At 52.2% G+C, this 120,757-nt stretch overlaps 9 protein-coding genes, 2 long non-coding RNA genes and 1 pseudogene across 28 annotated transcripts; 6 read left to right on the top strand and 6 right to left on the bottom strand.

Annotated features, from left to right (window-relative positions):
* The first annotated feature begins 10,374 nt into the window (after positions 1-10,374).
* STX4 (syntaxin 4) lies at positions 10,375-15,500 on the top strand. Its single transcript, XM_036118962.2, has 11 exons — positions 10,375-10,649; positions 10,838-10,939; positions 11,053-11,152; positions 11,288-11,362; positions 11,873-11,943; positions 13,497-13,605; positions 13,678-13,754; positions 13,974-14,111; positions 14,842-14,952; positions 15,053-15,151; positions 15,247-15,500. The coding sequence occupies exons 1-10, from the start codon at positions 10,620-10,622 to the stop codon at positions 15,131-15,133; spliced, it is 894 nt and encodes a 297-aa protein (XP_035974855.1). The 5' UTR covers positions 10,375-10,619; the 3' UTR covers positions 15,134-15,151; positions 15,247-15,500.
* A 4,710-nt stretch (positions 15,501-20,210) lies between these two features.
* LOC144382230 (uncharacterized) lies at positions 20,211-21,515 on the top strand. Its single transcript, XR_013448746.1, has 2 exons — positions 20,211-20,333; positions 21,232-21,515. It is a non-coding gene; the product is annotated as an uncharacterized LOC144382230 (long non-coding RNA).
* On the top strand, positions 20,477-21,515 carry LOC118552509 (10 kDa heat shock protein, mitochondrial pseudogene; annotated as a pseudogene).
* Positions 21,516-32,167: 10,652 nt separating this feature from the next.
* ZNF668 (zinc finger protein 668) lies at positions 32,168-41,337 on the bottom strand. Of its 3 annotated transcripts, none has more exons than XM_036118954.2 (3): positions 41,251-41,337; positions 34,160-34,834; positions 32,168-33,598 (listed from the first exon to the last, which is right to left on the bottom strand). In XM_036118954.2, the coding sequence occupies exons 2-3, from the start codon at positions 34,810-34,812 to the stop codon at positions 32,386-32,388; spliced, it is 1,866 nt and encodes a 621-aa protein (XP_035974847.1). In that variant the 5' UTR covers positions 34,813-34,834; positions 41,251-41,337; the 3' UTR covers positions 32,168-32,385. The 3 variants fall into 3 exon arrangements, with proteins under 3 accessions (XP_035974847.1, XP_035974845.1, XP_035974846.1); XM_036118952.2 differs by lacking the exon at positions 41,251-41,337 and adding an exon at positions 40,785-41,230; XM_036118953.2 differs by lacking the exon at positions 41,251-41,337 and adding an exon at positions 40,785-41,230 and having other exon boundaries at positions 34,160-34,829.
* Positions 41,338-41,500: 163 nt separating this feature from the next.
* Positions 41,501-58,588, top strand: ZNF646 (zinc finger protein 646). 5 transcript variants are annotated; one of them, XR_004925567.2, is made up of 6 exons: positions 41,503-41,827; positions 42,999-48,423; positions 49,718-50,182; positions 50,614-50,728; positions 54,369-54,458; positions 58,544-58,588. XR_004925567.2 is itself a non-coding variant. In XM_036118948.2 (4 exons), the coding sequence occupies exons 2-4, from the start codon at positions 43,071-43,073 to the stop codon at positions 55,095-55,097; spliced, it is 5,604 nt and encodes a 1,867-aa protein (XP_035974841.2). In that variant the 5' UTR covers positions 41,501-41,827; positions 42,999-43,070; the 3' UTR covers positions 55,098-57,053. The 5 variants fall into 5 exon arrangements, 2 of the variants coding, with proteins under 2 accessions (XP_035974841.2, XP_035974843.2); XR_013448743.1 differs by lacking the exons at positions 54,369-54,458; positions 58,544-58,588 and adding an exon at positions 54,159-54,217; XR_013448744.1 differs by lacking the exons at positions 54,369-54,458; positions 58,544-58,588 and adding an exon at positions 54,162-54,184.
* PRSS53 (serine protease 53) lies at positions 50,246-55,468 on the bottom strand. Of its 3 annotated transcripts, XM_036118956.2 has the most exons (11): positions 55,374-55,468; positions 54,418-54,438; positions 54,150-54,312; positions 53,538-53,803; positions 53,290-53,444; positions 52,906-53,125; positions 51,957-52,107; positions 51,625-51,869; positions 51,396-51,541; positions 50,945-51,161; positions 50,246-50,650 (listed from the first exon to the last, which is right to left on the bottom strand). In XM_036118956.2, the coding sequence occupies exons 1-11, from the start codon at positions 55,429-55,431 to the stop codon at positions 50,631-50,633; spliced, it is 1,662 nt and encodes a 553-aa protein (XP_035974849.1). In that variant the 5' UTR covers positions 55,432-55,468; the 3' UTR covers positions 50,246-50,630. The 3 variants fall into 3 exon arrangements, with proteins under 3 accessions (XP_035974849.1, XP_077930688.1, XP_077930689.1); XM_078074562.1 differs by having other exon boundaries at positions 53,290-53,803; XM_078074563.1 differs by lacking the exon at positions 54,150-54,312 and having other exon boundaries at positions 53,290-53,803; positions 55,374-55,452.
* VKORC1 (vitamin K epoxide reductase complex subunit 1) lies at positions 56,839-59,016 on the bottom strand. 2 transcript variants are annotated; one of them, XM_036118963.2, is made up of 3 exons: positions 58,664-58,919; positions 57,787-57,896; positions 56,839-57,297 (listed from the first exon to the last, which is right to left on the bottom strand). In XM_036118963.2, exons 1-3 carry the CDS (start codon positions 58,834-58,836, stop codon positions 57,089-57,091), a joined length of 492 nt encoding a protein of 163 aa, XP_035974856.1. In that variant the 5' UTR covers positions 58,837-58,919; the 3' UTR covers positions 56,839-57,088. The 2 variants fall into 2 exon arrangements, with proteins under 2 accessions (XP_035974856.1, XP_035974858.1); XM_036118965.2 differs by lacking the exon at positions 57,787-57,896 and having other exon boundaries at positions 58,664-59,016.
* Positions 59,017-66,347: 7,331 nt separating this feature from the next.
* On the top strand, positions 66,348-70,602 carry BCKDK (branched chain keto acid dehydrogenase kinase). Of its 3 annotated transcripts, none has more exons than XM_036118960.2 (12): positions 66,348-66,496; positions 67,072-67,451; positions 67,550-67,618; positions 67,710-67,820; positions 68,138-68,185; positions 68,266-68,385; positions 68,468-68,566; positions 68,761-68,834; positions 69,131-69,259; positions 69,350-69,439; positions 69,896-70,054; positions 70,147-70,602. In XM_036118960.2, the coding sequence occupies exons 2-12, from the start codon at positions 67,257-67,259 to the stop codon at positions 70,289-70,291; spliced, it is 1,239 nt and encodes a 412-aa protein (XP_035974853.1). In that variant the 5' UTR covers positions 66,348-66,496; positions 67,072-67,256; the 3' UTR covers positions 70,292-70,602. The 3 variants fall into 3 exon arrangements, with proteins under 3 accessions (XP_035974853.1, XP_035974854.1, XP_077930692.1); XM_078074566.1 differs by lacking the exon at positions 66,348-66,496 and adding an exon at positions 66,722-66,906; XM_036118961.2 differs by lacking the exons at positions 68,138-68,185; positions 68,266-68,385.
* Positions 70,337-71,348, bottom strand: LOC144382229 (uncharacterized). Its single transcript, XR_013448745.1, has 2 exons — positions 71,203-71,348; positions 70,337-70,975 (listed from the first exon to the last, which is right to left on the bottom strand). It is a non-coding gene; the product is annotated as an uncharacterized LOC144382229 (long non-coding RNA).
* A 2,819-nt stretch (positions 71,349-74,167) lies between these two features.
* KAT8 (lysine acetyltransferase 8) lies at positions 74,168-84,233 on the top strand. Of its 3 annotated transcripts, none has more exons than XM_036118968.2 (11): positions 74,168-74,475; positions 75,815-75,889; positions 75,969-76,144; positions 79,774-79,827; positions 79,928-80,092; positions 80,878-80,967; positions 82,904-83,044; positions 83,142-83,235; positions 83,352-83,502; positions 83,642-83,796; positions 83,995-84,233. In XM_036118968.2, exons 1-11 carry the CDS (start codon positions 74,265-74,267, stop codon positions 84,177-84,179), a joined length of 1,497 nt encoding a protein of 498 aa, XP_035974861.1. In that variant the 5' UTR covers positions 74,168-74,264; the 3' UTR covers positions 84,180-84,233. The 3 variants fall into 3 exon arrangements, with proteins under 3 accessions (XP_035974861.1, XP_077930691.1, XP_035974863.1); XM_078074565.1 differs by having other exon boundaries at positions 74,170-74,475; positions 84,019-84,233; XM_036118970.2 differs by having other exon boundaries at positions 74,183-74,475; positions 84,056-84,233.
* Positions 84,234-84,385: 152 nt separating this feature from the next.
* On the bottom strand, positions 84,386-88,488 carry PRSS8 (serine protease 8). 3 transcript variants are annotated; one of them, XM_036118972.2, is made up of 6 exons: positions 88,133-88,488; positions 87,842-87,859; positions 86,227-86,389; positions 85,634-85,905; positions 85,381-85,547; positions 84,386-85,259 (listed from the first exon to the last, which is right to left on the bottom strand). In XM_036118972.2, the coding sequence occupies exons 1-6, from the start codon at positions 88,215-88,217 to the stop codon at positions 84,951-84,953; spliced, it is 1,014 nt and encodes a 337-aa protein (XP_035974865.2). In that variant the 5' UTR covers positions 88,218-88,488; the 3' UTR covers positions 84,386-84,950. The 3 variants fall into 3 exon arrangements, with proteins under 3 accessions (XP_035974865.2, XP_035974866.2, XP_035974864.2); XM_036118973.2 differs by lacking the exon at positions 87,842-87,859; XM_036118971.2 differs by lacking the exons at positions 87,842-87,859; positions 88,133-88,488 and adding an exon at positions 87,040-87,771.
* A 2,687-nt stretch (positions 88,489-91,175) lies between these two features.
* PRSS36 (serine protease 36) lies at positions 91,176-102,602 on the bottom strand. 3 transcript variants are annotated; one of them, XM_078074065.1, is made up of 15 exons: positions 102,566-102,602; positions 102,230-102,265; positions 101,988-102,023; positions 101,601-101,763; positions 100,892-101,172; positions 97,855-98,021; positions 94,771-95,020; positions 94,533-94,662; positions 93,845-94,101; positions 93,592-93,755; positions 92,760-92,997; positions 92,486-92,627; positions 91,950-92,215; positions 91,751-91,872; positions 91,176-91,560 (listed from the first exon to the last, which is right to left on the bottom strand). In XM_078074065.1, exons 1-15 carry the CDS (start codon positions 102,600-102,602, stop codon positions 91,282-91,284), a joined length of 2,568 nt encoding a protein of 855 aa, XP_077930191.1. In that variant the 3' UTR covers positions 91,176-91,281. The 3 variants fall into 3 exon arrangements, with proteins under 3 accessions (XP_077930191.1, XP_077930192.1, XP_077930193.1); XM_078074066.1 differs by having other exon boundaries at positions 93,607-93,755; XM_078074067.1 differs by lacking the exon at positions 91,751-91,872 and having other exon boundaries at positions 92,137-92,215.
* Positions 102,603-120,757: the final 18,155 nt, after the last annotated feature.

The following is a 120,757-nucleotide window of genomic DNA, read 5'->3' as shown; positions in this document are numbered from 1 at the left end:
TATCCTCTCGCTTCCCAGGGTCAACTGCACCTACCTGCCCAAGGTCCCCACATCTATACCTGCAAGTCAGATCCTCCTCCTCAAAGGCAGCAGCTACCCGGAACCTGAGCCCTGAGCTGGGCTCCGACAACAGAGGCAAAAGATGTCATCAGAGACACGAGTAAATCCGTAACTATAGTGAGCGAGGCCAGGGCTTTGATGGAACTTCCAAGACTGTGGTGGCCTTGCCTTCTCCTCCCAAAGCTGTGTTCTCCATCAGAGATAGCATCTCATCAGCCAGTCACTCAAAGCAGATGGAAACCTGACCTTGACTCCCTCACCCATCCCCATAATTCTGCCATGTTCTGAGCGTCCGCTGTGTCCTAGGTGCCATGCTGAGTAGCTCCTAGAATCTTCCCAACGGAGCTGCTACTGCCATGATCCCAAGTGCACAGATCAGGAAACTGAGGCTTGGAATGCTTGAGTAATGGACCTAAGTTCACAAGGTTAGTAGAGGACAGGGCTGGGGCTCTCACAGGCAGCCTTTGATTACAAAGCTTATTCTTGTAAAACCACAGTGTTAAAGCTTCTCCCTGAACTGCCAAACCCAGAGCTGCCTCCTGGGTCCTCTCCCTCCTCACCACCTCGGGTCAGTCTAGGCCCTCATTGGCTTTCACCGGGAGCATCACAAGAGCCTCCTCTCTGGTCCCCCCACCTGCAGCCCTTTCCCCGAATGTCCCATTTTCTCCCCAGGTGTTAGTGTGATTGTCCCCTAAACAAATGTGGTAATATCAGTCCCCTGCACCAACGACTCCGCCCGCCAGGCCATGGCCTCCCGGATTACACTCAGTAGCTGCTCTGGCATTTGAATCCCACCACCCTCACCTCATCTCTCCTACCACTTCCCTCCCTGGGCCGCAGACCCCAAGCCTTAACCACACCACGGGATCCCAGACCCTGGACACCCCGGAGCCTTTCACCGTGCCATCTCCCCTCTGCCCAGGACTCTGTCTTGCCCCTTCTTGGATAGTCAGACTTACCACCCTTCAGGCCTCTCCCAGCAGTCTAGGCAAACAACCTCAGGAGGTGTGGGCTGAGTCAGCTTCTCCATGAGACCAGACTGAGCCTGACTCATGTCTGCTTCTCTCCAGCAACCAAGGTCAGGCGCAAAGCAGATGTTCACTAAAAATCTCAATGAATAAATGAATGAATGAATGGCGTATTCCTTCACACCCTTACCCAGGCATAAGGACAAAGGAAATAAGTTCCACGAAGGCAGGGACTTTTGTGTGTTTTGTTCATGGCTGGTTCTCCAATGGCACGTGGGCACCCAGCACATAGAAGGTGCCCAAATATTTGTGAAATAAAGGAATGAGTGAAAGGTGTGCATCTCAAATCTGGCTGCAGCTCCAAAGGTGGATGCAGGAACATGCAATGTGGTAACAGTCGTAATTCCTCTCATTGTTCAGAGATTCTTAAAGTCCACCCAATAACCCTATGAGATGGGTCGCCTGCACCATGCCCCAGCCTCCTGCGCCGTCTCCCAGCCTGACTGGCCTTTCTAAAGCATCAGGACGACCAGTCCAGCCCCTGCTCGGAAGGCTTCCCCACGTTCCCGCTGTCCGTGAGATAAAGCCCAGACCTTCTACCCTGCCTTCCCCCTTCAGCACACGCCACCATCACTCATGTACTCCGATTCCAGTGACACGCTAGTCCCCGCATTTCCCCACCCCATGCTTTTCCTCATGTTCCTCCCGACTCCTGGAACACCCCTTCCCTCTCACATCCCGAAGCCCCACTCCTACCCTTCCCTCCAGTTTAGCTGCTCAGTCTTTCTTGACCCTTCTGAAGATGGAGGGGAAAGCTGGCTAAATATGCAGATTACCAGGCTCTTCCCTGGAAATTCTGATTTGGTAGATCTGTGTTGCAGCTCAGGAACCTGGGTTTTGAGCAACTACCTCTAGAAATTCTTAGGTTTAGTCAAGTTTGGGAACAACAGTGTATCTAGGCAGGGCCAAGGCTATGTTATGCTACGTAACAAACATCCCCCGGATCTCAGTGATTTAATGCGACCAAGGCTTATTTTTGCAGTGCGCTTGGGTTATTCCTGTCCTTCAAGGAGGATTCAGTACTTCAGGTGGAGAAATTTCCACATAGCTTATCAGCCCAGTGGACTCTGAGGGCCTCATGTTCAAGGACCCCATCTGATTAATCTCTGCCTCCCCATGGTACCTGGCACAGGACCCATCTCTCACACCTGCTGTGCTCAGGAACAGAAGAATGAATACCCATTTGACCTATTCATCCATTAACCAGTGAGTATTTATGGAGACCCCACTATTTATGGAGTATTTATGGAGACCCTCCTCCTTGTGGCAAGACTATGCTGTGGTGCTTCAGGTAGAGTGGTGAGCAAAACAAACATCAACCTGTCCATTTCCATGGAGCCAGTAACCTAATTTCTCTAAGTCCTAGGTCCCAAATCTGTAAAATGGGCCATAAGATTCACCACCACCTCCCTCCCCAAGGCACAGTGTGAGGATTTACTGAGAAAACAGGCATGGAAGCCATCTGTAACTAGAAAATCTGAATTCAAGCAGATGTGAAAGAACATTGTTGTCCTGTTCTTCCACCCCTCACATCCGGCTTTCAGGTTTTATTCATCACAGCCCCGGAATTCGGCCGCACAGCCTTCTCCCTATTTCCACTGCCTATTCGAACCATCACGAACCTGTAAAATGAACATAATGTCAATAACACGGATACTAGTAGTGATGGTAATAGTTAAATCTCACATGGTGCCGATCACGTGCTGGGCCCTGTTTTATGTGTATTATTCGTATGATTTAATCTTCACAACAGCCATCTAAGGTTACTGTCACTATCTCCATCCACAGACAAGGAAACAGAAGTGCATGGAGTTTAAGTAATTTATTCAAGGCAGGAGCTGGGATCCAATCCCGGCAGAAATCCTGGACTAGTGAAACATTCTCTTAGCCGGTTGGTATCTGGCTGCCGGGGGCTTCGTTCCAGCCCTTCTCTCCATCAGAACCAGAGTCCATGTCATGCAGCGGAGACCGGATCATGGCTCTGACTTTGGAAGAACTGATGTCATTACAATATCGACATCGTCCTGTCCATTTCCATGGTATATCTACCCATTAGTTTTGGATTTCTTTAAAATTTTTTGATAAAATTTATTTTTTTAAAGATTTTATTTATTTATTTGACAGAGATAGCGAAAGACGGAACACAAGCAGGGGGAGTGGGAGAGGGAGAAGCAGGCTTCCCGCCAAGCAGAGAGCCCGATGTGTGGCTCGATCCCAGGACCCTGGGGTCATGACCTGAGCCGAAGGCAGACACTTAACGACAGAGCCACCCAGGCACCCCGCTTTTGATAAAATTTAAAGTGTTCTGTCATGGGGCGCCTGGGTGGCTCAGGGGGTTGAGCGTCCGACCCTTGATTTCAGCTTGGGTCATGATCTTGGGGTCATGAGATCGAGGCCCACATCAGGCTCTGTGCTCATCAGGAGTCTGCTTGAGATTCTCTCTCTCCCTCTCTGCCCCTCCCCCCCTAAAATAAGTAAATAAAATCTTAAAAAAAAGTAAAATGTTCTGTCATAAAAGACATTAACGTATTTTTAAAAGGTTTACTTAGGCACTATATATTTCTATAAATGGTATTTTTACATTTCCTAATAGTCTGTTGCTATGATTTATAAAGGCAGTTTATTTTAAATAATTTCCCTTATTCCCGCAAACTTGCCTCCACATATAGCAAGAGCCAGATATCCAGGGGTGATCTAGGACCCTCCTACTCCCTTACCAATTTTTCCAATCTGCAACCATGTTTGATAGACTCTGTCACTTTAATGGATGTTCCATCCCCAACTCCAGGCCTCATTATTTGGTAACTGATTTCCCAATCAACCTTCACCTGGCCAGGGCAATTGCGCCTTTGTGCAAATAGAAAAAGGTGTCCCTTCCTCAGGACACTCTACCTCCATCTGTCAGACAATTGTAATAAATATTCAAATATGCGAATGTGCACAATGTGGTTGGTGACTCTCTTGTGTGATAGCCATCTGTGGTGGCCGTGCACATGGCTACCAGCAGGATCATTGTAAAATGAAAATTTGATCATAGTATTCTGTTATGGGCTGAATGTGTCCCCCCCAAATTCATATGTTGAAGCCCGAACCCCCACTGTAACAGTATCAGGGGGTGGGCCTTTGGGAGGCAAATAGGTTTAGAAGAAGTCACAAGGGTGGAGACCCTGATGGGATTGGAGCCCTTATAAGAAAAGGAAGAGACACCGGAGCGTCCTCCTTTTGCCATGCGAAGATGCAGCAATCCATCCGCAATCCAGGAAGAGACCCCTCACCAAGAACCAAATCTGTAGCACCCTGATCTTCTTCTTCCAGCCTCCAGAACTGTGAGAAATAAATGTCTGTTGGTTAAGCCAGCAATCTGTGGTATTTTGTAACAGCAGCCCAAGATGACTAAGACATATTTCTTTGTTTGAAATTATTCAAAGGTACCTTCTTTCTTTGATACAGTTATTTAAAATAGGTAATACTTTCACCTGGTTCAAAAATCTAAATGACATAAAAGGTTTACAGTGAAAATTCTTACTCTTGACAATGGTGCGTACCACCTTGTTCTCAGGAAACATCTGTAGGGAACCACTTTTATTAGTTTCTTCTGTAACTTTCCAGGATTTCTTTGAAGATACAAGCATACACACACGCACACACACACACACACATACACACACACAGACGTGCATGCCCCACAGACACATTTCTTTTCTTATACCACAGTAGCATGATATACTCATTCTACACCTTGATATTTGACTAACAAGATATTTTAAAGCACTCTCACGTTATATGGGATGAACATCCTCATCCTTTTTGACAGCTGCTTACCTGCTGATGGACAAATGTGCAAACAAAATCCAATGAGTAACACTGATATATATGTCATTTCATACATGGGCAGATATCGTGAGTTAAAATTCTGTTCCCCCCCCCCCTTTGCACTGGCATGGACTTGTGACTTGTTTGGACTAATTGAATATGGCAGAAGTAATGTCATACAGCTTCTGAGCAGGGCCTCAAGAGACCTTGCAGCTTCTACTCTCACCCTTTTGGAACCATGAGGACACTATGCTATGAAGAAACTCAGGCTGGGGGCACCTGGCTGGCCCACTCAGTAGAGCCTGCAACCCTGATCTCAGGGCTGTGAGTTCAAGCCCCACATCGGACACAGAGCTGACTTAAACAAACAAACTCAGGATGAAGTACCACATGGAGAGAGCGGCTCAGCCATCCCAGCTGACTCAACCGTCAGAGCTAAGGTCTCAGACTAGTGAGTGTGACAGCCACGATGGGCCATCCAGCCCCAGCTGAGGTGCCCGCTGACTGCCATCACGTGAGTAACCTAAGATAAGATCAGCAGAAAAACCACCCGGCCATCCTTAGAATCTGGAGAAACAATACATCGTTGTTGTTTGATGCCAGTAAGCATCAAGGTGGTTTCTTGGGAAGCAATAGCTAATTGATACAGGTAGCTTTTCAGATAGATTTTCACAAGTGAGAATGCTGGCTCAAAGTGTGTATACGTTTATAATTTTGATAAATATTATCTGGGTTGTACCATTTTGCATTCCTGCCAACAACGGGTGAAAGTCCCTGTTTCCCCACAGTCTTGCCAAAAGAGTGACAAAACAAAATGTTTTGTCAGATATAATGGGTTATTGCTAATGCAATAAAGGAAAAAAAGGCATTTCAGTATTTCTTTTCATTTCATTTCATTGTCTTTTCATTTCTCTCATTATGGGTGAAGTTGAACATCTGCATGTGTTTAAGGCCTTGTGGATTTTCTCTTTTGTGATCTGTTATGTTCTTTGCCCATTTTTTATTGAACTGTTGGTCTTTCTTATCAATATGAACAAGCCCTTTAAATAGCAGAGAGATTACCCTTTGTATATGATAAGAACTGCAAATATTTTTTCCTAGTTTATTGTCTTTTGATTTTGCTTTGATGTTTTTTTGCCATGCAGACTTTTTTTCCATGTAGACAAATGTATTAATCTTTTATAGCTTCTGAGTTTTGAGTTGGAGTTGGAAAGGCTTCCTCACTCTAAGAGTTATAAAGGATTTTTGCCCATATTTTCTTCCAGTATTTTTAGGGGAGCTTATCCTGACAAATTGTGTGATCCATCACTTTTAAAATGAAGTTCAAGGCCAAGGTTATGGCCCATGTGATCAGGAGTAACCCACGTGGAGAGGCAACAGGAGAAATAGAAGATAGTTTAGGAGATTCTCAGGGGGAGACGATGCATCCTGTTTGAAACATGTTGTTGAATTTAAGGTGCCTCTGGGACCTCCAGGAAGGGATGTCCGGGAGACAAGTGGATTCAAGGATCTGGAGGTCAGGAGAAAATGTGAGCCTAGAGATACGGATTTGGGAGCCAGTTAAAGCCACAAGACTGTGTGTAGTGTCTGAAGAGGAGAGGTTCTCAGATGGAACTCTAGGGAGTGGTCAAAGTCAGGCCACAAACACAATCATGAGGAGAAAGCTGTGGGGGCTTCATCTCTGTGGGCCTTGGGGCTCGGCACAAAAACCGCCTCAGAGACTTGTAGGATAAACAGAAGCCCTTTATGTGAAACATGCATGAGTATCTTTGGCTCCTGGGGCCAGAGCAAACAGGGAGTGGGAAGAAGACAAAGAACCTCCCAGCTGTCAGCCCCACCCAGCAGGTGTGGAAGAGAGACCCTGTGACAGGGGAGGGGAGAAGGCTCAGTCTTGCAGGCAAAGTCTTCCCCCTCTCCTCCCCACAGATGATCTAAAGCAGGGCATCAACAGGTGGCAGCAAGTTCCCAAAGGTAGGTGGACACAGTGCGCCTTCCCCCGGCCCACGTTTTCCTTGGATCATAGTGGAGAGGACAAGAGCACAGAACCTAGAGCTCCACTTTCTGGGTTCAAATCCCGACTCTCTCCTTCACTAGTGTGTAACCTTCGGCAAGTTACTTAATACCTCTGTGGCTCAGTTTCCTCCCCTGTAAAATGAGGACAATAATAGTACCTATCTCATAGAACTGCTTATGAAAATTAAATGAGTTAATATTTACAAAGTGCTAATACTGGTGCCAGGCACATAGCAAATGCTCTATAAATATTAAAAATAATAATTTCATTCATTCATGAATATTTATTGACCAGCTACCATTTGCCAGGTGCTCCTGGAGGTACTGGGGAAAATCCTTGTCCTCGTGGAGCTTCCATTCTGGTAGGTGGAGAGGAGGAGTGAAGACAGACAATATATAAAATTAATATAAATAATATAAAAAAATACATGGTGTGTCAGATCCAGGTGGAGACATGAGAGACATGAGAAGCTGGCAAGGCCCCTAGCCTCGTACCTGACGCACAGTGGGGTGCAGGAGATGGAAGGCGGAAGGAGACCCTGGACAAGGAGCAGAGAGGAATCCGTGCAGAGACACTGGGGCTGCTCACCCCCTCAGGGTAACGATCAGCAGCAGCACTGCCATATAATGGCAGCAAACACTTACATAGCACTCAGTCCGTACCAGGCCCTGTTCTATTCACTTCACACATATCATCTCATTTAATCCTTCTGGCAATCCTTTGAGGTTGGTACTGTTATTGTTCCCATTTCTCAAATGAGGGAACTGAGGCATAGCAAAGTTATGTAACTTGCCTTAGAGAGTTGTATGATGAGGTGAATGAGCTGGGATTCCAGCCCAGGTCATCTGGCTCCAGTATAGGTAGGATGTTGGTAAGATGGACCTGCAGGTGGAGGGGACCGGACCGGCTGCCATGCCTTGGGACTGGGTAGGGTTTGACCTTCCCACAGACTGAAAGGAACACACATACACAGCCCTAATACCTACACATCCAAGACCCAATATACTTAACACACACTTCCAGCTTGTTCAGAGGTCCCAAAAGGAATAACCCCCAAGTCATGAAATAGAGATAAGGACTCAGCTCTGGAGAACTCCATCTCCAGAGCCATTCTCCCCATATGGACCCTGCGCCCCACCCTCTCCACATACCACTCCAGGAGGCTTTAAGCCCAGCTTCCGGTGACCTTAAGCCACCATTCCAAACCCTGTGATCCCACCCAGAGACCACAAATACAGTAATGAGTATCATAATCCTGGGAAATTTAACAAAGGCACCAACAACTCCAGATCACAGCTGGGAACTGAGAAGGCAAACCATCAAGAGGCTAACAGAGAGGCAGGTGGGACTGGTGGTCCTAGAGAGAGCTGGAACCCACAGTCGTAAAAGCCCACAGAGGGAGCAACCGTCAACAGTTCACAAGATGCTTCCATAGTCTTTCTCACCTCACTTGATACTGTTCAATTCTTACCTTAGGCAAGGCAGAAATTACCAGACCAAGTTGTCAAATGGAGAAATTAAGTCCCAGAGAAGAGCAATGAGTTATTCAAGACCACATGCAGGACTGGGAGTCAGATGTCCAAAAGCCCTTCCACTGTCCCACTCAGAGAGACAGAGTATGAGAGAGAGAGAGAAAGAGAGAGAGAGAGAGAGAGGGAATGGGGGGAGGCAGGGAGGCAGAGGCTGATATAAAAGACCCTAAAGTGGAGAAATCCTTCTTCATGATCTCCAGGGGACCCCAAGGGGCAGGGCTTGGCCTCCCGAAATCCCTCCAACCCTTCATTCCTCCTGTAGGTTGATCAGAGCTGCACACCATCTTCACTCCTTCGTTCCCAACCCCAGGTGAGCTGGGTTCTGAAGGGTATAGAAGGATCAAAGCCCTTCGAGTAGAATCAGACAGCATTTTTACAGTTTCCAACCTCATAATCAATGAACTTTAGAGCAAGGAACACCCATAAAGATGATCTCCCCATCCCTCTAGGCCACCCATTGTATAGATGGGAGGTTGAGGCCCAGAGACAAAGAAGTCACTTTCCAGAAATCCATACCAACTCAGTCACAGGAACCTAGATTTCCTTACCGGGGCATACTAGAGAGGGGCCATTCTTTCCTTTGCTTGAACCTTCATGTAAGTTCCCTGGAAAGAGCCCTGGAATCCAGGAGACCTGATTTTTATTCTGCCTATGCTGAGACTCACTGAGTGGCCTTGGGGACTCCTCTTACATAATGTAAGTTTCATAAGTGAAAGGTGTTTTGTCTTTTAGGCCCTGATTTATCTCTGACCCCTAGGACAGTCTCTGGCCCATAATAAATGCCCAATAAATATCCATTGAATAAGTGACCATCTAGAGGGCTAGGGCAGTGTCACCATGAGAGGCTGAAGCCTGAAAGACTAGGGAACCACGAGCTTTATCTTCAGATACATGAAAGGCTAAGTTTCTGTCCAGAGATATTTATTGAGGACCCATATGTGCTGGGTACTGGGGATTCAGGTAAGAACAGGACTGCCATGCCCCGACCTCAAGAGCTCACAGTCCACTATAATGTGGAATGTGTGCAGATTTTTTTTGCGGGCTTCAGAGGGTAGACCCAGATGCTAGGTAGGGAGTTAGACGTAAGTGGCAGACTGCTCAATGTAATACAGACACTTTTCTCAGCTTTAGTTGCCCTGAAATGGTCTCATGCTCAGAAGGTGGTGAGTGCGGCGGAACTGCAGTGTTCAAGCAGGGCGCCAGCCGCCCACCTGTCAGAGGCTGCGCCAGGAGTATGCGGGAGAAGAGATTTCTGCCTCGGGTGAGGTCACTTTCCACCCCCAGATTCTCTGCCTACAAAACCCTGCAATTCTCTGACGCTGGATCTTATTATTCTCTGAATTTCAAGGTCCCATGATGGTGACAGCCGCGAATTCTAAGTTCTCTGTCTGCCCACACCCCCGGACCCAAAAGAAATGAAGCCGAATTCAGCAAGGGGCCTACCACCCACTGCCTCAAAAGGTCTCTGGGGATAGCCAGCAGCCCCCTCCCCGCTTCGTGGGGGCTGGAGGGGCGCAGCTTGGGCGCCAGGGTGCCGGAGACGTCGTGGGGAGAAGGGTGTTCCAGAGACGGAGTTGACAGCGCCGAGACACGTGACAATCAAAGCGTCACGTTCTGTGGTCCGCGAAGGTGGGACCGGGCCGGTCATGTGACGTGGGGGGGGCACCATGGGGTGATGTGAGATGCAGGGCCTCTTAGATTACGCACCAATGACGCATTCCCACCCGGTTTGGCAACTAGATTTCCGTTGGAAGATGCGACAGTTCCGGCAAAGGGGGCGGGTTCTCACGTCCTGGCAGCTTTGCTTCCGTTCGGGGCGCCGCAGCTTCCGACCTCAGCCTCTCCCTCGGGCGAGGAGGAGACGCGACCCCGTGCGCATGCCCCGATCATCCCAGAGGGGCGGGGCTGAGGCTGCGGGTGCGGGAGGGGGGGAAAAGAAAAGGGAATTCCAACCTGTGGAATCTTGGGGGGTCCCCGAGGTCGGCTTCTTCCCATTGACTGTGGATGGTGCCCGGGACAGAGCCTCTGGTGGCTCGTGGGGGGGTTTGGGGGTCCGCAGGGTGAGGGCGGAGGGGAGTGTCACTGTCAGAGTGCGAGTGCGGTACGGGAGTTCCAAACTTAGTCTTGAGGCCCTCGGGGCTCCGGCGCCGGGGAGAGGGAGCTCGGGCCACCATGCGCGACAGGACCCACGAACTGAGGCAGGTGAGAAGTGGGGGCTGCAGGGTTGGACACGGGCGGACGGGACGGGGTCTGGCTGGAATACAGGACTCCTGGTCTTCGGGGCAGGGAGGGGTGGTTGAGGGCTAGGAAGCAAAGACCCGGAAGTCCGTGAGTCCTGCGGGGAGAAAGCAACAGCAAGGAAGTGATGCCAGTGACCCCGGCCCTGGCAGGGGGATGACAGCTCGGACGATGAGGACAAGGAACGGGTCGCGCTGGTGGTACACCCGGGCACGGCACGGCTGGGGAGCCCGGACGATGAGTTCTTCCAGAAGGTAAGAAGCTGGGGTCTCTGCCCTGTCTTCGCGAGGGGGCTGGATGACCCGAGGAGCAGCGCGGTCTGGAGTACCCCCTTATCTCCTTCAGCCCTCTCGGTCACCTTCCTCAGGTCCGGACAATTCGACAGACTATTGTCAAGCTGGAGAATAAAGTCCGGGAGTTGGAGAAGCAGCAGGTCACCATCCTGGCCACGCCCCTTCCCGAGGAAAGTGAGTGAAACCCCAAGTGCAAACGCAAGCCCAGCCGGAGGGATTGTGGGGATTGTAGTTCCATGCAGGTGGTGGCCAGGGAGGTTTGTTGAGGTAGGGGCTGCTGTTTGGGAGTCATGGCTTTCTCTTGTTCAGGTATGAAGCAGGACCTGCAGAACCTGCGTGAGGAGATCAAACAGCTGGGGAGGGAGATCCGATCGCAGCTGAAGGGTGAGCTCCTAGGGCCTCAGACAGATCCTTCCCTGTGGTCCAGCCCAGCTCCTGGTATATCTGGGGAGTGTGTGGCCCAGAGAGGCCAGTGATGTATCCAGGTCACACAGCAGGCCTAGGCCTAGAATCTCTTTCTCCTGGCTTCCTACTTTGCACGGCACATGCCTGCCTCTCGAACTCCTTTATTTGAAAGGAAACTATTTACTCCTACAATTCTTGCTGCCCAATGTGCATTGTTTGGACAGGCAGATGGGGGTTTCTCAAGAGGCCTTTGTACACCTGTGGGAATTCTCTGATGTACTGCAAAGAAAAATATACTTTCTCCCATCAGAGGCTCAGAATTAGTCATTTATGATCAATTATAATTCCCAAAAGAATCCCATGGAGATAAGCACCTCTCTGTTATATGGATGGGGTATGGCCCTGGCCCTGTGTCCTGGTTCCCACATGATTTTCCGAAATCACAGATCAAATCCCCTTCCCCACTAATACCCTTGTATCTTCCCACAGCCATAGAGCCCCAGAATGAGGAAGCTGATGAGAATTATAACTCAGTCAACACAAGGATGAGAAAAACCCAGGTGGGTTATTATTCCCAGAACTAAGACATTTTGCAAGGGTTTCATAGATCATTAGATGGCCGAAGTAAGGAGGAAGGGCTCTTAGAGATCAAGTCCAACCTGATGGTTTTCAAATGGGGAAACTGAGGTTGAGAGAGAAAAAGGACTTGCCCAAGGTCAAGACTCCCGACTCCCAGTCCACTTAACATCCTGTCACCTTGTCCATTTAATGAGAAGTTGCTGAGTCCCCAGATATGACCTGGGTTTGGCTGTGGAAGGCATGCTTTCTAGAAACCAAGATGGGGAGTCAAGCTTGACTAGATGACAAAGACATTACTCACATAGGGTGGTAGCTAATATCCCTGCCCAGGGAAGAAGGGGGAACAGTCATAAATGACTGGGAGGTTTCCTGCCCATGTGACAGGGACATGCTCTGCCCCATGGGTGGAATTCAGGAAGTCAGGAAGAGGAACTTCCCTGGAGGCGGAAGGTCACTGAATCAACGTCTTAGTAAGGAGATTTGAGGTGATCTAACTGCCCACCCCCCCACCCCGGGTGCCCAGTGAGGAGTAATTTGACTTCCTGGAGGTCAGAGTTGGAGTAGGTGGGCCCAGAGCTCAGCAAGTCCCCTAGATTGAAGGTAGAGCAGTTTGGGCATCTTGCAAGGGTGCAGCTGAAGGCAGGAGAGCAGATATGTCTCTGAGGAAGGAGCTCCAAGGAATGAACACATTGAAGGCAACAGGGGAATGGACAAGATGAGAGGATGTTTCAGGGGGAGCCTGTAGTGGTCATCGGTGTGAGAGGCTGAGGGCGCAGCTGGACCTGTAAAATCTAGGCAATGGACTGACCTCCAGGTATATTAGTCTAAGCAGTGAGGCTGGTGTTCAGCAAGCATTCACAGGTATTTATTGAATGCCTACTGTGTGCTAGACCCTTTTCTAGCTGTTGGGGATCCAGCAGTGAACCAAAGAACCCTATCCTCATGGAGCTTACGTTCTGGTGGGGAGAGACAAACACCATAGTGAATATGTACATTATTTTAGAACAGAGTTAAGCATTAAGGGGAAAACTGAGGAGAAGAGGGGTTGAGAGTGCTGGGAGAAGGCAGGTTGCAGTTTTAGTAAGGTAGAGAAAACCTCATTCAGAAGCTGACCTCAACCCAGAACGCGCCCGATCTCATCTGATCTCGGAAGCTAAGCAGGGTCGGGCCTGGTTAGTACTTGGATGGCAGAAGGTGACCTCTGTGGGGCATGAGCATTCTAGGCCCAGGGAGCAGTGAATGCAGAAGTCTGAGGTGGGGGTGGCTTTGGTGGGCGAGGGGGGAGGAGTCCACCATGGTTGGAGGGAGTGAGGGAGGGAACGGCTGGAGGAGGTAAGGTCACAGGGGAAATGGGGGAAAGGGAAGGTCATGCAGGGCCTCATAAGCCCTGGTAAGGGCTTTGGCTTTTACTTTGAGAGAATGGTGGTCAAGGGGGCAGGCACCTAGAACAGCTTACGCTGTTTGCTCGCTGTACCTGTGGGGATGTTGAGGCCAAATCCTTCCGGGGTGCCCAGCCTATATTCTCTACCCCTAGCACGGGGTCCTGTCCCAGCAATTCGTGGAACTCATCAACAAGTGCAACTTGACGCAGTCCGAATACCGGGAGAAGAACGTGGAGCGGATTCGGCGGCAGCTGAAGATCAGTGAGTTGTGGCGTCTGGCCTCCAGGGTCAGGTAACCTGACCCAGCTCTGAGCCTGGCCTTTTCCTTCACAGCGAATGCTGGAATGGTGTCTGATGAGGAGCTGGAGCAGATGCTGGACAGTGGGCAGAGCGAGGTGTTTGTGTCCAATGTGAGTGGCCACAGCTAGCCTCCCTCTTCTGGGACTCTCATCTTCTCTGATTGAGGGGATACGGAGGCCCGGAGGGGAAGGAGTTAGCAGGCCTAGAGTCACTCATCGGGGCCCCAGCCCCAGTTCTAAGCCCGAGGGCTGCCTGAGAGCTCAACAGGAACTTCTGACCTGCTGCCGGGTTCCCCGTGACCTGTCTGTCCGTTCCTATCCACTCCCCAGATACTGAAGGACACACAGGTGACTCGACAGGCCCTAAATGAGATCTCTGCCCGGCACAGTGAGATCCAGCAGCTTGAACGCAGTATCCGTGAACTTCATGAGATCTTCACTTTTCTGGCTACTGAAGTGGAGATGCAGGTGGGCACCCAAGATGGCCGGCTGGGCTTGACGTGAGACCGTGTTCAGTCAGAACCCCCGCTGTGACTGTCGGCCCATCTCCACCCTCCAGCCTCTCTCCCCGAGGCTTTTGTCCCCCCCGCCCCCAGGCTGGCCCTCACTCCTCAGAGGGCCTGCCTCCGCAAGTCTGTATGAGGTTGGGGTGGGAAGTGGTGGTCTTCCGCTGCCCCTGGTTTCATGGGGTGAGGTAAGCTTCCAGCCCCGTCCTGGAGGAGCTGACCCCTAGTGCTGCAGCCAGTGGCCTTGGGGCCACTGGGGGAGGGATTTCATTCAGTAGGAGTACTAGGACCTGAAGGCTGGCGGTGCCATGAGGAGGCAGGGATGGGGAGGGCTTCACAGCTGTTGAGAGGCAGGCCTAGAAGAATGGGCGAATGCAGACAGATTACGAAGGGACAAAAGTTCACCCTCTGTGAAAAGGTATGAGCACTTGGCTCCAAGCTACCACAGCAAATGAAGGTTGTAGGGGGTAAGGGAGCAGGGCGGACGGGACCACATGATAAAAGGGAGTCCGGAAGCCACCCTCAGGTGTGCGAACTTTTGTCAGATGTGGTCCTGCCCCACACCTTTGTTAGTGCTGTGTTTGCTGCCAGCAGACGTCCTTCAGGCGGCTAGCGAGAGCAAGCAGAGGGGCTGCTGGGCCCTCCACCCCTGGTCATCCCTACCTGCCTGAACCACCCCCTCCTCTGAGCAGGGGGAGATGATCAACCGGATTGAGAAGAACATCCTGAGCTCAGCAGACTATGTGGAACGCGGGCAGGAACATGTCAAGATTGCCCTCGAAAACCAGAAGAAGGCTCGGAAGGTGAGCCTCCCCTCCCCTCCCCTCTTCTCCCCTCCCCTCCCCGGCCCTGGTGGCCTTCCCTCCCCTCCTGAGTGAGTTTCCCTGAACTCCTCTCCTGCAGAAGAAAGTCTTGATCGCCATCTGTGTGTCTGTCACTGTCGTCATTGTGGCAGTCATCATTGGTATCGCCACATTGGTTTGAGAGCTTCGCACGTTCTTGGTGAGATACTGTGGGCCTGCCCCCTGGCCTGCCTCATCCCAGGCCCCAGCCTTTCCTCGTCCCCTCAGACCCTCTTCTCCCTCCTTCCCTTGCAGGCACTAAGAGCACCAGAGACCCAGGCCTGCCCTCTCTCCCAGCAGCTGAGGGGGGAGGGCAGGACAGAGCCTCCAGCGGGACCCCCTTCCTCACACTGGCCCTGAGCAGAGGGGCGGACAGTTCTCCTGGGGTTGCCAGCCTCTCATTCATGGGGGCTTCCCCACTCAGGCCACAATGCCTGGGGGACGGCCTGCAGCGTCCTGTTTGGCTGGGACACACGGTTTTGTAAGAAATTAAAAAAAAAAAAAAAGTGCTTGGAGACTGCCATGTGCATGTGTGTTCCTGGAAGGGCCAGCCCAGGCCCTTCAGGCGTCCAGCCTCCCCTTTTCCTGGCCATCCTTGGGGCCAGGCCCAGCCGACGGAAACTCAAATCAGACCATTCTAGGTGCTGTGACCACAGCAAGCTGGCACTGCCCTTCTCTCCGTAGGAACAGGTGGGACAGGGAGGGGCTAACACCCGCATCTGGCTCAGTATTGTCCTTGGGGAAAGACTACTGGGAGCCCCTAACCCCAGAGCAGTGAAGCTGGGCCAGGCCAGGCTGGGACATAGGTGAGATGTGTGTGGGCATCGGGTATTCCTGAGGCCGGGAAGAGGCACCGTGAGTAATGGAGGCTGTTACTTCAGATACAGTGAACAGGGAAAGGCCTGTCTCAGAAGGGGCGACATTTGAGTGGAACATTAAATGAGGAGGAGCCAGTTTGGGAAGAAGCAGGGGGAGAGTTTCCAGGCAGAGGGGAGCAGCCCTGTGCCCAGAAAAAGGCATAGCCTTTGACCTAAGAGTCTGGCCTAGAGAGCCAGGGACTCTGGATCAACACACCTGGTTACTGGGGAGCTATGTGGCTGAAGCAGTAGAAGAGGGGGAGGAGCCTGACCCCTGGTTTCTCGGAGGCACCTAAGCTCCAGGCCCCAGCTCTAAATTTCTAAGAGTTCCGAGTCCAGAAGCCTGGTTTCCAGAGCTGGGTATGGCACCTGTCCCCAGACACCTGGTTTCAGGAGTAGGCTAGCTCCTGGCTCCGAAGCCTGGTTGGAGTGGGGCGGCGCCTGACCCCCAAACAAGGTCTGGGGGCCGGGTTCCAGCCACCGCGTCCCATCCCTCTTTCGATGCCACAGGCCCCTGCTGCTGCTCCAGGCTGCCCTTGCCCCGCCCATCTGGCCGCAGTACCGCTTGCTTCGGGTGCTGGGGTGCCGCGAGTCATAGAAGGGCTGGACGTGATGTCCTTGGTGCAGTCTCGGACCCCGCCCCTGGACCCGGCCTGGGGGAGGAGCCAGAGGGCGGGATTAGGCCCCAGTGACCCCTGCCTGCTTGCCTCCTTCCACCTGGGCACCCGCCTGCAGCGCCTCCCAGTGGCCCTCGAGCGACCCTGGGTTGGCTGTTGCAAGGCGCCTGCGCCAGGTCCGAGCCTTTGCTCGGCCCCTCGCGTAGGGGGCGTGGCCTGGCTGCAAGTGGAAAATGATTGGCCCGCGGAACAAATGTTGCTCCTAAGGAGCATCAGGATTGGTCTGTAGGACTTCCAGGGACCTCCTGGGGGAGTGAGCCCTGGGCATTAAACCACAATTAGCCTTGCGCGGATATGGGAGGGGCCTCAGCGGGTCCTCTGTCGCACCCAAAAGTGATTGGATCACAGGGCGGGGCAGGATCAAACCTCTAAATGAGGCGGAGGGGGCACGGGCTTGAGAGGGTCTGACCCGGGTAGGTGAGTCAGGGACATCACCCGAGAAGGCGTGGCTGGGTCCCCCTCCCTAACCGCTGAACTTGGCAGCTGCACGAGTCTGGAAGGGTACCCGCGCCTTCGTCCTGCCTGAGCTCATGTGTCCTGCGTACAGATGAAGCCCTAGATACCTCAGGAAAGAGCTCCTCATTCTCACCAGTGTGCAAACACAACCTGGATGTCCACTCGCTGGGAAAACTGCGGGGCCAGACGGATCCTGCCCCACTAGAAGACTGGTTTGGATACCGGGCCTCCGGGCTTCCCTAATTCTCCATCTCTTCCCCTGCGGCCTGCATCTTCAGCGGAATTCTGCCCTATTGGTCGCCTTTGTCCACCCCCTCACCTTTCTGCCTTCAGAGGAAAACTGCACAACCCACTGGCACCTACTGGGATCTGATAGAGATGATCAGATCTATGCCGGGACTGCGTCACATCTACGCACCTGGGTGTCTGTGTGCGGTATGTGACCTTGTATTGGCTTTGCTGGACGGCGCCACCCCAAAAGCCTGCTTACCTGTCTGTCTCACCCAGGAAGTGGTCCAGAACCTCCTGACAGACGTAACTAGATGGCCAAGTGAGGCTTTGGATGCCAGGCCCAGTAGTTTGAACTTTTCCTGGGGGCTAGGGGACACATGGAAGGTTTTTGAACAGATGAGTGGCAAAGTTTGGGGCAGACCTAGCAGTCAGGTGGACCCATGCACTGGAGATTTCACAGGCTCCCCTGTGTATACCCTTTCGCTGCGGGGAGCTGACCTAAATGAGGAGTTAAGGGCAGGTTTTGCACTGAAATCCTGTCTTGGCTGCTCTCAGCCCAACTTTCAGGAACAGGGTCTTGGTTGGGTGTGGCTTTTCCAAATCCATCTTGCATCATAACTTTTCAGCTGTAGCTCTCCCCGCTTATTGCCTCATTCACTCGATATTTTATGGTTCAGATTGCCAGGAAAAAGAACCTGACTGGTCTGGGTCAGGCTACTTTGACCAGCCTATAAATTGTCTAGCTCGAGTCAAGACTTTACCCTTGACCACGATGTATGTGAAGTTTACATGGTACAAAACACTGCCGCGGAGTGTGTATAAAGGAGGAGTGGACGGGCTCAGTGATTGACATTTCTCGTGATATCACAGCCCTGTGATAGACTGTATTATTGTTCCAAATATATACTGTCCTTTCTACTGGATCACTCACTATGGGATTATATCCATTCGTGCCCCACCTATAGTAGGCTTGGCTATATGTCTTGCTTTGGCCAATGGGATGCGAGTAGAAATGTAAAGTATCACTTTCAGATATTTAAGTGTCAGTAAGTAGCCTGGCAGCTTGCCTTTTCTTTTCCCACTTGCTGCAAACCGCTGATATTTGGAGAATAGTTGTTGCCACATCAGAATAAGTCTAAACCAACTGTCACAGAACCAGTACCCAGAAGTGGGTGCTACCACATTAAAAATGAACCTGAATTATGTGCCATTGGCTCTGGAGCTAGGCAGCGGCTGATGAGGACCATTAGCGGAAGTTGGAAAGATGATGATGTGTGTTAGGCAGTGGAGAAGCATTTGGTTAAATGGTAGGCTGGAAATAAGTAAGAATATACATAATGTCCAAATGAGCTTGGGGCTTTAGGGAAAAAAGAATTTGAGAAAGAATATTAGTAGCATGACTTGATTGCTTTGGGGGTGCATTTGACAAGTTACTGTAAGAAAGAGATGACCCCGAAAATAATTGGCCAGTTTTTAAGCAGAAATGGAAGAGATGGGCGCGTGGGTGGCTCAGGTCTGCCTTCAGCTCAGGTCATGATCCCAGGGTCCTGGGATCGAGCCCCGCATCGGGCTCCCTGCTCCGCGGGAAGCCTGCTTCTCCCTCTCCCGCTCCCCCTGCTTGTGTTCCCTCTCTCGCTGTGTCTCTCTCTGTCAAATAAATAAATAAAATCTTAAAAAAAAAAAAAGAAATGGAAGAGATTATAGAAACTCCAGGAAGGTGATCTACATTTTTAACCAGTGAAAGATACAGTTGACAAGGCCCTTAAGCTGAAAAGTTTGAGTGAAATTAATCTTTGTGGCAAGGGTCTTATCAAATGTATGGCTCTCATGCCTTTTGTAGAAACTTCTGAATTGGTCAGAGTGGTTCCCAGTAAAGCCTTTCAGTTAGTCAAGGTGATTCAGAAAAGCGAGATTAAGAGTACAATTCCCAAAGGAGTTAGTAGGTTCCATTTGCTTACAATTAAGTCTAAAGAGAGAGGCATGTCCGAAGAGAATTGTGGGTTTGGCAGTTAGCCCATAGAACTGACTGGAATCAAATAGATAAGAAGCTGCTTTCCCTCCACACAAAAAGCCACTAGGTTGGATTTTTAAAAGACCATGAATGTTCAAGACCTTGAGGGTTCCCAAATTTCTATGGGCATAAAGGAGACGGAAAGCTGCTTTGCCTCAGAAGGGCATAACCTCCAATGTTTTCTTAAATGTGGCCAGGGAGAATAAATGGGAAAGGATGAGCTACTCTACGGGAACTAGGGAACTAATCCCACTCCCAGGTAAAGGTGGGGGGCCTTTGCCACATCTGCTCAGCAGGATGTTGCAATTACTATGGACCAGTAAGTGCTGTGTGTCTCCCATTCTTCCTTCTAAATGGGAGTGTTTACTGCTATTATCCTGTCCCTGTTCCACTTCATATGTTGGATGTGTGTGGGGAGGTAACTTGTGATGATGGTGATGATGGTGATCATTTTGGTTCATAGGTCTCTGGCTCAAGAGAAGCCACCTCTGGACCTGATATAGAGACTATTAGTGGTCCTGGACTTGAGCCTGATGCCATGATTACGAGACCAGTGCTCTAACCCCTGAGCTACAGAGCCCTGATGCCATGATTAGATGGGTCATTTGGGTGGTCTCCCTGGGGAAGGATATGTGTTTATTTTGATGTAGAAGAAACACAAAGGCCGTATTTGTGACAAAGAAGGCAGACTAAGAGGATTTCACAATCTTTCAAAAACCCTCATTCATTAACCCTCTCTGTGGGGCCCCACCATATGAAAAGATCATATATCCCTACTCCACTGACATCAGCTTTGGGTATGTGGCTTGCATTAGGCCATGGAACTCGAGTAGGAGTAACATGTACTACTTCCAAGAGGAAGCTTTAAGAACCATCATGGGGCCTGACACCTTTCTTCTCTTCTTTGTCTTGAGATTGAAAATTCCAGATTGAAGCTGTTCCTTCAGACTAGATTCTGGAATGAAGATGATGTAGAACAGAGCAACAGCTGTCCCATGGAGGATGTTGGTTCATAACATCCTCAGGAGCTTCCCAAGTGAAATCTGAAACCAGCCCCTGTGCACAGAGAGCACGGAGAGATTGAACAAAGAGGCAGACCACTGCAGATCGGTACATGGCGGGGTTAAGAAGCAAGGGGACTTACATGCAAGGCTTGTCTTGGGCAGCCACCAGAGGAGTAGATCTCTGCACCTCCCACCAAATCTTTTTTTTTTTTTTTTTTCAGCTCCCACCAAATCTTAAAAATTTATATAGAGGCCTTGGGTGCCTGGCTGGCTCAGTCAGTAGAGCATGTGACTCTTGATCTCACGGCCATGAGTTCAAGCCCCACACTGGGCGTGGAGCCTTAAAAAAATGTTTTATATAGAGGCCTTAACTGGGTTCAGTCATGTATACCATCCAGATGGTCTCAACAACACGGTGCTCTCTCAAAGCTGCATTCTTGGGGCAGTCTCTGGGCACAGGGAAGGCAAGTATATTCCAAGGACACAGAAGGGGTATGAGGAACCTTTGATTATGGGGGTGCTGCTCACAGGTCAACTGGCAGTCATATCCTCTCGGTGACCTCCCCCAACAGAGGACATGGAATATGAGTGAGAAAAACACATTTGGGGCGGCAGCTCCAGAGCAGAGTACAAACTGCGGTGTCGAGTCATGGCAGGGCAGGCGTTTAGAAAGTTTCTTCCCCTCTTTGACCGAGTTTTAGTTGAAAGGAGTGCAGCTGAAACTGTAACCAAAGGAGGTATTATGCTTCCAGAAAAATCTCAAGGAAAAGTGTTGCAAGCAACAGTAGTAGCTGTTGTATTGGGCTCTAAAGGAAAGGGTGGAGAGATTCAACCAGTTAGTGTGAAAGTTGGAGATAAAATTCTTCTCCCAGAATATGGAGGCACCAAAGTAGTTCTAGATGACAAGGATTATTTCTTACTTAGAGATGGTGACATTCTTGGAAAGTATGTGGACTGAAATCATTATTTTTTTTTAAAAGATTTTATTTATTTATTTGACAGAGAGAGAGAGACAGAGAGCACAAGCAGGGGGAGCAGCAGAGGGAGAGGGAGAAGCAGACTCCCCGCTGAGCAGGGAGCCCGATGTGGGGCTCGATCCCAGGACCCTGAGATCATGACCTGAGCTGAAGGCAGCTGCTTAACCGACTGAGCCACCCAGGCGCCCCTGAAATCATTATTAAAATGGCACAAAGTGAAGCTGCCCATTCCAGTGAAGTTGTGAAATCTTTCATCATGTAAATAATTTTCATTTCTCTCTTTTATAATAAACTAATGGTATCCAAACTAATGATATCCAGTGTCTCTAAAATTTAGTTTTAGTGTACTGATATAAACATTAGCAAATAAAAAAAAAAGAAAAGAAAAACACATTTGTTGTGAGCCACTGAAATTTTGGGATGGTTGTTACTGCAGCATAATTTGATCCTAGCTGACTGATAAAAGCTCCCTCCATGTTGCAGAGATTCTCTATTCAGTTCTCCCTTCCTATTTTTTTTTAAAGATTTAATTATTTATTTGAGAGAGAGAGAGCACAGAGGGAGAGTGTGAGGGAGAAGCAGATTCCCCACCCAGCAGAGAGCCTGATGCAGGGCTTGATTCCAGGACCCTGAGATCATGACCTGAGCTGAAGGCAGAAGCCTAACCAACTGAGCCACCCAGGCGCCGCGTAGTTCTCCTTTCCTATCATCAAGACAAATACCAAAATGAGCTGCAGTGGCTCTCTAAGGTCTGAGGCTTGCCCCTTGTTTAGAGATATTTACCCTCAGGTCCAGTGAGCCTTCTTGATTCTTGCTGGTTCTTGGCAACTTGTGGTAGCTGCTTATGTGAACTAGAAAAACATCTGGGGGATGGGGCCCCAGACCTTCTAGCATCAACTTGGTGCCAAGTAAATGCCAATCTCACATATGTCCTAAGACCACAATGGCACCATTACAAGGGACTTGTCCAAAAGGAAAAACAATAAAACCCAAACTTGCCTTAATTGCATGGATGTCTGCCCTTCCAAGAAGCCCCAACATAATGGATAATAAGTGGAAATTCTGTATTTTTGCCTATGGGTACATCTGCATGAAACAGAGACCCAAACTAACCATGGCTTACACAAGGTAGGAGTTTATTTCTCTCTTAGATAAAAGTCCAAATTAGTATGGTGGGTCTTTGCATGAAGTCATCAGGACCAATGAATAATAATAAAAATAATAATAATAATTTTTAAAGGTTTTATTTATTTGACAGAGAGAGAGCACAAGCAGGGGGAGTGGCGGGCAGAGGGAGAAGGAGAAGCAGACTCCCAGCTTAGCAAGGAGCCCAATGTGGGGCTCGATCCCAGGACTCTGGGATCATGACCTGAGCCAAAGGCAGACGCTTAACCAACTGAGCCACCCAGGCACCCCAATAATAAATTCTTTTATTTATCTTGTTCCCGTTCCATCCCTGGGATATTGCCCTCACCCACATGGTCTAAGATGGTCCATCACCACTTCCACAGTTTAGCCCTTGTGAAGCAGAAAAGTGAAGGGGATGGCTTGTCCTTTACCCTAAATTGCAGAAGTTGCACTGAGAATTTCTGCTGTAATCCTATTGACCAGAATGTAGTCACATGGCCAAGAAATACAATCTTCACCCTGGGCAAGCTTTTTGTCTGGATAAAAGTTCTAGGGGACCTGGGGAACTATTCCCAGGAAACAAGCTAACCTTGGAAGGATGAATATTGGGGGACCATCAGCAGTCACAGCCACACACTACCCATGTTAACCCATCCCAATTGTATTAATTTCCTATTACTCTTGTTACAAAGTACTACAAATGTAGTGGCTTAAAACAACACGCATTTATGCTTTTACAGCTCCGGAGATCAGAAATCCAATATTAGTTTCACTGGGCTAAAGTCAAGGAGTTGGCAGGGCTGACTCCATCTGGAGGAACTGTTTGCTTGCCTTTTTCAGCTTCTGTTGGATGCCTGCATCCTTGACTAGTGGCCTCATCCTCCACTTCAAAGAACATTTTCCATGCTCAGCTTCCATTGTCACATCACCTTCTGCTCTGATTCTGACCTTCCTGTCTCCCTCTTTTTTTTTTTTAAAGATTTTATTCATTTTATTTATTTGCGAGAGAGAGAATGAGAGAGAGCACGAGAGGGAGGAGGGTCAGAGGGAGAAGCAGACTCCCTGCTGAGCAGGGAGCCCGATGTGGGACTCGATCCCGGGACTCCAGGATCATGACCTGAGCCGAAGGCAGTCGCTTAACCAACTGAGCCACCCAGGCGCCCTTCCTGTCTCCCTCTTATAAGGATGCTTCTGATTACTTTGAGCCCATCCAGATACTGCAGGATAATCTCCCATTTTACAATTCCTAATTACATCTGCAAAGTCCCTTTTGTCATCTAAGGCAACATTCTCAGGTTCCAGGGATTAGGATGTGGACATGGTTAGGGGGCCATTGTTTAGCCTACCATACCGCCCCATTCCACATTTAAGTCATTCTTCATATATTCATAAAATACTGAGCAAGAGTTATGTACCTGATATTATGGAAAGTGCTGGAGAAATAGAGGTGAAAATACAGACAAGGTCTCTGCCTTTCGTGGAGTTTTTATTTTAGTGGAAAGGACAAGTAAAGAAATAACTAAGATATTCCAAAACCATGACATGTATGACAAAAAATGTCAAGCGGTTGGAGATGGGTGTGCTAACAGGTAGTCAGGAATGGCTTCTTAGAGAAGGTGACTAATCCAAAGGACAGACCTGAGAGCTCAGGGCAGAACAGAGCCCTGGAGGATTCCTTCTAGAACTGGAAACCTAAGGGAATTTGCTCAGCTGGATTTTGGAATTGCTTTGGATCAGTGACTCCTTTTTACCTTCCATTTCTCCCCATTTTGAACCAGAATGTCTATAACTATTATCCTATGCACGTCCCACCATTGCACGTTGGGAGTACATGACTCGTTTAGTTTCATAGGTCCACAGATGGTAGGAATTGTGCTCTAGGAAGGATTATACCCAGAGCCTCATCTGCATCTACTTTTAGATAATGAGATTTAGGACTTTGGACTTGATAAGATTTGTATGAGATTTTTTTGGACTCTGACTTGATGCTGTAATGGGATGAGACTTTTAGGGACTTTGGGAGGAAGTGAATGTATTTTGCTTGTGGAACAGACAAATCTTTGAGGGCTAGAGGGTGAACTATAGTAAGGAGAATAATGGCCCCCAAAGATTCCATGCCCTAATCTCTATGAATATGTTACCTTACATGACAAAAGGGACTTTGCACATGTAATTAAGTTTACTAATTGGTTGACCTTAAGATAGGGAGAGTATCCTGAATTATTCAGGTGGACCCAATGTGATTACATGAACTCTGAAAGCAGAGAAGCTTCTCCAGCTAGCAACAGAAGAGGAAGACAGAAGTCAGAGAAATTTGAAAGAGGAGGATTTGATGTGCCATTGCCAGTTTTGAAGGGATCCCAGCCAAGGAATGTAGATGGCCTTTAGAAGCTGAGATCAACCTCTGACTGACAGCCAGGAAAGAAAACAGGGACCTGAGTTCTACAGCCAAATGGGACTGAATTCTGTTAATAACCTGGGTAAGTCTGAAAGTGGACTCTATGCGAGAGCCTCCAGATAAGAACCCAGACTGGCCAAGACCTTGACTTCAGTTTTGTGAGACCCTAAGTAGAGGACCCAGCTGAGTCAGCCTGGACTTCTGACTTATAGAACTATGAAATAAGAAATGAGTGGGGCGCCTGGGTGGCTCAGTAGGTTAAGCATCCGACTCTTGATTTTAGCTCAGGTCATGATCTCGGTGCTGGGATCGTCCTCAGTGGGGAGTCTATTTCTCCCTCTGCCCCCTGTTGGTGCATGCTCTCTCTCTCTCTCTCAAATAAATAAATAAATCTTAAAAAATGGGTTTTGTTTTTAAGATGCTAAGTTTGTGGTTATTTAATATGCAGGAATAGAAACCTAATACAGTATGACTGGAGCTGAGACTTGAATGAAGAGAAAGAGCATCATGGATGGGCAAATCTGGGGCAGTGTGTTCCATCCCCAGGGAGGAGCAAGTGCAAAGGCCCCAAGCCTGGGAAGAAACAAACAAATTTGTTTGCTGGAGCTTGCTGAGTAGGAGTAGGTAGATGAGGTCAGAGCAGGGCTAGGGACTGAAAGGAAGGCAGGCTCCAGGTGGAGGGATTTCTGTTGAGAGGGGACTATGTGTAGATAATGGAGAACTGGCCTCCAAATCTTGGTTGAATCCAGAATCACTGCCCTGCCTACAAAGTTTGCTGCCTTCCCCTATCTCATCCTCAACCCTGGTCCTGGAGCATTCTCCTGTGAGAAGCCCGTAATTTATCCCAGCCATTTGGCTGGGTAGGGAGTGATGACTGTGGTCTATAGTACAGACTGATGAGGGATACCAGCTGCTGCTGCAGCAGCAGGGCCTATGATTTGGCATTCCCAGGATGTACTCACTACCTGGGACGGTCCTGGTAGAGAGCCAGGGAGGTAAAGGAAGTTAGGGCGGGAGAAAAGTGAAGGCCAGAAGTTAGACCGGACATTATCCAGATAATAAAACTGGACAAAGACATCACAAGAAAAGAAAACTACAAGTGTATTTCTTAAAAAATCCTCAACAAAATACTAACAAACCAAATCTAGCAATATATAAAAATTATTAGGGGCGCCTGGGTGGCTCAGTCATTAAGCGTCTGCCTTTGGCTCAGGTCATGGTCCCAAGGTCCTGGGATCGAGCCCCACATCCAGCTCCCTGCTCGGCGGGAAGCCTGCTTCTCCCTCTCCCACTCCCCCTGCTTGTGTTCCCTCTCTCGCTGTCTCTCTCTCTCTGTCAAATAAATAAATAAAATCTTTAAAAATAAATAAATAAAAATTATTATACAGCATTACCAAGTGGGATTTTTCTCAGGAATGCAAGGTTGGTTTAACATCCAAAATCAATTAATGTAATTTAAAAAAAAAATTTTTTTTTTTAAGTAACCTCTACACCCACTGTGGGTCTCAAACTCATGACCCTGAGATCAAGAGCTGAATGCTCTTCCAACTGAGCCAGCCAGGCATACTTCAATTAATGTAATTCTGCATATTTTTAAAAGATTTTATTTATTTATTTGAGAGAGAGAGAGCACGAGTGGGGTATGGTGTAGGGACAGAGGGAGAGGGAGAAGCACACTCCCCACTGAGCAGGGAGCTGGACCCAGGGCTCGATCCCAGGACCCTGAGATCATGACCTGAGCTGAAGACAGATACTTAACCGGCTGACCCAGGCATCCCTAAATAGATTTTTTAAATCCCAAATTCATGGGTCAGAAGATTTAATATTGTTAAGATGGCAATACTTCTCAAATTGATCTACAGATTCAATGCAATCCCCATCAAAATCCTAGCTTCTTTTTATTTTTCACAAAAATTGGCAAGCAGATCCTAAAATTCATATGGAAATGCAAAGAATCCAGAAAAACTTGAAATAGAGGAATAAGTTGGAGGAATCACAGGTCTTGATAAAACTTACTACAAAGCTACAATAAGCAAAATAGTGTGGTACTAGCATAAAGAAAGTAGAGATAGATGATAGATAGACAGATAGATAGATAGCTATGTATATCTTCATGGAATACAATTGAGATTCCAGAGATAAACGATGTTTACAGTTAGTTTATTTTCAACAAGGGTATCAAGAGAATTCAATGGAGAAAGAACATTCTTTTTAACTAATAGTGCTGGGATAATGGGATATGCATGTGCAAAAGAATGAAATCGGGGGCGCCTGGGTGGCTCAGTCATTAAGCGTCTGCCTTCAGCTCAGGTCATGATCCCAGAGTCCTGGGATTGAGCCCTGCATCGGGCTCCCTGCTCCGTGGGAAGCCTGCTTCTCCCTCTCCCACTCCCCCTGCTTGTGTTCCCTCTCTTGCTATGTCTCTCTCTGTCAAATAAATAAATAAAATCCTTAAAAAATTAAAAAAAAAAAATGAAATCGGACCCCTCTCTCAAACACATACAAAGGTTAGCTCAAAATGGATCCAAGATCCAAATATAAGAGCTTTTAGCTATAAAACGTTTATAGTTTTTTTTTTTTAAGATTTTATTTATTTGAGAGAGAGAATGAGATAGAGAGAGAGCATGAGAGGGGGAGGGTCAGAGGGAGAAGCAGACTCCCCGCTGAGCAGGGAGCCCGATGCGGGACTCGATCCCAGGACTCCAGGATCATGACCTGAGCCGAAGGCAGTTGCTTAACCAACTGAGCCACCCAGGCGCCCCAAAATGTTTATAGTTTACAAAAAATTTTTATAAATTTTTAAAAAGGATTTATTTATTTTTAGAGAGAGAGAGAGAGCACATTGGGTTGGGGGGGAGGGGCAGAGGGAGAGCGAGAGAATCCTCAAGCAGACGCCCTGCTGAGTGCGGAGCCAGTTGTGGAGCTCCATCCCAGGACCCTGAGATCATGACCTGAGCCAAAATCAAGAGTTGGACACTTAACTGACTCAGCCACCCAGGTGCCCCAAAAGTTTTCTAAATTTTAAGCTTATAAGTTTATAACTAGGTTGTAAACTTTATGTTTCTAACATTCTTAGATAAAAACAGGCACAAATCTTCATGAACTTAGATTAGGAAATGGTTTCTTATGTATGGCTCACAAAGCACAAGCAACTAAAGAAAAAAATAGATAAATGAGATATCCTCAAAATTGAAAACTTTAGCGCTTCAAAGGGCACCCAGAAAGTACAAGGACAATCCACACAATGAGAGAGAATTTTTGCAAATCATAGGAAACTTCTATGTAGAATACAGAAACACTTTTGCCACTCCACAGCAAAAAGTCAAATAGTCCAATTAAAAAATGGGTAAAGAACTTGAATAGACATTTATCCAAAGATGATGTACAAATGGCCAATAAGCACACAAGATGTTCAACATCGGTTTCCATCAAGGGAATGCAAATCACAACCACAAATTCACAGCCACTAGGATGGCTATAATAAAAAGACAGATAATAGCAGCTGTTGGTAAAGGTATGAAGAAATTAGAACAGTCATACCCTGTTGGTGGGAATGTAAAATGGTGCAGCCACTTTAGAAAACATTCTGACAGTTCTTCAAACGAGAGAATTGAAACACATGTCCATGTCCAGGGATACCTGGGTGGCTCAGTCGGTTAAGCTTCTGAGCTTCAGCTCCTGTCATGATCCCAGGGTCCTGGGATCGAGTCCTGCATTGGGCTCCCTGTTCAGCGGAGAGCCTGCTTCTCCCACTGCTTGTGTGCACTCTCTCTCTCTGACAAGAAAGAAAGAAAGAAAGAAAGAAAGAAAGAAAGAAAGAAAGAAAGAAAGAAAGAAAGAAAAAGAAAAACATGTCCACATAAAAACTTGTACATGAATGTTCATAGCAGCATTGTTCACAGTAGACAAACAATGGAAACCCAAATGTGCATCAAGTGATGAATGGATTAGAACACGTATCTCCATGGGGTGCCTGGATGGCTCAGTTGGTTAAGCGTGGGACTCTTGACTTTGGTTCAGGTCATGATCTCAGGGTTGTGAGATCAAGCCCCTCATTGGGCTCTTGCACTGGGTGTGGAGCCTGCTTAAGGTTCTCTCTCTCCCTCTCTGCCCTTCCCTCTCTCTCTCTCAAAAAAATAAATGAATAAAAAATAAGTGAAAAACATGTATCTCTGTACAATGGAATATTATTCAGCAGTGAAGAGGAATGAGTACTGACACGTGCTACAGCGTGGCTGAACCTTGAGAACATCGTGGGAAGTGAAAGAGGCCAGTTACAAAGACCACATATTGTATGATTCTGTTTGCACGAATTGTCCACAAGAGGCAACTCCAGAAAGGTAGAAAGTAGATTAGTGATTGACCAGGGCTGAGGGAAAGGAAATGGGGTTGGGGACAATAGGGAGTGACAGCTAATGGGTGTGGAGTTTCTTTCAAGCGGGTGAAACTATTCTAAAATTAGATTGCTCGATAATCCTGTGAATATACTAAAAACCACTGAATTGGATATTTTAAACGGATTAATTTTATGGCATGTAAGTATTCTCTTAATAAAGCTGTTAAAATAATTTTTTAGAAAAGTCAGACCGTCTGAGTCCTTAAGGAGCGGGAACTGGGGTAAAGGATGCCTGGAGTAGCAGAGAAGGGGGACCAAGGCATGGGTGCGCTGTCTGGTCTCAGAAAGGGAACAGAGGCTGTGGATTCCTTCTAAACATCCATGGGACCCACTTCATCCTTCATTGTAGATAGATACCCATGGGTATCTGTTGATTAATTAGGGTATATGGATCTTGCTCAAGGTCACAAAGCAAGTTGTTAGTAACCAAAATCCCCCTGTTTCCAATACCCCAGTCCATCTGTTTCTTTCCTGGACCCTGTCAGTCTTTGGTTCCAGCCTGGACAGGCAGAAAGCCTGGGGTCAGTGCTTGTCCTGCTTTGGGCAGTGAATGTCCTTGGCCAAACTGGTGTCTCTTCCTGCAGCCACGACACCCTGCTCCCTGCTGTTGCCATGTGGCCCCCTTGTCCCGAGATGGAGAGCAGGAATAACGCTTTCTAAAGCTAATGTCTGAGGACCAGGCACGACAACTGTGAGTGAGGTCCCTGATGTCAAGGGAATACTTGATACTTCTGTTCCTGGAGCTACTGGGGTTCACAGTCCTGACACCTGCCAGCTGCTAAGTCCCCTATGACTGGCCTGTGGGCCTGGAAAGGGGCTGCCCACTGGTCACTTCCTGAGGCTGCCAACTTGGGCTGGAGTTGGTAAGAGCAAGTCTAGAGATAAGAGCATGGAAAGGAGGATCTGGTTCACTCTGACCTTTGGCTTCATTTTGGCTTATAAATCAGGAAGGCCCTAGTGGCTGGATTTTATAATCCAAAATCAGTTCTTGAGTGTCCTTCTAAGAATATTCTATAGGAATTTGAGTACTAAGGTGTAATTAAGCCCAGATGGGAGTATACTAATTACACTGCTTTGCACTTTATTTTTTTCACTTGACATATTTTTGGGATATCTTTCAACAACATGGGTTAATAAGCCTCATTTTTTATTTTTTTATTTTTATTTTTATTTTTTTTTAAAGATTTTATTTATTTATTTGACAGAGAGAGACACAGTGAGAGAGGGAACACAAGCAGTGGGAGTGAGAGAGGGAGAAGCAGGCTTCCTGCGGAGCATGGAGCCCGATGTGGGGCTCGATCCCAGGACCCTGGGACCATGACCTGAGCTGAAGGCAGATGCTTAACGACTGAGCCACCCAGGCGCCCCTAAGCCTCATTTTTTAAAAAAATAGCTGCAGAATATATTTTACAGCGGCTAGCCTTATTTAATTAGTCCTTTGCTAATGGACATTTAGGGTATTCCTGGTTATCACAAATTTTGCTGCACTGAACATTCTTTTCTTTTTTTTAAAAGATTTTATTTATTTGACAGAGAGAGACAGCGAGAGAGGGAACACAAGCAGGGGGAGTGGGAGAGGGAGAAACAGGCTTCCCACAGAGCAGGGAGCCCAATGCGGGGCTTGATCCCAGGACCCTGGGATCATGACCTGAGCCGAAGGCAGACGCTTAACGGCTGAGCCACCCAGGCGCCCCTGCACTGAACATTCTTATCTTCAATTTTGCCGATAGAACATGGAAGTGGAAAAAGAACCCTGTGGTGTAATTCTTTGACGTGTGCTTGCCAAGTTATAGGGTATATGCATTTAACTTTTTAATAAACATGATCAAATCATCTTCCCAAAAGGTTATACCAATTCACATTAAACATGGGCCTTCTTTTTTTTTCTTTAAAAAGTTGTGTAGCCTTCCAGAATATGGATATGACTATAATTTAACAGCCTATCTTTCTCCACTGATTTAAATAATCACATATATCGTAAACTAAATTCCCAGAAATAGGGCAGTTTCTAAACCTTTCTCCCCCACCCCATTGGCTAATGGATTCTTGTGCCAGTAATAACCTGTTTTAACTTCAGTGCGTTGCTATTTATCTAGTATGTCAGATACATCACCTCAAATATGTATTACATAGAATTTTGGGCTTTTAAGTTCTGTTAAAAACCTTTTTGGGGGTGCCTGGGTGGCTTAGTCTGTTAAGCCTTCAACTCTTGATTTAGGCTCCGGTCACAATCTCAGGGATCGAGCCCCAAGTCGGTCTTCATGCTCAGTGTGGAGTCGGCTGGAGATTCTCTCCTCTCTCTCTGCCGCTCTGCCCCCTCCCCACTCACGCATGCCCTCTCTAAAACAAACAAACAAACAAACAATCTTTAAAAAAACAACAAAAAACCTTTTTGGATGACAATGACTCTAAGGATTAAACTAGGAAGAATCAACATTTTTAATGTCTTCCCATTCAGGTACATGGTATGTCTCCATTCAGTTAGGGTTTATAACCTAATAACTCCAAAAGTTAGGGTTTATAACCTTTAGGATGATACCATTTTCTTCATATATGTTTTGCATGTTTCTTGTGAGGTTTATTCCTTCATAGTTTATGGGTTTTGTTGTTACTATGAATGGAACTCCTTTGTTCCTCAAGTGGGTTTTCTAGTTTGTTATTGCAGTATGCAGGAAATATTCTAATTTTGGACCTCAGTGTATTTTCTGTAAAAGGATAGAACTACTCAATAAAAGGTTTCCATGATGAAATAACTATGGCCTAAACAAAGATAAATAGATTTGTTCATTGTTGGACTTCTCAATGACTTTAATACACTTTTGATCACCAACAAACCCCAAGAAGAGCACAGGGAACGTCCTGTACTCCCTTGACCAGGGAACCCTTTGTCAAGACATTCTGAAAATATACATTGGGAAACAATGCAGCCAAAGACCCTTCTAGTTTCTAATCTGTCAATCTAGGGGTCTCCACTGAACCTTACCCGATCCCCAAACTCCCACTCCCTTTCCCCCAACCAAAAAACAGAAGACAGCCCAGTGTCAAAGTGAAATGCTTTAATGAGTGTTACTCAGAACCACACGTGTCTCTCAACAGCTGCTGCCCGCCTCCATTGTCCCCAGCTCTTTGTTGGCAAGGAGAGCTAGCTGCCTGCGGGGGCAGGGATCTGGAGTCTAAAGAGTGAGCTGGGGCAGAGAGGTTCAGGAGACACCCTGTGAGGTCTGGGCTCTTGGGAGTGAGGTGGAGGGGGCGATGGGCCTCACGCGGGCCCCTCTTCAGGCATTCCTAGCAAAGCCACAAGGGGCTCGAGGGGCGTGGGGGTCCCGATGGGCACAGGGTGGGTGCGCTCGTGCTTGCGCAGGTCGCTGGCACTCAAGAAGGCCTTGGGGCAGTGGGGGCAGGTGTAGGGGCGCACAGAGCTATGGGTGCGGCTGTGTTTGCGCAGCCCTGCCCGGTCAGAGAAGCTCTTGCCGCACTGGGTGCAGGGAAAGGGCCGGAGCTCTGGGTGTGAGCGCTCATGCCGTCGCAGCAACGTCAGCGTGGAGAACGTCTCCTTGCACTCCCGGCACACAAACTGCGGCGGCTTCTCATCAACCTCCTCGCCCCCCACCTCGCCTGCTCCCCCCAAGGGACCAGGAGCCTCCCCAACCCCAGCATCTTGGCACTCCACATGTTCCACCGTCATGCCCACCACTTGCCACTGGGTGGCCATCACACCACCTGATTCCGGGGGCAGCCCCAGCAGCCCTGCTGGGGGGTCCCCTAGCCCTGCACCTGCTGCCGGGGCCGTGGAGCCCTCGCCTGCCACGCTGACTGGCAGTGCCAGCCCCACTACCAGCTCCTGCTGTGGGGGCGCCCCTGCGGCCTCGCTACTCCGATGGGTCCGCTCATGCTTCCTCAGGCTTGATGACACCACGAAGGACTTCCCGCAGGCGTTACAGTGGAAGGGGCGCTCGCCTGAGTGCACCCGGCTGTGCTTAGTGAGACTGGCTCGCTCGGCGAAGGCTCGCCCACACTCCTCACAGCGGAAGGGCCGCTGGCCCGAGTGCACCAACGCATGGCGCTTGAGGTCCCAAGACGCCACAAACGTCTTGTCACACTGCAGGCACTTGAACGGCCGGTCACCCGTGTGCACCCGCCGGTGCATGGCCAGGTCTGCCGGCTGCCGAAAGTCTTTGCCGCACTTCTCGCAGCGGTAAGGCTTCACGCCCTCGTGCGCCCGCTGGTGGCGCCGGAAGCTCGAGGGGTCGGAGAACATGCGGCCGCAACGCGGGCACAGGAAGGGCTTCTCGCCGGAGTGGGTGCGCTCATGGCTCTGGTAGGAGCTGAGCTGCGTGAAGCCCTTGCCACAGGCTGGACAGCGATAGGGCTTCTGAGCCGCATGGATGCGCTGGTGGCACGTGAGCGAGGATGAGCGGGAGAAGCTCTTGCCGCACTCTGAGCAGAGGAAGGGGCGCTCACCGGTGTGGGACCTGTGGAGGACGGAGGACCAGACATGAAGGTGGCAGGCCTATCACCTGACCCCTGCTGCCTGTCTGCCCTGTACAGTAGGGGGCCCCTAACATCCCTGGGGACCACAGGGCAGCACCCCGGAGTAAGAAACCTTCAGACTGGGTGTCTAGATCCCAGATAAGATCCCCTCTCTGCACACCAAAGGCCAGGCTCCACTCCCACCTACGGGCCTCCAACCAGAGATCCTCTGGGTGGCACGACTTCCGGCCCTGCCCCCTTTCCAGCTGTCCAGGGACCCAGGCCAATTAGATCCCAGCGGAATCCTCCAGGGCGGGCTTCCAACGCAGTCGGCCCTGCCCCCGGCCCCGCCCCCGCCCCAGCAGGGGTACCCGCTTCTCGCGTTCGTTTGCTCGGCTCTCCCTACAGCCCCGCCCCCCTCATCTTCCATTGGCTCTTTTCACTCTTTGCGACTCAACCCCTGTTCCCATTAGTCACAGGGCAGCCTTGCCCCACCTCCGCCCCATTGGCCGGCTTCCCGAAGCTCTTCCCAGCCCGGATCAGCCACAGCACAGCGCCCTCACCGCTCGTGGTTGCGCAGGTCCTTGAGCTCCGCGTAGGCCTTGCCGCAGCGCTCGCAGCCGTACGGCCGCAGGCCCGCGTGCGTGCGCCGGTGTTTGCGGAACACCGAAGGGTCGGCGAAGCTCTTGCCGCAGTCGGCGCAAGCGTAGGGCCGCTCGCCCGTGTGACCACGCTGGTGAATCTTGAGCTTGGAGAGCGCGCCGTAGGCCTTGGGGCAGTGAGCGCAGCGGAAGGGCAGCTCGCCAGCGTGCGAGGCCAGGTGCACGCGCAGGCACACGGGCTGCATGAAGCGGCGGCCACACTCGGGGCAAGGGAAGGGCTTTTCGCCTGTGTGGCTGCGGCCGTGACTGCGCAGCTCGGGTGCCGTCTTGTAGGCCTTGGGGCACAGCGGGCATGCATAAGGCCGAGGCTTAGCCGATGCACCTGACACCTTGTCCCCGCCAGCATCCTCTGCTTTGGGTTCTGTCTCCGGCTTCAGCTTCGCTTCCGCCACCTCCTCTGCGCAGTCTACAGGCCCATGTGTGGCAGCGTGACGCGCTGCCCTAGGCGCATTTGGAAATGTCTTAGTACAGGACAGGCACTTGTAGCGGCGGCCGGAGCGCTTGTAGCCGGGGGCGGGGGCAGAGGGCCGGGCCTCGGCAGACTCCACCTCCATGGCTCCAATGGGCGGAACTTCTCTAGGAAAGAAGCAAAGTTAAGACACAAGCCGCATGCCTTTGCAGATCTCCAAGGCCTCTCCTTGCTAAGGCCTCAAAGGGGAGCTCTGTCTTATCTGCATTTCTCTCACCAGGCATGGCCATATCTTTCCTTCCAAACATTCCTGGCTCTTACACTCTGCTCTCGAGTTTCCTCTCTGGTCTGTTCATTGATGAAAGAAGTTGGACCAGGTAACCTCAGAGGGGCCAAGAGAGGAGGTTGGCGTCATCAGAATGTCCACCTGTACTTCTCTCCCCAGCCTCTGGGCTTCTCCAAATGCTGTAGCATTCCCAGAAGGCCCAGGTTCCATCCATCTCACCATCTTCCTTCCTCAGCTCAGCGGCTAAGGCCTTGTGCCAGGGCACAGGGTCCTATGCAGGGCTGCAGACACAGAGGCTATGTGGATGTGGGTCTGGCCTGAAGGTTGCCAAGTGCCCAGGGAAGACAGAGATAGGTCCAGAAGAAGGCAGAATTAGTGGGCTAACTGGTAATTGGCACCGTCTGTCTGAAGCGATAGGTCCCCAGTGTATGTATTTTGTCCTTCCCGTCTGCTTAGTCAGAGGCAGCAACTGTTTGCACAGACTTCTGGCCTTGCACAGCTGGAAGGGACTCCACCCCAGGCAGGAATCCTGGTCCACCCTCTGCTCTGGAATTGCTGTTGGGCTCCTGTTCCCATAGCTCTGGTAATGGGGAACTCATTACCCTCAAGGCAGCTTGAGCCATTGCTAGCAGTTAGAAGTGTCTCAGTCATAATCAATATGTCTGATTTAGCCTGGCCTCCTGGGGCACGCGCTCTAGTTAGGCCCCTTCTTTCTCATTCAGTGCCCGGACACCCTCCACCCAGCTGCTCCTGGGGATCATGGCTGGGAGGAAATAGGATTAATGGCTGCATTAGTCTTAACACCAGCTCATCCTCCCAAGGGGATGAAAAGAAGAGGATTATGGGCAGATCCACTTAGGGAGTACTCAGCAGCAGCTGCTGGGGGCGGCCAGTGGGAGGGGGTAAGGATGCTGCTATAGGCAGGGGAGGGAGCCAGGTGGGTCCAGAAGCTAGGCTGGGAAGAAGGAGACCTGAGTCTAGTACTCCTTTCTAGGCCTGTTTCCTCATCTGTATACCTCAGGGGCTGGTGGCTTCCAAGTTATGACCCACAGGCGCCCTTGGGGCAAGTGGCAAGGGCTGCATCTTTAGAGTCAGTATCCTTCTGCCCAGTGGCCCTAATGTGTCTGCCCTGTACAGTAGGGGGCCCCTAACATCCCTGGGGACCACAGGGCAGCACCCCGGAGTAAGGCCCCAGTCCCCTGCCCCTAGACACATAATATGCTGTGTGTATAGGCAGTCAGAATCTTCTTCATAAAGTATCATGTCATACTTTGTCCCCTGCTCAATAACTTTCCATGACTTCCATCACACCATGCAAGCTCCCAGGTCCCTCCTGGCTGTTACAAATCCCACCAATCCTTCCTTTGAGCCCCACTTCCCCAGGATGCTCTTCCTGCATCTCCCCTCTGGTTTTTGGCCCCAATCCCACACAACTTTGTTCTAACCTCAGTTTGTCCCCCCCACACACACACACACACACTTTTCCCACTAAGTGCTGGGGCTGGAAGGTGAGTTAAAGGGCATGAGGCCTAACCTTCCCCGTGGCTTGAATTCCCCCTAGAAATCCCAGTGGATCCTTCCCTATCTCTGGATGAGGCAGTCACTACCTCCTTTCCAGACCATCTCTGGAAAGTCTGACTGATAAAGTTTCCCTTTAATAAAAATGATAGCTCCTATTTACTGAGCCCTTGTTAATAAAAGGCAGTATCCTAAGCTCTTTACATGTATTAACTCAAACTTCACATCAACAGCACCAGAAGAGTTCTATTATATAGATTCCTTTTCTACAGAGAAGGAAACTGAAGCCCAGAGAAACAATGTAGCACTGTGGTTAAGTGTCCCATTTCTGAAGCCAAACTGCCTGGCTTCCAATCTTGCCTCACTCATTTCCTAGCTGTGACCCTGTGCCATTTACTTCATGCCATGGTACCTCGATTTTCTCATCTGAAAAATGGAGGTAATAATAGTACTTACTTCACAGTGTTGGTTGAGTTATATGAATAACTGCCCTCAATTATTGAGAGTCTTCTTAGAGCCAGACACTTTGCTGAGCGTGCTACCTTATTTCTCTCACAGCTTCCTGAGATAGAGATTCTTGTCTTCATTTTACAAACAAATGAACTGAGGTTCCAAGAGGTTTAGTGACTAGCCCATGGTCACAAAGCTAGACTCACAGCTGGGACTTGAATCCAGGTGTTTAACTTGCCTTGAGTTACTGGGATCTTTATCAGCTGTCTGGGCCCCCCAGACTTGTCTGCTGCCTGGGCCGGCAGAGTTCAGAGTTCAGGCCACATCTTCATGTTCTCTCATCCCTGTGGAACTGCCTTGAGACCAGAACCCAGCACCCTTTATGTTTCTGTTTCCCTCTCAGAAGGCTTGACCCCTGGGTTCTAAGCTCTGGGCTTCAGTGTTCCTATCTGTGAACCAGAAATCAGATAGCTGGAGGTGTACATCTCTCCTCCTAAAGCACTTCCTTGGGGGAAAAGGTAGGGAAGCACCAGGTTGGTCGCAGCAGGGGCCCAGCTCCATGAAAAGCAGGGGACCATGTAGGCCAGGCCCCTATCTAAAATCCCACCATTAGGTCCTCACTTCATTGTTTACCAAGGACTCTTCCACCCACCACTCCCTAGACTGATGTTTCTCCAAGTCAGGTCTGTGAACCCCCTGCGTGAGAATAATCATCCAGAGAGTATGGGGTTGGACTCAGAAATCTGTACTTTAAACACGCTCTTGGGGTCATGACAGCCAACACTTAACACTTAAGAACCAAAGACACATCCTTAGGTCTTCACAAAGCTTCTAGGAGAGAGCCATTTTTACTAGGCCTCTCTTCAGATATGGAGATTCAGCCCGCCTCCCACCCCCAAGGGAAAACACTTGTATAAGGACACCAAGCTAGTCAAGAGGCCAGACTCAAATCCAAGTCTTCAGGCCCCTGGGCTGGGTTCTTTCTCTACCAGTCTGTATTTACTTCAGGTTTATGAGCCAAATCAGGAGATTTTCCACTGCTCCTAGGACAAAGACCTGTATCTTTTCCATGTGGAAGGCTACCTCACCTCCCACTCCTCTTTGTGGTCTTACGAGGCTCCACCCACACAGGCTCCCTTTCTTTTCCAAAAAGAGCTATGGCGCGCCTGGGTGGCTCAATTGGTTAAGCATCTGCCTTCGGCTCAGGTCATGATCCCGGGGTCCTGGGATCGAGCCCCGCATCCGGCTCCCTGCTCACCGGGAAGCCTGCTTCTCCCTTTGCCCCACCACCTGCTTGTGCTTTCCCTCTCTCTCTCTGTCAAATAAATGATAAAATCTTAAAAAAAAAAAAAAAAAAGAGTGAAATTCCTTTCCACCTCAGGGCCTTTGTACTAGTGGCTCCCTCCGCCAGAACCACTGTTCCCCAAGGATCATTGTGTAGCTATCTCTTTGATTTCATTTGGGCCTCAGCCCCCTGTCACCTCCTCAAAGAAGGCTTTCCTGACCACTTTTCCTTCTTCTTTTTTTTTTTTCTAAGATTTTATTTATTTATGTGAGAGAGAGAGAGCATGAGGGGGGGAGGGTCAGAGAGAGAAGCAGACTCCCTGCTGGGCAGGGAGCCTGATGTGGGACTCGATCCTGGGACCCCAGGATCATGACCCGAGCCGAAGGCAGTCGCTTAACCAACTGAGCCACCCAGGCGCCCCTCCTGACCACCTTTCTTAATGCTGTTTGTATTCTTGCTAATCACTATCCCCTCCTCTTTAGTTTCCCATATGGCGCTCATTAGGATAACATTCCCTGCAAGCTTACCACGGGCCAGGTATCATTCTATGCATTTTGTGGGTACTCCTCAAGCTAAGCCTCACAACTGCCTAGAAATTTCTTATGGACTGAATGCGCGCATGCATGGAGAAGGCCATGTGAGGATATAACAAGAGGGTGGACATCTACAGGCCAGGAAGAGAGTCCTCACCAGGAACTGAATTGGCCAGCATCGTGATCTTGGACTTCCCAGCCTCCAGAACTGTGAGAAATCAATTTCTGTTGTTTAAGCCCCTTTAGTCTGTGTGGGGTTTTGTTGTTGTTGTTGTTGTTGTTATGCATAGCCTGAACAGACTAAGTTAAACAGTATTATTTCTGCCACTTTACAGACAAGGATACTGAGGCACACAGACATGAAGTCGTGGCCACAACCAATATTCAAAGTCAGGTGGTCTGGCTCTCAAACTTCTGCTTTCTGTCCTGATTGTTGCTTTGGTGCATTTACACATTTTATGGCTGGATTATTAATTCTCTGTCTCCAGCACCAGGGTCTAGGCTGGCAAAGAGCCAGGAACCTTCATTTTTTTTTTTGTATCCTCTACACCTAGAACTATGGCTGATGCCCCAAAACAAAGTGAATGAATCAACCTCTGAGACAGAACTCAAACCCAGGTCTATTGCCTCTGCCTCCTCCACAGTAGGGGTTTGTGAGAATATCTGTAAACAACTATTTATTAATTGAATTTCTCTGCCTTTCCAAGTTCACAAGGTCCAAATATCACCCAGTATCCCACAGTGGGTTCGTTGCTCTGGTGAGGGAGGCTTGTCTTTGCTTCACTACTGGCTTAGGAGGGAGAGGCAGGCCTGCGGCCTGAACAGGCTGTAAATGCCAGAGATGCATTGATTTCATTCCCAGACAGCTTAGGCTAGGACCCTGCGAGCTGGGATGAGGTAAAAAAGGAATTACTTTTCATCCCCTCTGCACCTTGGTCTCCCCATGTGTACACAAGTAGACATCAATAAGGCCTCACCGGCCATGAGACCTGGTGAGATGGTGAATGGGGAACTGTAAACTGTGCAGAAGTGAGGGCTAATCATCTCCTAGGCCTCCAAGCTGGTCAGTTCACAACCTAATCCTCACCTACTTTTTCAGCCTCAGCTCCAGCGGCAGTGTCCCCCTCCCAACAGCAAACTAAGCCCCAGCCTCAATTCTCAAACTTTCTCACCTAAATGCATCTCCACTTGCAGTTCTCTCTGCCTCGGGAGCCCTTGCTTGCCTTCTCCCATGGGAAAAACTCTTTTGCATCCTTCAAACACCCCCTTCCTCAGTGCCCTCAAGAATGCTTAATAGGCAGTAGAGGTAAGGACGCCACGGCGCTCTGAGCCTCAGTTTTCTCATCAGTAAAATGGGATCTCTGAGGTACGTGGGAGTTTGAAGGGCTTTAGGGCCTAAGAGACGCACTGAGAAGGGGCCTAGAGCTGCAGAAACCCTGCGCCTCCAGCTCCCAGCAACTATCTACACGTCGGCGCCCCCACCAGACAGCCCCGCAGGGCAGAGCCCTGGGCTGACTCGTCTCGGAAGGCTAGGAAAACGTGGCCTCGGAGAACGAGTCAAGAAGGAGTGAACGAAGAATGAGAGAATGAACAAATGAATGGGCCAAGGGCCGGACGCTGGACAAAGGCCTGCAAGATGGCGTTCTCTAGGACCGCGGGAGGGGCGACTAGCACCTCGGCCGGGGAGGGGTGCCGCCGGCGCCGGGGACCTTGTTAGGCGGGCCGCGCGCCTGGGACAAAAGCCCGCAACGTGGCGGGCTCTAGGACCCCCAAGGCCCGCACCGTGCGAGGCGGGCAGCCGCGCCGGCCGAGCCTAGGAGTCCGCAGCAGCCGGCCCGCGGGGACAGCCGGCGGGTTCTAGGACCCGCTGGGCCGGAGCCCGCCGGCGCCCTCCCGGGGCCGCACTCCTCCCGCCCCGCCCGCGCTGCTCGCGCCAGGCCAACTCCATCCGCCCTCTGCACCCACAGGGAAACTGAGGCCTCTCGGACTGCGTCCGCGCTGGGGCGGCCCAGGGGTCCCCGCGGCTTCCCGCCGGCATTTCCTACCTTAACGAACTTGGGTTGGCTCCGTGGCGTCAGCGGCAGCTGCTCTCGCCGACGGAGCCCGGGACACTGCCAGGGAGGGGCAGGCGCTAGGACCCAGCGGGGGGAGGGGGGGAAGGCGGGGCCGGCAAGCGGAAGTGGGCGGGAGCTTTTCCCGCCCCGGAGGAAGGCAAAGTTGACCCGAGCACTGCAGGCGAAGGTGGCGGAGAAACATCTTGCAAGGGTTCTCTGTGGGTGCTAATGACAGGGGACGCCAGACAGGTTTACGGTATACACCGGGCTATTGCTAGCTTGGGGCCAGGTCACCAAGAAGAAGGCGGGAGGACAGAAGGGCCATGGCAAGCTTTGTAGTACCCAAATCCGCTTATATTCCACCACATTTCCCTCAGTAGCAAGGAGTGAATGAAACTCCCTCCATCTGTCTTGGGAAGGTTTTCAGGGAGCTCCACGAAAAGTGTCGCTAAAGTACCGAGGCCAGAGCAGCAGAACGCATTTTTTCCTCTTCTGCTTTCAACCAATATGCATCGGAACAATTTTCGCAGCTCTTGCCGGAAGTGTGGCTAAGACTGGTGCAAAACAACGCAGCGCTTTGACCCCCCTGGGCGGGGTCAGAGTCGCGTATCAGCTACCTCTCCCTTAGCCCCGGAAGTGTGTCTGTGTAGAACCGCTGCTTGGAGGCGGCACAGGAAGTGTTCTCGAGGCAGAGCTTTCGAGGGGAACCTTTTGCGGCTAGGACACTTCCTGTTTCCTAGTAACAATAGGAAGTGTCCGCGGAGCTGGGGGTAGACTCTGGCTCCGGCCAGCTGCGCCCTCTTTCCTCTCCCTCTTTCCTCCTCCCTTTTCTCCTTTCCTTCTTTTCCTCCTTTCCCGCCTCCCAGGAACCCTGGCGAAGTGTGCGTGTGTGGGAGCGCGAGAGCCCCCCACAGCCACCCTTTGGGGAGCGCGGCTGCAGTTAGGGTGAGGGTCCCAGTGCGCAGGCGCGCTCCCGTTCGCGGTCCCCAACGGACTCACCCGCGGCGGGAACGAAAAGGGGCCACCCGAGCGAGGTAGGGGTCCTGAGAGGAAATTGGCCGAGGAGATGAGTGAGGCGAGAAGACCTGGTTGGTGGTTGATCAGGAGAAGGGGCTCGAGCGAAGGGGCTTTGTGAGGTGAGAAGTCGGGGAGCAGGTTCAGCGAGGGGGTTTAGATCCGGAGATATGAGTTGTGTGTATAGGGGTCCCATGGGAGTGAAGAATCAGTCAGCGAAGGCCAAGGTGATGGAGGAGGCATAGGGGCCTGCTATGGAGAGAGTAAGGGCTTTGGAAAGAAGATTGCCCCAGTCATTGCGTTTGCTCCTGTGTAAGCTGGGATAACAGGCGCTGCGGTGTGTTTCGAGGATTCAGTGACACAACGAATATTCTTTACTTAGCACAGTGCCCCGCACATGGTAATGCCCACTTAGCATGTGTTGATGTCACCATGCATATTTTAAGAGGAGATAGGAGAAAAAATGAGACGGGTAAGAAAGAAAAAGGTAGGGGGTGGAGAACAACCAGAAATGAGTTGGAATTTCCAAGATACGAGATAATTTGGGTTCAGGGGAAGTAGGTGAAGGAAGTGGCCAAGAGAGTCTTAGAAAAGAGACCTTGTGACCCTGAAAGGAATAGGGGAGACGGGGGAACAAGCCAGCCCTTTCTCTGAAGAGGGTCTAACCCTACCTCTCAGGTCCTCAGCTGTCAACTGAAGAAAAAGACTGCTTTTCAGTGCCTCTAGGTCACTCTGTTTAGCTGAGGGGTCAAGGAGAGAGGATTGGACTTCGCACATTGAAGGTCCTAGGAAAGGTTCAGGTTTCCTTTTAAGAGGTCACAGGAGATAGGTTGGTTGGTTGTTTCAGAATTATACAGAGGAGAGGGTTAGGGATAGTAGATTTTTTGGATTTGGTCTGATGAATAGAGGTAGGTAAGTCTGTGATCAGAGATAAGGTTGCATCCCTCTAGACTTCAATGTCCTTATCTCTATCTCTAGGGATGAATTAGGCCTAGGGGAGCTTCCATATTTGGGGAGCTTTTGTGCAGGGAGGCCTTAAATGATGGGTGCTTTCAGATCTAGCAGAAAGCAAGTCCCCGGGCATTACTGCTTGGGGAACATTTCTGTGACCTCTGATGAGCTTGTTGCTTGGAGAGCCAAGAGGCAAAGTTAACTCAGGCCTTCCTTCTGACCACCACCCCCTCTTCCTAGGCCTCCCAGAGGAAGATGCTGCTGCCACCTGCCCGGTGTTCCTGAACCTCCAGGTTTCTGCCACACTGCCCCATGGAGGACACGCCCACCTCACTCAGCTGCTCTGACTGTCAGCGCCACTTTCCTAGTCTCCCGGAACTGTCCCGGCACCGCGAGCTGCTCCATCCATCTTCCCAGCAGGACAGTGAGGAGGCAGACAGCATCCCTCGGCCCTACCGCTGTCAGCAGTGTGGGCGGGGCTACCGTCACCCAGGGAGCTTGGTCAACCACCGGCGGACCCACGAGACGGGTCTTTTCCCCTGTACCACCTGTGGCAAGGACTTTACCAATCCCGTGGCCCTCAAGAGCCACATGAGGACTCATGCTCCCGAGGGCCGCCGTAGGCGCAGGCCTCCCCGCTCCAAGGAAGTCATTCTGCGCCTGCAGGGGGAAGCAGCATCCTCTGACTCTAGGGACCAGAGGCTCAGCCCTGGGGAAAGCTGGATGAGCCAGAAAAAACATGCCGAAGAGACATCTGGCTGTGAGTCTGGGCCTGACCCCAGGGCAGCTCTGAGCACTAGGGAGGATCCACCCACCAGACAAAGAGAAGGCTGGGAAAGGCAGCCAGATTCTGAGGGGGGTGCAGAGGGCTGGGGGCCCACTACCAGTTCTGCCAGAGCCACCCCGCTCCCCACCGCAGCCAGCAGCCTCCTTAGCAATTTGGAACAGTATTTGGCTGAATCCGTAGTGAATTTTGCCGGGGGCCACGAGCCCCCTCAGTCGCCTCGTGCTGAGGAGGAACGGCGGTACAAGTGCGCTCAGTGCGGCAAGACTTACAAGCATGCCGGGAGCCTGACCAATCATCGCCAGAGCCACAGCCTGGGCGTCTACCCTTGTGCCATCTGCTTCAAGGAGTTCTCTAACCTCATGGCCCTGAAGAACCACTCCCGGCTCCATGCCCAGTATCAGCCTTACCAGTGTCCTCACTGTCCCCGTGCCTTCCGGCTCCCCCGAGAGCTGCTGGACCACCAAGAGTCCCATGAGGGCGAAAGGCAGGAGCGGCTATGGGAAGGGAAAGGGACGCCCGCCACCAATGGGCACGCGGAGGAGAGCAGCCAGGACCAGCTCCCGACTACACAGATGCTGAACTGCTCCGGGGAGCGCAGCGCCTCTGGGGACCTGGAGGACGGTGGCCTAGAGGAGTACCGGCCTTTCCGCTGTGGGGACTGCGGCCGCACTTACCGCCATGCTGGGAGCCTCATCAACCATCGCAAGAGCCACCAGACGGGTGTCTACCCCTGCTCCATCTGTTCCAAGCAGCTGTTCAACGCGGCTGCCCTCAAAAACCATGTCCGGGCTCATCACAGACCCCGGCAGGGAGCTGGGGAGGACGGGCAGCCATCAGTGCCACCAGCCCCCCTGCCTGTGGCTGATACCCCCCACAAAGAGGAAGAGGTCCCCGCCACCACCCTGGACCACCGCCCCTATAAGTGCGACGAGTGTGGTCGGGCTTACCGCCACCGGGGGAGCCTGGTGAACCACCGCCACAGCCATCGGACAGGAGATTACCAGTGCTCACTCTGTCCCCGCAAGTACCCCAACCTTATGGCCCTGCGTAACCACGTGCGGGTCCATTGCAAAGCTGCTCGCCGCAGTGCAGGCCCAGGGGCTGAGGGTCCCCCCAGCCACCTCAAGGGAGAGCTCCTTCCTGACCAAGCGGAAGCAGAGGCAGCCCCACATACAGATCAGGGGCGTGGGTGCAAACATGAAGAGGAGGCGGCTGCGGCCGATGTCCCCCCAGCAGCAAATAGGACAGCACCACAGATCTGTAGCGTGTGTGGGATGCTCTTTGAAGACCCTGAGAGCCTTGAACGTCACGGCCGGACCCATGGGGAAGGGGAAGACAGCAGGACAGAGACCAGGGCGTCCCCTCCTCGGGCGTTTGCCTGCCAAGATTGTGGAAAGAGCTATCGCCACTCAGGCAGCCTTATCAACCACAGGCAGACCCACCAGACGGGGGACTTCAGCTGTGGGGCCTGTGCCAAGCACTTCCACACTATGGCCGCCATGAAGAACCATTTGCGGCGCCACAGTGGGCGGTGGGGCCGACAGCACGGGAGGCGGGCCAGCGGTGCTGGCAGTGGGGGTGAAACCAAACTCCCGTCAGGCGGGAACTGGGCCCAGGACTTGGTGGGGAACAGCGAGGGCCTGGACTGTCCGCGAGACCCTTCAGGGGGCGATCCTAATGGAACCGCAGGCAGCTCGGAAAGCGATGGGGGCTGTCTGCAGACTGAAGCCGAAAGGGCTAGATGTGGGCTCGAGCGGGCGGAGGCCCGTATCCAGGGTGATAATGAGAGCAGGGATACTGAGGAAGGGCTGGAAAGGAAGGAGGCCTGTTTCCTAGACAACTTGGACATCCCAGGCGATGAGGAAAGCAATGGGACTCGCTTCTGTGATGGTCTCACTGGGGTGGATGAAGACCGGAACCGGGCCCCTGGCCAGCCCAGCTCCCCGAACCACTCTCCCGACGAAGCTGTCACTGGCTGGCAGGCGGAGCTCTCCCACACGTGTTCGGACTGTGGGCATTCTTTCCCTCATGCCACCGGCCTGCTGAGCCACAGGCCCTGCCACCCCCCGGGCATCTATCAGTGCTCCCTCTGCCCGAAGGAGTTTGACTCTCTGCCTGCCCTGCGCAGCCACTTCCAGAACCACGGGCCCGGGGAGGCCGCCCCTGCACAACCTTTCCTCTGCTGCCTCTGCGGCATGATCTTCCCGGGACGGGCTGGCTACCGGCTTCACCGGCGCCAGGCTCACGACTCCTCTGGCCTGACCGAGGGGGAGGAGGAGGAGGAGGGGGAGGAGGAAGGAGCCGCAGGGGCAGCCTCCGCCCGGAGCCCTCCGCTGCAGCTCTCGGAAGCAGAGCTGTTGAATCAGCTGCAGCGTGAGGTGGAGGCGCTGGACGGAGCTGGTTATGGGCACATCTGTGGCTGCTGCGGTCAGACCTACGATGACCTAGGGAGCTTGGAGCGTCACCACCAAAGCCAGAGTTCTGGGAACACCACAGACAAAGCTCCCAGCCACTTAGGAGAGTCAGGCGATGCCATGGGAAGGGTTGCAGGTGATGACCGTGTCTTTGAGGGCACGGTGACCTCTCCCTCTGGGGAGGGTGGGGACACAAAGTCTGGAGAGGGAGCAGGTGCTATGGTTGTAGACAGCCTTTGCATGCAGGGGGAGGAAAGTCCGCCAGAGGCCCAGCCCCGCCCCTTCCGCTGCAACCAGTGTGGCAAGACCTATCGCCACGGGGGCAGCCTGGTGAACCACCGCAAGATTCACCAGACTGGAGACTTCATCTGTCCCGTCTGCTCCCGCTGCTACCCCAACCTGGCTGCCTACCGGAATCACCTGCGAAACCACCCGCGCTGCAAGGGCTCTGAGCCCCAGGTGGGGCCCGCCCCAGAGGCCGGAGGCAGCAGCGAGCCGCAGAACGTGGCAGAAGAAGGGCTGGGGCAGGCAGATGGGGGAAAGTTCCAGGAAGAACTTAAAGTGGAGCCCTCGGAGGAGGTGGCAAGGGTGAAAGAGGAGGAGTGGGGGGAGGCCACCGTGAAGGGGGAGGAGGTGGAGCCGAGGTTGGAGACGGCAGAGAAGAGCTGCCAGACCGAGGCCAGCGCCGAGCGGCCCTTCAGCTGTGAGGTGTGCGGCCGGTCGTACAAGCACGCTGGCAGCCTCATCAATCACCGGCAGAGCCACCAGACTGGCCACTTTGGCTGCCAGGCCTGCTCCAAAGGCTTCTCAAACCTCATGTCCCTCAAGAACCACCGGCGCATCCATGCAGATCCCCGGCGGTTCCGCTGCGGCGAATGTGGGAAGGCCTTCCGCCTGCGGAAGCAGCTGGCCAGCCACCAGCGGGTCCACGCCGAGCGGGGCGCGGGCGGGGGCACCCGGAAGCTGACGCGGGAAGATCGGCCCTTCAGGTGCGGGCAGTGTGGGCGCACCTACCGCCATGCCGGCAGCCTCCTGAACCACCGGCGCAGCCACGAGACCGGCCAGTACAGCTGCCCCACGTGCCCCAAGACCTACTCCAACAGCATGGCCCTGAAGGACCACCAGCGGCTGCACTCAGAGAGCCGGCGGCGGCGAGCAGGGCTATCCCGGCGGGCAGCTGTGCGCTGTGCCCTGTGTGGCCGGGGTTTCCCTGGCCGGGGAGCCCTGGAGCAGCACCTGCGGGAGCATGAAGAGGAGACCAAAAGTGGGCAGAGAGGCACAGAGGACAGTGAGGGGACCCTGGCCGATGACCAGGGACTAGAGGACAGGTCGGGTGGTCCTGAGTCAGTTCTCCAGCTGGAGGATGGAGCCAGGAGGCTGGGGGAGCAGAGTCCGAGCCCCATCGGGGCAGCAGGTTCGGAACCCACCGAGCCGGGACCCGGGGACGTGGGGAATGCCAAAGGGAGGCAAGGAGATGGGGGGCCGGTGAGTCGCGGCGGAGACTGGGTTCCTCGGGGTCATGTACTGACCAAGCCAGCAGATGAGTCAGAGGACAGTATCCCCCAGAGTCCTTGCCATCTTGGCAACACCCAGCCCAACGGACCTAGTCTGAGTCCTGTGGCTAGCTGGCACGGTGCAGACAGCCGACCTCAGCTCCAGCCCGAGAGTCCCCCCTCTTCCCGCAGCCGTTGTGGCAGGACGTACTGCCAGTCGGAAGGCCCTTTGAACTGTCACAGCACCACCGAGACAGACTGCCGCCATTGCCTGCCCTGCTCCAAGGAGTTCTCGAACCCTGTGGCTGCTAAGAGCCACAGCCGCAACCACCTAGCTGCCCAGACCTTCGCCTGCCCCGACTGTGGTAAGGCCTTCCAGTCCCATCATGAACTAGCCAGCCACCTGCACACTCAGGCCAGCGGCCTCGGTCAGATGCCACCCCAGATACGGGAGGCCACAGGGCCTGAAGGTGGGACTGTGGAGGATGAGGTGGATAGCCCCGGCCAAGGGGAAATCCAGAAGGCCCCACCGGAACCCCCCAGGGCCCCAGGAGAGAATGCTGGGAGAGCTGATGGGGGGCAAGGAGTAAAGTCCACGGCGGCTGAAGACGAGGAGCGGCCGTTCCGCTGTGCCCAGTGTGGGCGGTCCTACCGCCACGCCGGTAGCCTGCTGAACCATCAGAAGGCCCACACCACTGGACTCTACCCCTGCTCCCTCTGCCCCAAACTTCTACCCAACCTGCTGTCCCTTAAGAACCATGGCAGGACCCACACAGACCCCAAGCGCCATCGCTGCAGCGTCTGTGGCAAGGCCTTCCGGACAGCTGCCCGGCTGGAGGGTCACGGGCGGGTCCATGCACCTCGGGAGGGGCCCTTCACCTGCCCCCATTGTCCCCGCCACTTCCGTCGCCGGATCAGCTTCCAGCAGCACCAGCAGCAGCACCAGGAGGAATGGACAGTGGCCAGCTCTGGTACGGGGGCATGAATGGCTTGGGCAGAGGACGGAAAGGTCCCAGAGGAGGTGGGCACAGAGTGAGGGGGCGGGGCGAGGAATGAGAGGAGAGGGTCCTATGGCTTCCAAGAGGTGTCAGGGGGCCGGGGGGCTTGAATGTGGAGAAGACTAGTTTGAGGATGCTGCCTTGTGAGGGCTGAGATTGGAACCCTGGGCCAGGCCAGCAGCATGGTGGGTTGGACAGTGGGGTGGGATAGGGTGTGCGCAGGGGCAGAGGCCGCTGCTGTGCAGGAGCCGGAGAGGAAGGGGCTTTTTGTTCGGGGAGGGGAGGGGAGGGGAGGCAGCTGTCTGGCTACTACATCTGGGAACTCCCCTGATCCAGCCAGTAAAGGAATGATTTCCAGAGAAAAATATGGTCTAGGTGGTGCTCTTTCCTTGAGGGGGCAGGGAGCAGGAGAGTGAGGAATGGGGCGTGGGAGGCACCCCCAGACTAGACTGCTCTGTGGCTTTTGTGCTGACTTGGCCAGGGAAACCGGGCCACCAGTTGGCCCCCAGCTCCCTGTCCCTCTTCCCTGCATCTTGTCTCTGGTCCCCCTCCTCATTTCTTGGAAACTAGACCTTTGGTCCTTTGCTACTAATACTGCCCCATGCCTCTTCTTCCCCTCATTGAACCCTTTCTTTGCTGCGCATCTCCTTTTTAGGAGCCAACCAAACCACTCTTCCTACCTGCATACCCCCCTTCCCGCCAACACACCTTTAACTGGAGGACTGAGTCACAGATAATTGTTTCTTTGAAGCCAGGCCCAGCTGTAGCAACAACAGCCATTAGCCCCTATCTCCCATCCTCTATCAGGGGGAATCTCCCTGGAAAGTCACTCCACCCAGCCCAGCTGGGGGAGGAAGCTGCGGGGGAGTGGGGCAGCCTGTTGCTGAGCCCTGGGCTCACGCCTTCGGCCTCCCCTAGAGATCTGTAGGCCTTCTCCCAGGACCCATTCCATTTAGTGGCCACCAAGGGTGGGTGTCTCTGAGATGGCAGGTCCTTGACCAGAGATTGTCAGGGAAGGAGGGAATGGTGGGTGAGAGTCCCCTGAGAGAGCTGACGAGATGGCTTTCAGGATAAAAGATTTCTTGTGACCTCAAGGGAATGAGCGAGAAGCCAGTTAATCAGGCCTGGAAAAGTAATTGGGAGTTCTCATGCAGGCCTTTGGGGCCATGGGGGATGGCGGCAGGATGGCCTGCAGGTCTAGGGAATGGGGTGCAAGCTGTGTGGGGTTTGCCGCCCTCAGTCAGTGACCACCTCTCTTTCTCCCCAGGAGTCCCAAAGGCACCAGCGGCGGGGAGAGGGGACTTGTCATTGCCCCCTCCTCCCACCCCCACGACCTCACTTCTGGATCCTTCACCCCAGTGGCCTGCAGACCTCAGCTTCTCCCTCTAAACTTCGTCTCCAAAGATCAGAATACGGGCGGGGTGGGGGGGTGGCGGGTTGCAGGGAAAGGCTTGATCTCCATGTTTTGCTCAGGAGTAGTTAGGCATCCCCATCTCTTACTCTCCTCTCCCACTGTGCAGAGGACCCAGATCTGGCTTCTTGCCCAAGGAGGGGGTAAGGTGTTCCTCATGTCCCTGTCCTTGAAGGCTCTCCTTTCCCCAGCCTTTTGTCACTATGCTCTTCCCTATGACCAGCCCTGCAGGAAACCCGGTGCCAGGCTCTGCCACGATGTGGGGCCACCGTCACCAGCCAGATTCCAACACCAGGGAGAGGCTGATTCAGAGAGCCACAGGTGGGAATGTTGCCTGTGGAAGGGGAGCCTTTTGCTACAATTTGTAACTTATTTTCTAAAGTCTATTTTGTAACAATTTATTTAAGTTTTAAAAAAAGGAAAATTGCTCCCCCACCCCCTAAAAAAAACAAACAAACGAATTTTCAAAGTAAGTGGCTGGTGTGATCATATCTGAGGGGATGAAGAATAGGGAAGGCTGGGGACGCCTGTGTCGCACAGCAGAGCTGGGTGTGGGGGAGCATCCACAGGCGACATCTCCCTGTCCTGCAGGGTGGGGAGTAAGGGCAGCCGCCGGTCCAGGCAGGCTCCTTCCCAGAGCCCGCTGGGCTGTTGGGCCCGTCCCAGTGCCTGGGATCACGGGGGGGTGGGGGGGGTGAGGATGGGAGAGGGGCAGGGGCAGTGACGCAGGATTTGTCTCACTGTGTCTGCAGCGTCCCAGAGCCACCTGTCAACAGCCAGCTGGTTTGCCTGTCAGGAAGAGGAAGGAGGGTGGGGTTGGCCTCATCCTCAGAACTTTCCTCCCTCCCTGGAAGGAAGAGGAAGAAGGTACTACTTAACCCCCATGACAGATGAGAAAACTGAGGTTTGAAGAAGTTGAGAGGCCTGCTCCAAGTCACAATGATGAAGAACCAAAATTTTGTCCACTTACCCCCCCACACCCCCAGGGCAGCTAGGGGTGGGTCAGAACAGATCTTTCCCTGGATTGAGAGAGCATGGGTCTGGAGAGGGACGGGTCAGCAGGGAGGCCCTAGGGCCACATACTCGTGTTGCCGGAGCAGCTTCCGGGCTCGGCCTCGGGCTCCGGCTCCTCAGCAAAATAGACCTGCCAGTCCAAACTGCTGACCCAGTTCTCATAGGCGGGGAGCGCCACGAAGACCGCAGGCCTTGCGGGGCCTTGGCAGGCATCTCCAAAGCTGTGTAGCCCAGCCAGGAACCATGTGCCCCTCACCTCGTGCACCAGGGGTGCCCCGGACAGGCCCTGTAGGGGTCAGGTGACACTGGGTGACTTCCTCTTCTCCCTAGGCCGCTGTGGGGGCAGGAGGGGCTAGGGGCCGGGCCGAGGCTCTGGCTGTCTGGGAGCCAGTTGGCAGAAAGGCCCCATTTCAAGTGAGAGGCAGGTCTGGAGGCCAAGCCTGGCAGGAGGTCTGTTCGTGAGTTACAGAATAAAGATGCCAGGGGTCGGTGGGGTAAGGTTTGGGGGACCGGGGCTCACCTCACAGTGGGGCGGCTCACCCACAACACTAGAACACACCATCCCTGGCAGAATGGGGACGCTGTCGCTCCCAAGAGTTGCATGCAGCCGGCTGCAGGCCCTGGGTCCCAAGAGGGTCACAGGCACTGTCTGAGGGGAGCTGGCGCCTGTAAGGGCAAGGGAAAAGACCCAGCTGCCCCAGTGGCCTCTGGGATGGATGGACGGCTGCTGGTGGGCCTGTCCTACCTACCTGCTCCTTGACGGGGCAGCCCCAGGACCCAGCCACGTTCCCCATCGGGCAGATGGTGGTCAGAATAGGGCAGGCAGAGCGGCCGAAGGCTGGGGCCTAGTGTCACGGGTTGGGCCAGCAACAGGAGGGCCACATCGTAGCCCCCCTCTGGGTGGGTATAAGCCCCATGCAGGACGACTTGCTTCAGGCCCCGCTCCTCTGGTCCGGCCCCCAGCCCAATGCTCCATTCCTCTGGGGTCTGGCGCCTGGGCAGAAACAGCATTGACAGCATCGGGTGGCAGGGCTGCTGGCCAGGGCGAAGGGGGCACAAAGGCAAGAGAGACATGGCTCACCCGATGAAGCAGTGGGCAGCAGTCAGCACAACCTCCTCTGACACCAGGGCTCCACCACAGGCCAGCTTCCCCTGGTGCTTCAGCCTGGCATCCCAGGGCCATGGGGAGGGGGCTCCTGCCCGGGGACCTTCTCTCCTCAAGGATCCACAGGCTGGAACAGACGGGATGGCATCACCTGCCTTCTTGCTAAGTGCTCACTGCATGCCTGGCCCTGTGCTAAGCACTTCCCACGTACTATCAGATCCTCACAGTATCCTTTTAAATTTTGGATTTTGTTACCCTCGTTACTGAAGTAACCACAGTCCCAGAGAGGTTAAGTGACTTTCTAGCTCAGTAACCACAGGCAGGTAGCCAACTTGAGACTCAAAAGCCGGGGCCTAAGCTTTTACACCCCGATTGTCTAGCCTCATGGGAGTGGCCCTGCTCCTCATTCTCCCACCCCATCTCTGCACCCCTCCGGGCTTGGACTGGCCCCAGAATTCCTGGCTCACTAGTACTTCTCTTAGCATCAAGACACAGCTTCCGTCCTAGGAATTCTTTTGCATGCAGTTTGCATGTTAGTCAGCCTGGCATCCCAGGGGCATGGCTAGAAGTTTGAGTGGGAGCCCTACCCTGTCCCATCTCCCTGGGTCCCTGCTTGGAAACTTGCAGCTTACTCCCACAACCTTCAGTTAGATCTCAGATCCCTCTTCTTACCTAAACTCTAAATGCACAAAGTTCTAAAGTATCTCTGCCTCTCAGCCCTAAATGGGGCTTTTCCTCTCTTAAGGGCTGAAAGGGGCCTTAAAAGCCCCCTAATTAGCCCCTGACAGTATGTGAATACCTTGTCCCAATTCTCTATTCTGAGCTGAAATTTGCTTCACTGTGCTTCTATCTGCTGCCCAGAAGTCCTTATTACACAGGCCTGGGTGTCCCTGCCTGTCCCACTCCTAACGCCCCCTGCTCATACCTACACAGCTGTCCTCGTCACTGATCTCCGGGGTCCCCGGGTTCTGGGACAGGAAGGCCGCCCCCTGAGCTCGAGCCTGCAGCCAGGAGCTGTGAGCAGCCGTGCTGGTCAGCAGCACAGGGGTGTCTTCTTGGGCACAGCTTGATGCAAAGCTGATGATCCCAGCGTGAACCCAGTGTCCGTCAGGCTCACGGCACAGCACGGGGCCCCCAGAATCCCCCTGGAGCCAGGCAAAGGAGTCAAGGGTGGACATTTGAGCCCCAGCCCTGGGCAGACACCCTGTCCTCTAACAGTGGCATTCCACCCATCCCTGTGGACTGAGCACCGAGCCCAGGGCTAGGCCCCCTCCCCTTCTGTTCCCTTCCCTTGTCTCCCCCATCAGACCTGACAGGGCCCCTGCACCCCAGGCTGGGCGCCCCCACACAGCATCCCCGGCCGAGCTGGGCTAGCCAGCAGCCGCTGGTGCAGCCGGTTGTAGAGGCAGTTACACGTGGGGCGGCTGATTAGACGCAGGCGCAGATTCCGCAGAGTCCTGTGAGCTGGCACGAGAAAGGGGGTTGGTGGGGAGCAAGGGAGACTGAGCAGACGGACAGTTGGCAGCTGGGGCTGTATGACCTTGGGCGAGCGCTTACCACCATTGGTGTCCTGATCCCAGCCAGTGGCCCAGCAGGAGGTCCCAAAAGGAAAGCGATGGGTAGGTTGGGGCAAGCAGAGGGGTGTGTGGGCCACGGGGTGGGCAAGTCGTAGCAGGGCCAGGTCTGAGCCCTGGCTGTAGTGGTTATAGGCCCTTGGCAGCTGCAGAGCCGTCACCCCCACCTCCTTGGCCCCTGGGCTCAGCCCCTCATGTTGCAGAGAACCCAGGACAACTGACCAGGAGTTCAGTTCTGTCATTGCTGCCCTGGAAGGGGAGGGACAAGGCCGAGGCATTGAATGCAAAGGGGGACAGTGACACCATGGGAGACACCACTGGGTAGGTGAAAGATGGGCAGAAATCAGCCCAGAGCTTTAAGCCAGGTCCTTCCCTCTCCCAAAACTCTGTTTTCTCGTTCGTAAGGCTTCTACCACAAACGGTTCAGATTAACTTGATAATGTGTACCAAGCACATGGCACACTCTCAGTAAATGGTACTTTGTTATTCTAGGGGCAGGGGTCAGTTTTACGGGGTTTGAGGACATATCACCCACTCCCCCCCCACCCCCCCGGCCAAAAGCCAGAAACTCAGCTTGACCCCAGCCATGACTCACTTTTCAAAGCAGTGAGCAGCAGTGAGGACCCAGGTGTCCGCCACCAGGGATCCACTGCAGATGTGGACCCCCTGTCTCCTCACACTCGCTTGCCACGGCCACTCGCCAGGTACTGTGATGCCCTCCTGAGGCTCAGGGGGGCCAGGGCCACGCTGCCCACATACTGTAAAGAGGGGTGGATCAGACTGACAGAAGACCCCTGTCCTGCCCTCACCACAGGCCTGAGCCAGATCCAAGAAAGGCCTGACCCCATGTCCCCAGAGCTTACCGTGCTGAGCTGCTTGAAGACCTGGGAAGAGAGAGACACAGGTGAGATGGGGGAGCCTTACCTGGCGGGCCCAGCCTTGGCGGAAGGCAGAGGTTTGGGGGGATGGGCCCTGGGTCCTTGTCTATGACTGTGCAGCTACCTTACCAGCCCCTCCCAGAATGAAAATATATGAGGTCAAGAAAGAGCTTTTATTAGCACCTATTCAGAGTGTACACTCAGTAATTAATTCTCCTCCTTCAGCTGTGCTCAGCACTCCTAGGCCTGAGAAGCAGGGCCAGGGTTCAGCTTGGGACGGGTCCAGCCCTCCTCCAGGCTTCAGAACCCCCAACTCCAGCCCCCGCCACTGAGTCAGGGAGGCGGCCTGAGTATGTGGAGAGCGTTAGCTTAATTGTGCCCTCAGCCTCGATGCTTAAGAGGAAGGATTAGAGGCCGACGTCATGTCCAAGTGGGGGAGGGCTCCAGGAGATGGAGACTCACCCCACCCCTGTTCTGACGACTCAGACTCCCCCACCTTTCCAGAATCCGCCAGAAACTCTACCAAAGGATCCCCTGCCCTGCCTGTGTCCCATCACAGGCACATCAACATCTGGGCCAGGAGGGGCCAGGAGAGATGGGACAGAGAGATGGAGAGACAGAGCCAAAGGGCTCCCAGAACCTGCCGAAGGTCATTCTGGAAGTAGAGAGGCAGAGAGGGGCACAGGGTACACACACAGGCACAGTGATTGCAGACACAGACTGCCATCTGGCCCAAGAAAGTCCCACCCGTTTTGTACAGGTGGCCAGATCCACCTCCCCTGCTCCACAGCCAGACACAGGAACATCAGCTTGGGCTGACTGTCGCCCCACAGGCACGCGCCCTCACCACACTGAGCTGCAAGGCTGCTGGGACAGAGGGTGGCCGGTCCCTGAACGCCCACCATACCACGCCCCTCCCCACTCACACACGGGTGGCTCACCCTCGACGAGGACTGCTGCTCCCAGGATGAGCAGCCCTGGTCCCCAGCTTGGCTGCATGCTGCTCCAGGCCACTCTGCCGCCCGTGCTCCGCTTTTCGGAGAGGCCACCTGGGTCTCCCTAGCTCCACCTCTGCTCCGCCCCCGGTTGGCTAAGAGTCAGGTGTCCTTGCTTTTCCTCAGGCCGGGAAGGGAGCCAGTGCTCCTAGCCCTGGGGCTGCGACTGTGTTACCCTGGGCTCTTCACCACCCCTCCGTGCAGCTCCGCCACGGCCAGGCTGCGTGGGTTCAAATCCTAGTTCCCCCAGTTAACTGCCTGAGCGACCCTGGCCAATTAGCCTGTCCGTGAACTCAGAATTGCTGAACGTGAAAATGCCCGGACCAGAGTCTGACATAGAGCAGACTTGCCCCCAGCGTGGAAGCTGTCCTCTGGGGACTGGGAAGGGCACTGTGGGCAGACTCCCAGGTCTCACTTTATTTCAGCTTCCCCACCTCTCTCCCAGGCCCACGTGCAGGTGGGTCTCACATACCTTCTCCCACCTTGCTTCAGAGGCCGCGTGGGCAGGGCTGGGGACTGAGGACCAGGGCTCCGTACCGGCAGCACCACTGACAAATCTCAGCACCTCTCTGCTGCCTTCCCAGGGCCCAGGGTTACAGCGGCGCCCACCTTTCTGGCAGGTGGTGGAAGACTCAGTCGGGAGGGAAGAACACTCAGGGCGCACTCTTTTTCTCTTCCCCACTTCCAACTCAGGCCAGCCCAAACTGCTCAGGAACCCTGACCCCAACACAGAGGCAGCTGTGTTAAGAGCATAGACATGAGCCAGACAGCTCCCGTGGATCCGAATCCCGAGGGCACCTTAACCCCCTCCCTGGCACCAGCTATGTGACCTTAGGTAAATTACTTACCCTCTCTGTACTGCAGTTTCCTCATCAAGATAGGGGTAAGAGCATCTACCTCATATAACTGGATATATAAGGGCTACGTGAGTTAACATACGTCATGTTCTTCAGCAGTGCTTGGCATGTGGGTAAGGTGCTTAGTATATATTAGGAAAAATAAAACAGAAATGCTCAAAACGTGTCCCTGGTCTCCCAGGGTTGCCAAGACTGGCTTGGGGTGGTGGATAAGGCAGTTGGAGGGGTTAAGGTTAGACCACAGGAAGAACTTCCCGGCTAGCATGCACAGAACTAGAAGGGTAGTTTGCCCTTGCAAGTGTGTGCTTGGCCCTCCCAGAAGAGAAAGCCTGGCTCTCGTTGGGCAGCAAGGACAAGCTGCCAGCCTGTTTTTTGTGGGTGGGGCTGATGGCGCCCCAAGTCTTACTCCACACGCCGGAGAAGGGACTAACCACCCTTTCCAGGCAGGCCCTCCACTCTCCCTCGGACTCACATCCTTCCAGTCCAGAGGAGGCAAGACTGGGGGAGGCCCAACACTAGGGTCCCTTGCAGACAGATGGCTCAGACTTAGCCAGTTTATTTAAGAAATTTTATTGCTCAGAACCTTCCCTCCTTGGGCAATGGCAGGAGCTTCGGAAACCAGCCCTTGGGGACAGAGCCAGAGGCACTAGCATGGAGGAAAGAGTGGCACATTTGGTCCATTGTCCTGTGTGGGAGTATGGTGGGGTCGGGTTGCAAACTCTTCTAAGGACCCAGACATAGCCCCCTTGGGCAAGGCTCACATGCCAAAGCAGAGCATGAGGTCAGCCTGGCTTGGGTGAGGGCTCAGTGCCCCTTGACCTTGCCCTGCGGTTCCTGGACCTTCCGGAAGCTGAGCACCACTAGGCCCACATTGATGGCATAGGTGGTGATGCAAACGATGCAGAAATCATAGAGTACGAAGAATAGGATCCAGGCCAGGTAGACAGAACCGACAAGAGACACCAGGGAACTCAGCACCAGCAGGATAGATGCCCAGCGGGCCCGGAGGCAACCTGCAAGGCAGACAAGGCTCAGGCATGGGCTTCAGGGACTGGCCATCTCTAGAACACTGCCTTGACTTCATGGTACCACCCAGATCTCAGAGGCTGCTGGGGAGGAGGCTCTGATGGGCCTCACCAAGGCCTTGGTTCTCCTATCTGTTCAATGATCCCTGGAACCCAAATAGTGAATTTTCCTGCTGAGCTCTGCATGTGATGAAAGAGAAGCAGTCCTTGGAGTCCCCTCAGAGAGTAACTTTTGAGTCTTTTCCACAAAAGTGGAGTGAGTCCTAGGAAGTCTTTAAGGGCCCTTCTGGCTCCGACAGTAACTAAACCAAGGGAAAGACTCGTTAGTTCCCGCCCCCAGGGGGCTCAGTGATGAGCCGCTGGCTATCTCGGCTGGCTGGGTCACCAAGATTGCAAGGGAAGGGGCAGGGCTGGCCAAGGGGGAGGTGGCCTGTCAGGAAGAGGTGGGGCCTGCAGGGAAGGGGCGGGGCCACTCACCCAACAACAGCTGTAAAGTGTAGAAGATGCAACCGAATATGCTATTGGACTGATTGAGGATGCTGTCCTGGCCGAGCACATGTTCCACCAGTCCGAAGCCCCGGCCCCACCTGGTGGACGGCAGGACCCAGGTTAGGAGTGGCAACCCAGGGCCTTGGCCCTGTCCTGGTGGGGTGATTTCCAACAAGCCACCTAGGCTGGCCTTCCCCTTCCCTCCCCACGCCCTCCTGAGTCCAAGGGTCAGTGAGCTCCCGGCTGGCCTCCCTTTGGCCACGTCAGGATTCCATGTCACTGTCCCTGTCCTCCCCTATCCCCAGGCCAGGCCAGGCCTGGCCATGGCTTCACCATATGCCCCTCTTTTCATCCTAGACCTTCAGTAATTCTTAAGATGGCAAAGTAGGTAGAACGGTTGACCTTGCTTTACAGGGAATCAGGTGCAGAATCTCTCTGCCCTGGACCTCTAAATCTCCAGCTCCCTGGCCGCCCACTCCCCTCCTCTGTATTCGGTCAACCCCAGGCCCTCAAGCACAGACCTGGCCGCCTTATCCCCAGTCACGGCCATCCTCAAGACCTCAAAACCATCACCAGTCCCTATACGCTATCCCATTCCCCCTTCTACCCCGGTTACCGTTATTGCTTGGCATAAGGATCTCCGTGCTACTCCCCAGAATAACCACAGTGCCCAGCACTAACCTGCACCACCGCGCCCCCGCCCCAGGCCCCACACTCCTATCTCGGACACACCGTCTCCCCCCAGGCAACGCCCCCTCGAGCGGCCCCGCCGCCATGCGGCCGATCCCCAGCTCCAGAATCATCTGGCAACCTGGCCGCCAAGACGAGCAGACCAGCCTCTCGAGCCTTCGACTCCCGCGCGCACCTGGAGGAGAAAACGCGCGAGCAGCTGATGGCGGTACCCACGTCGCAGAGCGCGCGGTAATCCCGGTCCCGGGCGCGCGCCGCCTTCACGTGCAGCGCGTAGAGAGAGAGCACTAAACCCGCGAGGCACAGCGCGAGCCGCACCCATCCAGGGTTCCCCCAGGTAGCGCCCATGTCTTCTGGTCCCGCCCGAGGCACCCGCCCGCAGGGAACCAGCCACGGAGCAGGGGCAGAGCAGGATGTGGCCACGCCTTCTCCCGCCCCTCTGACCGGGCGATTGGCCTTCCTGGTCTCTCATTCCCTGATCCAATTGGTTGTTCCTACGACTTTGACAGGCGTGCTGTGGCAAGGTAGGAAAACAGAGAGGAACGCTGGGATTGGAAAACCAGATTAGGGAGGGGTAATTACAGAGCACACGGCCTGCCAGGCATAATGGGAGTTGTAGTCGAAGCGGCCGCAATGCCTCAAGGGAAATGGAGTCTCCGAGGTTTTAAAAGTTATATTAATGTAGCTAACGGCATAGCGTTTACGCTATGCCGAGCTCTGTTCTAAACTTTGGAACATCCAGGGACTAGGGGCCGGCGTACCAGGGAATCCAGCGAATACTGCGATCCGATCAAGAACCAGCCTTTTCACTGAAATTAGGACTCTAATCTCCAGTGGTCATAGTTTGCTCAGCTATTCCCTCCTGCCTCATCAGCGCCACCTGCAGGCCAGTCTCTCTCCCTCTCTTCCTCTCGCCGTTAAATTCCCAGCTCTACTAGCACCGCCAAACGCTTGACATTATCCTAACCTGTGTTCTGCCGTGGCTCCAGCCTGGCAAAACCTGAGTCTGGATCAACCCAACGGTCCCTCTTTTCCAAGCCTTCGGTGGGCTAGCTGTCCTCTTTCCCTCGCAGACATCCCATTTATTGATGACCCATCTCTCCTACACCTCTCCTTCCTTCTCATCTGCATTGAAACTTGCTTGCTCCTCTTTCCTCATTTTAGAAACAGTAACAAATCTCCCTTCGCAATCAAGGTTTTGGGAAGATTTTACACTTCCAGTCTGTACTTCCTCACTTCTTCCTTGCTGCCCAGCACACCGTAAACTAGCTCCTCCCCGAGAGGGAGGAGCTGACGACTAACGACTGATGTCACCGTGATGCTAAATCCAATGGGTATGTATATGTGTGTGTATATGTATATAATCTCTTCACCCAATGTGGGGCTCAAACTCACGACCCTGAGATGAAGAGTCACATGCTCCTCCTACTGACCCAGCTAGGTACCCCTCCAATGGATTTTTTTTTTCCTACATAAAAATTATTTTTATACTTTTTGCAGCAAAAGGAAATTGTCATATTTGTACAGTATCCAAGTGAATAAAGACCATGCCTAAGGCTATCTCTGATCTGGTTCTTTCAGGGCCCCTCCCTGGAGTTCTGCTGGATTGGTGTGGGTCGGGGCAGGTTACCTTTCTTGGAAAGGGAGGTGTGGCTGCTCTGGCATCCGGCCCTACCAATGGATATTTTTGAGTTCTTACCATGCTTGACCTCTCAACAGTATTAGTCACTATTGCGCACTCCTGCCCAGGAACTCTCTTTCTCTGGATTCTGTGATATTTCACTTTCCTGCTGGCTCCTCTCTCTCTAGCTGCTCCTTCTCAGACCCACTCCTTTTTTTTTTTTTTTTTAAGATTTTATTTCTTTATTTGACAGAGACACAGAGAGAGAGGGCGGGAGAGGGAGAAGCAGGCTTCCCGCCGAGCAGGGAGCCTGATGTGGGGCTCGATCCCAGGACCCTGGGATCATGACCTGAGCCGAAGGCAGATGCTTAACGACTGAGCCACCCAGATGCCCCTCAGACCCACTCTTCTTCCAGGCAGCATGGTCAGCAGAATAATGGCTCCCAAAGATGCCCATGTTCTAATCCCAGTGACTCGTGGATATGTTAGGTTCCATGGCAAACAGGAATTAAGATTGCAGATGGAATTAAGGTTACCAATCTGCTGGCTTTAAAACAGATTATCCTGTGCAACCAATATAATCACTTAAAAGTGAAAAAGGGCAGGGGAAAAATGAGAAAGGGCAGCAGAAGAAGGGAGTCAGAGGGAGGTGTGACTACGGAAGGAAGACACAGAGAGGATGCAGTGTTGCTGTCTTTGAAGATGGAGGAAGGAGGTCATGAACTAAGGAATGTTGGGTGGCCTGTAGAAGAAAGAAAAGGCAAGGAAATGGATTCTGCCCAAAAGTGTCTGGAAAGGAACTGTTGATATCTTGATTTTAGCCCGGTAAGACCCTTGTCAGACTTCTGAACTGCAGAACTATAAGAGAATAAATTTGTGTGGTTTTAAGCCACTAAATTTGTGGTGATTTGTTATAGCAGCCCTAGGCCTGTGTGTCTTCTCCATTATCCTATGGGGTCACATCAGCCCTAGTCAGTGCTGGAAGAGACTACAGAGTGGTGCGAATACCAGAAGGTGGGAATCATTGAGGACGTACTGCTGTTCAACAAATCATCACAAAAAAAGAATGGCTTGAAACAAAAACGGCCATTTAATGTTCTTTTACAGATTTTATAGGTTGGGAATTTGGGAAGAGAGTTTTGGCTGAGAATTCTGGTTCCCATAGTTGCAGTGAGATGATGGCTAATACTGGAACAATGGGAGACTGAAGTAGCTGAGGGCTAAACTAGCAATTCTTTCTCTTTCTCTTGTAGTCTCAGGGTCCATGGAGTCTCTCTGTAGGGGCTAGTTTGGGCTTCCTCACAGCATGGCAGTCTCCACGCTACACTAGCCAGCTTTCAAAATTGTCCTGAAAGATTTCCATCCTCTAGTATTCATATCATTCATTGTGTAGTCTCTTTCCACACTAGACAGGGCTGACCTGAGCCCATAGAATAATCCAGAAATTATGGTGTGTCACTTTCATGGCTAAGTCATAAAGAGATTGTGGCTTCCATCTTGCTCCCTCCTCTGTGTGAGGCCAGTTGCCATGTTAGGAGGACACTCAGGCAGCCCTAGGGAATGGACCGCTTAGTAAGGAACTGAGGCCTTTTGCCAACAACCAGCATGACCTTGCCAGGCTTGTGAGAGAGCCACCCTGGAATTGGATTCTCCAGCATCAGTCAAGCCTTTAGGTGGCTCTAGTTTTAACCAACATCTTGACTGGAACTTCATGAGAGATCCTGAACCAGAACCACCTAGCTTAGCTGCTTCCAGATCCCTGACCCAAAGAAACCGTGTAAGATTCTAAATGTTTATTGTTTTGAGCTGCGATGCTGTGGGGGTAATTTGTTACACAGCCATAGGTGATTAATACAGGGCAGTCGGACTGCTTGCAGAGCAGCTCCAGATTCTAGTACAAGGGCTCCAGGGAGCGAGGGGGAAGCCGTATCATCTTTTACGATTTAGCTTAAAAGTCACACAGTAGGGTGCCTGGCTCAGCTGGTGGAGCATGTGACTCTTGATCTTGGGGTTATACGTTTGAGCCCTACATTGGGCATAGAGATTACTTAAAAATAAAATGTTTTTTTTAAAAAGTCACATAGTATCCCTTCCACTGTAACACAAACGTCCTCAGTTCCAAGGGGAGGAACACAGAACTCCATCTCTTGATTTGAGAAGTGTCAAAGTCATATTCTAAGACGTTCATGTGGGGTGGGCCATTTTTGGAAATACAAACTGCCACATGGGACAGCATTATTTTCTCCCCTGTCTTCTCTTACTCCCTACAGGTCATGGCTTCCAACCTCTGCCCCGAGCCTAAATCTCTCTCCTGGGCTACAAACCCCTTAGTGGGATCGCCTCTTGGCTGTCACCACCTGGACGCCTCACAGGCCATTCAGATGCAATGCAATGCACCCCAAAGTGAACCCCTTAAACTTCCCCAAACCTGTTCCTCCTCTGGGGTTTCCCATTTTAAACATGGCCCCTTCATCCATCCAAGCCACTCCTCCTGGATTGCTGTCTCAATCCCTTTAATCTATGCAGACCACTACCCTGGTCCAAGCTACCTTCACCTCCTACCTAAATAAATGCAGTAGTCTCCTCACTGGTCTCCCAGGTATACTTGTCCCTCATCCACAGATTGATTCTCTACACCACAATCAAAGTGATCCTTTCAAAAAAAAGAATGATTGTAGGTGTGTCTGGCTGGCTCAGTTGGTACAGCATGCGACTCTTGAACTCGGGGTCGTGAGTTCAAGCCCCACTTTTGGCCTAGAGCTTATTTAAAAAAAATAATGATGTAGTTCTGTCACTTTCTGCCTTTCAATAGCATCCCGTTTCAATAGCTCAGAAAATAAAGCCCCAAATTTCCTTCATTTTTTCAACACATGTTTATGGTGCAAATGTTATGTGCCAGAAATGTGTTAGGATCTTGGGATAAAGCAGGAAAGCAGACAAATATTCATGCTCTGGTGTTACATCTTATTTTATTTTTTTTTATTTTATTTTATTTTTTTTTTTTAAGATTTTTTTATTTATTTATCTGAGAGAGAGAATGGGAGACAGAGAGCATGAGAGGGGGAGGATCAGAGGGAGAAGCAGACTCCCCGCTGAGCAGGGAGTCCGATGCGGGACTCGATCCCGGGACTCCAGGATCATGACCTGAGCCGAAGGCAGTTGCTTAACCAACTGAGCCACCCAGGCGCCCCTATTTTTTAAAGATTTTATTTATTTGAGAGAGAGAGAGAGAGCATGAGCGGGAGGGGACAGAGAGAAGCAGGCTCCCCACTGGGCAGGGAGCCTGACATAGGGCTCAATCGCAGGACCCCAGGATCACGACCTGAGCCGAAGGCAGACGCTTAACCAACTGAGCCACCCAGGCGCCCCTGGTCTTACATTTTAGAAGAGAAGAGAAAAGGGGCGCCTGGGTGGCTCAGTCAGTTGAGCATCCGACTTTTGATTTCGGCTCAGGTCATGATCTCACGGTCGTGGGATCAAGCCCCACAGTGGGGCTCAGGGCTCCAGGCTCAGCAGGGAGTCTGCTTGAGATTCTCTCTCTCCCTCTCCTTCTGCCCTCCCCCTGCTCTCTTTCTGTAAAATAAATAAATAAATAAATAAATAAATAAATAAATAAATCCTTTTAAAAAAAGAGATGAAAAAGTGCGCAATTAATACAATCAATACATAAAGTATATAATATGTTGTTGGTGACAAATGCTACAAATAAAAGAAAAAGTAGAGCAGAGTGGGGAGAATGGAGGTGAGTTTATTTATTTATTTATTTATTTATTTATTTATTGCAAGTTTAAATAGGATGGTCAGGGTGGGCTTCATTCAGTTGACATTTGGGCAAAGGCTTGAAGGAGGTGAGGGGTAAGCTATGTGGATATCTAGGGGAAGGGTGTTCCAGGCGGAGAGAACAGCCAGTGAGAAGCTCTGAGGCGGGGTGTACCTGGTTTGTTTAGGGAGCAACAGGGAGGCCAGTGTGGCTGCAGTTGCGAGGGGGTGTGGGGGGTAAGGACGGAGAGAAAAGAGGGGAACAAGTCTTTTCTTTTTTTTTTTTAAAGATTTTATTTATTTATTTGAGAGAGAGAGAGAGAATGAGAGAGAGCACATGAGAGGGGTTATGGTCAGAGGGAGAAGCAGACTCCCTGCCGAACAGGGAGCCCTATGCGGGACTGGATCCAGGGACTCCAGGATCATGACCTGAGCCGAAGGCAGTTGCTTAACCAACTGAGCCACCCAGGCGCCCTCAAGTCTTTTAATCTTTCTGTAAAGTGAGAACAATAACAGTACCTGCCTCCGAGAGTTGCTATGGAGAGAAAGTGAATACAACCCAGGGCTCTTCGAAGAGTGCCTGACCAGCGGTGAGCTCTGCAGGAGTGTTGGGAAAGCCCTGGGTGCATGTCCACCCTCGGCCGCTGGGTGACAGCAACGAGTTCAGGCGGCGCGCCGCTCGAGCGAGCGGGGTTAAACGGGGTGAAGTCCTGCCCGACGCCTCCCGCCTCAGTGCCACTGTGACAGCTCCCCACTCCCGGACACGCCGCGGCCACGTGAGCACGGAGCTCTGGCACACCGCAGGCACTCCCAGTCCTCTGCTTCTCGGCGCGGGCTGTCCTCCCCCCCGGAACCACCCTTCCCTCTCCCTTCTTCCCACCGGCTCAAGCCGAGCCCGCCTCCGGAGCTGAGTGGCCTCCCGGCCTCACTCCAGGATATTGCTAGGATGCTGGAAAAGAAAGGGTGGGAATGGTGTGGGGATGAGGGGGCACAGAGGAAATCCAGAGACTCAGGGAGCCCTATCCTCATGGTCTACGCAGAGCTTCCCCCAATTCCTCAGGCAGGCCATCCATGGTAAAGGGTCCCACCTCTGCTGAAGTTTATAGACAGCCTTTGGGCTCCAAAGATGTTGCCTGCTTCATTTAATCCTTTTTAATTTAAAAATTAAATTAAGGGTGCCTGGGTGGCTCAGTCGGTTAAGTGTCTGCCTTCGGCTCAGGTCATGATCCCCAGGTCCTGGGATCCAGTCCCATATCCGGCTCCTTGCTCAGCGGGGAGTCTGCTTCTCCCTCTGCCTTCCGCTCCCCCTGCTTATGCTCTCTCTCTCTCTCTCTGACAAATAAATAAATAAATCTTAAACAAAACTTATATTAAAATAATAATAAAACTAAAATTTAAAAAAATTTAGAAAATATATAACCATGGTAAAGAAAAATCCAATCAGTACAAATACAAGTACACACACACACACAGACGCACACGGAGTAAGGTTTCTCCTCCATCATCTCCTGCCTGGAGAAAGTAAATTGTTTTTTCACTGGTCTCTCTGCATTTGGTCTCACCAACACCCTATCTACCAAACACTACAGCCACAGGGTTCTGTCTAAAGAGCAGATCAAATTAAAACCCTTCAGTGACTTCTTACTAACTCAGGACATATGCAGACTTCTTGCCCTTTATGATCTGGTTCTGGTCACCCCATTCAGCCCCTCTTCTTCCTAGACTCCACATGGCTGCAGGTATATCCTCAGATTATCCAGGCTGTTCTCTGTCTTTTCATGCCCTTTCCACTACGGCTTGGGCACCTGGCCACGTCCTACTCAAGCTGCACCTGTACCACTGTCCCAGACCCTATTTGATGCTTCCATCCCGTGCAGCCCTCATCAGGATTTATGACACTGAAACTGTCTTCCTCTGTGGGTCAGGGAAAAGTCTACTTAGTTGATTCAATACCCAAGCTCCTCTTCTGGCACTGAAAAGTCACCCAGTCAGCGTGACAGGCACGAATGAGTAATAATAACATACTCACATAGTGCTAATTCCATGCCTGGCACTGTTCTAGGTACTTTACATATATAAATTCATATACCCACACAACCCCAAGGTTGATAGATCCTAATTATACCAACACAGAAATTAAAGCATTGAGCAGTTTAAGTAAGTTGCCCCAGACAGTAAAAGTGGCTGAACTAGGGTTTGAGCCAGCAGTCTGGTTTTCCACAAATGAGTCAAGAAGTGGAAGGAGAAGGATGGGACCGCAGGGAAGGGAACCAGGTAGGGTTTGGTCTGTGTTCTTCACATCTAAGGGTCTTCCCGCCCTCTCCCATTTCGCTCCCAGGAAGCCCATTTTATAAAGCAGGAGACAGAGACCCAGGGAGACCACAGATAACTCCGGGAGAACTGTAGAAGGAGCCGTGGAATTTATTTGGGGGTCCAGGAGCAGGGGCGTAGCTGGGATGGTCTCGCTCCAAACTACAACTCCCAGGAGGCACCGGGCCCCCAAAGCCCACATGACGTCACGGCGGCAGAGGGCGCAGGCGGCTCGGCTATCCGGGCCTGTCGACTGTTGGGCCGTTCCGCTCGGACCTCGGCCCTGGCCCTGGCCCTGGCCCTGGCCCTGGCCCCGCGGTAAGTGGAGCAAACCGGCGCGCACCCTGCCTGCGGAGGCTTGGCGGCGCGGGCTCGTAGCCTCCGCCATTGAGCTGGACCGCGGAGTGCGCGTGGACCGGGGTGGCATCTACCATATAGGGGGGATCCGGGCCGAACCAAGTGACCCTGCGGAGGGGGAACCCAGACGGCGACTCCAGGGCCGCCACTTCGATGCAGCCGGCCCCCGGGGGCACAGAGCTGTGTGTGGGCAGGCCACGCTCCTGGGGGGCCCGGGTCTGAAGGCGTTGGGTAGGGGTCAGCCCCGCCCCCTGAACGAGGGTGCTCAGAACCGCGGGGAGGGGTGTTGTTTTCGGGCTGGACCGGTCTGAGGATCCCGTCCCCTCCAGGCACCAGATGGAGCGTCAAGTTGAATAGCCCGGGAAAACAAGGTTGTTCAGGCTCGGCCTGTATGTGTTTGCGGAGGTGGTTGAATGGGTGGGTCGAGATTGCCCAGGTCTGATGATACCAGTGCCACGTGGAGAGATGGTGCGAATTGTTTGGATTCGGATCCTTACAACTCCCCCCTTCCCTCCCCCCCCCCCCCCCCCCGGCAGATGGGAGCTGCCCCCTGGGGGCTGAGCTGGTCAGCATCCTTGACCTGCAGTCGCTCCTGAAGTCAGAGAAGAGCCCCTGCCCACCCAACACACCCCTTGCCCCGCTTTGGGGTCGCCTCGGTGTATCTGGTCCTCTGCCCTAGCGGCCGCCTAGTCCAAAGAGAAACAAAGGAGCAGAGAGGACCATGATACTGGCGTCCGTGCTGGGGAGTGGTCCCCGGAGCGGACCTCCACTCCGGCCCTTACTGGGGCCTGCACTCTCGCTCCGGGCCCGCTCCACATCAGCCACCGATACGCACCACGTGGAGATGGCGCGGGAGCGCTCCAAGACCGTCACCTCCTTTTACAACCAGTCGGCCATCGATGTGGCAGCGGAGAAGGTCCGGAGCTGGAGTGGGTGTCCAGGGAAGGGGTGGGGCTGATGTGGTGGGGGCGGGGCGTTGCAGATCCAGTGCTCAAAGCCCATCTGCCCCTCCAGCCCTCAGTCCGCCTCACTCCGACCATGATGCTCTATTCAGGCCGCTCTCAGGATGGCAGCCACCTTCTGGTAAGATTCCAGCCCCCTATTTCTGTCTTGGTTCCTGGAGCCCTGGCACAGCCACTCAGGCCCTGGCCCTGACTTCCCTCTTTTTTCCTAGAAAAGTGCCCGGTACTTGCAGCAAGAGTTGCCAGTGAGGATCGCTCACCGCATCAAGGGCTTCCGTAGCCTTCCTTTTATCATTGGCTGCAACCCCACCATACTGCACGTGGTAAGGGGGCCTCTGGGGGGCGTGGGTTTCTCTCGAGGGGACTGTAGATCAGTGTGCCCCCAATTGCCCAAGGGACATATTGGGAGACGGGACCAGAGTGGCAGAAACTTGTCTGCCAAAAGGTTTCAGGGCCAGAGGGCTCAGACCCAGGCCTTAAGAGGCCAAAGTTCCATATTCATTGAGGCTTAAAAGACCATGATGGGGGTTTAAACCAAGTGAATTGGGATGGATGGCAATCCCCATGGGTAAGCCTGGGTGGCTGTTCTCTACCCAGTGCCCACGGCATCCCTGTGAATTCCTACACCTCTTCCTTGCAGCACGAGCTGTACATCCGTGCCTTCCAGAAGCTGACAGACTTCCCTCCGGTGAGGGCTGGGCCAGGGCAGGGTGAGGGGCTGAGAGGTCAGGGCTGAAACATCCAAGCTCATGACTCTGTGGCCTGTAGATCAAGGACCAGGCGGACGAAGCCCAGTACTGCCAGCTGGTGCGACAGCTGCTGGACGACCACAAGGATGTGGTGACCCTCTTAGCTGAGGGCCTGCGCGAGAGCCGGAAGCACATAGAGGTCAGGGGCAGCACAGTGGGCACCCGGGCCTATCGGGGGGCCTGGGAAAGGCACAGGGTTTCTGAGGCCCCACTCTTCACAGGATGAGAAGCTCGTCCGCTACTTCTTGGACAAGACACTGACTTCGAGGCTTGGGATCCGCATGTTGGCCACACATCATCTGGCGCTGCATGAGGACAAGGTGGGGTGCTGGGATCTGAGACCTACCAGGTGGGGCAGAGGGGACTGAGCCAGCGTCTCCCTTGGGCTGGGGACTGGACCAAGGGCCTGGGAGAGGCTTGGGGCTGCTTCAGCGGTCCAGAGAGATTGCAAGCATTTGGTGGCCGAGGTGTGGGTCAAGGTACTGCTTAGTCCTGACTTTCTTTCTCCTGCCAGCCCGACTTTGTTGGCATCATCTGCACTCGCTTATCGCCAAAGAAGATTATTGAAAAGTGGGTGGACTTTGCCAGGTGAGGCTAGAACAGCTAAGGGGGTGGGTGTCTTCTGGCTGGGAAGGCTTGGGTCTGAGCCCTTGCCTATGGCAGGGGTTCTCAAATGTGGCATTTTGGGTCAGATAATTCTTAGGGGCTGTCCTGTGCCTGTTAGGATCTTTAGAAGGATCCCTGGCTTCTATTCAATGCAACTCCCTGTTGTGGCAAGGAAAAATATCTCTAGAAATTGCAGAATTCCTCTGGGGGTGGTGGGGGCAGAATCACCTCCATCTGAGAATCACTGGTCTAGGTTTGAACTTTGCTCCTATCCACAGACGCCTATGTGAGCACAAGTATGGCAATGCCCCCCGCGTCCGTATCAATGGACACGTGGCCGCGCGTTTCCCCTTCATCCCTATGCCGCTGGACTACATCCTGCCTGAGCTCCTCAAGAATGCCATGAGGTGGGCTGGCTGGATATGTTGGGAGGGGGCAGACAGGAACTGGGATGAGGCTGGGGTACCACCACCTACTGGTCTTTCCTCCCCGCGCAGAGCCACGATGGAGAGTCACCTAGACACTCCTTACAATGTCCCAGACGTGGTCATCACGATCGCCAACAATGATATCGATCTCGTCATCAGGTTTGCCCTGAGTGGGAGTTAGGCTGGGATACGTGGGGGTTCCAGGCACTGTTTCTTCCTTGCTGCTTGACCTTGAGCCAGGACCTGCCCCACTGGTCAGACAAGATACTCTCCGGTTCTGAGAATGCCATGAGCTGGATATGAACGGATCTGGGGCCGGCTGCAGGTGCCAGGGGCCCTATCCTTGTCAGCAACTGAGGGGCCTGGAGTGGGGAGTTAGGACGTTGGGTTGACAATAAGTGTAAAATCCCGTGAGAAGATACAGCAGCTAGTGGCCCAGGCAGGAGTGAGGATGGAAGGATGTTGCTTATAAAAAACAAGGCCCCAGGGTCTAGGTGGATCACATTCCATCTTTGGGTGGAAGGGGCAGGAAGGCAGACTTCGCACTGTTTGTTTGGGGGGTGGTGAGGCCCCCACCAGAGCTGGGCCCAGCCCATGTTATCAACATCTTGCCAGGATTTCAGACCGGGGCGGGGGAATCGCTCACAAAGATCTGGATCGGGTTATGGACTACCACTTCACTACAGCTGAGGCCAGCACCCAGGACCCCCGGATCAGCCCCCTTTTTGGCCACCTGGACATGCACAGTGGCGGCCAGTCGGGGCCCATGCATGGGTGAGGCCCCACCTGGCTAGGATGGAGGGCTGGGGGGGCCCCAGGAGACTCCAGCCTCTGAAGCCTCTCTCCTGTCCCCCTGCCCATCCCAGCTTTGGCTTCGGGCTGCCCACCTCACGGGCCTACGCGGAGTACCTCGGCGGTTCCCTGCGGCTGCAGTCCCTGCAGGGCATTGGCACAGATGTCTACTTGCGGCTCCGGCACATCGATGGTCGAGAGGAAAGCTTCCGCATCTGACCCCGCAGCCCTTGGCCTACTTGCCTGCCTAGCCTGGGCCCCACACCCTGCCAGGGCCTTCTGGGTGAGGCCGGGTGCCACCCTGCTCCACATGCTGCTGCATCTTGGGTCTTAGGGCCCCAAACAGATGGAATTACATGGAGCCCGGTGCCACCCCTCCTCTACGAGGCCCACTGCTTCCCTGCCTCCAGGCCTTGGGGGAGAGGAAGTGGGGACCCTTGAGACCTCCAACACCAGCTCCGTTATTCTCGTTCCTGGGGAACCCCTACCTTGACCTGCTGTTTGTTATTAAAGTTCACATTTTGAATGCCCTCTTGGGCCCCGTGTGTGGGGAGGGCAGGTGGGCTTTTGTTTCCACCCTATTCTGGTTCCCTGGGCCCTTGGGTTTAAGTAGCTCGTGTCCCAGTCTCGAACTGTCCAGACAGCCCGTCAGGCCAGGTATAGAATTGCCCCCAAATCTCTTTTCATTTAACAAATGCTAAATTTCATGTAACAGGTGTTTCTGGGTCCCAGGCGATATCGAAGGCCCAAGTTGGTCCAGCTTCAGGCGTCAGTTCTGACACTTCTCTTATTGACAGTCACAGGTTCTGGAGGTGAAGGTTACCAGACTGGGCAACCTCCTGAGCCACCTGATTCCTGAGCCTGAGTAAGGTTAAAAATACTGCCTGCCAGTTGTGCCTGCTTCTGCCAAGAAAAAGGAACACAAAAGATTATATCCTGGCATGCCCCAGGGGACAGTGGGGCCCTGGTGCGGGGGGGGGGCGGGGGGCAGAAGGAAAGGGCTCCAGACAGCAGGTGGCGACCCAAGGGAGGGGGAAGAAAGGCCTGAAAGCCTGCTTGGTGGGACTGGTGATGGAAGTGGGGGGTTGAGGGGAGACGGGAATTGTATCTGGAGGTCAGATGTGACTTACCAGGCTGAAGATCCTGCTGGCTCTGGCGCGGGGGTTGAGGCTGGAATCTGGCCAGGAAGCATGGGCTTTCTCCTGTAGGCAGCCGGAATCCATGGACAGATTTTCAGCTAGAAAGGGATGTTTCCAGTTGGCTTTCCTAGAAGAAGACGCTGAAAGGAGGGTTTGTGTCCATGTGATTTGTTGAGGAAGTGTTCCAGTTAGGGAGTAGGGGAAGCAGGAAAGGGAAGGGCAGGAGGCCAGACAAGGATGTCATCTCAGGCAAAAGTTCAGAGCCAGCTACTAAGTTCTGCCTTCGAGCTGGAGGCGGGAGAGCTAAATTCCACAGTCATTGGTGAACTCTGCTTGACAATCATTGGTTAATGTCTGTGTTGGGAAGTAGGGGTGGGTAGGTACTTAAACTTTCAAGCTGAAAACTTCTGTTTGCAGCTTTTTTTTTTTTTTTTTAAGATTTTATTTATTTATTTGAGCGCGCGCAAGAGAGTGAGAGAGAGGGACGCCTGGGTGGCTCAGTCGTTGAGCGTCTGCCTTCGGCTCAGGTCATGGTCCCGGGGTCCTGGGATTGAGCCCCACATCTGGCTCCCTGCTCGGCGGGAGGCCTGCTTCTCCCTCTCCCACTCCCCCTGCTTGTATTCCTCTCTCGCTGTGTCTCTCTCTGTCAAATAAATGAATAAAATCTTAAAAAAAAAAAAAAAAGAGAGAGAGAGAGAGAGAGGAGGGGGAGAGGGAAAGGGAGAGAGAGAATCCCAAGCAGAATCTGCACTGAGCCCGGAGTCCAACGCAAGGCTCAGTCTCACAACCCTGAGATCATGACCCGAGCCAAAATCGGAGTTGGACACATCACTGAGATCTTGACCTGAGTTGAAAGTGGGAGTCGATGGACACTTAACCAACTGAGCCACCCAGGTGTATCCCTGCCCCGTTTAACCCCCCACCCCCCCGCCTTTTCAGCTTTTTTAAGGCAAAACAGCTCTATTAGCCCAAGGGATAGTTTGACAAAGAGCCTCTGGCTTTTGAAAGCACATCAAAGGTAATCTGGATCTGAAGAAGCAACAAAAAGAAATCCCGGAGGGTCTGGGTGAAGCATCTACACAGTTCTAGAAGTAACAGATTTGCACATTAGAAGGGAGGATTAGAGGGAGAATAGTGAGGAGGTTGGTGTAGTAACCTGGATCAGGGATTTATAAGGCCCAAGCTAATCCTCAACTAGAAAGGACAGCAACCCTGTTAACAAGATGTTGGGTGAAGTCAAAAGTGAGGCACCAGGACCCTGGGTGGAGAGAATAACAGTCTTGAAGATGGGGGGTGGTATGGGGAGTGGGAGAAGGCATTGGAATTTTTTTTAAAGATTTTATTTTTTGACACAGAGAGAGAGAACACAAGCAGGGGGAGTGGGAGAGGGAGAAGCAGGCTTCCCACCGAGCAGGGAGCCCCATGTAGGGCTCGATCCCAGGACCCTGGGATCATGACCTGAGCCAAAGACAGACGCTTAACAACTGAGCCACCCAGGTGCCCCTGGAATTTTTTTTTTTTTTTAAGATTTATTTTAGAGGATGAGGAGGGGGAGAGGGAGAGAGAGAAACCGTCTTAGGCAGATTCCGTACTGAGCATGGAGCCTCATGTGCGGCTCGATCTCATGACCCTGAGATCATGACCTGAGCCAAAACCAAGAGTCCAACGCTTAACCAGTTGCACTACGCAGGCGTCCCAGGGCATTGGAATTTTTTTTTTCTTGCCTGACTTGTTTATTTCTTCAGATTCTTATGCAGCCAGACACTTGGCATTCACTGCCCACTCTCCCCCCAATTCTTTAATTTCCCCAAAGCCAAGTTACCAGTGCTTCCCACTGCCATCACCTCACCCCCAATGAACTCCACTATTTCTTTGACCGAGAGAGACACAGCGAGAGAGGGAACACAAGCAGGGGGAGCAGGAGAGGGAGAAGCAGGCTTCCCGCGGAGCAGGGAACCCGATGCGGGGCTCGATCCCAGAACCCTGGGATCATGACCTGAGCCGAAGGCAGACGCTTAACGACTGAGCCACCCAGGCGCCCTCCACTATTTCTTGATCTGAAACCTGAGCCCCATCCTCAGGCCTTGAGCATTCCACCCCGTTAGAATTGCTTTTAATCCCAGTAACCAATTTGTAAGTCAAAGACGATTCAGAGAATGGCCAAAAAGAATGTTTATTGATCACCTACCCTGTTTGACACTGTGCAACACTTATTTTATATAGAAGAGACAGGTAAATATATGGCTTACCCTTTATACAGCTATATGGATTATACAGTTATGTATAATTTAACCTTTACGGTCGCTCTGAGGATGGACACCCTTGTACAATTTACCCAGAGTAGGGTCAGAACCCAGGATTCCCCATTCACTAAGCCCAAGACGCTCTCCAATATGTCCACTGCCTTTGACTAGTTTGTTTAGGGGATGCCTGTTGTAGGGGACCTGGTCCTTTCTTTAGAAAGGTTTCATTCTACGAGAGCAACTTACTCGCTATCCGTGGACATAGACGTCCTGTCTCCCTCACCCTGAACAAGGAAGGCAGCTCCCTCAATCTTTATAAAAGGGGTGATCTGGGTTAGTCTGGCGGAAACGGGCGGCGCGGGGGTGGCTGTTAATTCCAGGCTCAAAGCCCTAATGCCAGGCAGCCAGGGAGGCCGCTCTGGCTCGCCGGGTACCGGGTAAAGTGGGGGCAGCGCCTCTGGTAAGTGGCACATCCTGGCTTCCTCGGGTACCAGGCCCTTTAAAAAGATTGGGCTGAGTCATCACATCAGGAAGGTCTTTCTCCTCTTTCAACTCGGGGTTCAGCCATATTTCCAGACGGAAAAAGAAAAATTCCGTAATTTGGCAATTGGCACAGAAAGGTCAAACTTGTCCGGGGCGGCGGGGGGGGGGGGCGGGGGAGGGTGTGGCGCTGGAAGGCCGCACTAACCAATGAGCTCTTGCCACATCATAGACCCCACCCTCAAGCCGGTAGCGGCCTCCGCCACGCGTAGCTGACCCGGAACTAAAGGGCTGCGCGGCGCCGGATTCTGGCGTCATTCTACTACAGCGATGGCGGCACAGGGAGCAGCTGCGGCGGTTGCGGCGGCGACTTCAGGGGTCGCGGGGGAGAGCGATCCCGGGCCCGGGGAGAATGCGGCGGTCGAGGGGACCGCCCCGTCCCCGGGCCGCGTCTCTCCCCCGACCCCGGCGCGCGGCGAGCCGGAAGTCACCGTGGAGATCGGAGAAACGTACCTGTGCCGACGCCCGGACAGCACCTGGCGTGAGGGCGGGGCCCAAGGCCAGGGGGCGGGTTCTGAAGGCGGGTTCTCTGAGGGGCTGGGCGTCATGGGGGCGGGGCTTGAGGGAAGAACGCGGAGTTTCGGGCTCTCCCGGGCGCCGCCGCCTCGTAACCCCAGTAGTCACCACAGTCACCGAGTTCTTCTCATGCTGTGTAGAGCTCCCATTCTACTTGCTTGTCCAATCTTAGGCTTCATTGCCTTTTCACACAAAACCGTGGTTCCTTGCTGGTGTGTCTTGTCTGCGATTTCCTCTTCCAGCCCTCTTCTACAACCGCCCACGGAGAGGACCTACGGAAACACAAAAACGAGCTTCCCTTTTCCTTCCCTCCCCCCCCTCATCTTCAGAATAAACCCCAAATTCCTTAGAATGGCGTGCATCTTTGTGACCTCTCTGGTTTCTAGCCACTGCTAGCAAAGGCCATTGCCGGAGCAGACCACATTGTACCCGCTGAAGACCATATGCCTTTTGCCGCCTGTGCCCGCTGCTTTGAATGCCCTTTCTTCCCTTTCTCCTGCCTGGTTCACCTGGCTAGCGCTTACTCAACCTTTTAACATCCCATAACTCCTGTGATGCCATTACTGATTTCCTTCGGGCAGAGTGAGTCGTTCCCTTCTGTATGTGCCTGCAACATTTTCTTCATACCTCAGTCAGCTGTGGTATATGTGACATTATGTTGTCATTGTCAGTCTGCGTCTTCTTCTATCAGAGTGGGAATTTCTGGAGGGCAGGGCATCTTGTGATTCACTGCAGTGTCCTCTCTACCCAGCAATAACACAGCATAGGACCAGACACGCAGTGATTGCCTTACTCATTTGTTGGATGGTCTGCCAGTTGTCAGGCATTATGCTAAAAGCTTTAGAGGCATTAACTCTCCCTCTGAGGTGCGCACTATGATCCCTATTTTGTAGATGAAGAAACTGAGGCTCAACCAAAATAATTTGCAGTTAAATAAAGGAAGTGGGGAGCTAGGATTATATATAAACCCAGAGCCAGCCCTCATGACTCCTGAACAAATGAACAACTAAGTATAAAACAAGCATTGAATTTGAAGCCAGACTTAAACCCAGTTAAGTGTTAGCTTCTTAGCACTTTTCAAATACGTGAGCCTGGGTAAGTCTCAGTTTTTCATCTGCAAAGTAAGAGTAACAGCTCCAACCTGGCCCACTTCACAGGCAGTGATCGATGGAATGGCAGATGTAGGCAGGTGATGTTAGCTTATGTATGGCCCTGGAATCGGGAAACTGCTCCTCGATGTGAAGGATCCTTCTTGTCCCATCCCTGCCGGCCTTCCTGATGATCCTAGCCTTTTTCTTTCACAGATTCTGCTGAAGTGATTCAGTCTCGAGTGAATGATCAGGAGGGCCGAGAGGAATTCTATGTACACTACGTGGGCTGTGAGTGACTTGGGGGTATCGGGCCTGGGTGGGGGGGAGAGGGGTGGAAGGGCAGCACCCTCATGGCCCATCCTCACAGTTAACCGGCGACTGGACGAATGGGTAGACAAGAACCGGCTGGCGCTGACCAAGACAGTAAAAGATGCTGTGCAGAAGAACTCAGAGAAGTACCTGAGCGAGCTGGCTGAGCAGCCTGAGCGCAAGATCACTCGCAACCAAAAGCGCAAGCATGATGAGATCAACCATGTGCAGAAGGTCCGGGCCCCCTCCCCTTCTCCAAGGCCCCAGGAGGCTCAGCTGCCTCTGCCAGCTCCCTTGAGTCCCAGTGCCCAAACCACAGCAGCTCCCGTTTCTAAAGCTCCTACAGTGTGTCAGGGACTTTACCTATGTTTTGTCAAATATTCTTCACAGAGAAGAAAAGTGAGGCTCAGAGAGGGCAAGCACTTGGCTACGGTCTCGCAGGAAATGGCACAGCTGGGACTGGAACCCAGGCCTCCTGCACCAATAGCCTCCTTTGTCTCCTATTTGCTGTGCCACCTCAGACAAAGAATTGAAGTCCAAAAGGAAGGAAGAGAATGAATGATATTGGGCACTTGGCTACTGCCAAGCACCGTGCTGAGTCCTGCACGTATATAAGCTCATCATATCCTTCCTAACAATTCAATGCCACGGGGATAATGGTTTCTGTAGATGGGAAAGCAAGATCAGAGAGGTTAGGTAACATGCCCAAGGTTACACAGCTAGTAAAAGGGTGGGCTGGAATTAGAATAATAATGGCAAACATTTATTGGCTTGTGAGCCAAAGTTATAGGCTATGTATTTTAATACATGATCTCCCTGAAGTTTCACAGCAACCTTGTGAGGTAAGCATCATTATTATGTCCAGTTTACAGGGGAAGAACAGATAGGTTTAAGAACCCGGTTAGGAATTATATTTGCCAACTGGATTGTCCGACTTCAGGGCACCAGCCCTTAACCATGACTTTGCCACGTCCTAGAAACTTGGGCTACTTGATCCAAAACCTGGAAGGATCCTTCTTGATCCAAAACCTGGGTATTTTTCCCCAACTCATGCCACCCCTGGGGGTTATTTCCCCCCACTCTGAGCCTCAGTTTCTTGATTTGTAAAATGGGGAGTGCAGATGAGACCAGGGTTTATTGAGTTCTCAAGCACTTAGACATTCATTAGTTTCAGCCAGTGCAATGTCTTCCTTCTGAGTGCTCATTGTGTGCTTTGGGGCAATGTTTTTTCCAGCTGTGGGGCACAGCCAAATTAGCTCAGTGGGTTGTAACAGGCTTTTAAATTTAAAAATGAAAGAAAGAGGGGCGCCTGGCTGGCTCAGTTGGTGGAGCATGCAACTCTTGATCTCGGGGTTGTGTGAGTTTGAGCCCATGTTGGGTGGAGAGAAAAAAATAAAAATACGGGGCGTTTGGGTGGCTCAGTCAGTCAAGTGTCTGACTCTTGATCTCAGCTCAGGTCTTGATCTCAGGGTAGTGAGTTCAAGCCCCGTGTTGGGCTTCACGCTGGGTGTGGAGCCTGCTTTAAAAAAAAAAGAAAGAAATAGGGTAAGATAGGAAATACCACAGTACGTTGCACTTTATTAAAGGTAAGTATTATTTTTGAGAAGGTTTTATTTCAAGTACAGATACATATACTGTGTATACACAGATAGGTCAGCTGGTTTACAGTGCTGATTACATTTCCCGCTGTGGGCTTGTGATAAAAAAAAAATTGAAATACCCTAAGCTAGAAAGACCCCTCAGGGTCTAAGGCAGCAGTGTCCCATTGACCTTCCTGTGATAAGTGGAAATATATCTGTACTGTCCGATCGAGTAGCCCCACTAACCACATGTGGTGGCCAAGCACTTGAAATGTGTTTGGTGTGGCCAAAAATTAAATTTGTGTTAAACTTAACGAATTCACGTAGTCACATGTGGCCAGGTCTAAGTTTCTCTTAGTTCCTCGACCCGGTTGCACTGGCAAATTTAAGTCTCAAAAATGTACCTCGAAGCTGGTAGTCGGCAGGGTGGATGACAATGGGCCAGAGGTGATAAAATCAAAGGATGGATAATCGGCGAGTTAATAATCAGCAAGGTTCTTCGGAGCCTAATTAATGTTTAATTCTAAATAAATTGCAGCATTTTAAGAAAAGTAGTGTTTTTGTAGTTCTTTAACGCATTTGCGGAAGAGGATTGTCTTTTGTGAGAGTTGGGAAGTGGGTTTTTAAAGAGGCATATGAGGAGGAACATCTTCTCGCATCTTTGCGGGGGTTAGGCTCGGAGTTAGACCAGCCAGGGGCCTGTGCTCAGTGGTGCTGGGTACCAGTTCTGTAACCTTGCCGCTCTGTGCCTCAGTTTCCTCTTTGTGCAGTGTGGATAATGAGCACTCTTGTCTCAGGGGCTTTGTGAGGACTAAAGAAAATACTACCTGTGGAGTGTTTGGCACTTGGAATAAATGGCAGCTAGCTAGTCCCCGAGGGCAGGTGACCTCACCTCTCCCTATTTACTTCTCTGTAAGATCAAAATAAAAAGGCTACATCTCAGGGTGGCCGAAAAGGTTACATGAGGCCAGACAAGCAAAGTGCTTTGTGGAAGGGGGTCTGGGTAAAATGCTGACTCCCTCCCTTCTCAACTGCAGGGCGAGGCTGCTGTCCTCCCCTGGTGTAGGTCATAGGCCTTCTTGGGCCCCCTCTCCATTATCAGGCTGTGCTTGGTTGCTCCTACAGAGTCTGGCTGAGGAACAGGATGTGCTGGGAGTGTGACATGACTTTTAGTCTCTGCTTTCTAAGGACTTGGGAAAATTGGGGAAACTAAGTGGGAGCAGTCAGAGGGGATTGTTGTTAACCAGCGCGTTCCCAACTTGGAAAGGAGAGGGTGTGTTGTGTCGGAAGAATTCAGTCAGGTCTCCGGGAGGCGGTGGGCAGGGCGCGAAGCCTTGAAGGACAGGAAAGAGCACAGTAAAAAACGATTACACAGGATGGATGGCTCCCCAAACTGCCTCATCTCCCACTCCCCTGGCTCACGCTCTGCTCGAGGTTGAGTAAGCGTTTTTTGGCGGCGAAGGAGAGGAAACTGCATGCTCACAGCACGAAGGCCACAGAAAGAGGGGCCTTGAGAGTGTAGACGTGGAGGGGCTGCGACTGGAGGCTGGGAATCTGCGGAGGCGTCGTTAATGGTCCAGACCTGAGGTGGTGGCGGTGGCTCTTTGGAGTTGGACAGAGGAGAGTTCCAGAGAGGGACCGGTTGCAGAGACATCAGGGAGGTAGAACTGACAGACCGTGGCCCTTGATTGAATGCCAGGCTGAGAGGAGGAGGAGCTACACTGAGGGTGATGCCCCCAGTGAGACGGGGGACCCCAGGAGGATGAATAGGTCTGCGGGGAGGACGGGCTGAGTTCCTTTCTGGACACCTCGAATCTGATGTGGCTGCGGGAGGGACCTCGGGAGCAGGCAGCTCCCTGGATCTGGTGCTCAGGAAAGAGGTCCGGTCACGCTGGGGAGTCCAGCACCAGTTCCTGCTGTGGGCATGGAAGATAAGATCCATCCTTCATTTGCCTCATGACAATTTTGGCGGAGCTGGACTGATCCTTTTGTATTGCCCAAGGACTGGAAGCAGGTCTTCTGCTCCTAGCCCGGTTCATCTGGCAAAAGGTCCAAACTCGGGTGTCAGGGATGTGTGGGTGGGTGGGTGGGAAGGCAGCAGAGGAGCTTGGCCCAGCCAGCTTCAAAACCGAGTCAAACAAGTTAGCTGTTCGTGTGGTTATTACTGTCATCCGGGGGATGAGGTCTGCAAGACAGGAGGGAAGCCCCGGGCTCCGGTGCAGGGGAGGGACAGCTTGAGCACCACTTCTGTTCACCTCTGTTCCCGGCTCTGTCCTTGCGCAGACCTATGCAGAGATGGACCCCACCACAGCAGCCTTGGAGAAGGAACACGAGGCGGTAAGCAGGGGCCGGGCTCCTGCCCGCGGGCGCTCCCTCGGCCGGCTTCCCTCGCCCCGACGGAGCCAGCCACTGCCCTGCGCTCCCACCTTACCCACAGATCACCAAGGTGAAGTACGTGGACAAGATCCACATCGGGAACTATGAGATCGATGCGTGGTACTTCTCACCGTTCCCCGAAGACTACGGGAAACAGCCCAAGCTGTGGCTCTGCGAGTATTGCCTCAAGTACATGAAATTCGAGAAGAGCTACCGCTTCCACTTGGTGAGCCTGGGCCAGCTGGGCCTGGTGAGAGAGGGGCCGAGGGGCCGAGGCAGCAGCGACAGGGAAGAGAGACAGGTTCCAGAGGGGTTGAGTACAAGGAAAAGCTGCCCGTGGCTCAAGAGACCCGGGTTCTAGGCCTGGCCTTGCCTTGGCTGGCGTGACCTTGGCCAACTCGCTGCCTTCCCCCAGGCCTCAGTTTCCTCTTCTGTGGAATGGGGACGGTAATCCCTGCCCTCCCCCCCTCCTCAGGTCACCCCAGACACTACATGTTTATCGAGGCCAGCCCAGTGCCAGGTTCCTCGGCGCAAAAGAGGGAGCGAGCATGGCCCCTGAGCAATGGGGCTGGAAGGTGGGGACAGATGGGAGGCGTTGGCAGGGGTGGCCCGGGGGCGGGGTGCTGGGGGCTCGCAGCCTCACGCAGCACGACGTTTCCCAAAGGGCGTGACCTGAGGCAGATGTGTGCGGTTTGGGGACCGCCAGTGTCATGGATGAGAGCCCTCCAGAGTCCTCCAGAGCCAGGCTGGCCTGAACTTGAGACCATCTAGCTGTGTGATACGCAAGCCAGTTCCTTAGCCTCTCTGCGCCTCGGTTTCTTCATCTGTAAAATAGGCTCTGTCTCCAGGTGGTTGGGAGGCTTACTTGATGTAGGTGAAGTACAGAGCCCAGGGTCTGCAGGTGGGGAAACAGAAGGGAGACCTGTTGCAAGCCGCACTGGGTGGGATGGGGGGGCACCTAGCAGGAAACCTCAAGGTCTCAAGGCTTCGTCTCCCCGCCCCCACCCCCAGGGCCAATGTCAGTGGCGGCAGCCCCCCGGGAAGGAGATCTATCGCAAGAGCAACATCTCCGTGTATGAGGTCGACGGCAAAGACCACAAGGTGAGGTAGGGGGCCGAAGTGCCGTGGGGAGGTGGGGGGCAGCACCTCCTGGATGATCCTCGTCGTCGCCGAAGGGTAGAGGCCGGCCTGAGGACGAGCCCCCGCCGGGGAAAGGCCTGTGAGGTCATGCTTAGCCTGGCGCTTCCCTGTGGTTGGCGCCCGGTAAACACCCGACTCTGGGGCGCCAGCCTTGGGGACAGGGTTTCTGTTCTGTCCCTGAAGACTTTTCTCCTGACGGGGTGGCTTGGGTTGGGGGCAGTCCTGGCCCAGAGTAGAGATTGTCACGCCTGAGGCTGCTTCTAGAAGCGCTTTCTCTTTCTGCCTGAAGGAAAGGTTTCTTCCCTGGGAGGGGACGGCTTTGTGTGACCTGCTGTGGGAGAGCTGTGTAGTTCTGGCCGCGGAGTTCCTTGTTTCTGGCAGGAGGACCTCGGCGGGGCAGGGTGGGGCATCTGGGGCCTTGCTTTGCTGCCATTGAGCACCTGGCCTTTGCCTGGTCAGTCTGGGAAGCTCTGACCGAACGTCCCTGTTTCCCAGGGAAGGGGACCGTAGAGGGTAAGGCCGAGAGGGCAGGCCTCTGAGTGGCCCCTGCTTCAAACCGTGCCGTCATTGACTAGCTGCCCGTGGACAAGTGACTGAACGCTGTTTGTTCCTGTTTCCTCATCTGTAAGATAGGAGTCATGATTACGTTGACCTAATAGGATTGTTGGTGGAACAAATGAGCAATGTCAAGTACTTAACTCGGTGTCTGGCATCAAGTAGGTGCTTAGTAAACGTAGGCCTTTGTTATTATTGGTGACCTCCTTGTGTTCAGCCAGCCTTGAGGTAAATAACTCAAGGGGCATATTGCTCTCGGGGTTGTGAGTTCCAGCCCCATGTTGGGTGTAGAGATTACTTAAAAATAAAATCTTTTTGGGGGCGCCTGGGTGGCTCAGTTGGTTAAGCGACTGCCTTCGGCTCAGGTCATGATCCTGGAGTCCCGGGATCGAGTCCCACATCGGGCTCCCTGCTCGGCAGGGAGTCTGCTTCTCCCTCTGACCCTCCTCCCTCTCATGCTCTCTGTCTCTCATTCTCTCTCTCGCAAATAAATAAAATCTTAAAAAAAAAAAAAAAAAAAAATTAAAAAAAAAATATTTAAAAAAAAATAAAATCTTTTTTTTTTTTTTTTTAAAGATTTTATTTATTTATTTGAGAGAGAGAATGAGAGAGAGAGAGAGAGCACATGAGAGGGGGGAGGGTCAGAGGGAGAAGCAGACTCCCTGCCGAGCAGGAGCCCGATGTGGGACTCGATCCTGGGACTCCAGGATCATGACCTGAGCCGAAGGCAGTCGCCTAACCAACTGAGCCACCCAGGCGCCCTAAAAATAAAATCTTAAAAAAAAAAAAAAAAAAAAAGAGCTTTTTCTGCCCATGACTCCTGTTCCCATGCTATAACTAAACAGACACCTTTGGGGCACCTGGGTGGCTCAGTCGGTTGAGTGTCTGACCCTTGATTTTGGCTCAGGTCATGATCTCGGGGTCGTGAGATCCAGCCCTGCACTCAGTGCGGAGTCAGCTTGGGATTCCCATCTCCCTCTGGCCCTCCCCCCCATTCGCACACACACACTCTCTCTCTAAATAAATAAATAAAATCTTAAAAAAACAAAAACAAAGCAACTCACCTTTTTGCACGGGGGGTGGGGGAGAAGTGGTCACTGATTAATCGAGCTCTCTGGTTTTTAGTTTCCCTGTCCATCTGGAAAATGACTGTAAGACTCCTTTTGGTTCTAAGTGCCCTTGTTCTTGGCGGGGGGGCCCACTTCCCAGTGGCTCGGCATTGGCTGCTCTCTGAAGGCTGGTGTTTGCAGAGTGGGTGGCGGCTGCTGCCCAGGCCTCCGTGAAGCTAGGTGGGGAGTTATACCCGCTCCCTGAGCCTGCTTCCACCTCCCCTGCCCCTCAGATTTACTGTCAGAACCTGTGTCTGCTCGCCAAGCTTTTCCTGGACCACAAGACCTTGTACTTCGACGTGGAGCCCTTCGTCTTTTACATCTTGACTGAGGTGGACAGGCAGGGGGCCCACATCGTTGGCTACTTCTCGAAGGTGCTGGATTGGGAAGCCCAGGTTGAGGGAGGGTGGGGACTCTGACCGGGAGAAGGGGCTGAGCCTCCGCAGAGGTCCTGACCACACACCCCTGTAGGAGAAGGAGTCTCCAGATGGGAACAATGTGGCCTGCATCCTGACCCTGCCCCCCTACCAGCGCCGTGGTTATGGGAAATTCCTCATTGCTTTCAGTGAGTGGTTCCTGGCCTACGGAGGAAGGGGCAGCTGTGGTGGGGGCCGTGGCGGGGGAGAGGGGGGGGCCAGGGCGGGGCCGGGTCCTCCGAATCCTCCTTCCCACCGCTGCCAGGTTACGAGCTCTCCAAGCTAGAGAGCACAGTCGGCTCCCCTGAGAAGCCGCTCTCTGACCTGGGCAAGCTCAGCTACCGCAGCTACTGGTCTTGGGTCCTGCTGGAGATTCTGCGAGACTTCCGGGGCACACTATCCATCAAGGACCTTAGGTGAGGGCCCTGGAACCCTTAAAGAGGGAAGGACTCTTCTAAGATTGGCCGTGATCCCACGTCCTTGTCCCCTTTTGCTGTCCCAGTCCGACCCCACAAGGGAACTCTGCCCAACATCCGTGCTAATCCCTTTCTGCAGCCAGATGACTAGCATCACCCAGAATGACATCATCAGCACCCTACAGTCCCTCAACATGGTCAAGTACTGGAAGGGCCAGCATGTGATCTGTGTCACACCCAAGCTGGTAGAAGAACACCTCAAAAGTGCCCAGTATAAGAAACCACCCATAACAGGTAGGTGGGGGGCTGCCCAGGGTATGCGTGGTGGGGGGTAGGTGTTAAGATCTACTGGGAGCCAAAGCTACCTTTTGACTGTTACATGATCCCAAACTAGTCTGACCAGCTCCTGGGACGGAAGCCTGGGGCAGGCTCCTCATTCCCAGGTTTCCCTGCCCCCTCCCCAGGACTCAGTATGCCCTTGTTCTCACCTAGAGGTGAAACCTGGCCTGGGCCCAGAGGCCCAGCCCTGCCTCCCATGCCTCTCTCCCCACAGTGGACTCGGTCTGTCTCAAGTGGGCACCCCCCAAGCACAAGCAAGTGAAACTCTCCAAGAAGTGAGTGGGCTGCGCCCCTGCTGCTGGCCCCGTGCCTCCCTGCCCCCCTCCCCCCGCCTGTAAATATGTACAGACCTGTTATGTCATTTTTTTTTAATAAAGTAAGTTCTGCCAGTGGTTCTGGACTTTGGAGGTGGGAGGGAGAGGCCAAGAGCTGATGTTCTTCGTTGCATGTCACACACAGCCGGTTGTGCTCAAAACATTTTCCTCCTGCTTGTTCTTTCTATCCCTCACCCCAAGCCCAAGCCCAGTTCCGGTGGGGGCTCAGTCCTCCGGAGTCTAGGAGTCGAGGTTCAAGGAGGGCATGGCAGCCGATGGGGCAAGATTGGGGCCTTTTCTGTTCTTAAGAATACGCTGCCCGGAGGCAGCCCCAGCTCAGAAGACAGGCAGAGGGTGAAGTGATGGGGCTCATCCGGCAGAAGGAGCGCTCAGGGTGCTGGAGCCAGCCCTTCAGCAGCAATTAACTAGGCAGGTACCCAGTCTTCTAGAAACAAAGCGGGGAGCCAGGGCTCATTTTCATCGTTAAGGGTCCTCAGGGCCTCCATAGGAGCCCAGCCAGCGGGTGGAGGTGGCCAGAGGTTCTAGCCAATACCACAGGTAGTAAACTCTTTGACTGTGGGCTGTAGTCCCAAAGAACGAACCCAGAAGAGGGGGCTCAAAGGTCAGGATGGTGCTCTGGGCTCCCACAGGTCCGGGCAGGAAGGAGTGGCTCAAACCAGTCCCCCAGGCCCAGAAGATGTCAGGGAAGGGCCAGCTCCACTCCTGGGCCATGCATCTGTCCTCGGGTGCAGTGTGGAAGTCCAGGAAGCAGGGTCGGCTCCCAGGATGAGTAGCTTAGCAGACGAGGCCCAGGGTCAGGCCTAGTGGCAGCAGAAGGACGAGCCCCTGTAAGCCCCGGGCTGGGGCCGAGCTGAAGGCCTGATGGTTGACACAGAGATGGCCATCGGGCTGGGACTCCTGGACCTGGGGCCCCACACGAGGCTGGAGCTCTGTCACGTGGTGGTGAATCCAGGAGGCATAGCTGGAGGTCAGCGTGTACACGCCAGGCCTGTTGGGGGCCCCACAGACGTCGCCCCAGCTCACAATGCCTGCCAGGTACCAGAGGCCCCCCACGGGGCAGGAGAGTGGGCCCCCAGAGTCACCCTGAAGAGAAAAGCCATAGAGTACCGTCAGGACGGGGCCCCGGGCCTCGGGTCAGCCATGCCAGCCCCTCCGGCCCTCATCTGCCAAAAGGCACGGGTCTCGCTGCGCGCCCCGCATTCACCTGGCAGGCATCCTTGCCCCCCTTCACGTAGCCGGCGCACACCATGTCCTGCTGGATAAAGTGGGGCTCGTCGGGCTTGGCGTCGATGTTGTACAGGCAGTTACACGTCTCACGGCTGATCAGGGGTACCTCAAGTTGCTGCAGCTGCCGGGGGGCCAGGAGGCTCACTGTGGGAGCGAAAGATGCTCACCTGGGGCCCCCTCCCCTGAGTCAGACCCCCCCCCATGCCTCTAGACATCAGCGCCCACCTCACCTGAGGGCGCCACGTGGCCCCATCCGGTGACAGTACATTGGAAGCCGTTGGGGAAGGAGGTGTTGGCTGCGGGGAGGCAGATGGGCCGGATGTAGCGGGAGAAGGAGACCGGCCTCCCGAGCCGGAGGAGCGCGATGTCGCCCTGGGAGCCCTCCTGGTGGTAGCTGGGGTGGGAGATGACCTGGGCCACGGTGCGGACCTCGGCCTCAGGGGTGTAGGAGTCCAGCTGGTGGGCCCCCAGCTTTACCTCATAGTCTTCCTTGAGGTGCTCCCTGCAGGCAGAGGGGCCAAGGCTGGGACCCAGGAGACCTCTCCTAGGTCCCTGCTCCCTGCTGGGGATCCCCGTTCCATCCACCCCCCCAGGTTCTGGTCCCAGGCAAAGGGCCTTTTAGAGCCCAAACTGCATATTAGTTTTATCCTGTGACCTGTGACCTCTGGCCTTCACTCCTGACTGATCCTTTCGGACTTAATTATTGCTACCCCTGGACCCAACCCAAGGACTCCAACCTCCGGCCTAGGCTGATCCCTGAACTTTGACCTTAGCCCACTTTTGACTCCCCCCACCTCCCCCCCCCCCACCACCTGGCTGGTACCTTGGGAAGCAGTGAGCAGCTGAGAGCACCCACTGCTCAGACACGAGGGAACCGCCACACACGTGGGTGCCGTCGTAGGTGATGCTGACCTGCCAGGGCCACTGGCCGGCCGCTGCGCCAGCACCCCCGGTGATGCGTGCTTGGGGGGCCACACCACAGGACGCTGTCCAGGGAGGAAGGGGAGGGGGTCAGGTCCTTCTGGGGCCCCCGCACCGGGCTCCTCAGGCCTGCCGCTCCCTGTTGACCTGGTTTGGAGCTTGGGAGGTGAGCTCACGGGAGCCAGCCACCCGTTTGTCCCCGTCCCACCGCTCGGCGGGCACGGCTGGTTCTGCCCCCTCAGCATCCTTGTTACCGAGCTCGGGTTTCGTCCAGCTTCCTTCCTCTCAGGTCCTCCCACCTTCCATTCCGTCCACTCCTCACAAGTCAGAAGATCTTTATAAACCACAAATCTGATCGGGTCACACCTCAGCTTAAATCCTTTCCTGGCTCCACACTCTGCCCTCAAGATACATTCCCGACCTTCCAGGACACTACCACCTAGTCCAGCCATCCCTCCGGACACCTCCTGTCACACACACATTGGGCCACACACTTGTTTGCCTCTAGACCTCTGCTTATCCAGGTCACTCTGCCGAGCACACCTGTCCTCACCCCTACTCAGCTCAGCAAACCTATTTGCCTATGCAGGTGATTCACAGGTCGGCCTCTCCTTCAGCTGCCCTCACGGAGCTGGCTGAGTTGGATGATGCTGGGAGCTTCCGGCCCCCCACCGCCCCCACCCCCGCTTCCCCCAACGCTGCCCCCTCACACAACTGTTGTGCTGGTGTCTGTGACAGCCCAGAATCCGGGCATTCCCTGCTGACAGGGCCTGGAGCTGAGCCCCTCGTCCCCCGGGCCCAGCGCACGGGGCTGAGCACACAGCCGGAGTCGGGGATGCGCGCTGAACAAACAACAGGCCTCCCACACTGCGCATCTGGTTTCCGGGACGGCCTCACCCCCACTGAGGCTGCGGCCCTTTGGAGCAGGAGCCGGCAGCCCTTCACAAAGTCACCTTCCTCGGAGCAGAGCAAACCGTCCGGCCAAGCTCCTCCTTCTCTCCTCCTAATAACGACAATAGCTACTAGTGAGTGACTACTGCCCAGGCAACGCGCGGGGCCGCGGGAGGGCTTTCACTCACGGACTTTATCTCCCTGAGTCCTCACTGGGCCCCAGGAGACAAACATCACCGACTTCATTTTTGAGGTGAGGGGACTGGCCAAGAACACACAGTGTGCGGTGAAGCGGGGACTGAAAACCAGACTCAGAGTCGCGTGGTGTGCCTTGGCTGGTCTTCCTCCAAGGTCGTTACCTCTGGACTCAGACGTGGGTTTAAAATCCCAGCTATGCCTCTCAGTGGCTGTATGCTCTTGGGCAAGTCACTTCTCCGTACCTCAGTTTCCTTCTCCAGGGAATGCCGCCTACCGTCCCCATCTTACAGACTAATGGCAGGATTTACATAAGGCAATAAGGACAGGTAAGAGGGCCCTACCGGGGAGAGGGTCAGGCGCTCATGAAACACTCCGTTGGAATCTGAATCCAAGTCCCCTTCCTTTCCCCTCCCCCACACAAGCCTCACCTTCATCTCCGACTGCTCCTGGAGGAAGAGAGAAAGAGGGAAGGGTAAACAGGAAAGACCAGAGTTCCCAGACCCCTTAGCACCTGCCACTTCTCCAGAGGACCATCCCCCACCCCCACTCCGCGCCCCCCAGGAAGCCAAAGCTGAAGGGAGAGGGAGAGGCCCAGAGCTAGGGAGGCTGAAGCCGACATAAGGGATAAGGGATGTGCCCAGAAAAGGGTTATACCCTTGGCCTATGTCCACCACCCCTCCCCCCAAACCCCACACTCTCTGACCGCCGCAAATACTCACCAAGTCCGGACCGGAATAATCCAAGTAAAAGCAGAATGGCCACAGCCCCCAGCCACCCAGGCCCCAGGCCTGCCCTGTGGGCCATGGCCCAGGACCAGGGCCCCTGCGGAGAGACACCAGGCACCCTAGGGAAGGTACCTAGGGCTGGTTTCAAAGGCAAGTTCCAGGTATTGACCCCAGAGGGAAGGGATCCTGGAATCCGCGCTGGGAAGGGGGAAGAGACGTCCAAGGCTAACTTCGAAGGCAGGAATAAGGCACGAAGGGAGACGCTGGGGTCTCCGCAGCCGCCAGTGAGGACACGTCTCCAGCTGGGCCTGGCTACGCAGAGACCTTCCAGAGTGCTGCTGGATCCCTGGAGAAAGGCACCTACCTGCCTGCCCCTCCCCTAGCCCCGCCCTCCTTGCTTAGCTCCGCCAGCTTTTCTTGCTAACACGGTCCTAAGTCCTCCCAGATCCCCGGGGGTGGGGTGGGGTGGGGTGTGTGTGTGTGTGTGTGTGTGTGTGTGTGTGTGTGTGTGTGTCCCAGGAGGGACTGGAAATCCCTTGATAGCTAGACTCTCTAGAATGTGACCCCACCGCCCTCTGTCCCAGGTCTTGCAAGTCTCCCAGACCAGTTATGTCCCCCAGGTTCTGGCCCAGTCTTTGTTGTCCTGGGGCCGCTGTGCTCCTCCTTTCTTCCCTCCTTAGGCCTGGTGTCTGAGCCCAGGGCACCCGGGGCTGCTCCGGCCCTTCTATTGAGCCTGCCGCTGCATCTGTGTGCGGTGAGGTGTGTTGAGTGTGATGGCAGGTGCCAATCATGTCACAGGTATTTCCCGAGTGCCTACTATGTTCCAGGCACAGGAGACGAAACAGACACCATCTTCTGCCTTCGCTGAGCTCACCGTGAAATAGGGCTGACAGCTCTGAATCAAATAATCACATAGCAATTACAGAGTAATTTCAAGCTAGGCAATGTGATAAAGAAGAATGGGGGCTCTGGGGGCCTGTTCACAGGAGCTTCGCATAGGCTGGCATCAGGAAGGGCTCCTCAGGCAGGTGCTATTAGAACTGAGGCCTGAGGGGCTCTGGGAAGGTGTTAAGGCAGATGGAGGAGAAGGGCGGTCCGGGGAGAGCGTTCTCGGGTGGACGGGGCAGGTGGCACAGGCTCTGGGGCCGGAGGCCCATGTGACCGGGTTGGGGGTCAGGTTCATCCTCCGTCCGTGTATGGGTCTGTGGGCAACTGGGCATGCATGTTGGCTTCAAGCCTCAGAAGAACAGAGCCGCGCTTCCCCACCTACTTTCCATAAGGCTAAGACCTCTTAGGCAAACCTTCAGGGCCCCTCCTGGAGGGCAGGGAATTCCTGGGGTGGGTGAGGGGCCACAGCCTAACTGCTGGGGAGGAGGGGGCAACACTGGACACTGTGGTGGGTTGGGTAGAGGGTGCGTGTATTAAATGTTTGTGGGGGACGGCATATGGGTGACTGACTGGGTATGGGACCCAGGTGGGGATGTAATATTCTCTTCGGGATCTGGCAGCTAATGATAAGCCTGGCTCTTTAAGAACCTCTGCCCATCGGGCTGCCTGGAGGGCGTGCCTGGGGGGCTCAGTTGGTTGAGCGACTGCCTTCCACACAGGTCATGATCGATCGATCGATTGATGGATCGGGGAGTCTGCTTCTCCCTCTAATCCTCCCCCCTCTCATGCTCTCTTTCTCTCTCTCAAATGAATAAATAAAATCTTAAAACTAGTTTGTCTTTAAAAAAGCAAACAAACAAACAAAAACCTCTGCCCATCTCCTCAATCTCCCAAGAACTTCCTACTTCCCCTCCCCATCCTCTGCCCGCTCAACCCAGAGATGGTGACTCCGGCCCCAGAGGGGAGCCCTCTGCGACTCTCATCAGCTGGCTTCCACCCCAAGCACTCCTTCCCCACGTCTCCATTTGCCCTTTTTCTGTGCTCAAACATCACCTCTTCTGTGACCCTTTCCTAATCCCCAGCCAGGGGTGTCCATATGTGCTCCCCACTACATTGGGAGCACTTCAGGGGCTGATCTATCAGACCCCCAGACCCCCTGACTTAGTAGTTCGCAGGGAATGTGGTTGAATTCACGCAGGAAGGCGCACTACTAGATGGGGGGGGGGGGAACGCCTGGGTGGCTCAGCTGGTAAAGTGTTTCAGCTCAGGTCATGATCTCTTGAGTCCCCGGATCAAGGCTCCCTGCTCAGAGGGAAGCCGGCTTCTCCCTACACCCCCCCTCCCCCCCGCTCGCTCATTCTCTCTCTTGTGCCCGGGGGTCAGGTTCATCGTCCGTCCACCTACGGAGTCAATCTCAAATAAATAAATAAATAAATAAATAAATAAATAAATAAAATCGTAAAAAAAAAAAAAAAAGGTGGGTGAGGGAGTGGGATGTACACACAAGGACACATGATGGTGCCCAAACTCTGCGGACACCGGGCAGGCTGTGCAAGTGGGGGACCGTCGAAGGGCATCAATCGTGTGTGTACTGGGGACCCTGGCGGTGCACACCCTGGGGCATGCATCAGGGTGTGCACATGAGGGGGCAGCTGTCTGTGGGCATGGGATATGCTAGGCCCTGGACTCCCAGACTGGGACCCTTCCCACCCTCACCGGCAATCCTTGCTCTGCGGGTGGGGAGGGGGGAAGGGCACTCGGTCTGAGCTAGGGCTGAGGTGTCTAGCAGGTGCTAGAGAGGCCGATTCCGCTGGGGAGGTGACACACGCCCAGCTGCCACCCCACATCCCCCGCCCTGGGGCGGGAATGAGGGATAGCTGCCACGTTATCGGGGACACATTTCCTGGGAGCCCAAGGCCTGACTCACAGAGGCCCGGGAGGGATGGGCCCTATTCCCGGGCTTCCCCCAGCCCCTCAGCCTGCCCCCAGCAACGCCACAAGGCCACGTGCCTGTGTTTACACCTTTATTGTCCGCTGCCCGCTGCCCCCAAGGGCTCCCGAGCCCTCAACAGCCGGGCGCTGAGGCCCGATTACCCGAAGGGCCTGCAGCCCAGGTGGGCGGGGCGCTCCGGCGGCTCCCGCGGGGGAACAGAGCCGGTTGGGCCACATTCCAGCCGCGCTGGGCGGGAAGTGGAGGGCAGGAGGGGGTGGGGGGGTAGGAGAAGGACAGGCCCCCCCCCCAGACCCAGGCCCCCTCAGCCCTGGATCAGGGGGGTTAGTAGCAGCAGGAATAGAGCAGCCTGGGGGGAGCCTGGGGCGCTGGCCATGTCGGGGGGGCACAGGTCGCTGCCTTCAGGGGGCCAGTGGGGGTAGCCACTGGGAGGCAGGAAATGGGCCTCCCCCACTGTCTGGGAGATCCAGGCCTCTTCGGGGCCAATGGCAGCAAATAGCTCCCGGCTCCCTCGAACAGCCATGCCCACGAGGACCCAGGAGCCTCGCTCGGCCAGGCACAGGAGCGGAGGTGCCGAGGTCACCTGCATATCAGAGCCAAGCCCCAAAGGGTCTCTCACCCTTCCTCCTGATTCCCTGCCCTGGCCCCTGGTCTCTCTCAGGTCCGGCCAGGAAGCACTGCTTCTTCCCACTTGGGGCCCAGCACTCAAGAATTGCAACCCTGTTCTCTATCTAGGGTCCGGCTGCCCAGCACTGCCTCTCCCCTCCCTTTACCTCACATCTGTCCTCCTGACCCTCCGAATACAGAACACAGAGAGTCCCAGGGGGCAGAATGCCCTGATAGAGACAGTGACAGAGTCGTGGCATCAAGATGGAGACAGCTGCGGCCACAGGGACTAGAGAGGAGAGAGGGGTTGTCGCAGGGATTCTGGCCTTCAGTCACGTCTCACCCCCCAGGACCCTGGGCTCTCACCTCGGTCCCGGGGGTCCTTCCAGCCCAGCACCCAACAGCTGGCCCCCAGGGGGATACCCCCTGGGTGAAGGCAGATGGGCAAGGCTGATGGGGAGGGTTCCACCCGGGAGCTCAGCTCCAGGAGGGCAAAGGGGGGCCGAAGTCCCAGGTGCCGGGGCAGGCGGATGCTGATGACCAGCCGGGATACCTGGTGGCCCTGTGGGAGGGGGCTGGCCCCTGCCCGGCCCAGGTACACTTCAACATAAGGCACTGTTGTAGAGCCTGGCCTGTTGGAACAAAGCCCAATGTCACCTTCTCCTTCCCCAGTCGCTGTAAGCCCTTTCCAGTGTAGGGGACAGGGCAGAATGAACTCCATTCATCAGGGGCAAGGTCACTCCATTCATAATTCCTCCTTCCAAATCTCTCTTCTATCTCAAAACGCTTGTCGCCGTTCCCTGTACCGTGAGAGCCCTAAAGGGGGAATATCCCACTACTTTAAGGTCCTTTTGCCCATCTCTCAATTTTTCCTTCTTGTCCAAGAGATGGGTGAGACCCACCTGAGGACACAGTGAGTGGCTGCCAGAACCCAGCCTGGGGCCACGAGGATCCCAGTGCAGACTCGATCTCCAGCTACGTGCACCTCTGCCAGCCAGGGCCACAGGACCCCCATCACAGCGGGCTCTGGTCTCAGGCCACAGGCTAGGGAGAGGAGGTGACCACTTAAGTGGGGGCCCCACAGCTGACCCCTGAAGACCCTACCATGGATCTTAGCTCATGTAGGAGCCTCTAAGTCCCAAAGCCCTAAGGAGACTTTAAGCCCCAAGCCCTCACCACCATGTTCTGTGTGGGGGGGACAAGTGTGTGTCTCGGTCTCCTCCCCCTCAGGGCCCCAGTCCCAGGTCAGCTGGTCTTCAAGGTAGGCTCCCCGAGTCACACGGCTGATCCACGGGCCATGGGTCTGCAGGGGGTGGAAGACTCTGGGACGTAGGCAGCCACTGGAGAGATCGCTGATTCCAGCCAGGAACCAGGTCCCCTCCTCCCGGCACAGAAGACTCCGATGAGAGTAGTTCTATAGCAAGAGTGTGCGTGCGTGGGTAAGAGACTCTCAGAGGTCCTGGGGCTTTCCTGCACCCCACTCTCTCTCCGTACTCAGACATAACAAGTCCCACCGCCTCCAAGCCAGGCTCCAGTACCAATCTGTGTAAGTCAGCCCTCACTTTACGATTCTCTTTAAACCTAGGGGTAGCGATGGGGCGCCTGGGTGGCTCAGTCGTTAAGTGTCTGCCTTCGGCTCAGGTCATGGTCCCAGGGTCCTGGGATGGAGCCCCACATCAGGCTCCCTGCTCCGCGGGGAGCCTGCTTCTCCCTCTGCCTCTCCCCCTGCTTGTGTTCCCTCTCTTGCTGTCTCTTTCTCTGTCAAACGAATAAATAAAATCTTAAAAACAAAACAAAACAAAACACCTAGGGGTAGCGAGAAGCCCAGACCCAACTCAGGCCCCTCCCCAAAGTCCTCCAGGGCCAGACTCCGCCCCCAGCGCCTTCAGGACCCGCCTTAATCTCCGTCCTGGCCCCAGAGCGCTCGGCCTCATTCCCAGGCCCTCGCAGACCCTGCCCCCCACCGCCCCCCCATTTCGGTCCCGCAGGCCCCGCCCCCGTCGCTCACCCAGCAGCGGCCCGCCTCCTCCTCCTCCTGGTAGGCGGGGCAGAGCGCGTGCGGCGGGTCTCCCGGCGGCGGCACCGACGCCCCCTGGCGGCCGTACAGGCAGTGACACCACCAGCCGCTCAACAGCTCCGCCTCAAGCTGTGCGTTGGAGCCAGGCGCAGGTTCTGGAAGGGAGAAGGGAGAAGGGGGGGAGCCGGCGCTGCGGCGGAGTCCCGCCCGGCTCGGTCCAGCCCCGCGCGGGCCCCCTGCTCACCCCCGCGACCCCAGAGAGCCAGGCGGCAGCGGCTCCTGGGCAGGAAATAGTGTTCTGGGTGAGGTAGGCACACCGGCCGCGGGGCCGTGCTCAGGTTCACGGGCGCTCGCAGCTGCAGCAGCGCCAGGTCCGAGGCGTCGTCCCACGAGGCATTCTCGTGCGGCACGAGGCGCGCCACCAGCTCTGCGCGCGGACGCGAGGGCAGCAGCACGCGCCAGGTGTCCCAGTCGCGGGGCGGGCCGTCTGAGTTGATGGGGCTGCGGGATGGGGGAAACTGGGGACGTGGGCTGGATCCTGCACACTCTGCCCGAAACCACGCACGTCTGGCTTGGACTTTGGACTTCCAGAGAACTGTGCACTCAGCCCGCAGCATCCTCGATCGAACTTCTACTGCCCCCTACTCGCCCCCAGTAGACAAGGACCCCGCTTTGCAAGCTGGATCCTACACCTGCCAGTGAGACCCCGCACTCCAGACCGATGTGCCCCTCCACCCCTACTCCTGCCCTACACAGGGGATGTGCCTACCTCACCCAGAACACGATTTCCTGCCCAGGAGCCGCTCCACCCCTCCACCCCTCCACCCCCACTCCTACCCTATACAGGGGAAGGACAGGGGATAGGTAAATAATGTCTCAGGCCGATGGGGGGGGAGGGGCAAGAACATGTCTGAGACTGGGTTTTCACTCACTCCAGAAAGCAACTGGCAGGTGCCAAGACCCAGCTTTCAGACACCAGCGCCCCATGGCAGGGTCTGGATCCTGGCACCATCACCTGGGCCTCCCAGGGCCAGGCCCCTGGCCTTGGGGCCTTGCCGCACTCTGAGGGGTGAGAGGCCTGGGTCAGGGGGCCTCCCAGACCCCCAGCAGTTTCCACCCCAACTCAAATCTCCCATGTCCAGCCACCATCTAAGGGTCCTGCTCCCTCACCTGGCAGGGCAATGGTGCAGTTCTCATCCCTGGGCTCCCAGGGATCTGACTGGGGCTCCCAGGACTGGGTGGGAAAGGCAGGCCCAGGCTCTGAGCCTATCACCTGTTCCCGTATCCATGCCTCATAGGGAGCCACTGCAGTGAAGACTCCAGGGCGGTTCCTTCGTCCACAGCCAAAGCCAAAGCTGGTGATTCCCGCCTGGAACCATCGGCCACCTTCCTCACAGACCAGGGGCCCCCCAGAGTCTCCCTGGTGATAGATAATTCAGGGTCAGGGATCAGCCTGGGGACCCACCAGCTTATACTGGGTCACCTCACAAAGGTTCTACACCTCTTCTTGTTGCCCAACATAGAGCCACCTTCTAGAAATCTGCCCTGTCTGAGCCTTGTCCTCTGCATTCCCTACAACTCTAAACAGAAGAAAGCCTTGTAAGGCAGAAAGGCTGATGAGCATTAAAAGCCGTCTACAGAGACCTGCAGGTCTCATTCAGAGCCAAATGATTCTTGTTCAATAAATGGCTCAAATAATCCCTGTTTTGGGTTTCTAAGTGCACCCAGTTGTTAAAGTAAATCAGAGATGCCAACATTCAGGAGCAAGAGGCTGTTGTTAGAAATAAGCTGTTAGAAAAGCAGCAAGGGGGCGCCTGGGTGGCTCATTGTTTGATCATGATCTTTCATGGTCCTGATCTTGGGGTCATGGGATCAGGCTCTGTGCTCAGCAGGGAGTCTGCTTGTCCTTCTCCCTCTGCTCCTCACCCCGCTTGCACGCTCTCTCTATCTAGCTCTAAAATAAATAAAATCTTTTTAAAAAATGCAGCAAGAAGGGATAGTTTGAAATCGAGTAAGCAGGAAGAACTACAATGAACAGACACTAAAACAACATTGTTCCTAAGACATCTTCTATAGTCTAGGGCAGGCATCTCTGTGACCTGAGGAGGTCCCAGGAGGGCTCAGAATCATTGAGAACTGCGCTGTGCAATATGGTAGATGTATCCACATGTGCCTATTTAAATTTAAATTTAAGCTAAATAAAATTTAAAATTCAATTTTTCAGTCATACTGAAAATATTTCAAATATTCACTAGCCAATGTGGCTAGTGACGACCATACTGGGCAGCGCAGATATAGAATATTTTCATCATTGTAGGAAGTTCTAATGGACAGCGCTTGGTTTAGAGGAATTTGAACTGTTTGCAACCCTGTTCAAGAAGGGAACCTCTTGAGGGTCAAGGGCTGGGAGGGACCCTGAAGACTATCTAGCTTGAATCCCCATCACCACCATGCATGCTTGAGCGCCCTCAAAAATGTGTGCCAATGGGGGCGCCTGGGTGGCTCAGTCAGTTAAGCAACTGACTCTTTTTTTTTTACAGAATTGTTTTTAAAAAGCTTTATTTATTTATTTATTAAAGGATTTATTTATTTATTTTTTTGACAGAGAGAGAGAGATAGCAAGAGCAGGAACACAAGCAGGGGGAGTGGGAGAGGGAGAAGCAGGCTTCCCGCCGAGCAGGGAGCCCGATGTGGGGCTCGATCCCAGGACCCCAGGATTAGGACCTGAGCCGAAGGCAGATGCTTAATTACTGAGCCACCCAGGCGCTCCTATTTATTTATTTATTTATTTTAAGGTTTTATTTATTTATTTGAGAGAGAGAGAGAGAGCAAGAGAGCATGAGTGGGATGGAGGGTGGAGCAGAGGGAAGGGAGAAGCAGACTCCCTGCTGAGCAGGGTGCAATGCGGGACTCGATCCCAGGACCCGGAGATCATGACCTGAGCTGAAGGCAGATGCTTAATGGACTGAGCCACCCAGGCTCCCCTGTTTATTTGTTTTAGAGAGAGAGAGAGAGCGCAGGGAGGGGCAGAGGGAGAGGGAAAGGGGAAGTGGACTTCTGGCTGAGCAGGGAGCCCAGATGCAGGGTGATCTCCCAAGCAGGAGATCATGACCTGAGCCCAAACCAAGAGTTGGATGCTCAATGCCCCAAAGCATCTGACTCTTGATTTTGGCTCAGGTCATCATCTCAGGATGGTGGGATCGAGTGTAAGAGTCTGTTTCTCCCTCTCCCTCCCCCTGCTTGTACTCTCTCTCTCAAATAAATAAATAAATAAATCTTCAAAAGAAATGTGTGCCATTGGAGGGAAGTTTCTGGGGAAAAGGTTTAAAATATACTATGTGTTGGCTTTCAGCGAGGTATCTGGAAACCTCTGTAAAGGATTAATCCTTCTACTTTTTAAAATTTTATTTTAAAGTAATCTCTAGGGGCGCCTGGGTGGCTCAGCCCTTAAGCGTCTGCCTTCGGTTCAGGTCATGATCCCAGGGTCCTGGGATGGAGCCCCGCATCGGGCTCCCTGCTCCGCGGGAAGCCTGCTTCTCCCTCTCCCACTCCCCCCTGCTTGTGTTCCCTCTCTCGCTGTGTCTCTGTCAAATAAATAAATAAAATCTTTATATATATATAAAAAAATAATCTGTACACCCAATGTGGGGCTCGAACTCACAACCCTGAGATCAAAGAGTCCCACGCTCTATGGACTGAGCCAGCCAGGCACCCTGAATTAATTCAATTTTTTAAAAAAATAACTATTTGCTGAATAGCTACTAAGGAACAGATGCTGTGCTGTAGACTGGGATGTGGGATAATAATAATAATAGCTGATACTTATTTAAGCTCCTATTAAAGATCAGGCACTGTCCTAAGTATTACAAATTCATGTACTCATCATAACCACCCTATGAGGTAAGTAATTCTATCATCTCTGTCTTCCAGATGAGAAAGTCTGGACATGTGGAGGTTAAATAATTCAGCCAAGCTTCCACAGCTCATAAGCGGTGGTGCTGGACTTCTAACCAGGCTGACTCACTCTAGAGTCCGACATGTAACCTCTGCATTGGACTGCCATAAGTAACATAAGCCCTCTTGTTGAGCCCCGAGTTCTGTCCATTTATAATCTTCTCATCAGTCCTATCCATCGGCAATCTTGCCCTCTTTTTGCAGATACGAGAGAGATGAGCTTGGTCTATTCCTCTTGTTTCCTATTGGTTATAGGGCTCTGCCTGGCCCTGCGGGGCAGGTGCAGCGGCCTCCCCTCACCTGGCAGGTGTCCCTGCGGCCCCCCGGGTAGCCAGCACACAGCATCCCTGGCAAGAGCTGGAAAGTGAGGTTGAAGGGGCCAGGCCGGCTATATAGACACTGACAGGCGTCCTCTCCCAGCAGCCTTAGCTCCACTTCTTGTAACACCCATGGGAGAGGCAGGTGCTCTGCGGGCAGAATGGGAGAGCAAATGCTCTGAGGCAAGTGTGAAGTCCCCTGGTCCCCAGCTCAGCGTTGTGCCCTCCAGGCACCTCCTGAACATCTCTGCTTAGATGTCCCATGGCACCCGAGCCTGCTACATCCCAAACCAGTCATTATCACCTCCTGCTCCTCTCTGTTCTTCCCACATCCTCCGCTCACGAATGGCCCCACAAACACCCAGTGAGAGCTTCCACGGATGGTTGTGCAGTGGAGAAAGGTATCCAGACGACAAATAATGCATGTGGGGGCTAAAATCACTCAGCTCTATGCCCCCATAGGGGTTGTGTAGTCTTGAGAGGGCACCCTTTTCAACAAAGATGCCATATAGACTAGCGTGGTCCCATACCAAGTTGCCAAGCATGGAGTCTGGGTGTCAGCTTTGACCTCTGTCTCAGCTTCCCCTCCCCAGTCAGTTCCCAAGTCCTGAAAACCTCTTGGATTTTCACTGCAACTGCCCTAGTTCAGGAGGCACAACTTTGGGCCTGGATGATTGGCCCAGGCTCCTCACTGGTCCATTCCCCAACCCACCCTTCACTTGTTGCTGACAGAGGCATGTTCTTTTTTTTGTTTTTTTTTAATTATTATTATTATTTTTTTAATTTAAATAGGTTCCACGGCCATTGTGGAGCCCAACGCGGGGCTTAAACCCACGACCCTGAGATCAAGACCTGAGCTGAGATCAAGGGTTGGATGCTTAACCGACTGAGCCACCCAGGGGCCTCATGACAGAGGAATGTTTTCAAAGCTCAGCTCTGATCTTACCAAGAACAATCAATGGATCCCACTGTCTACATCTGAGGCCTCAGCCCTTTCCTGAGGTGACCCTGCCTTTGATGGAAACCAAGTCTCAGAATCCAGGAACGGGTGGGGGAGAGTTGTGGATAGAGCTCCTTCCCTTCCCAGAATCCTGAGAGGTCAGGTGATGGTGAGGCTGTACTTGAGGGTCATCCAGGGGGGTTTGGGGATTGTCCTAGGGATCCTGGGAGCTGGTGGGGTAGTCTGGCCCTCGGTTTGACCTTAAGGCTTTCATGGTCCAGCCCTAGCAGCTTTTGCGGCCTCTGTCGCCTATGCCCCTTCTACTCCAGCCTGGCAACCCGGCCCTTCTCCATCTAATATGTCTCATGTGGGTCCCCAGAGTGGCCTCCATCTCCCCCCAACTTTCTGTAATGCTAACTTATGTCCTCTTTACAAAACCTCCCCAGAAATCTCCTGTTCTGGGTGCCCTTTGTCAGGATGGTCTGGGCCCATCCACACAGACTTCCTAGGTGCTCAGAATGGCCCTTTCTTGTCATCTCCTGCCCTGATGGGGCCCCTCCAAGCACAGGCCGTGGCATCTCCTCCTCAAGCACCCTTGCCAAAGCCCTGGGCACTACACAGGTCTGATCATGGCACATGCAGAATAAATGTGGGGGCCTCGCTAACATGGAAAGGTAGCGCTGGATAATGGGGATGATGGGGAATGGGAAAGTGGTCTACTTCCCCCCACACCTTCTAACATAGTGTTTGTTTATCTACTGAATTTATAGCTTGTCTACCTACTAGAACTTAAGTTCTGAGAAGGCAGGGAGTTTTGCTTGTTACGTTCACTGGCATATCTCTAAGTCAGTGCCTGGCACAAGAAGGTGCTCAAGAAATATCTGTTGAGGGTGGGGGGATGGGTTAGCCTGGTGATGGGTATTAAAGAGGGCACGTTCTGCAAATAATGCAATATATGTTAAGAAAGAAAAAAAGAAGAAGAATGTAGCAGGAGGGGAAGAATGAAGGGGGGGAAATCGGAGGGCGAGAAGAACCATGAGAGACAATGGACTCTGAAAAACAAACTGAGGGTTCTAGAGGGGAGGGGGGCGGGAGGATGGGTTAGCCTGGTGATGGGTATTGGGGAGGGCACGTTCTGCATGGAGCACTGGGTGTTATGCACAAACAATGAATCATGGAACACTATATCTAAAACTAATGATGTAATGTATGGGGATTAACATAACAATAAAAAAATTTTTAAAAAATTAAAAAATAATTTAAAAAAAGAGGGCACGTTCTGCATGGAGCACTGGGTGTTATGCGCAAACAATGAGTCATGGAACACTACATCAAAAACTACCGATGTACTGTATGATGATTAACATAACAAAAAAAAGAGAAATATCTGTTGAATGAATGAAAGATGAACTGAATGAATGAGGGTAAGTTGGGAGAAGACAGGAGGTGGGTAAGTAGAAGAGGAGTGAGGGGAGGGGAGGATGGGAGGAAGAGGAACAGGGGAAAGGAGGGCAGAAGCTGACATTTGCTGAATGCTTACAATATTCCAGGTGCCGGGCTTTAGTGCACGATTACCTAGGGCAAAAACACCTAAAGCGCACTCGCGACTGCTCTTTTAGGCACCGTGCTGCAGACTTTACACGGATTTTCTCATTTAATCCACCCAACAACCTCAATTTTCAGAGGACGAAATGGATTGGGGGAAGCGCTTTGTCTGAAATAGCAGAGCTAGGATGGGAACCCTAGTCGGATCCTAAATCCAGGAGAGAAAAAAACTGGAAGGGAAGGTGAGGAGGGAATCGGGGTGGATGAGTCAGTAGTAGTCTTAGTGTGCGAGCCCTTGGGGAGGAGGAGAGACGGAGATGGGCAGAGCACTTAGCCACCGCCTGGCAGAAATCGGCCCTCCAGGCCCCCGCCCAAGGCCCCGCCCCGTGGGTCCCACCTCCCGAGCACCCGCCCCAAGGGCCCGCCTAGCCGGGGCCCCGCTTTTAGGCCTCGCCCGGAGGACCGCTCAGTAGGCCCCACCTCTCCGGTAACCCACCTCCCGGGATCCCCCCGCCCCGCCCCGCCCCTCACTCACCCGCTTCCTGGATGTCCCCCCAGCCGGTGGCCCAGCAGGCCGCGCCGTGGGCGAAGCGGTGCGAGGCGCGCGGCAGGCAGACCGGCCGCACCGCGGGGCCCAGCTGGGCGGGCGAGGCCAGGCGCAGCAGGGCCAGGTCGGCGCCCAGTTCCACGCTGCTGTAGTTGTCCGGCACCAGGATGGCGGCCACCGCGCGGACGTGCGCGCCGTCCAGGGGCCCGTCCTGGGAGTGCACGCCCAGCAGTACCGACCACTCGGTCGCAGGCTCCAGGGTCCCGTTCCTGCGCCGACGCCCAGGCGGGAGGGGGTTAGGTTGACCCTAAGATGGGGGCAGACTGTCGTGGGGGTGGGGGGCTCAGAGGCCCGGGAGAAGGTGGGATCAGCGGGAACCCAGGAGGGGCGGAGTCGGATTCGGATTTGGGGCTGGGGCGATCCAGGTTGAGCTAGGTTCCCAAAAGGGGGAGGAGTGGATCCGATTTAGAGGTGGTTGATAGGGGACGTTGGACAGACGGAATTCAGATTTGGGTATTTGGTGGAGCGGTGGGGCGAGTCTGCGGGCGGCGTCAACCACATTCGGGACCAGGATACCCCCGCAGGGGGGCGGGGAGACGGGCGCAGCTCGGTTCCAAGTTAGCGGTTGAATACACCGGGTCAAGCGGCGGGGCAGGCTTGGCCTTTGGAGAGGGGTCGGACGTGGGCGGATACTCACGTCACGAAACAGTGAGCAGCCGAGAGCACCCAGGAAGGGGCAACGAGGGAGCCCCCGCAGATGTGGCCTCCACTCTGCTGTAGGCTCACCTGCCACGGCCAGCTGCCTGGCTGCGCGTCTGAGCCTCCCACGATTCGGGCAGAGGGCTCAGGGCGACCGCAGTCTGCGATGGGGTACCATGGAGGTCATAGCCTGCCTGGTCCCTGACGCCAGAGGCCCGGGCAACTCAAGACAAAGCCCCAGTTTCCCACCCGACTTCCGTTTGCCCCTCTGAACAAAGAACAAAGAGGACCTAGGCACTGCTAATTTTCCCGTGACTTTCACCTCCCTCCTCGCCTAGCCACACTTAACTTTCTGTAAGATGAGGAACCCCCCGCTCTGCCTTACCTAGATCTTCAGGTTCTTCCTGCGTGGGACTGAGAGCTGGGAGTTGGAGGGTAAAGAGAGGAAGGTACTGGTGACTTCCAGCCCCTGACACTGCCCAGCCCCCATCTTCCTGTTCTCCATCCTCTACCCCCTACCTTTCCCTTCCCCAGTTCCCTGCTCTTTCAGCCCCCTGCCAACACCCATGCTACCCCTCCTGTCTTTTCTGCCTCCCAGGTGGCCTTCCCCAAGTCCAGCTGCCTTACCTGAGTCCTGGAAAGCTCCTGGGATGGGGCTGATGGCTGGAGAGAGGGAAGCAGGAAGACGCTGGAGACTACACTTTGATATGCCCTCCCCGACTCCCCCTTCCCGCCCCCCCCAAGCTTTACAGCTACTCCATCTCCCCAGGACACCTGGGCCCCTTTCCCCTCTCATACACTATTCTCTCCCTTCTGACACCTCACTCCCTCCTTTTTCTGACGTTCTCCTGCCCTTCCTCCTGACACCCCACTACCCACACAGAACCCAGGAGTCCTGCTTTCCGGCTCCCCAGATACTAGGACCCAGGCCCCTTGCAGCCATCTTCTGACCCCTGAAGTTACCGAGGATCACAAGCGGAAGGAGCAGGTGCTGGGACATGGCCCATTTGAGTCAGCTGGAGGCACGGAGATGAGTGAAGGTCTGCTCCCAGCCACAGCTCTGTCACTGCCTAGGCAGCCTGTGACACCTGATGGTCCCAGGAGCAGCCCCACCCTCCCTGGCCGGAGCCCATCTCTGGCAATCTGAGAGGATCTGGGGCTGGAAGGGGGAAGTAGGGAGCCTAAAGGCCCCACCCAGAGCCCTGTGAGCATCTCACATCTCTGGAGGCCCAAGGTGGGGGTGGGAGGCAGATGTCCTAGCTCCAGGACACTGTTGGACGGGGGGGCAGAGGAGTGGAGAACCCTGTGGGCAAAAGTGGAAGGAGAGGACAGCCAGGTGCTGGGAGGCTGATGTACTGGGTCCTTGGTGAGGCAAGGATGTAGGTGAGCCCAGGCCCTTGGGACAGAGGAGGTGGCCCCTCAGTGGCGTGACTCACCTGAGACCTCACCTCTGATCGGGGTGTGGCTTACCCCAGTGGCTTGGCCTTTTCTTCTCACACAGCTCTGGTTACTGGAGTTGCTGGCCAGGTCTGGGAAGGGAGCTCTAGGGAATTCAATCCCATCCCAACAAAAGGATCGCAGATTCCGTCCGGTTGGACAGGGCCAAGGATTCTGGGAGGGGGCTGGGCAGGCTGGCAAAGCCAAAAAGGACACCACCCTTTTCTGTGTTAGAGTATTCTCAGGTGTGGTCACTCTTTGTGTGACCTTGGGAAAGTCGCTCAGCCCTTCAGTGTGTATCAGTAGGAGGCCCCGAAGAAACATATGGTGCCTCAAAGAGGAATCGTGGGGCGTGTAATGAAGGAACTATTTACAGAGGTATAGGCAGGGTTAAGGGAAACCCACAAGGGATGGTGAAGCACCCTGGGGCTAGCAATAACGGAGAGCCCTGCCCTGCCCTGCCCTGACAGGGAAACAGAAATGGAATGCTGCCCCTGGAGGAGAGGGCTGATCCGATCAGAGCTCCTTCAATGGAGGAATGCAACCTTTTATCAACCTGTGGCTCAGCAGGGAGGGAGCTGGGAAATAAAAGTCTCCATCTCACTTCCCTCCCACCCTCTGATCACCTGCCAGTTTCGTGTCGGAAACTTCCCAGAAGCCAGAGTGATAGGGAGCCCCTGGTGTGGCCCATAAAGGTCGCTCTGGGGGAACAGATCAGGATGGAGAAGGGGTGGAGGAGACTGGAAATGGAGAGTCACAGTATAGCCACACACAGGTTTCCCCTGCTACCCATAAGTAGAGCATTTCTGTGAAAACTTTTGGAAGGGGAAATGACATAAAGCAAAGAAGCCATTATTATCAATTATATGGAAAACATTTTTAGCGTTCCCAGATTCAAAAAATCACCTCTCTTAGGCTCTTCTTTCTTTCTTTTTTCAAAGATTTCATTTTTAAGTAATCTCTGCACCCAAAGTGGGGCTTGAACCCACAACCCCGAGAACAAGAGTTGCACGCTCCACTGACTGAGCCAGCCAGACGCCCCTCTCAGGCTTTTCCGATACCTTAGGACATATCTTGGTAACAAATGCACAGTATAAATTGAGATCAAGCACAGATGCTCGCATAGTTCAACGGTAGGACAGCTTGCTGCTGAGACGCTGAGTGTAGTTCCCCAGAGAGGAGATCTCAGGGTGCGCGCTGCCTGCAAAACGAACACTGAGCGCTATTTTCACTTTTCACCTTTTTTCGAAAAAGTGAAAATCCTCTTTGGATTTCTTTTGGTTAGCGAAAACACGTACTGATGTAGGACTTTCCTAAAAGCAAAGTGGCACAATGCGAACTTTTGAAAAGCAAGGGATACCTGTGTATCTATTTTCTTACCAATAATATAGGCTAGTAATGATATACAACTCTGTTAGTCCAGTTTCCCTAGAGAATAGAGGCCTGGGCAAAGCCCACAGGTTTGTGCTTTATTGGGAGGTAACAATCCCAGGGGAGCAAGAGCAGGGGGAAATGAGCTGTGATTAGGAAGGGAGTAAATGCAAACACAGGGCCCCAAGCATTGACTGGAGTTAGTTGATAAGCTTGCTAACCTTAGCTAGTCCACGGAGACAATGAAGGTAAGCTTGGTGGCAACAGCTTCAGACTCGTTAACACAATCCCGGAGTTTCAGTTTGTTTGTTTGTTTAAAGTAAGCTCTACGCCCAACGTGGGGCTTGAACTCACAACCCCAAGATCAAGAGTCGCAATTCCTGGAGTTTCTAAGTCTCCTCAGACACTCATTTGCAAGCATTTGCCCTTCAATGATGACAGACCAGTCATTTACACAACAAAGAGTCAGAAAAATGAGGCAATGGGCAAACAAAGGTAGGAAAGAAGAGAGAGGGTATAGGTTGGTTAAAACAAAAACATGCATGCCACGAACACGCTCACCTACGAACTGCTTGCTGCAATTGCTGCAATTCGGTAGTTCTCAAACATTTTGGTTTCAGGACCTCCTTACACTCTTACATTCCTTATTGAGGAATCTAGAGAGTTTTTGCTCATGTGGGTTATATCTATGAATATTTACTGCCTTTGAAATGAAAACTCAGAGACACCTAAAATTACTTATTAATTCACTAAAAATTAATCTGTTACATGTTAATGAGGGTAACTTTTTTTTATGAAAAATAACTGTATTTAAAAAAACAGTGAAAAGAATGACAGCGTTTTGAAAGTGGAAAGAGCAACATTTTTGCAAACCTTGCTAGTGTCTGGATGAATAAGACTACAGCTGGATTCTCATATCTGCTTATGCAGCCAGCCTTTTGGAATATCACTAGTCAAGTAGCCTTTGGAAACCTGTATTGGATACTTGACATCATGAAAATAGTTTTGGCCTTGGGCACCCCTTGAAAGGGTCTTGGGAACCCTTTCAGGAGTTCCCAGACCATATCTGAGAACTGCTGCTCTAAGACAATAATTCCTTTTTTTTTTTTTTTAGTAAACAACGTCCAATGTGGGTCTCAACTCATGATCCAGAGATCAAGAGTCACATGATCTATTGACTTAGCCAGCCAGAAACCCCTAAGGCAGTAGGCAGTAATTCTTTTTTTTTTTTTTTAAGATTTTATTTATTTATTTAACAGAGAGAGAGAACAAAAGTAGGGGGAGAGGGAGAGGGAGAAGCAGGCCCCCTGCCGAGCAGGGAGCCCGATGCGGGGCTCCATCCCAGGACCTTGGGACCATGACCAGAGCCAAGGTAGACGCTTAACGACTGAGCCACCCAGGCAGCCCCCTAAGGCAATAATTCTTAACCCTTTCTCCAACTCAGTAGATCTGAGGAATAGGACTTGCTCCTTTAAATGTGTTGATGCAAAATGAACAAACCTTTCAGAATCCCTAAAAGTAAGAAAGTTTTATTTGAGCCCAAGTTAGGACAGCTGCCTGGGAAAAATGGTCTTCACAGGGAAGAAAGTGCCCCAGAGAATGAACAGTTCTTACAGGGTTATATACTTTTTTATATCTTATAAAAGTCAAAAGATTATAGATTAACATATAGGCAGGAATCATAAGTTTTAACGTCAAGGAATTCAGGGAGTAGGAGCATCGACCATATCTTAAGGAGAAGATGGCTTTCCTTTAGGCTACTCATTTTTTTTTTTTTTTAATTTATTTGACAGAGAGAGAGACAGCTAGAGAGGGAACACAAGCAGGGGGAGTGGGAGAGGGAGAAGCAGGCTTCCCGCCGAGCAGGGAGCCCGATGTGGGGCTCGATCCCAGGACCCTGGGATTATGACCCGAGCGGAAGGCAGACGCCCAACGACTGAGCCACCCAGGCGCCCCTAGGCTACTCATTTACAATGTATGCTTGGTGGGCCATAAATCAGGCTTTTGGTTTTTTGTTTTAATCTTTATAAAGATTTTATTTTTTAAGTAATCTTTACACCCAATGCAAGGCTCAGACTCACAAACCTGAAATCAAGATTCACATGTTCAGGGTGCCTGGGTGGCTCAGTCGGTTAAGTTTCCAACTCTTGACTTCAGCTCCGGTCACAATTTCGGGGTCCTGAGATCGAGCCCCACATCAGGCTCTGTGCTCAGTGGGGAGTCTGCTGGAGATTCTCTCTCCTTCCCCTTGTCCTCTCTTGCTCTCTCTCTTTTTCTCTCAAATAAATAAATATTTTTTAAAAAGGATTTATTTATTTATTTGAGAGAGAGAGCGAAAACATGAGCAGGGGGAGGGGCAGAGGGCGAGGGAGAAGTTGGCTCCCTGATGAGGAGGCTCAATCCCAGGACCCCGGGGATCATGACCTGAGCAGAGGGCAGATGCCTAACTGACTGAGCCACCCAGGCACCCCAATAAATAAATCTTTAAAAAAAAAAAGTCGCACGCTCTACCAACTGAGCCAGCCAAGTACTCCCCGGCTTTTAGTTTAAACAAAGTTTATGTAGTCATGCTGACTTAGAAAGAAATGTAGGGGCACCTGGGTGGCTCAGTCAGTTGAGTGTCTGCCTTCGGTTCAGGTCATGATCTTGGGGTCCTGGGATGGAGTCCCACGTTGGGCTCCCTGCTCAGCGGGGAGTCTGGTTCTCCCTCTCCCTCTGCCCCCACCTCCTGCTGGCACGCTCTCTCTCTCAAATAAATAAATAAAAAAGAAAGAAAGAAAGAAAGAAAGAAATCTAAAATGGCTTCCCTTATATATCAGGCCTTTAGAGAGTTTTGTCTGTCACCAAATGGCACAGTGGCTCACCAAAGCAATGGATCTTGTGGGGGGGAGGGCGAACACTTTCCTCTAGGGAGACAGATTGAAATTTCTGGGTCGTGCAAGTACAGTTTGCAAAAGCTGCGCCCGGGGATTCTGGTAGTTCTTCCAGCCCAAGATGTGTTTGCTTGAGAATCACTGCTCTATGCTTCCTAACAGCCAACAAACACAAAGAGGGAAACCCAAGCAGAGTTTCTCTTCCAGGTACTAGGACAAAAAATAACTTTCTCCTGCAGGTTTTTTTTTTTTTTAAAGATTTTATTTATTTATTTGAGAGAGAGAGAGAGAGAGCATGAGAGGGGGAGGGTCAGAGGGAGAAGCAGACTCCCGCTGAGCAGGGAGCCCGATGTGGGACTCGAACCGGGGACTCCAGGATCACAACCTGAGCTGAAGGCAGTCGCTTAACCAACTGAGCCACCCAGGTGCCCCTCTCCTGCAGGTTTTAATGGAGAGGAAACTTTTGTGTAATGCAATCTTCCTCAATAACACCATTATGGCAAAAGCAACAAAGAGTGTCATGAGGTTGATTTTTATTGTGCTGCTTAATGGCAGCCAATAACACCATAATCAAACTGCAAGTCAATAAAATAATTATATGGTGGCTGCCTCTGGGTAAGAGAGGCAACACATGGACACACAGTTCTCTGCTGGTCTGATCAGGGGAACAGGAAATCACAGATCAGCTAACATATTCATTTTCTATTGCTGATGAAACAAATTATCATACAATTAATGGCTTAAAACTACACAAGCTTGTTATCCTATAATTCTGAGGGTTAAAAATCTGACAAGGTTCTTGCTGGGCTAACATCACGCTGGGTGTCAATGGGGCTGAGCTCCTTCCTGGAGGCACCAAGGCAGAACCCATTTCCTTGCCTTTTCAGCTTCTAGAGGCTGTTCTCATTCATTGGCTCCATGTTCCCTTCCTCCATCTTCAGAGCCAACCAGGTTGCCTCTCTCTGACCTTCTTCTCTTTCATATAAAGCCCAAAGTGGGGCTTGAACTCACAACTCTGAGATCAAGAGTCGGATGCTCTAACGACTGAGCCAACCAGGCACCCCTCTCTGACCTTTCATCTATCTTCACATCTTTCTGTCTGACCAAACCAGGAAGGGTTCTCTGAGTTTAAGGATTCACGTGATGAATGGGCCCACCTGGATAATCCATGATAATCTCTCCATCTAAAGATCTACACTCTCAGGGCGCCTGGGTGGCTTGGTCGTTAAGCGTCTGCCTTCAGCTCGGGTCATGATCCCAGAGTCCTGGGATTGAGCCCCGCATCGGGCTCCCTGCTCCGCGGGAAGCCTGCTTCTCCCTCTCCCACTCCCCCTGCTTGTGTTCCCTCTCTCACTGTGTCTCTCTCTGTCAAATAAATAAATAAAATCTTAAAAAAAAAAAATAAAGATCTATACACTCTCAATCACATCTGCAAAGTCCTTTTTGCCCTATAAAGTAAAATATATTTTAAAAATAAATGAATAAATAAATAAAATGTAAAAAAAAAAGAAAATTGGCAGTATTAACTAAAGCTAAATGCATACCTGTATTATGATTCCAAAACACGTCTATGCTTAGACACAAGAGAAATGAGTGCACCAAAAGACAGGAGCATAGCACAGTTCCCATAGCAGCTTTATTCACAAGAGCCAAAACCCAGAAATGGCATAAATGTCTAATGATAGGGAAATTGGCAATGTATACCACAATTTATTATTGTGGTGCGTTGATAAAATGGAATACTATGCAACAATAAAAAAGAATTAGTGACCTGTGCAACAACATGGATGAATCTCACAGAAATTATGTTCACTGAAGAGAAGTATCGTACTCTATGATTCCAATTATATGCAATTTAAAATTAGGGCGCCTGGATGGCTCAGTCAGTTAAGCGTCTGCCTTTGGCTCAGGTCATGATCCCAGGGTCCTGGGATCGAGCCCTGAGTTGGGCTCCCTGCTCAGCGGGGAGTCTGCTTCTCCCTCTCCCTCTGTCCCTCCCCCCCCCGCCCCGCTCGTGCTCTCTTCCTCACTCTCTATCTCAAAAAAATAAATAAAATCTTAAAAAAAAAAAAAAGAGGAACAAACAAAGGTAACTGATATTGATGGAAGTCAGAGTAGCGGTTACCTCTGTGGAAGTACTGACCAGGAAGGAATACAAAGGAACTTGCTAGAGTGCAGGAAAGTTCTATATCTCAATCTGGGTGGTGGATGCACAGGTATACACAAATGCAAAATTTCATTAAGCTGAACCTTTAAGATTAGTACACTTTATGCACTTTACTGTATGGTCATTATACCTGAATGGAAAGAAACAAAACACATTTTGCAAGTAAGTGAATTCCAGGGTCAGTTAAGGATAAAACGAACTGAACCAGATCCAAAAATGCTTTCCCAGACCACAAACTTTGGTAGAAGGTAGAGCATTACATCAGATACACCAGGGAATACGTTATGTATTTTCTGAAAGTTTAGCCAAAATAATGAAACCCTTTAGCGATTGGAGAAACAATAAAAGCATGCGTAAGCAAAGTTGTTGCTATTACATTCCTGATAAAAAAGATAATTTCTTTTAAAAAAATTTGGTAACAGGTTACTTTCTGAATTGGCCTTCTCACTAAGGAGGTTGATTATCACTGACCTAGAAAAAAAAGGACATCCTTCAGATAATCCTTTAAAAATGTTGTTTCTCTTGTATGTCAATCACTTCTCAATAAAACTGGAAGAAAAATATTGTTTTTCTCAGCCGAGCTTTTGAAAGGTGCTGGGTGGAGGAAGCGGGAGAGCGTTTCACAGGTTAAGGGCAGGGCCTCGCACGCGTCCCGTAAGCTAGGGCGGGAAGCACTGCATCTCCTCGTGAGGAGAGAATGTGCACAAATGTGAAGTTACTCCACTTCTGGTCAGGGCTGCTCTGTGAAGATCTTGTGGGCAGGACCATATGTCTCCACAGAAAAGAATCGGGAGTGTCCGTCCTAATGCGCCCCAGAATGGGTGCCATTACAGAGCAAGCCTGCAAACATTTCAGTCTGGAAAACGTTAAAGCAGATGTAACCCCTTGTAAGGTTGCTAGATAAAACAGAGGCTGTTCAGTCAAACCTCAGGTAATCAATGAGTAATTGTTTCTGTGTAACCATGTCCCTTGCAATATTTGGGATATACTTATACTAAAAAATAATTTGTGTTTATTCATCTGAGACTTAGATTTAATTGGGTGTCTTGTATTTTTCTTTGCTAAATCTCGCAACCCTATTACCTTGGCCATAATACTGTCTTGCTAAGTTACTGTGTTGTCGTCTCTGCGTGGAAGAATGAGACTTTCTGGAGTGGCCTCCAAAATAACCTGAGGTAGGGTCTAAAATGCACAGTCCATGTCACTTGATGGAGTGATCCTCTGAATGGGGATATTTGAGAAATTACTGATGAAAGTTGGGGACATATTGACTGCATTTTGCGGGAGAAGCCTAGTTAACTGGTAGGATCCAGATGAGCCTCCTGGTGCTCCCCCTTGTGACGGGAAGAGTAACTGCTCCTCCTTCCATTTCACTGAGGCGCCAGCACCACCTGCCTCCATCACCTGGTCTCCAGGGACCATATTGGTCACCACAAGTCTCCCAACCTTTCTCTCAATATAGCCCCTGAGCAACTGAGGCCTATGGGAGCCAGGAATTGCCGGAGGAGGCGCCTGGGTGGCTCAGATGGTTAAGAATCTGCCTTGGGCTCAGGTCATGATCTCCAGCCCAGCGTCGTGCTCCAGGCTCCGCGGGGAGTCTGCTTCTCCCTCTCCCTCTGCCTCTCCCCCTGCCTGCTTGTGCTCTCTCTGTCTCTCTGTCTCTCTCTCAAATGAACAAATAAAACAAACATCTTTAAAAAAAAAAAGAAAAAAGAAATTGCCCCAGGACTCAGTATTTTCGTCTCAAATGAGCAGCCCTATTTTAAGAGTACCTCACTTTATTATTAGCCATCAGGGAAATACAAATCAAAACCACAATGAGATACCACCTTACACCAGTTAGAATGGCAAAAATTAACAAGGCAGGAAACAACAAATGTTGGAGAGGATGTGGGGAAAGGGGAACCCTCTTACACTGTTGGTGGGAATGCAAGTTGGTACAGCCACTTTGGAAAACAGTGTGGAGGTGCCTCAGAAAATTAAAAATAGAGCTACCCTATGACCCAGCAATTGCACTCCTGGGTATTGACCCCAAAGATACAGATGTAGTGAAAAGAAGGACCATATGCACCCCAATGTTCATAGCAGCAATGTCCGCAATAGCCAAACTGTGGAAGGAGCCGAGATGCCCTTCAACAGACGAATGGATAAAGAAGATGTGGTCCATATATACAATGGAATATTACTCAGCCATCAGAAAGGATGAATACCCACCATTTGCATCGACATGGATGGGACTGGAGGAGATTATGCTAAGTGAAATAAGTCAAGCAGAGAAAGTCAATTATCATATGGTTTCACTTATATGTGGAACATAAGGAGTAGCATGGAGGACATTAGGAGAAGGGAAAAATGAAGGGAGGGAAGTCAGAGGGGGAGACGAACCATGAGAGACTATGGACTCCGGGAAACAAACTGAGGGTTTTAGAGGGGAGGGGGGTGGGGGGATGGGTTAGCCCCGTGATGGGTATTAAGGAGGGGACGTACTGCATGGAGCACTGGGTGTTATATGAAAACAATGAATCACGGAACACTACATCAAAAATTAATGATGTATTGTATGGTGACTAACATAACATAAAACAAAAAGTGTACCTCACTTTTTTTTTTTTTTAAGATTTATTTATTTTAGAGAGGGGGAGGGATAGAAGGGGAGGGAGAGAGAGAATCCCAAGCCGACTTCCTGCTGAGCACAGAGCCCAATGCTGGGCTTGATCCCACGACCCTGAGATCATGACCTGAGCCAAAATCAAGGGTTGGATGGATGCTCAACCGACTGAGCCACCCAGGTGCCCTGAAAGTACCTCAGTTTAGTGAGATGTGTTATATGCCATTTGGAGGGTGGTTCCTGAGAAACGGAGGGAATGATCTGATTGGTGTCTGGGATAGAGACCCTCTGCCTCCAAGGAGAGCAGCTGTGGGGTTCTCCTGCATGAAACGGATGAGTGTGGCTGAGCGACGGCTGTCCCCGCAGATGAGAGAGGAGGCCAGAGGGGGTGAGGGCAAGATTTTTGAGAAGTGGCTAGAAGCAATAGGGCTCTGACTTGGAGGCCTGAGCCAGGAAGCTTTCTGAACTCCTCTGGTCAACAGGGGGCATGGGGCATGGTAGGAGCTCAGGTACTCATACCATAGCAGTTATTTCTCCTGTGGGTGGTTTTGTTTTCTAAATTCTAAACATCTAAAATGAGTGTATGAGGGGGCTCCTGGCTGGCTTGGTCGGTAAAGCATGGGACTTTTGATATCAGGGTTGTGAGTTCAAGCCCCACGTTGGGCATAGAGCTTACTTACTTACTTACAAACAAACAAACAAACAAACAAACAAATAAAGTGTATGAGGAAGAAAGCTGTAGGTAACAGAAACCCATTCAGACTATCTCACTACAGAAACAGGTGCATTATTATCAGGATATCAAGGGTTTCTCATGGAATCCCAAAAGCTCCCAAGGGACTAGAGCTATATGTGCTGGACTTCTAGACCTGTACTGTCCATTATAGAGGTCACTAACCACATGTGGCTGTTAAAATTAAAATTAAAATTGATTAAGCAGAAATTGAAATGCATTTCCTTAGTCACACTAACTGCATTTCAAATGCTCAATACCACGTGTGGCTAGTGGTTTCCACGCTGGACAGCAAAGATGTAGAACATTTCTTTATTGCAGAAAGTCCTATTGGACAGCCACTGTTCTAGATTATGTATCCAACTTACAATAACCATTGCTCCTATCTGCTCCCACCGTCCACGGGAATGGAATCTTGGCTGTTATTACATCAAATTTTAAAATTATTTGCCCCTGCTTAAAAATTTTTCTGTGGATGGAGTGCCTAGTTGTCTCAGTTGGAAGAGCATGTGACTCTTGATAACGGGTTCCTGATTTTGAGCCCCATGTTGGGTGTAGAGATTACTTAAATAAAAAATAAACTTTATGGGGTGGCTGGGTGGCTCAGTTGGTTAAGCGTCGGACTCTTGATTTCCGCCGAGGTTGTGATCTCTGGGTCATGAGATCGAGCCCCGCGTAGGGCTCTGTGCTCAGTGCAGTCTGTTTGTCCCTCTCCCTGCCCCCTGCTCCAAAATAAATAAATAATTAAAAAAAAAACTTAAAAAGATAAATAAACTTTACTGGGATCGAGCCACACATTGGGCTCCCTTCTCGGCGGGAGGCCTGTTTCTCCCTCTCCCACTCCCCCTGCTTATGTTCCCTCTCTCGCTGTCTCTCTGTCAAATAAATAAATAAAATCTAAAAAAAATCTTCTGTGGCTGCTCAGGGCTCCTTTTTAAAATTTTTATTTATTTATTCGACAGAGAGAGCATAAGCAGGGGGAGCATCAGAGGGAGAGGGAGAAGCAGGATCCCCGCTGAGCAGGGAGCCAGATGTGGGGCTCGATCCCAGGACCCCGGGATCACGACCTGAAGGCAGACGCTTAACCAACTGAGCCACCCAGGTGCCCCGGCTGCTCAAGGCTCTTATAATTAAATTAAGCTCCTCAGTATGGTCTGCAATGCCCAGAAGAAATGTCCTTGACTCCTTTTTCCAATGTCATACTATCAGCCATTTTGAAAGACACAAACCTCACTTCCCTGGCAAGTTCTTGGTCCAGAACTATTGACTCAAGCTGAGCTGATCAGGGTGTTAGAATGGATGGTGGTCTGCAGGGGATCTTGCCTGGCCCTGCCCTCTGATAGATCGTGATTTCTCATAGTTCTGGGTTAGTTCCTTTGGTAGTTGACCTTTCCTAGAAACGATCTTAAACTTCTGATCACTAAAGTCCACTGCCTGGGTTAGGTTAGTACACGAACTGTCTAAGGTATGACAGGCTGATTTGTACTTAGCCCCAATCAGCTCATAGAAGAAACCATGTGGCTTTCTGATCCTTTTTTGCTGGGGACCATTCCACAGAGGAGATCTCTTAGGAGATTTGGCTCTAGCCAGGGATCTCTAACTTGATTTATACCCTGCTTTCATATAGATTTTTATAATAGACCGTAGTTCAGTGGTTTTAATTCTAATTCAGGAGTTGGCAAACTGGCCCTCCAGCCAAATCCAGCCATCAGCCTCTTTTTGTAAGTAAAGTTTTATTGTAACACGGCTACTCCCATTCATTTACCTATTGCCTATGACTGCTTTTGTGCTGCATAGGGTTGCAGTACTTGTGACAGAGGTCTTTACAAAGACTAAAATATTTGCTGTCTGCACTTTACAGAAAATGTTTAATTGACTCTTGTTCTAGATGGGCAACTTGTGGACCAAATTCCCATTTATTTATTTTTATTATTTCAAAGATTTTATTTATTTATTTGAGAGACAGAGAGAGAGAGAGAGAGAGAGAGAGAGAGAGACTCTGAAGCAGACCCTATGCTGAGCGCAGAGCCCAGCTCGGGGCTTGATCCCATCACCATGAGATCATGACCGGAGCTGAAACCAAGAGTTGGCCACTTAACCAACTGAGCCACCCAGGCGCCCCTAACATTATATAGTTTCTAAAGATTATCAGTGAATAAAACAAAGATCACCAAAAGTTTGAAATAGCTTTTTTAGCTGAATGTGTTTGACAGAAGAAGAAATTCACTGGGAGGGTTGCTGAGTGGGAGAGGTCAAGAGTTTTGAGCTTTAGGAAGGGGTTTTCACGGTAATATGCTAATTAAGAAGGTAAAGTGAACACTTTGGATAGAATGGAATGAATCCATAGGTCTGACCCAGTTGGTTAAAACAAGGCCCATTGTTCATTGGTCAGGAAGGAGTCTTCAGTTTGGTCCCCTAAGGGTCTGGCATCTGGAAGTCACTCAAAGTCCACACCTGTTCATTAGCTTCAGTTGGTTGGAACCAGTTGTGATGAAATACAATATTCAGTTTTGCTATCTCTTAGACAAGTATTGCTCTAAATGGAAATCTTCCCTTTTAAGAGATACAACTTGGAGCCCCTGGCGGACTCAGTAGAGCGTGTGACTCTTGATCTCGGGTCGTGAGTTCAAGTCCCACATGGGGATAGAGTTTACTTAAAAAAAAAAAAAAGAGAGAGAGATCCACCCTAAGTATGTTTTCTGCCTATTTCAATATACTATTTGAGATTGCTAGTGTGAGACCCGACCGAAACAAAAAAGAAAGGGGAAGATGGTGATAGCTATTCCTTTCCTTATTTCTTGCTAATCAGACCCCAATTTTGTTCAGCCACTGGGTGGGCAGCAATTTGTTCATGGATGTAGGTCCCCTACCCTCTGTCCAGGAATACATGATGTTGTTTCTGAGCCTCTTTGGGTTAACACTGCTCCTCTATCAGAAATTGGTCAAATTCTGACCCATGGAAAGTCTGGTGGGGCTTCTGAGAAAGAAAAATCTTTTCAAGGAGAAAGGATCATTTTCACAGGGCAGGATTGTACTTCCTGGCCCCCTGCCTTGCAGTTGAGGAGAGCCATGTGACTAGTCCTGGCCAGTGAATTGTGAATGGAAATGAATGTACAACTACTGGACCAAAGCTTTAATTCTGAGACCTCTGGCACTTGCTTCCCCCCACCTCACTCCAATAACCAGCAACGTTCTAGTTTGGCCCCATTCTGAGGATGATGCAGAGCAGAGCTCTTAGTGGACATGAAGCATAAGCAAGAAGTAAACTCATGTGTGTTAAACTACTGAGATTTTGGGGTCGTTTATTACTATAGCATAATAATCTAGCTCAGCAGTTCTCAAAGTGAGGTCCAGGGACCTCTCTGGGTTCCCAAGCCCTTCTAGAGGGGCTGTAAGATCAAAACTATTTTCATAATAATACAAAGAGGTCATTTGCCTTTTTCACTCTCTGGAGTTTTCCAGAGACTACATAACCTGTAATGATAATTAAAAATTTATCCATTTCTAATATGGTAACTGTAGATAGCCGTAACCTACCTAAAGAAAAGCTTTTTGGGGTTACTTTCTTCTTTCTTCCTTTCCCTACTTTCTTTTCATACATACATACATCTCCCCCAAATATTTGTTTTGTGACGTGTCTTACCACACGAAAGTATATCTTTAAATTACTGTGCTATCCAGAGCTTTGTATTTTATCCATAGGAGAGCATCTTTGCCCATCCCACTTCGGGCTTCTGAAGTACTAACATAATTTATAAACAGAGTAGCTGGCCAGCACATCTGCTGAAGCACGTGCAGGGGTCCCTGTGGCCTGTGCATCCTGAAACAGCCTCTGTAGTGCACAGGTCCTAGTGGTGCTCCCAGGGGGCCCGTCCAACACTTCCGGCCATAAGGTCCCCAGCATGCCAACTGGAATCCATGCCGTTGGAACCTAATTTCTTTTTTTTAAATTAAAGATTTTGTTTATTTATTTGAGAGAGCGAGAGAGAGAAAGCATGAGCAGGGGGAGGGGCAGAGGCAGAGGGAGAAGCAGACTCCCCGCTGAGCAGGAAGCTCGTGGTGGGGCTGGATCCCAGGACCCCAGGATCATGACCTGAGCCGAAGGTAGATGCTTGATCGACTGAGCCACCCAGGCGCCCCTGAACCTAATTTTATATTATTTGATTTATAAAATCATAGGCTCTCTCTGTCACAGGAAGTTTCCTTGTTGTTCCTTTCCCTACGTTAAGGGGGAAAAGCCTACATCCTTGTGTTTTATTTTTCCATCTCTATGTCCCTCTTCCTCTGTTGAATATCAAAACATGTTTTGTCTTCAGGCCTGTGCCCATTTGCCCTCTGTGTTCCTCCAGTACAGAGATTAAATATTAAAGGTTTTATTGCTCAGACAGTTTAGAAGGTAAAGTAAGGGGCACCTAGGTGGCTCAGTTGGTCAAGCGTCTGACTCTTGGTTTTGGCTCAGTTCATAATCTCGGGGTTGTGGGATCAAGTCCCATCTTGGGCTCTGTGCTCAGCGCAGTCTGCTTGAGATTCTCTCTCCTTCTGGCCCTCGCTCTCTCTCAAATAAAATAAATAAATAAAATCTTAGAAAAAAGGGGGGGGGGCGCCTGGGTGGCTCAGTCGTTAAGCGTCTGCCTTCGGCTCAGGTCATGATCCCAGGGGTCTGGGATCGAGCCCCGCATCTGGCTCCTTGCTCCGCAGGAAGCCTGCTTCTCCCTCTCCCACTCCCCCTGTTTGCGTTCCCTCTCTCACTGTGTCTCTCTCTGTCAAAAAATAAATAAAATCTTAAAAAAAAAAAAAGGTAAAGTAAAAGTCTGAATTATTGAGGAATTACTAGGTAAAGCAGGTCCTGTACATCTATCTCCTTTTGGTAATAATTAAATAGCTTAGACCAAAGCTGGAACAAAGGTATCTTTGGGGCGCTTGGCTGGTTCAGATGGTAGAGCATGTGACTCTTGATCTCTGGGTTGTGAGTTTGAGCCCCACGTTGGGTGTAGGTATCCTAGATCGTCCTGAGGTTTTCCTGATAAATTCCAATTACTCTCCGGTACTTGGGTATAGTCAAATGTTTATTACATTCCTTAGGTAACACCACTGATTAACAGTTCTGGAAACTAATTCAAGATTATTCAGGAAGACTCTCACCCAGGGAGTTTACTTGAACCATTTCAATGCAAATACCATGACTTGGACCATAGGAGGAGGCTCTGAAATATGAAAACTCTGGTGAATTACAAACCTGTAACTCCCCTACATTTGGGTGCATTTTGATATGATTATCAGCAAATTTCTACACTATTTTGGTACTGGTCCAGAGGGTTTTGCCTATTGTCATAGAAAAGTAGCAAATTATAATTACCTTGAGCAGGGTTATGTTATTTTTCTCTGTGGACTAAAATAAACCATGCCTGTGTCTCCAATTTTACACTCAGTGGTGGTTAGGTTTTCGGGATAATGTCTTTTTTCTCCTACCACAGAGAAGAAACACATCTTCCGCTAAAAATCACTAAGGCCAAATTTACCCATAAAAATGTCTTCTTATTTCAGAAAGGACCATCAGGTAAGAAAACGTCTGAAATGAGAAGCAAAATTTCCAGTTTATTATGCCATGTTTATCAGACTTATTTTTTCAGACAAAATTTTCCTAAGTTATCTCATATGAAGCTTTCACTAAAGAAAGGAGTTGCTCAATTCTCTGGTTTCTAATCAGCTAAAAGGTAGGCGCCTTAGGACAAAATTCTTTTTTATTTTTTTAATTTTTTTCCAAAATTCTTAAAAACAACAACAACAACAACACCATTGGAAAAACAACTGTTTAGTGGGAAACAGAAAAAGCCGTTGTGGAAATTATCAGGACGTCCTTCTAGGCATGTGCGTGTATCTGTCTGTGCCTTTTTGGTGTGTGTAGCCTTTTCAGGCTCATCTTGGTGGCCCACCTGATTTCAAAGACTTAGTAGGGAAAAAAAAATAATGTAAACTATCTCACTGATTTGTTTTCTTTTTTTTTTTTTAAAGATTTTTTATTTATTTGAGAAAGAGAGAGGGCACAAGGAGGGGGAGAGGCAGAGGTAGAAGGAGAAGCAGACTCCCCACTGAGCAGGGAGCCCAATGTGGGGCTCGATCCCAGGACCCTGGGATCATAACCTGAGCCAAAGGCAGACGCTTACCTGACTGAGCCACCCAGGTGCCCTGATTTTACTTTTTAAAATGTCACTCCTAGGGGTGCGTGGGATCAAGTCCCTGAGTCAGGCTCTGCACTCAGCGCAGAGTCTGCCTGTCCCTCTTCCTCTGCCCCCCCCCCGCACCCCCGTCCCCGATCTCACAGCTCTCTAAATAAATAAATAAATAAATAAATAAATAAATAAATAAAATCTTCAAAACAAAATAAATAAAATGTCACTCCTAGAAAATTTAAAGTACATAGGTGGATCATACTGCTCTAGATAGTTCCCTTGAGACAGCCGTTCAAAAAAAGGTTTTCATATTTGTAGTTTTCCTTTTAGTTGCCCCACAGAGAAAGTCAGAACGCTTCTCAATAGTTTTACTTGTATCTTCCTGTCAAAATAAGCAAATGAATCTGAAATACATATATTTTTGGCATGTGAGGGTTCAAATCTTTGCATGAACAAGTCAAGCATAAACAAGTTTTGTCAGATTCTTTTGCATATTTGTCAGGAAGCCCCTATACTGCTACTCTTTCTTGGCCCTTCTTCCTTCTCCTTTGTCTTTAGAGCTGGAAACTCTAGGGTCCTGGGTCCTTGAGAAAGGCAATGATACCAGGGCCTTTTATGTTACATTTTTCATGAACCAGATACCAGAATTCTGGGATGCCCAATTTGTTCCCCCAGGACATCTAACCCATTTGGAAGTGATTGTGGCACAATGATGGGACAATTTCCCACTGTCCCCAGACTCCTCACCCGGTGCCTGTTCAGTTTCCTGGCCCTGCCTCCTGGGAGGCCTTGCCCTTCCTGCTCAGACCCAGTGACCTGTGTGGCCCTTTACCAGCTAGTGCAAGCGGCTTTTCTCTTAGGGCAGCCCAATTATCTGCCCAGTATTTACTTTCCCAGTTCTCTTTACTGTGACAACCTCTCCTAGAGACACCCCTTAGCGGGGTGGGGTGCGGGGCCCATAGGGGCACTTCCTATCCTGCCCAAGGAAATAGTAAAGCAGTTATTTCTTTCTTGAAGCCATATATCTTGAAGGATGGGTGACAGAGAAAAGGACATTTATTCACACCTACTATGTTCCAAGCCAAGTACAGATGATTTGCAAATGGAAATATCATTTGGTATTTACAATTGATCTACGAGGTCACTTTCTTCTATTCCTGTTTTGAGTGATATGAAGTAGCAGAGTCTTTTCATGCCTCGAGGCCTCTGCTTAGGATGGTGTGGGTTTTGTCCTACAGAATAGCTAATTGAGGGGCGCCTGGGTGGCTCAGTTGTTAAGAGTCTGCCTTCAGCTCAGGTCATGATCCCAGGGTCCTGGGATCGAGCCCCGCATCAGGCTCCCTGCTCCGTGGGAAGCCTGCTTCTCCTTCTCCCACTCCCCCTGCTTGTGTTCCTGCTCTCGCTATCTCTCTCTCTCTGTCAAATAAATAAATAAAATCTTAAAAAAAAAAAAAAAAGAATAGCTAATTGGGACTGAGTGAAATTCAGTTCTTGGGGCACCTGGCTGGCTCAGTCGGTAGAGCATGCAACTTGTGATCTCGGAGTTGTGAGTTCGAACCCCAGGTTGGGAGTAGAGGTTACTTACAAAAAGGAGAAGAAAATTAAAAAAAAAAAAAAATGAAGAAAGAAAGAAGTTCCGCTGCTGCTCCTTTCCCCAAACCTTGAGCCCTGCATTGGCTGCATTGGCCTGGAGGAAGGGGTGCCTTTCTCTACTTAACACTGCAGGCTGGAAGTGGCCCAGGTCTGGCCTAATGCCAGAACACCATCCCTCCACACTGTTCCTCAGGCTCAGTAAA

This window comes from Halichoerus grypus, chromosome 6, assembly GCF_964656455.1.
Source record: "Halichoerus grypus chromosome 6, mHalGry1.hap1.1, whole genome shotgun sequence".
Lineage (NCBI taxonomy): Eukaryota > Metazoa > Chordata > Mammalia > Carnivora > Phocidae > Halichoerus > Halichoerus grypus.
This window is presented reverse-complemented; position numbering and strand designations above follow the sequence as displayed.

What these genes read in the sequence shown, in the direction of transcription:
- ZNF668 (XM_036118954.2), bottom strand. Translation starts at nt 34,812, where the DNA reads ATGGAGGTGGAGTCTGCCGAGGCCCGGCCCTCTGCCCCCGCCCCCGGC. An exon ending in GACCTGCGCAACCACGAGCG is followed by an intron (nt 33,599 to 34,159) that starts GTGAGGGCGCTG and finishes CGTCCTCCACAG; the next exon opens with GTCCCACACCGGTGAGCGCC.
- PRSS53 (XM_078074562.1), bottom strand. Translation starts at nt 55,431, where the DNA reads ATGCAGCCAAGCTGGGGACCAGGGCTGCTCATCCTGGGAGCAGCAGTC. An exon ending in AGCAGCAGTCCTCGTCGAGG is followed by an intron (nt 54,439 to 55,373) that starts GTGAGCCACCCG and finishes CTCTCTTCCCAG; the next exon opens with GTCTTCAAGCAGCTCAGCAC. An exon ending in GGGTGCAGGGGCCCTGTCAG is followed by an intron (nt 53,126 to 53,289) that starts GTCTGATGGGGG and finishes GCCTGGCTCCAG; the next exon opens with GGGGATTCTGGGGGCCCCGT.
- KAT8 (XM_036118968.2), top strand. Translation starts at nt 74,265, where the DNA reads ATGGCGGCACAGGGAGCAGCTGCGGCGGTTGCGGCGGCGACTTCAGGG. An exon ending in CTATGTACACTACGTGGGCT is followed by an intron (nt 75,890 to 75,968) that starts GTGAGTGACTTG and finishes CCATCCTCACAG; the next exon opens with TTAACCGGCGACTGGACGAA. An exon ending in AGATCAACCATGTGCAGAAG is followed by an intron (nt 76,145 to 79,773) that starts GTCCGGGCCCCC and finishes GTCCTTGCGCAG; the next exon opens with ACCTATGCAGAGATGGACCC.
- VKORC1 (XM_036118963.2), bottom strand. Translation starts at nt 58,836, where the DNA reads ATGGGCGCTACCTGGGGGAACCCTGGATGGGTGCGGCTCGCGCTGTGC. An exon ending in TCGCGCGTTTTCTCCTCCAG is followed by an intron (nt 57,897 to 58,663) that starts GTGCGCGCGGGA and finishes GCCGTCCACCAG; the next exon opens with GTGGGGCCGGGGCTTCGGAC. An exon ending in CACTTTACAGCTGTTGTTGG is followed by an intron (nt 57,298 to 57,786) that starts GTGAGTGGCCCC and finishes TCTGCCTTGCAG; the next exon opens with GTTGCCTCCGGGCCCGCTGG.
- ZNF646 (XM_036118948.2), top strand. Translation starts at nt 43,071, where the DNA reads ATGGAGGACACGCCCACCTCACTCAGCTGCTCTGACTGTCAGCGCCAC. An exon ending in ATGGACAGTGGCCAGCTCTG is followed by an intron (nt 48,424 to 54,368) that starts GTACGGGGGCAT and finishes CCCTCACCACAG; the next exon opens with GCCTGAGCCAGATCCAAGAA. An exon ending in CTGGGAAGAGAGAGACACAG is followed by an intron (nt 54,459 to 54,936) that starts GTGAGATGGGGG and finishes CCACCTTTCCAG; the next exon opens with AATCCGCCAGAAACTCTACC.
- PRSS36 (XM_078074065.1), bottom strand. Translation starts at nt 102,602, where the DNA reads ATGTCCCAGCACCTGCTCCTTCCGCTTGTGATCCTCG. An exon ending in CTGCACCATTGCCCTGCCAG is followed by an intron (nt 94,663 to 94,770) that starts GTGAGGGAGCAG and finishes CTCACCCCTCAG; the next exon opens with AGTGCGGCAAGGCCCCAAGG. An exon ending in AGGAGGCGGGCCGCTGCTGG is followed by an intron (nt 92,998 to 93,591) that starts GTGAGCGACGGG and finishes CTCTTGCTATAG; the next exon opens with AACTACTCTCATCGGAGTCT.
- PRSS8 (XM_036118971.2), bottom strand. Translation starts at nt 87,199, where the DNA reads ATGCGCAGTGTGGGAGGCCTGTTGTTTGTTCAGCGCGCATCCCCGACT. An exon ending in TCACAGACACCAGCACAACA is followed by an intron (nt 86,390 to 87,039) that starts GTTGTGTGAGGG and finishes CTCCCTGGACAG; the next exon opens with CGTCCTGTGGTGTGGCCCCC. An exon ending in GGGGCAAGGATGCCTGCCAG is followed by an intron (nt 85,260 to 85,380) that starts GTGAATGCGGGG and finishes TTTTCTCTTCAG; the next exon opens with GGTGACTCTGGGGGCCCACT.
- BCKDK (XM_036118960.2), top strand. Translation starts at nt 67,257, where the DNA reads ATGATACTGGCGTCCGTGCTGGGGAGTGGTCCCCGGAGCGGACCTCCA. An exon ending in TGGCGCTGCATGAGGACAAG is followed by an intron (nt 68,567 to 68,760) that starts GTGGGGTGCTGG and finishes TTCTCCTGCCAG; the next exon opens with CCCGACTTTGTTGGCATCAT. An exon ending in CTCCTCAAGAATGCCATGAG is followed by an intron (nt 69,260 to 69,349) that starts GTGGGCTGGCTG and finishes CTCCCCGCGCAG; the next exon opens with AGCCACGATGGAGAGTCACC.
- STX4 (XM_036118962.2), top strand. Translation starts at nt 10,620, where the DNA reads ATGCGCGACAGGACCCACGAACTGAGGCAG. An exon ending in CAAGGATGAGAAAAACCCAG is followed by an intron (nt 11,944 to 13,496) that starts GTGGGTTATTAT and finishes CTCTACCCCTAG; the next exon opens with CACGGGGTCCTGTCCCAGCA. An exon ending in GCGAGGTGTTTGTGTCCAAT is followed by an intron (nt 13,755 to 13,973) that starts GTGAGTGGCCAC and finishes TCCACTCCCCAG; the next exon opens with ATACTGAAGGACACACAGGT.